Source organism: Heterocephalus glaber, unplaced genomic scaffold (genome assembly GCF_053883595.1).
Source record: "Heterocephalus glaber isolate CG9 unplaced genomic scaffold, H.glaber_assembly_v1.0 deba00001509, whole genome shotgun sequence".
NCBI lineage: Eukaryota > Metazoa > Chordata > Mammalia > Rodentia > Bathyergidae > Heterocephalus > Heterocephalus glaber.
The window spans coordinates 1132862-1240938 of NW_028258325.1; the positions used below are offsets into that span (position 1 = coordinate 1132862).

The window sequence follows — 108077 nt, forward strand, 5'->3', positions numbered from 1 at the left end:
GACGACGGAGTCCTGGCCGCGAACAGAAAGCCACCCCCTTGCCTGGCACCGCGTCCCCAAAAGCCACTTTGTCCCCCTGCTGGCGCCCAGCCCTGCCCATTCCCGGAGGGAGCGAGCAGGCAGCCCCGTGACCTGCGCACCCTGCCGTCCCTACTCTCCATAAGCTGGGACTCCGTGAGGGGAGGCGGCCTGGGGAAATGGGCCTCCACACTTCCCCACCAGGCTCCTTCCCTCAAGTAGCACCCCAGCTTTTCTCGGGACTTCCTACCCCGCTCCCCACCGCGGAGCCCCTTTCCATCCTCCGTCCTGTTTACTGTAAACTCAGGGTTCGGTTGCTGAGGGCCCTTCGCGCACAGTCGTTGCATCTCTGCTCCGTGGGTGCCCAAGTGTGGAACTCCAGTCCCAGCCTGCTACCCAGTCTCTCTAGGAGCTCGCTCCCCTTCCCCCAGCTCTCCCACTGCAGCCCACCAGAGAGAAGCAGCTAGTTTCATCCTTTCTCTGAGCCCGATGGTAGACTCTGGGTCAGCTTGGGCCAGGAGTCCCACCTCACGTGGAAGAGGCACTGCACACTGCAGGGCACTTTGAGAATCGTGTGGAAGCTCCTTTGTCCACTGGGCGTCGGCGCCGTAGACTGGGGGTGGAGGGTGCAGGGAGTTTCTCAGCAAGTTGAGCACCTTGCCCTGCCCCAGTCTTCTCCTTAACGTCAAATGCAGAGTTCAGCCAAGCACAAAGATGCCCCAAACCTAGGCGTCTGCTGCCAACACATCGTAAAGGGGGCCTCTTTCCCATTCATCCTCCAGGAGGCAAAGGGAGGATAAAGAACAAAACAGTCCTTGTCCCCCACCCAGAGGCTGGCCTGAGGCGGAACAAACAGGTACTCAGGGATGGACAGGATTGGATTTTTATGCTGCAAAGTGCAGGACATTTTCCTAGCCTTAGTAGAGTCCTTGACTTTTAGCTTCAGATGGCCCTGCCCAGGCGCCATTGAGGGCCAAGAAGGAGACCTCCTGGAAGGGGCAAGAACCACCAGGGGCTGCCCTGAGACAGCCACCTCTGCAGCGGGCCGCTTCTCCAAAAGCACGTGATGGGGACTTTGAAGGATACACACGAAGGGGAGGAGTCACCCCCACCCTGCCTTGCCCTGGTGCCAAATGAGAGGAAGTGCAGCCCCTCCCAGCTCACCTGCTGGCCAGGTGGGTGAGGGAGGAGCCAATGGCAGGTGGGGAGAGAGCACCAGGTGGGGTGCTGGGGAAATTAATGTTTTGCCAATCAAATCAGACTGGTTGTGTCTTCTGATTATCTAAAGATTGCATCCCCAGGGCCAGGAATTTAGCTCAGTGGCACCGAGCCTGTCTTGCAAGTGCAAGGTCCTGAGTTCGATCCCTGGTACCGGGTAGGGGGTGGGGGGGAAGAACACATGCTCAGTGTAGCCATTCAAGTTTATAAAAATATATATTAAGGGGCCGGGGATTTAGCTCAGTGGTTTCAACGCCTGCTAAGCAAGCTCAAGGACCCGAGTTTGATCCCCGGTACCAAAAAACACACACACACAAAACGTATTAAGGGAGTAAGTGGAAATTCAGCCTCTGACCAGTGAGCCATGTGTACCAAGCTGGGAGCAGACCACATTGTCACCCTGCATCTAACTCTGCCCAGACAGTGCACCATGAACTCTTCTGCCTTTCTCTTTCTTTATTTTGGGGTTCCCTTTTCCCCCTCCTTGTGCTACCACAAATTATGTTGTTGTTGGTTTTTTTCTTTTTGATTCCAGGGATCGAACTCGGGTCCTTGCGCTTGCAAGGCAGGCGGCAGAACCACTGAGCTAAATCCCCGGCCCCACAAATGATGTTTTTGCCCTCCGTGTGTTCCATACCCTTCACTCATGTTTACCTAAGTCCAAAAGCAAGGTGGGTTGTCTGAGCGGCACAGGGAGGAGGAGAGCCAGGGGCTAAGGATCCAATTAGGGAGGGGCTAGGGATGTGGGTGGGAAGAGTTAAGGATCCAGCTAGGAAGGGGTTAGAGATCTAGCTGGAAGGGTTAGGGAACCAGAGATCCAGCCAGGGCAGGGATGTGGACCAGGGTTGGAGGGAAGGTCAGGAAGGCAGCGCCATTTGCTGGTCTGCCCCACAGTCGGGCTTAGAGCAGATGGAGTTGGATTTGTCCACACTGGGGTTTTGCCAGAAGTGTGATGGAAGGGAGGGACAGTAGAGTTAAGGGTACAACCAAGAAAGTGGCTATAAAGCTTGCCTGAGGGATTTAAAGTGGGGAATGGAAGCAGTGAGAAAGGGAGGGGCAGTTTGGGACAATGGAAGGTGGCAGGATCATTGGCCTGAGGGATGAAGGGATCTGAGCCAGGAACCAGAGTTAGTGAGCTGACAAGAGGAATGCCTGACACCAGGTGAAGGGTGGTTCCTGTTTCCTGCGGATGTCCTACCCAGGGTGTGAGCCCAGGAGAAAAGCCGGAGATGGGCTGGGGGCGCAAGTCAGCCTCCTGCCTCTGGAAGCTGGAGGAGCAGGGGCCCTGGTATGCATGGGATTGAGGTCTTGCTGCAGGCTCCCACAACCCTGGCTGCACTGAGGCAGGTCAGCTTGGCTGAAAGGGAGACCTTGATGCCTCTGCTTCCTTCCGCCTGGTGAGCGCCATGGGAACACAGAAGCCTAGACTGCCCACCTCAGGCTCACTTGCACTAGGACAGGAAACAGCTCTGTTCTCAGCCAGTTGTCTGAGAGGGTCTTTGGACATGAAGCTGGACTTATTCCTAACAATCTTAGGACAGTCCTAGAAGCTGGGTTACTGGGTCAGGGTGGACATGAGCAAGTGTGTTTTGTAAACCCTGAAAGTGCAACATACATGCAGTGAAAGGGCCGAGCCCGTGGTGCACACCCCAGGCAGGTCCTGCTTGAGCAAGGTCCAAGGCTGCCGCTCTCAGAAGCCTCCTCCAGCTCCTCCCATCCTCACTCCCTCTCAGAGTGACCTTTACTCTGACTTTTGCCTGTTTTTCACTTTTTTCCTCCCAATGCTAGGGAATGAACCCAGGGCCTGGGATGTAGCTCACACTGAGCTACATTCCCAGCCCATTTTTATTTTTTAACTTTAAGGTGGGAACTCACTGAGTCACTAAACTGCCCAGGTGGGGCTCAAGGTTTCTGTCCTTCTGGGGTCATGGGCATTCACCACCATGCCTGGCTGGTTTCTTTCACTTTATAGAAATGGAATCAAACCAGGTATACTTTATCTGGCTGAGAATGGTTAGGGACCCAGTTATCCAGGGAGGGGTTAGGAATCTTGCTAGGGAAGGGTTAGGGACCCGGCTGGGGGGAAGGGCTCAGGGATCAGGTTCCAGGAAAAGTCAGGGAGGCAGTGCCATGCGTGTCACATCTATCAAAGTTATCAGCATTGTGGGTAATTGCAGCTTGCTATTGTTCGTTGCTATGTATTCATCCATGGTATGAGTATTTATTCATCAGTGCCATGGGTGACAGATCCTGGACTTGGGGCCATTATGAATGACACTGACATTCAGGCCTTTATACCCAGACTTTTTTTTTTCCCAGTGCTTGAGGAAGTGCTCCCTCATGGAGCTACATCCACAACCCTTTTTTAAAGTTTTTTTGTTTTTTTGTTTTTTTTTTTGGTACCGGGGATCAAACTTGGGTCCTTGAGCTTGCTAGGCAGGCAGCGAAACCACTGAGGTAAATCCCCAGCCCGAGTTTTCTTTTTTCTAAATTTTCTCTTTTCTATTCTTTTTCTCCACAGTCTTTTAAAATTTTATTTATTTTTGTTTTTATTTTGAGACAGAGTCTTGCTAAACTTCTCAGATTGGTCTTGAAGTTGCAATCCTCCTGCTTCAGCCTCCTGAACAGCTGGGGTTACAGATGTGTGTCACCATATCCACCACATCCAGCTTTCGTTGCACATGCACTTTTCCTGGGGGGGGGGTGTCCTCATACCTGCCTTAGGAGGTTCTGACAGCTTTCCTCAGTGGTGCGACCAGCCATGCTGCCACACTACAGGACAAGAGTGACATAGTCCCTCCACATCCCCACCAAGCTTGCTTTAGTGATTCTTGTGGTTTTAATCATTCTGGAGGGGGAAGACATATGGTGGTTTCCTTTATTTTAATTTTATTTATTTATTTACGGCCTTTTTTTTGGAGACAAGGTCTCCTTGTGTAGCCCAGGCTGGCCTTGAACTCATGGCTATCCTCCTGCCTCAGCCTCCTAAGTGCTGGGATGACAGGAGTGCACTTGGCTCCATTTCTTTTATGACTGAGAATTTTGAGGCACCCTTTCACGTGTTGGTGTGCATGTGCTCAGGTGCATGTGTGTGGTGTTGGGGACACCTTCTAGGCAAGTCTGCCCATGGCCTCGCTCTGCTCCAGCCTGGCCTGGCTGTGTTTGGTGCTGACCCCCTCCGTGGGAAGTGCCTGTGTTTGTTGAGCCTGTGTTTGTTGTGTTTTATTTCTCATTGGATCCTCTACTTTTTTTCCTATTGATTTTTCAGTTATTCACATATTCTGAATATTGGTCATCAGTCATATATATGAATTTTGAAATTTTTCTTTCATTCATTCAACTGGTTTGTTTCTTTGTTTGTTTGTTTGGTTTTGGTACTGGGGATCGAACTCGGGACCTTGCCCTTGCGAGGCAGGTGGCAGAACCACTGAGCTAAATCCCTGGCCCTCATTAAACTGTTATGGTGTCTTCCGATTAGAAGTTTGTTTCTTGTTTTTTTCTTTCCTCCAGTGCTGGGGATGGAACTCAGGCCCTTGCACATGCCAGGCAGGGACACCACCACGAGCCCCAGCCCCAGCCCATTGCTGGTCCCTCCATACTGCTGGGGATCAAACCCAGGGCCTTTACACGGAGCTGCATCCCCAGCCTTTTGTTTTGTTTTGTTTTAAGTCCCAGGCTGGGCTGGAACTTGTCATCCTCCTCGCTCAGCCTTCCAGAGTGCTGGGCCTAGAGGCCTAGAGACCCTACTACACCTGGCAGCTGGTCCTGCTGCATGGCGCTGTCAGACATCCAGCTGTTCCTCAGGGTTGTTTTGTGTTCTCAGTGTTTCTTAGTGAACCAAAGTTCTCAACTGTAATATAGACATTCCTTGTTTAAGGACAGAATTCTGTTCCTGCGTCTGGGTCGTTAACCAGATTGGTTGTTAAATGAGGATTGTATATAATGTGTACATTACAATGTTCAGGACAAAGAAATGGTCAAAGGAAACTCCAACTTGGTGACTTTGCTTTTATCTGCATAACTCTTATAGTGCTGTGATGTATAACAGAACACAAAGCTACAGTGCTGTACTGTACAGCACAATCACCAAAAGTTACAATACCGTATAAACAAGGTGCACTGTACAAAAAAGACATTGAAGCTTTATCAAGACGTACAGAACTGTACAAAAAAACAAGATGAGTCTTAAGTCCAGTTTTAGTGTGTGTGCTGCCGAAGTGAGCACAGGTCTTAAATCCAAATGGCTGGTAACCAGGTAGGTAGTTAAACAAAGAATAGCTGTAGTTTTAAATTTATTTTTTTATTTTTTTATTTTTTTGGTACCGGGGATTGAACTCGGGTCCTTGCGCTTGCAAGGCAGGCAGCGGAACCACTGAGCTAAATCCCCGGCCCTTAAATTTATTTTTACTTCTCTTTTAGAAAAATCTTCCTTGACCTAATATCAGGGAACATTATATCTTCTCCCAAATGATTTAAAGAGGGTTTTCTCCGTGCCAGTGATCAAACATGGGGCCTTCCATGTGCTAGGCCAGCACTGGTCCACTGAACTTATTCCTAGCCTTTAAAAGATTTTTCAAATAGTTAAGGCCTTGGGCCATCGTGAGTTCCTGGGAGGTAGATGTCCAGCTTAATTTTTTTTTTTTTGGTACCGGGGATCGAACTCGGGACCCTGTGCTTGCTAGGCAGGCGGCGGAACCACTGAGCTAAATCCCTGGCCCCAGCTTAATTTTTTTACCCTCTAGATAGCATAACATTTGCCCAGGTCTCTCTTCTCACCAAACTGCTGGGCCTCTTTGTCATAGAGCCAAGCTCCCTAATGGGTGAGTCTGATCCTGGACTTTCTCTTCTATCTCTCCCCCCTCCTTTTTTGTGTTACTAGGGACTGAACCCAGGATCTCTGCACTGAGCTACATACCCAGTCCCCTTTTTAAATTTTTTCAATTTTTGAGGCAGGGTCTCACTAAATCAGTTGCTGGACCTGGGCTAGAACTGCAATCTTCCTGCCTCAGCCTCCTAGACTGCTAGGATTATAGGTGTGTACCACCACTCCCACCATCAGGGTTGATTTCTATTGTTAGGTTGTTTTTTGTTTTTTTTTCTGATCACGCTCCCATTTTCTCTCTCCTTTGCATGCATATTGATGTTTTATTGTATGTTGGTTGTTGTGGATAGACTGTCCTGGAGTCTCTAGATCCTGATATCTTCTTCTGAAGAGCCCTGACTTCTACTCTAGCAGATAGTTCAATGACTGGACCTCAACCTGGATTGTCTTGGTTTTATACTCTGTCAGGGGATACCTGTGGAAAGCCCAAGACATCTCACAAGCCTCTAACTTTGAGAGTCAGCTCCAAACTGTGTCCTTTGCAGATTTCATCAAGACCTGGTTTTGGCTTTGTTAGGATATATGGTATCTAGCTCCAGATGGGCCTCAAGATCCTGGCCTCTGAAGTTTCATACCCGCAATGGCAGGGGAGTGATGGGTAAGCATTCGGATTCTGTGGAAATGACAATGTGTGGTTTGCAAGTCAAGATCACTCAAGACTTTAAAACTTCAGCCTTGTTTCCTTTTGAATTCCCATCCTGAGGGCAGCTGGCCACCATACCATGAGGACTTTAAAGCCCCTATAAGTTGAAAGGGACAGACTGAGGCTGCCTGCCAATGGGCAGCACCAGCTGAGTAGCCTGCCCTGGCTGTGTGTGCTTGGCTCCAGCCAAACTTTTGGATGACTGCAGCCCTGGGGAACATCTTGCCTGCAACTTCATGAGAAACCTTGTGCCAGACATCTCCCGCTCAACCACTCCCCAATTCTTTCTTCTTCTTCTCCTTCTCCTTCTCCTTTTTTTTTTGCGGTACTGGGGACTGAACTCAGGATCTTGCACTTATGAGGCAGGTGCAGTGCCACTGAGCTACATCCCTGGCTCCAAGGTTTTCTTTCTTTCTTTCTTTCTTTCTTTCTTTCTTTCTTTCTTTCTTTGGTACTGGGGATCAAACTCAGGACCTTGTGTTTACAAGGCAGGCATGGTACTGCCAAGCTAAACCACCAGCCCTTGTTTTTTGTTTTTTGAGACGGTCTTGCTATGTAGTTCTGGATACTTTTAAACTCACTATGTAGCCCAGGGTGGCCTTTTTTTTTTTTTTTTTTGGTACCGGGGATCAAACTCAGGACCTTGTGCTTGTGAGGCAGGCACTGGAACCACCGAGCTAAATCCCCGGCCCATAGGGTGGGTTTTAACTCATGCCAATCCTCTTGCCTCAGCCTTCCGAGTTTGCCACCACAGCTGACTCACTCCCTAATTCTCTCTCTCTTTTTTTTTTTTTTGGTAACAGGAATTGAACTCAGGACCTTGCACTTACGAGGCAGGCAGCAGAACCAGTGAGCTAAATCCCCAGCCCCACTCACTCCCCAGTTCTTAAATGTTGCATGCCATACTCAATGTCATGGTAGTGTTGAGACATTAAATTTTGGAATAATCTGACATGCAGGAGTTGATAAGACAGGATGTATCTAGGGATGTTTTGCCACAAGGAGTTTTCCCACTTCCAGGAGGTGGATCCTGGTGTCAGCGCCATACCAGGAGGGAAGGGATGGGCCTCTCCTCCCTGGCAGACCTAGACCCTCATGGCAGGTGCTCTGTTAAGCCCAGCCTGCTGGACCCATTCCTCAGCCCGGCACAGTGGAGCAGTAGAGCGCACTTTATACCCTCCAGTTCCTCCAGTCCCCTCCCCAAGATTCTAGTTGCCTCATTGCACTAAGCGAAGTAGGAATACTATACCCTGGGGACTGGGTCTCCTGGGGCCATTGCTCAGAAATACAGATGGGTGTGTGTGTGTGTGTGTGTGTGTGTGTGTGAAGGCTTACCTCGAAATTTCCCTGTTCTTGGCATTCCACACAGCCCCACCTGAAAACAGGAGCCTCCTATGTTTTGTCCCTATGAGAAGCTTCTATCAGATTTGTTTCTTGGGGCTGGGGATGTCTCTCAATGGTACAGTGCTTGCCTGGATGTGCAAGGCCCTGGGTTCTATCCCAGGCAAAGCCACCCTTCCCCCAAAATCTAAGACAAGTGATAGCTAATCTTTTGTAGTCCAAGAGCCCAAACTGCAACCCAAAACCTACTTATTTATTTTAGCAAAACATTTATTGGTACATTTTAGATATACATAATGATAACATTCATCATAGGGAATTTGTACCAGTACATGATATACCTTGCTTCTTCTCCCCCCCATTCTCCCTCCTCCCTTATGTACAAAAGCTTTGTTTCCATTTTCTCCTTCGATTTTCTCTTTTTTCTTGTCCCTTCTTCTCCTGTCCCCCTCCCTTTTTCCCCTTCTCATTTGAACATTATCTTCCTGTTTCCTAATGTCTATTGTACATTTTAGTCCTTATTTCCACTTTTGATTTCTTACACCAGAAAAACAATGTGGTATTTATTTATTTATTTTTTTAACAATGTGGTATTTAAACATGTGTGTCCCATTTATTTTACTTAAGACTATGGTCTCAAGGTGCATCCATTTAGCTAGAAATGTCTCAAGTTTATCCTTCTTTATGACAGAGTAGTACTACATTGTATAAAAAACCCACATCTTCTTTATCCATTTGTCAGTTGGTGAGTATATGGGCCCTTTCTAAGATTTAGCTATTACAAACTGTGCCACTATAAACATGAGTGTGTACATCGCTGTGGTATGATGCTTTTTTTTTTTTTTTTGTACTGGGATTAAACTCTGGTCCTTGAGCTTGCGCAGCAGGGAGCGAAACCACTGAGCTAAATCCCCGGGCCCCTATTGGTTGATTTCTTGATAGCAGCCATTCTTTCTGGACTGAGGTAGAATCTCAGCCTTGGGGCCAGGGATTTAGCTCAGTGGTTTCCCTGCCTGCTGCGCAAGCACAAGGACCTGAGTTCGATCCCTGGTACCAAAAACAAAAATAAAATAAAATAAAATGAGGTCACAGTAGAGTAGGTTCGGCCCCTGGCCAAATGTTAAAAAAAAAAAAAAGAATCTCAGCCTTGTTTTAATTTGCATCTCTTGAATGACAAGTGATGTTGAACATTTTTTCACATATTTATTTACTGTTTCTACTTCATCTGAGAAGTGTCTATTCATTTCAGATGCCCATTTTTGGATTGGGTCTTTAAATTTGGGGGAGATCTGATTTTTTGAGTTCTTTATATATTCTAGATATTAGTCCTTTGAGGAAGAGCTGGCAAAAAATTTTTTTCCCCACACTGTGGGTTGTCTTTCACTCTGTTGGTGGTTTCTCTTGCTATGCAAAAGCTTTTTAGGGCTGGGGATTTAGCTCAGTGGTGCTGCGCCTGCCTGGCAACTGTAAGGTCCTGAGTTTGATCCCTGGTACCAAAAAAAAAAAAAGCCTTTTTAACAAGTTGAGACCCCAATTGTTGATTCTTTCTGATATCTCCTGTGCACCTGAGGTTTTGTTCATAAAGTCTTTGCCTATTCCAATATCTTCAAGAGTTCTACCTATTCTATCCACCAGCATATTGTTTCTGCAAAACCTACTTATTTATTGCAAAGTGACAACACCAATTAAACCTGAATACTGAGGTTTCAGTTTAGAAAAAACAACTCATCCACTTGTTCACCACCACCACTCTTAGACCCTTCTACCTGTGTGAGAAAACTGATAAATTCTCAATCAAGTCTGATGTTCAGTCAACAGTAAGGGACCAGCGTTGTTCTCTGTGCCTCTTCATTTTGTGGTGCTGAGGATCAAATCCAGGGCCTTAGAGGTGCCAGGCAAGCACTCTGCCACTGAGCGGTGTCCCCAGCCTGTACTGGCCTTTTAATTTTGATAAAGCTACCCTGGAAATGTAGGATGTTACCATTAAGGGAAACCAGGCGGGAGATTCTGTATTACCCTTGGAGCTTTTCACTGAACTACTGAAAAAGACCCACTTGGCTGTGGGGAGGGGGAAAACCGGGTGTTGGAGGGGCTGGGACCCCAGGCCCCAGCTCAGGTTCCCAGAGCTGTTGGCAGTCCAGAAAAGCAGCGGCCCAAAGTGCTGCCTGAAGATCTCGCTGCAGGTACAGGGTTTAGGATGAACTTTAATATTCTTCTTTCTGCTAGCGTGGGTTTTAATTTCCTGCCGTTTTCATAATTAGAAAAAGAGTGCTACTTTAGGACAAAACCGTTTTCTTTTTAGCCAAAGCCAGAGTGTAGTTCGAGGGAAGCCCTGGTCCTGGACCCGGGGCAGGGGGCGTCGAGAGAGCATGGAGGGCCGGGCCCTCAGCTTCCCTTCTTTCCCTCTGGAGCACCCGGAGCCGCAGACGAGTCATCCGCTGAGGGCCTTGGGGGGCGGGGAACAGGACACGGCCTGGGCGGGCCCGAACTGAGAGTGTGGCGGAGCGAGCAGAGCCGGGACGCCACAGCGCAGCGAGGCCACAGGTCACCGAGCTGTCCCCCAGGGGGCCGGAACTGTGGGCGTGGAGGCCAGGGCGGGGCTCCAGTGGTGGGACCGGAGCGGGGGCGTGGCCGGGCGGGCGGGGCGGGGCGGGGCGGGGAGGGAATGTCCGTCAGCCGCTCCGCTGGCCCCGGGTCCCTAACCCTGGGGACCGGGCGTCGAAGTGGCTTCCTAGGATTCCGTCGGCCGGCCTCATCTCTCTACCAGGACGCGCAGGCTTGGACAGCTTTCCCCTGCGCAGGCCCGCCTCGGCCTCCCGCTGTCCACACCGGCCCGGGGAGTGTTCTGGAAGGATGGGCGCACGCCAGCTGACTGCGCCCGCGGGCACCCGCCCTCTTGTGGGGACGGCGCGCAGGGGCCAGCTCGCGCCCTCGGGGAGGCGCTCAGGCCTGTCAGTCACTGCTTCCTCCCGTGGCTCTGGAAACATCCAGTGCGCTATGGTCAAGGTTTACAGTTCCAACCTGTTCAACCGAGGGGTAAAAAGATAAGTTCAGGGGCCAGGGATTTAGCTCAGTGGTTCCGCCGCCTGCCTCGAAAGCAGAAGGACCTGAGTTCGATCCCCGGTACCCCCCCTCCCCCAAAAGATAAGTTCAGGTCCTAACCCTGGCTTTTGTGAATGTGACTTCGTTTGGAAACAAGGTTTGCAGATGTCATCAAGGTGAAATGAGGTCATTTAGGGTGGGCTCTACTCTTGCAGGACTGCAGTCTTCGGGAGAAGAGAACAAACAAACAGAGATGGAGGGATGCGCAGAGAGGGCCGCCTCGTGAGGACGATGGAATGGGAATGACCTGACACAGCCAAGGGTGGGCCACCACCAGAAGCTGGGCAGAGGCGAGAAAGGGTTCCTCCCAGAGCCTCCTGCCCCTCCATTTCAGGCTTTCAGGCTCTGGAACTGTGAAACAGTTGCTTTGTGTAGTTTGGTGACCCCAAGAAACCTGTACAGGGGACCCAGATCTGGAAGCCCAGTGGTCCAGCTCTGGAGGAGGTACTGCTGCCTGGGATGAACATGGGCTGTGGGTCCCCTCCTGGGGGCCACCCCCAGTCCTGACTGCCTCAGGAAGCTCTGGGGGGAAGTAGTCTCTCACCTGAGACCTGAAGGGGTGACACTGAGTGGGTAACCCGTTTCCCAAACCTCTGTGGGAAACCGCCTTCCATGGGAGGAGTGGTCTGCAGTGGTCATGGGTGTGAACTCAAGTCCCATCTCACGCCTCTTAACCATGGGGTGGAGGGCTTCTCAGTGCCATGACCATCTCCTTTGCCCCAGGAGGACTCTGTCTCAGTGGACTGCTAGCCTCAGGGTCCCGAGGGCCTCACAGATTAGCCCACTGGCTGCTGGTGGCTGCAGCTGCTACACCCAGGGTGGTCTCAAAGACCTAAATGGTCTTTGGGCTGGGATGGAAAGAGCTGGACAGAGCCCCACCTGGGGAAGTGTGTGCATTCAGTCTGAGAGCACAGTGGTCAGGGCTGGGAAGGGGCTGCTGGGGAGGCCAGGGGTGGGGGCCCCTCTGGCCCTTGCAGCACTTCCTAGGCTCGGAGCCTCTCTTCTCTCTTTCCTGCTTGGAAGCAGGGGCCACCTGGGGCAGGGGAGGAGGGGCAGCCTGAGCCTGCTGGTTTCCACTTGGAAGCCCTCTTTATTTGGCCTGTGGTGGAGAAAGGCTGGGGTCAGAGTGCACACATCCCCATGGAAACAGCCATGAGCCTGGCCCCTGGGGGACCCCAGCATTGGTGGGGGATGGGGAAGCAGAGCAGGGGCTCAGGGGCTCCTTTGGTCAAAGAGCCTGGGCCTTGCCTTTGGCAGCAGCTCTTTCAAGGCAGTGTGGGCGTGGGCGGAGAGGTGCTGGCCTGAGGCTTTGAGGAGCAGGGAGGCCCAGGGGCCTTCAGCTGGGGCCATGGGAGCATCCATGTACTTCCTAGAGCGGTAGGCGCCAGGCAGGCGGCACTGAGTGCAGGCAGCCAGAGTGGGAGGCTTCAGAGACACGCCCAGAGCCATGAAGAGACCAAAAAATGGTCAGTGGGGCTGCTACTGTCCCCGTGTGTTCTGCCTCACTTGGGACTGGGGTCTTCCCACTCAGATCTGCCTGCAGCCTGCCCTCCAAGAACACCTTCTCTGTTAGCCTTCAGCACTGGGGATGCTGCCCACACTCTCAGAACATCAGGGCAGCTTGTGTGCCCAAACAGGTGCCCCTTGGGACAGACACATTGACTTGGGCCCACATGGGAGCCTGGCATGGGAGCTACATGAACCCTTGGAGATCAGGACCTCCTTCCCTCCAGGACCACATCTGTGGGATTCCACGTACATCTTTTTCTTTCTCTCTCCAATGTTACCAAATGCAGGCCGGGGTGGGTGAGTATTGCTAATCAGAGGCACTGAAAGGGGCGGGTGGGGGTGAAGGGCTCATCCTTTTTTTTTTTGGTACCAGGGATTGAACATGGGACCTTGCACTTGTGAGGCAGGCAGCAGCACCACTGAGCTAAATCCCCAACCCGAAGGGCTCATACTGGTTGGCAAAAGATGAGCCAGCCCCAAATAACTTTGTTCAAGAACCTCCAAACACACACTTGCATGCTTTGAATAAACTTGCATGTTGATTGCACTATTCTAAATGCAGATTTTTTTGAGGGGGGAAGTGGCCCTAATTCCCCGTCTGTGGAACTGAATGAACTGTGGTGGTATCTGATGCGCAGTGTGGGGGAGATTTAGGAGGTGCAGGTAGTGTTGAGATGGTGCCCCAGAGGGACAGGTGGATCTGTCTGGTGAAAGCACCTACTGTCCCCTACATGTCCAGAGGGGTTTGACCCCTGCCCAGCTGGACACCTCCCAGTGGGTCCCTGTGGGTTGAGGTGAATCCAGGCAGGGAACGTCAGTGGGCAGGGTGTTTCTTCCAGCTGCTGATGGACTCCACAGCCTGCGCAGGCCCAGTGGGGCCTCCTCATATAGTGTTTGGGTGAAAGGTAAGCAATTTGAAGGCTCTGTGGGGACTCCAGTGTGCTCCCGGCCAGTTCCAGTGCAGGAGACAGCAGACGAAGCTGTGGCCGATCGCAGTGGGCAGTTTGTTCTCCTGCTGTGGACACAGAGCCTCACTCGGGCGCTCTGCCCAGTTCCTCGCTCATCCTGCTGGCTTTTCGTGGATGCTGATTGGATTCAGGGACGTTTTTCTCACTCCTTTCAGAGGGCAAGGAGCCCGGGACCACGAGCTCCTGCGGGTCTGGAGACCCAGAAGCCAAGGGAGCAGGTAGGGCCAAGGCTACAGCAAGGTGCGGTGGCCTCCTGGGCCTTGGCGCCTGGTCTCAGCACCCGGAGTGCCTGTTAGTATCTGTGGGTGACCTGTGCGCACGTCTTGAAGCTGCAGCCCACTTTCGGGGTGCATGACCCTGGTCCAGGAGCCCACGTTCCATTCTGTGGGCAGTAGAGCCTGCAGGCTGCGGCTTGGGGGTGCCTGGGAAGGGCAGCCATGGAGATAGGGTCCCATCTCCCCGCCCTGCAGGAGGGTAGGCGCCTAACTTCCAGTGCCTAGGGCCAGCTGCCCTCCTCGAGTCTCTAACCTCTCCCTTCCTGCAGCGTCAGGGAGCTGCTCAGTCCCTGCGGGTGTGTGTGTGTGGTCCCCGTGGCCTCGGGAGTCACTCGTGGACCCTTCTGGCCTCCCGGACCTCTCCATCTCCCTGCGCTTGCTCCACTCGCCCTTCCGCAGCGCCGGGTCTAGGACCCGCGCCTGCGGACACTCAGGGCCCCCGCGCCGGCCAGCCACGCCGCAAGACCCAGCCCGGGCAATGTGGGGCGGGGCCGCCGCCTCCCGCGCTGTCCTCGGCGGTCGGCGCCGCGCCCGCGTCCGCGCCCACGCTGGGTCCGGGACCGCGCGCGGCGATTGGGTGGCGGGCGTGACGTCAGCGCGCCGTGCCGTGCCGCGGCAGTCGAGCCGCTGGCCGCCGCGAGCCGGCGAGGAGCTGAGCGCCGCAGGAGCGGAGCGGAGCCAGCGGGCACGCGCCCGGCCCCCCGCCGCCCCCGGCCCCGGGCCCCAGCGCCCCCGCCCCTCGCCCGCTCGCCCAGCGCGCGCGGCCTCGGCGCGGATTTGAAAAGCCCGGTCCGCGGACGCCGCGCAGAGGCAGCCAATCAGCGGCGCGCACTTTTCCCGCGGCTTCTGGGGGCGGCGGCGGCCCGGCAGCGGCGGCGGCGGCGGGCGGGAGCGCGGGGGCGGGGTCGGCGCCGCGCGCGGAGAGCCTCGGCCTGGCCGCGCTGCGCCCGCCGCCGCCCCCTCGCCCGCGCGCTCTCCGCGGCCTCGCCGGACGCCGCCGCTGGACGCACCGAGGATGCGACGCGCGCAGGTCCCTGGGGCGGCGGGGCGGGGGCGCAGGCCGGGGGCGGCGGGCCTGAGGGGCGCGGGCGGCGCGGCCTGGTGGCGGCGGGCGGACAACGACTAACGGGCGCGGGGCGCCATGTTGGGCCGCGCCGGGCTGCACCTGTGCCGGCTGGGACGCCTTTGTTCCCCGCCGGCGCTGGCGGTCTTTGTGCGCGGGCGGGCGAAGCCGGGCGGGGGCGGGGGCGGGGGTCCTTGCCCTCCCGGCGGGGACACGCGCGGCAGCCGTTGGGCCCCGGCCCGTGGCGCGCAGGTGGAGCCCCAGGGTGGGCGCCGCGCCGCCGAGCCGACCTGACCGCAGGCCGCGAGTGCGGACCCCGCGACGGTCGGGGGATAGCCGGGAGCAGGAGCGGGGGTTTAAAATCTCGGCCTTTAACACATGCTGGCGTCGAGTCCGGCGGGAGGAACTGGGATGGGTGTTCCCTGGGACCCTCACAGCCGGAGCTCCCTGGGCTCCCGAGATCAGGACGGGCTCTGACGTTCGGGTGGAGATGGGATCCGAGTCGAGGTTCTGGTACTGGTCACTTTCAGGTGGATCATCGGGGTGCGCGTGCAGCCGGCCTGTGAGGGGTAGCCGGGTTTGCTAAGGAGCGAGCTCGGAGTCAGCTTGGTACTGCCAACAGTACTCTCAAGGCCTTGACTTTTAAATGAGTTAAAGCCCAAGATCACTCTGTTTTCTTTTTAATAAGATGATCAACTTGGAGAATTAGGAACTGTTCCACTTAGGAAGCTGAGACTTTAACTTTTAAATTTTCCAAATGTTTTATATGCTCGGGTTACACATTTAAATGTGATGAGAACAATACCAAAAAGCGCAATGCCAGACAGTCACATGAAGGAAACTAGTCTTGTGAGCACGGCCCTTGGCGTGTGTCTTTGATAGGGGCTCCCATTCCCTAGGCCCGTCAGTTCAAATCTAAACTGCCGACTGACTGATGTTGAAGAGAGAGGACTCATGCTTTACGACTACTTTGAGTCATTTCCTTTCCTTTCCTTCCATTTTCTCAGCTGCCAGCAGTCTTCAGTTTTGGGTTGATGGTTGGTAGAGTGAGAACTACTGCTCACTTCAGAGTTTGTGTAAGCTTTTGTGAAGAACTCCACTCTACTCAGTGGGGAAATCCAGCTTTGTGATTTCAACGGTAGGCATTTCATATTAAGACTCATGGTTAAACTGCATGAATTTAAAAGCATAATGGGGAGTTCTTATGTGTGCAGATATTTGGAAGGTTCATATGTAATTGTAAACTAACCTAACTTGAGATTTGTGGAGACATACATAGCAAAACCACAAGGTAAACAGGCTACAAGTGTGACTTCTGGGTTTATCTTCATGCAACCAGTTCATACAAGGCTGTTAAACTTATCTGCTGAAGCGTGAGGAACCAAATGAATACCAAGTCAGAATTGCAAAATGAGTCAGGCGTTAGACACCTTGTGGGTTAGTTAGGAGTATGTCCAGCCTGATATCCGTTAGGATATTCTCCTAGTAGTCAGGACTTTATGAGGTTTACTCAGATGGCAGAATGTACACTAATGAGTTACTTCCTTTTTTAAAAATAGTTTTGACGACTCAATATAAAACACGTGAATTGAGCTGGGGATTTAGCTCAGTGGTTCAGCTACCTCCCTCGCAAGCAGAAGGTCCCGAGTTCGATCCCCGGTACCAAAAAAACCACAACAACAAAAAAACCAAAAAAAAAAAACCACGTGAAGGTAGGTAGAATTAGGCTTAACTAAGAAGTGCTGGTGAGAGAACAGAAAACAGTAATAAAATGTGTGCAGTACGAGCTCTAGTATTCTCTTCAGGTAAGAGCACATGTAAACTAATGTGCTAAGATGATGCTGAAGTCTGTAATTCATTATTTTGCCCCCATTTTTGTTGAGGACTAGGGATCAGACCCAGGGGTGCTCTACCACTGAGCTATATCCTCAGTTCTTTTTATTTTTTGAGACAGGTTCTTGCTAAGTTGCCCATGTGGGACTTGATGCATGATCCTGCTTCAGCCTCTTTCCGTGTTGGAATTACAGATGTGTGCCATGGTTTTCTGCTTGTCTTGTTCTTTTTAATCTAGCAAATGACCTTTTCTAAGTAAGTGCTTTCATAATTAGTGAGGACTGAATGTTTTTGTCTTCTTTTTTTCTTGTGGTGGGGATGGAACCCAGGCCTCAAGCATGCCAGGCAGGTGCTCTGAACTACATCCCCAGCCCTGAAGATAGAAGTCAACTCAGTCTTTGGTAAGATAGGTAAAGGAAAAAGAGAAAGTACAAATGCCCCGTGTCAGACACAAAAAGGAATTCTTTCTTGCAGCCATTGAAAGGACAAGAGAATATTTGTTATAACCAATTTTAGAAGTTTAGATGAAAAAGATAAATTAGTAAGGAGAACATTACCAAAAGAATTCCAAGACAGAAAGTCTGTATAGGGTTAAAAATGAGAAGTGGTAGCTGGGGATTCAGTTCAATGTTTCTGCTGCCTGCCTCATAAGCGCAAGGTCCCGAATTCGATCCCTGGTACCAAAAACAACAACAACAAAAAAAGAAATGCGGCCGGGGGTTTAGCTCAGTGGTTCTGCCTCCTGCCTCACAAGTGAAAGGTTCTGAGTTTGATCCCTGGTACTAAAAAGAAAAAAAAATGCCGGGGATTTAGCTCAGTGGTTCTGGCGCCTGCCTCAAAAGCGCAAGGTCCCGAGTTCGATCCCTGGTACCAAAAAAAAAAAAAGGAAAGAAAGAAATGGAGGGCTGAGAGTATAGCTCAGTGGTAGAGAACTTGCCTAGCATGTGCAAGGCACTGGGTTCAGTTTCTAGCACTGCAAACAAACAACAAAAAGGATGGGGGTGGGAGGGAGATTGGATCAGTAACTAAACACTTTTTCACAAAACTCCCAGATCAGTGGTTTTTCTCTTGAACTATAACATTTAAGGAAGAAATAATTCCAATCATGTACAAACTCTGCCAGAACAGGAACAAGGGTCAACGCATTTTATAAAGATAGTGTAGTAATTTCAAGTCTTGACAAGGACAGCATCCACTGGTGGCAAACCTACATCATGTATGCTGCAGCTGGCTATTTGTTATCATTGAAAGCTCTAAAAGGTTTGCCATCACTGGTGTGAGCTGTCTCACTCATGAACATTATCTCGTGTTTTATTTCATTATTTCTTCATTCATTGAGGTCTGTCTGCTCAAAAGTTCCTCAAAAAGCTCTTCCCAGCCAGGTGTGGTGGCACATGCCATAAGGAGGTTAGGAATATCCTATGAGCGTAGCCTGGGCAACTTAGTGAAACCCTGAAAAAAAAAAAAAAAAGCTGGGGATGAAGCTCAGTGCAAAGGCCCTGGGTTCATCTTCCTAGTGCTATGGAATGAAATGAAAAATAAAAAAAGGAAGAGAGAAATCCTGTAGTATAGAATTTTCTTTGGTGAACTGCTCATGTGCGTAGTATGTGTAACAGCTTTGGAGAAGCATCTTAGTAGCCTGGCCTCCGCCTCCTCTTTTGGCTGCCTATGTAAATGTGCCCTTGTTCCCCAGCTATCTGGTGTCCTGTCCTGACTCTGGGCCTTGGTGTGGGCTGCTTGCTATTGGGCATGGACCATTGCTGGTCCTCCCTTTTGGGGCACAGTGTGTAGCCTTTAAAAATTTTTTTAAATTTATTTTTATTTTTATCTTTTTTTGTGTGTGTAGCCTTTTTACTCGCTTTTTTTTGGTACTGGGGATTGAACTTGGGACCTTGTGCTTGCGAGGCAGGCGGAAGAACCCCTGAGCTAAATCCCTGGCCCAGTGTGTAGCCTTTTAATGGCTGCATGTGACCTTTCTCCTCTGTGAGATGAGCTTGTGGGGGCAGGATGGTCATCATCTTGGGCAGCCTGGCCTCTGCTGGTGTTTTCTCATGTCAGCATCAGTAAATGCTGAATAATTGGACATATGGCTTTAGGGATAAACAACCCATTTTAGTGCCAGGATCTGAGCTGTTTATAAGTCCTGTTGGAGCAGAAGGGGAAGACATCGAGTATGGACAAGAAGGGGCTGGGCTAAGCTCACTGCTTGAGCTGGGGAGCCATGGTCAGGTTTGCTGGCAGGATGGTTTCTTTAGCTCATCATGATTGGCCAGATGTTAAGTAGAAATTGGGTATGAAACATTGCAAGCATACAGGTGCAACAGATAGTAGAGCAGACCTGTACCTACTACTAATAAGCAATTTCTGCTGAACTTCCTTGCTAATTTCTCTGTTTAATTGGACAAGGTGAAAAGAGCATAAAATATACAAAATACAGAAGGAAAAGGGGAGACCAAAGTCCTAGAGGGTTAGACTCATATTTACAAACTATCTCTGTATGACTTGATAGTTTCCCTTTTTGGGAATGGTTATTTACAGTGAACATTGTGGAGAGAAAAAGACAATGTTGGTTACCCAGGGGCTCTCCAGCATTTTGTGTTTGTGTGTTGATAGCTTTTTAAAAAGCTGGTTGACTTGATGAAATTTGCTTTGGTAGTTAAAAAAATTAAAACAGACCTCAGTTTTGTTTTGTTTTTTGAGTTTGCCTTCCTAAATCCAAGTGACCATTAAGAATTTCAAAAGATCATAATTTCAGTAATTCTTAATAGTTTCAACAAAATACACGAGGATAGAACTCAGTGTTGGTCAAGCTAAATGATGTCCTACAGTTCAGAACCCTAGTACCTGAGACGCCCTAGAGGGTATGTAGGGAAGCAGTGCATCTTTTCTTTCTGGAAGGAGTTGGGACTTCACTTTTTAAGTTGACTGGGGTTGGCTTGAAGAGTTTATGTGAATGAAATTTGTTATGCTGTTAGAGGATCAGTGTTAGCGGCGTGTTCATGTTTCAGTGGTTTTCTCCTACGTTTCTGCTGCTGTATGTGGAGGCCCACAGACTAAGAAGCGTGTTTCTGACTGCCCTCAGTCTTTCTAAAATATGGATGCGATCCCATGAGTCCCCACTCTTCAGAACATGGTTTAAGACCGGCCTCTTGCTGGGCTTTCTGGGTGTATTATTATTGTTGTTGTTATTATTAATTTTGGTACTGGGGATTGAACTCAGGACCTTGCAAGGCAGGTGTGGTGCCACTGAGCTAAATCCCGGCCCTGGCTGTATTTCTACACTTGATCTTAGCCAAAAAGCTGAGAAGCCATGTGGCTGTATTTCTTTTTCTTCTTTTTTTTTGTTAGGGGGATCGAGTTCGGGTCCTTGTGCTTGCGCAGCAGACAGCGAAACCACTGAGCTAAATCCATGGCCCTGGCTGTATTTCTTATTTCTCCATATTCTGACTTTTTCAGCCTGTCTCTGCATGCTTTCCCCCCGACCTCTGGATATTTTTTATTCTTCTCTCCCACCCCATATCCATGCGCACCCACCCTTATGTGAGGCTCACTTTTTCTGTGAATTTCTGGACCCTTTTCTTAGCTTACACCTCATACTAGAAGGGCTCCCTGGTTTTCTGCGTCTCTTGGGAGGCAGTGTAGGTATGTCTTCAGCACTTGGACTTCCCCATTCTTGCCCAGCTCCATTTTTTATTTCAGCCATGCTGGCCTCTTACCTGCCCCAGGCCCCAGGACCTCAGAGCACTGCACCTGTTGTCTCTTCTGCCTGGGTGCTCCCAGGTGCTTGTGTGACATATCCTTGCCTCCTTAGGGTCTTTACTTGAAGTTCTCCTTAGCCCCTGTCCTGACCCTGGTTTAAGGTACTCTTTTGCTGTCTTGCCAGTCCCTCGGCCTTAGCCCATGTGATACCTCACTTGTATCTGTCTGTTCTTCCTGTGCTGAGACATCTGTGAGGATGGCCACTTGCTTTGGCTGTGGCTGTGGCTGTTGTCTGTCCCCAGAGCCTAGAAGGACACTTGAAGGACTGGCAGGCTTTCAGTGACTGTTTAAGTGAACAAACCCTCAGTCCTTTGTGTGATCAGGAGAGTGAGCTGCCTCACATCCTGTATGAGGCAGGGTGATGTGTGGCTGTGTGCCCTGATGTGAGGCTGGAAAGGACAGGGCCGTGTGCTGGTGGCAGAGGTGGGTGAGGAGGCCCCTGGGCCAGGACAGGGTAGGAAACATGGCTTACTAAGGCATGGGAGGTCGGGTGGGAAGAGCAGATGGACAGATCCAAGAGCATTGTTTCTGGTTAGGTGGGCTGGAAGTGGGGGAAGAGTGGCCTGGGGTTCTAGGATTTACAGTTTGAAAGGTAGTGGTACCCCATTTTGACCCACTTGGACCTCACTGAACCCCTGGAAAAGAAGGTGGGTCTAGTCTCTGTTTTGCTTCTGTTCTTTCCAAAAGCAGGCTCTGATCTCACCTTGCTCCCTAAGATGTGCCCTTGTAGTCCAGGTGGCTGGAAGAGGAAGCCTTAGGCCTGGGCATGGCGTGTGGTCCCTGCCTGTTTGTTTTGTGTTCTCTTTGGCCCCCTTGCGGTTGCCCTAAGAGCTTGCTATCGTGCTGCTGATCACTCTGATGTGTTGTGCTCTGTCCTGCAGGGCTTTGCATGTGCTGTTGCTTCCTGAGTGATTTCCTTAGTGTTCCCGTTTTTTGTTCCTCACATCTTGGCCCTTGTCTCTGGGAAGCCTCTCCCTGTTCCTACCAACGAATGTTGCAGACCTGGCCCAAGGCACCATATGCTTTGTCTTGGGCCAGGGCTGTATTGCCTTAGTGAGTGTTAGGCCCCGTTATAACAGGCAGCATGCTGGCTAGTGGCCCACCCACTCTTCTCCAAGTTTTGAGTTTTTCAAGGGAGAGCCCTTTGACTTACCTGCAGTGTCTGGATGTGGACAGCACACGGTTATTTTTATTTTTGAGACAGGCTCTTGCTATGTAGCCCAACTTGGCCTCGAACTTGGGATGGTTCTCCTGCTTCAGCCACCCGAGGGTTAGGATTATAGGCATGAGCCACCACACCTAGGTTCCTAAGGGTTCTTGTTTTCTATTTTTTGAGACAGAGTCTGGCTAAATTGCCCACACTGGGCTTGAACTAGTGATTCTCCTGCCTCGTCTTCCTAGAGTGCTGGGGTAATAGGCATGTGCCACCAAGCTCAGCTAAGGATTTTATTTCATATAAGAACATGAATTCTCCTTGGAAGACTGAGGCAGGAGACTCACAAGTTGGAGGCTAGCCTGTCTTACATAGCAGGTTTAAGGCCAGCTATAGACTACATAGTGAGACTCTTGTCTCAAAGAACAAACAAGAAAGAGAATTCCTGTATTTTTTATTAAAACATATGTTGGGAATAGGAGGCTTCTGTGTTTCTCAGGCCTGAAGACTAAAAGTCAGTGGCATCAGTGTAGAGTGCTGCGATATGCAGCCTTGAGCACTGAATCTTTTCTCTTCATTTCACTGTACCCACACAGCAAGAAACTGAATCCCTGGGGGCCGGGGATTTAGCTCAGTGGTTCAGGCTCCTGCCTTGCAAGCTCAAGGTCCCGAGTTCGATCCCTGATACCAAAAAAAAAGAAACTGAATCCCTGGGTTGGGGATTTAGCTCAGTGGCACCACACAAGCGCAAGGTCCTGAGTTCAGTCCCCAGTACCAAAAAATAAAAAAGAAAGAAAGAAACTGAATTCCTAAGGTCCTAGTGACTGGGGGGAAGTCACCAGGCTCACTGTGGTGGAGATAGGGCTCTTGCAGGGCCTGGTCTGGGCCCTGTGAACCCACTGTGCTGCTGCTCAGGGAAAGTTTAACCTAACTTTATATGTGGGTGGGGTGGGCTGTTACATCTGTGGACTTGTGACATTTCGTTATTCATTGAACAGATAATTGAGTGGTATAAGCTATGTGCCAGTGATGATCTAGAACCTGTACTCTTGGTCCTATGGAGTTTAGAGACTGGGAGGGGATGAAATAGAGTGAGAGGACAAAGACTGTATCTTTGGAAAAAATCTGTGGAATGGCCTTCCCAAAACATCAAACCTGAATCTGACCAAGCTTCCATGTTTAACAGCCATTTACAGGAAGTATAGACGGAAGAGGAATGTGCTAAACTATGCCACAGGGCTGTCATTGGCAGATCTCAGAACATGGGAAACTTCAAAATTAGCAGCGTGTTCCCTTCCACAGGGAGAGAAAGGAGGGCCTGTGATGGAGGTTTGGAGGCACATTGGCTGAGGCAGTATGTTGGGCTTGTTTGCATCTGTGTCTGTCTGGAGACATAAGTAAATGCCACTGTGGTATTTGGGGCAATTATAGTTTGGAATACAAGGGTTTGGGAGTAGCACTGGTAGGGCTAGCTTGCACGAGGCCCTGGGTTCCATCCCCACCCCCACCCTACCTCCTAGGAATGAAAGAAATTGAAACACTGAAATGTTTTATTAAGAAACTGGCTCTTTATTCTGTTACAGTGGTTTTGTTATGTTTAAGAAAATAATCCCTACCAGAGGTGCAAGAAGCTTTACTGAGGATAGACCACCTGGGGACAGGTATGTGGCTGGATCAGGACTAGCCTGGTTGAGCGTGTGTATGAATGTGGGTTCTAACTATTCTGTTCATGTTTGTGTTTATTCGGAATCTCCAGCGCCACAGGTTATGAAGGAGAGATGTGGTTGTATCTGGTCGGGAGGTTGTTATATTAACAGAGTATCAGGGAAGACTTCCTGATGAATTGATGCTGGAGCAGAGAGAATGATGCTTGTTAGAGAGAGGGTGTGGGGATTCCGGAGGGGGGAAGAGCCTGTGCCTAGGCCCACCATAGGAGAGAAGCAGCCGGGTGTGGGTGGTGCAGAGGGTGTGCCTTCCAAGGTTTTGGGCTGTGTGTGTGGGGTACCTGGCAGCTTTTTCAGTGTTTTCATCATAAGAGCAGCAGGAGGGCCTCAAAGGCTTTAAGGGGCTTGCTTGGGTTGGGCCACGAGTTCATGTCCCTTGCACAGTGTAACTCAGAGTCCTCTAGGTTGTTGTTTATGGAGAAGGGTTCAGGAGTCTGCACTCTCTCCAGGTTAGAATCGTCCCATTGTCTCTCCTGTGGGCGATTGGTAGGATTGAAATCTGGTGTAGCCGTGTGATTTGCTTTGGTCAACGGAAAATGAAATGTCACTTGTAGTGGAAGTACTGAGAGAGACGCTTTATCATTTTCCCATTTTCCTGTTTGTAATTGTAGGAACAAATGGATGTGTACCATGAACAAGAAAGAATCCTTGAGATAAACCAACAGCAGTTTTGGGCCTGTTCCTGTACCATAGCCTCGTTCAAGGGTTCTGACAGCATCAGTCCCTGGGAACTGATTAGAAATGCAGTCTCAGGTCCCACCCTAGAGTCACTAAGTCCTGTGTTCTGGAGTGGGGCCCAGCAGCCTGTGTTGTAGCAAACCCTCCCGTTGAGAGCTGCTGTCTGGAAGTTTCCTGTTGCTAAGCCATTTAGGAGACTTTCCTTAGACCTGGTGGCTGGCTGGCCTGGAGACCGGAGTAGAGAATAGGTGGGCTCAGCTGGGAAGCACTCTGGAGCAAAGGTGACAGGATGTGTCGTTTGGGAGAGTGAGAGAGACAGATGTAGGGAAGAGTGGTTAGTAATGGCCCCTGAGATTTTGTCTGCCAGAGCTGGGGTGGGAATGCTGTTCACTGTCCAGATAAAGTGTGGTTTGTTTGGTTTTTTTCTGATACTGGGGATTGAACCAGGCCCTTTGCACAGAGATACATCCTCACTCCTTTTTTATTTTTTTGTTTTGAAGCAAACTTGCTAAGCTTCTTGTTATCCAGACTGGGATCAAATTCAAAATCCTCCTGCCTTAGCCTCTCAGAGCATGTATTACAGGTGTGTGCCACCAAAGCATTCTTTCTGTAAGCAGTTCCATTCATTTCAGTTTCCAAGCTCAGAAACAAGAGAAAGCCCATGAAGAAATAAAAAATTTGTTGACTTCCTTTGGTCAAGTATCAGTTTTTCAGTGAAGCCCACATTGGACCCCGACCACTTAAAATTGTATGCTTCTGCTCTCCTGATCCTCTTTGGCTGATTATTTTTCCTATAATCTGCCCATTTGTTGTCGCCGCCTGCCCTCCCAGCTGGAGTGGAAGCTCTGTGATAGAACAACACTTGCTCTCTTCATGTTTGGTCCCAGTGTTATGCTTAGCAAGTGTGGGCTGAAGGAGCCACGTGGGCCATGGTTGGTGGCCAGGTCAGCACACAGTTAGAACTGGATGGTGGTGGGGGTTGTGGGCCCTCAGAACTGTCCACGCTGGTGTGGCCTGGGCATGGCTGAGCACTGTCTGGGCCTGCAGGTCGGGTCCTTTTGTTTGCCTCCACTGTTCCTGTGTAGCTTGGAGGCTCAGACTGCTGGGAGAAGCTCATCTAACTTGAGGTAGCGTACTCTTCCTCAGATAGGGTAGAAGTGTGACACTCAGTAGTGGTGTAAGAGCACCATAGTGTGATCTCACAGGATGAGGTGCTGGGACAGATGCAGGGAGAAAAGTAGGTTTTCTGCCTTTCGGTGTTTATCTGAAATACGTTGTGTACTTTATTTGTAGAAGACAAGTTGAGATTATGTGTCAGGTTAATAGTTTATTGGGTTCTTTTTTGTTGAGTTCTGAAATCTGTAAAAAGAAAGTATTTCTTTAAAATTCAACTTCAGATAGCTCCTTGGAAACAATTGTGATTCTTATGTGTTCAGTGTCTGCCTTGGGAAGCTGTGCTCAGGGATATTTTTTAGGTATGAGTCTGTCCTCAGGTGTTGTAGGGATCTCAGGGAATCTGACTGAATCATTGAAAGGCAGATTCCAGGCAACTAGTGCCCTATCAGGCCCTGCTGCAGATCAGGGGAGTGGTACTGATGCCCGTCTACTGGTTCAGAGGAAATAGTACTAGGACAAATAGAGTACACCTTCTCTGCTTTGGGGCAAGTGTCCTGGTCATTACCATAAATTGAAAAAAGGGAAAAACTTGAAAAGAGGGAAATCTATGTCTTGACAGCCCATTAGAAGTAGCTCTGTGTGTGTGTGTGTGTGTGTGTGTGTGTGTGTGTGTGTGTGTGTGACTAGAAATTGAACCCAGGGATTCATGCCTGCAAGACAAGTGTTCTACCACTGAGCTACATGCTCAACCCTTATTACATTTTATTTTGAGTCAGCATCTTGTGAAGTTCCTCGGCTGGCCTTAAACTTGTGATCCTCCTCCTCCGTCTCCTGAGTAGCTGGGATTACAGATAAGAACTGCTGTACCTGTCAAGAATGTATTTTAACAGGACCTTGTCCTTGTACATTGCTACTCGTGGAGATCCAAGTGGCCCCTTGGGCTGGGCATGATGCTGGAGGGCAGAAACCTGAGCTGCTGGCACCTCACTCCTGGCCCTTCCCTGTCTGCTGCCTTGTGGCCCAGACCGCTGAGGGCATTCCTCAGAGTTGCCCTGTTCCTGATCCTCCCTGTGATTGAGTTCCCGATACAGGAATGATGGAGCAGAAACTGAGATGACCGTTTCAACCTAGAGTTCATGTATGTCTTATTTTCAAAGGTGTGCGATTTCTGGACATATCATTATGACAAAGTAGAAAGCTTAATTTTTTTTTCCCTGATCCTGAGGATTAAACCCAAGCCCTTCACACTGAGGTACATCCTCACCCCTTTTTAAAATTTTTATTTTGAGTTAGGGTCTCACTAAGCTGTTAAGTTGCTAAGGCTGGACGTGAGCTTGTAGTCCTCCTGCCTCAGCCTCCCACAGTGCTAGTATTGGGTGCCACCACAGCCAGTTCGTTTTTTTCTCTTGCTGACCATTTCCTGGTGGGACTGTATTCCTTCCTCACCTGCACTCCTTCTTGGTGCTGTCTTCTGAGGCAAAACCTGTGCTCCTGGGTTCAATAACCCACCCCTCTGGTGACACACCTGGTAGCTGTTTTAAAGTGTGGGAGGCAACATCTTTTGAAACCTTGCATGCCGTGGTAACTAGGTGTATCATTTAGGTTGGAAGTAATTTTTTCCTCAAAAATTTGAAGGCATTGCTTCATTATTTTTGAGCACCCCATGCATGTGTTCTCTTTTAAAAAGTCTAGTGCTCTTCAGACTTGGAATTCTTGCATGTGACCTGTAATCTAAATCCCCTCTGGAGGTGGGGACCTGTTTGAGTTCACCCTGATGGGTCATTTCAACCTTTTGCTTATGGGACAATTCTTATTTATTTCTTAGCTTTTGTCTTCTTTTTCTTTTTGGAACTCCTATTATATGGATGTTTCGCTGACATATCTTTCTATTTCCTTTTTCTCTCATGTTTCCCTTTTCCTTCCTACCTCTTCCCTTTCTTTTCCTTCCCTCTCTACCTTCCCCTTTTATTTTCTTTTCACCTTTTCCACTTTCTTGTCTCTCCATACATCTTTGCTGTCATTTCATCCTCTCTCTTCTTTCTTATATCCCTTCTTCCTGTCTTTTTTTTCTTTTGTAGTACTGGAGGTTGAACCCAGGACCTTTACACTGAGCTACATCCCCAGTCCTTTTAAGTTTTTTTTTTACTTTGAAACAGGGTCTTATTAAGTTGCCCAGTTGTCCAGACTGGGCTCGAACTCATGATCTTTCTCTGTCAGCCTCCCAGAGTGAGGCTTACAGGCATGGGCCAGCACGTTTGGTGGCTGCTTCCTGTCTTTCTCCTCCTCTTCTTGGCAAGCCTGTAGGGGACACACAGTATCTGGCTGTCTGTTTTTTGTCTCCTTATCAATTACAAATGCTGTTACGAAGACTGCTGTAATTTGTAATTACTTTGGAAATATTTTTACATTTTCATAGTATTCCTTTAAAAGTCTGAGAATGTCTCAGTGTACACTCACACGCCTCATGTTAAAATGTGCTGTAGGAATCTCCCTGCTGAGCTGGGGCGTCGTGGTGGTGGAGCACATGCTTCAGTGCTGCAGAAAACAAAGACAAACCCACAGAACCAGTGTGGTTCAGCCGAAAATAGGGAAACATTTCATAGCTGCGTGGCCAGTGCAGCTTACTTCTTAGTACCTTTCTTATTCAACAAAAGATGTGCCTTTCTGTGAAGTTTTTTGCTGGTGCTAGAGATCCGTCCCAGGGCTTCATGAGTGCTAGGCAAGTGGTCACTGTCGAGCTGCACCCCAACTCCTGGACATTTTTTTGAGATAAAATTCGTCATTTATAAATCATTTTATGGTTACAGTTCAGTGGTTTTTAGTATATTCAGTGTTGTGCAACCATTACTGCTGCCTAATTCCTAAACATTTTCATCATCCCAATAAGAAACCCTCTGCCACCACACAGTAACTTTTTTTTTTTGGTACCGGGGATCAAACTCGGGACCTTGTGCTTGCATGGCAGGCGCCGGAACCACTGAGCTAAATCCCCAGCCCCCACCACACAGTAACTTTTCATTCTCTTCCCCCTCTGTCCCCTCTGCCCTGGCAACTGCTCTGCTTTCTTTTTTTTGGTACCGGGGATCAAACTCAGGATCTTGGCTTTTGTGAGGCAGGCGCTGGAACCACTGAGCTAAATCCCCAGCCCTGCTCTGTTTTTTAACTCTATGGATTTGCCTGTTTTGGACATTTCATATAAATGGGGTTCTGCATTATTGTGTCTGACTTCCTTCACTTAGCTTGATGTTTTTGAGTTTCATCCCTATCACAGCATAAATCAGTACCTCACTCTTCCTTACGGGTAATACCCTTTGCGTGGATAGACCACCTCTGTTTACCCATTTCTCAGTTGGTAGACATTGGGGTGGTTTCTGTCATAAGGAGTAACCCCACTACAGATGTCCCTGTGCAAGTCTGTATGCATATATACTTTCTGCTGTCCTGGTGGGTGGTCAGAAGCAGAATTGCCAGGGGACATGGCCACTCTGGTTAGCTTTCTGAGGAGCCATTAGACTGTCTGTCACAGTAACTGCACAGTTTTATGTTCCTCCAAGTATTGCATGAGGACCTCAAGGTGTTGACGTACTACATTAAAAATTCATAGAGTAAGCCAGGCATGGTGGCGCACGCCTGTAATCCCGCACTTAGGAGGCTGAAGCAGAATTGCCATGAATTCAAGGCCAGCCTCGGCTACATAGTGAGTTCAAGAGCAGCCTGTACTGTATAGTGAGACTCTGTCTCAAAAAACCAAAAGAAGACTACAGAGAGTGAAATGGGGAAAACCCAGTCATTGGGAGCAAGGAGTGCATCAGCTTGTGTGCCATCTGAGGTGAAGATGGATCCGAGGGAGGGAAGCAGACCTGAAAGCTCTGAACTTTGGAGGCCAAACAAAAAGGAAGATAAGTCAGTCACACGGTTCTTCTGTAGGTGTGTTTCTGCAGGAGGATCAGGCTTGCTGTGGGTAAGCCCTACCCTATCAGGATAAACTTAGGACAGAACATCAGAGTAAAGTGGTCAAAGCCTGGCGCCCTGTTCTAGCAAGCACTAATCCGTTCCCCTGACGGCGACTTGTCTACAGAATGGAGGTTCTACTGCCTGCAGCCATGGCTGCACCAGGGTGTGCTTCGGGTGGATGGCTGTGAGACATCAGAGAGCGAGGAGAGTGCAGGTGTCCGTGAGTCATGCTCTGCACGCTTGGGCTTTTCACTGAAATCTGTCTTTAGCTGCTGGAGGAGGGCTCAGGGCTTGGTCCCTCTCACCGCCTGGCTTGGAATTGTCCCTTGGGCCTCCCCCTTTCCCAGTGTCGATACCTTTCCAAGGTGACTCTGTGCTTGGAGTTGCAGAATGACCAGGGCGGGCTGTGGCCGACCTCTGGCCAAGGGGAAGGACCCCCCTGGTGGAGAGGGTGATTTTCCTGGCCTCCACCCCTTCCTCTTTCCCTGATAGGTCACACCTGTGTTTCTTAATTTCTCTTTCTCTCCTCTAGATCGAAAGCCCTGCAACGTAAGGCATTTCGTTCATCACCCTTCCAGCCCTGAAACAGCCTGGTGCTCCGTGGCTGCTCTGAGCAGTGACCGCTCTTGCCCGGGCCCTCCTGGGCAGTGGCCCTTCTCCCTGAGGCACGTAGGTCTGCGTGGCCGCCTCTTAGCACACACATTCACACAGTGCATTGTCTGTGAAGGAGCACTGGTTGTGGGATCCCTAAACACACTTTGAGAACAGCCATTTGCTGCCCAGTAAGTTTATGGAAAGTGTTCAGAATGACTGAGAATTTCACCTTGGTCAAGAATTACGCCCCCACCCCCAACAGTGCTGGCAAAGGTACAGGGCAAGAGGAACCCTTACCACTGGTGGGAATGTGAATTAGTATAGCCACTGTGGGGAAATCAGTAAGGAGGCTCCTGGAACTAAGCGCAGAGCCACCTGTCCAGCTAGACCGCCCCTCGGTACACACCTGAAGCAATAGCACACTGAGGTCAGGGCTCCCATACCCGTGTGTAGTGTGGTCCAATAAACAGCAGACACAGTGTGCAGCCAGCTTCGCTGCCATCGGCAGACACATGCTTGAAGAAAATGTGCTGCACACACACGATGGAGTATTAGCCAGCCAGAAAAAGAATGAAATTTTGTCATTTGTAGAAAAATGGGTGGATGTTGAGTGAAGTAAGCCAGACTCAGAAAGACAAATACTGTATATATTCTCCCTAATATGTGAAATCTAAAAATAATGACAAGAAAGTAGAAGAACATCTGTTATTTTAGACAGAGGAAGAGGGTAAAGAGGGGCAGTGCAAAGGGGGATACACACATATTTGTGTGTGTATGTGAGGTGCTGAGGATGGAACCCAGGGCCTCACATGGGAGGCAAACACTACTGAACCGCATCCAGAAGCAGGTTGGAGACCTGTAACTTATCCCTTGTGTTCTCTTTGTCTTTCTAGATTTACACTTTAAAAATGTCTTTATTGTCATTTAAATTGGAATTTTTAGAAGGAATGAAGATAAGTGTAGAGAAGGAAGCCTCTTATTCTTTTTAAATGTAAAAATTATAGAATTGCTAACTCTCCTCTTACCTTTTATGTTTTTGTTTTGAGATGGGGTCTTCCAGTGCTTCATGATGGATGGTAAGATAGCTGGGCATAAGGTTTTAGGTGGGAAATTATTTTCCCTTTTCCCTTAGCATGGTAAGGAGATGTCACCTCTGTCAGTTGAGGATGAGCCAAGGTCGGTAGTTACTGTCTCTTGCTGAGTCTGGGCAGTTAACTTTTTTTTTGGTGGTACTGGGATAGATACATGGGCTTTAAGATTTTTCTTTCTCTTGCTTTTTGTGCTCTGTGGTTGCAGCACTATGGGTTAGGCATTGGTTTGTTTTTATTATCTTACTCAGAGCCCAGGGAGCTCTTTTAATCAGAAACAAAGTTTTGTTTAATTGTCATTCTTTTTTTTTTTTTTTTTTTTTTTTTTTGTGGTACTGGGCATCGAACTCAGGACCTTGCGTTTGCTAGGCAGGCGGGGTGCCGCTGTGCTAAATCCCCACTTCCTGTCATCCTTTTGAAAATCCCCTTTACTCTATGCTCTCTGGGCTCCTAGAACTCTTGGAATGTAAGTCACTTGGAAGTAGACTTTGTTCCCTTCCCCGCTAGGGAAGGTGCATGGAGACATGTTAAAGTGTCACGTGGCCCTGGTCCTGAGGCCCAGCAAAGAGCACTTGCCTAGCATGCATGAGGCCCTGGGTTCCATCCTCAGGACTGTTGAGCAAAAAAAAAAAAAAAAAAGAAGTACACACTTCTGTGGGGTTAAGCACTTTCACACAGTCTGCAACCAACACACTGCCCGTCTCCAGAATGCTCTCAAGCCCAAGGAAAGCGTTAACAGCAGCTCACATTCTCCTTCCTCAGCCCCCAGCAACAACCATTCTACTTTCTTGCTTTCTTTTTTTTTGGTACTGGGGATCAAACTCAGGACCTTGCCCTTGCGAGGCAGGTGGGCACCACTGAGCTAAATCCCCGGCCCCAACCATTCTGCTTTCTGTCTGTGTGATTTTCACCACCGAATTCCTCAGGTAAGTGGAAAGAGGCAGATTTGCCTGCTTCCCTTCCTTCCTCCCTTCCCTCTGTTCCCTTCTTTCCCCTCCCTCCCACCTTCCTTCCTCCCTTCTTTCTCTCCCTCCTCCCTTTATACTGAGAGCTGAACCCAAGGTCTTCACTCCGAGTCACACACCCAACTATTTTTCAGTTCTTAAATTTTGGAGACAGTTGCTAAGTCGCCGGGCTGAGCTCTAGCTTGAGATCTCCCTGCCGCAGCTTTCCTGAGTGCTAGGTTTTAGGCGAGCACTTCTACACTCAGCTGCATGTGTCCTTTTGTATCTGGCTTCTTTCATTCAGCACAATGTCCTCAAGGGTTATCCATATTGCAGCTAAAGTGTCAGAACTTCCTCTTAGGGACGAGTAACATTTCATTGTATGAATAGACCATGTTTTGCTGGTGGATTCGTCTGTTGAGTATTTTGAATAATGCCGTTATGAACATAGATGTGTCAGTATTTCTTCAAGACCCTGCTTTCTTTTGGATTGGTTGTTTTGTTCAGTGCTGTGACCCTAGCACCTACAATGTAGTGTCTGGTACACAGTGGGCATTCTAAAACATTTGAAAGAACGAAACATGAATGTTATGTCTCTTAGTCCCACTTAAATATTTTTCATCTCCTTATCAGCTTTTTCCTTGGTGATTTACTCAGATTTATCTTCTTACTATATTTTTAGCTATGTCTAGTCTGCTGCATTAAATTCAACAACTGAGTTTATTTCCGTGCCTGTTTTTTCTTTCCAAGTCTGAAGTTATGAAAACAGTAATTTCCTGTTCCTGTTCTGCAGAAGGTCTTCCATGGCACCCTGGGCCCTGCTCCCTGGGAACCCTCGTGGGTGGGTGAGGGCTGTGTTGCCTGGCCCAGCTTCTCTTGGCAGGGAGGTCCCGGGGGCGCCTAGGAGCAATCTCTGGGTTGCCTGCAGGGCTATGGGTGCCACCCTTCAGGGACCCATCTTGACATCAGTCCTTGCCTGGGGTTTGGGGTCACAGTCCTCTGAGGAGAGGGTGTGGCATTCAGACTCTCAGGTGACTCCACTCCTCGGGGCCCTGCTGGTCCTCAGTATATGGGGCTCAGTGATACTCACTGCCCCCGTGTGTGTCTGCCTGGCGGAGCCTTCTTGTCCTCCTTTATGTTTCAGAAGAAGCTGAGCCAGTCTGCTGTCCCAGGACGTGGGCTGAGAGGTCAATTGCCCAGGGCCCTGCAGCGCACTAAGCTGAAGTCAGCACAGTTCTGCACCTGAGCACTGCAGCTAGCATCCCTGTGACTTTTGTGACCTGCTGCAGGCTCTACAGAGAGCCTGCCAGACTCAGTGAGGCCCCTGCCTGGGGTTCTTTTCTGTATTTTAGCCACCATGGACAGCCTGTACCCCATAAGGCTTGGGGTGTGGTTACATCTTTATTTCTAGAGCTGGGGTTTCCCTTTCTTGTTTTGAGTTAGGGATGACAGCTACCTTTAGCTACCTTTACCAGAAATCTTCTATATTCTACTAATGTGATAACATTTATAAAGTTCCTGATTTTTTTCCAATGCAAAACATTTTAATGGGTTGTCAAATATACAGTTATTAGAATTATCTAAATATTACTTATAAAAATTGGTATATCACATTAGATGATTCTATGAAATCACACAAATTACACATTGACATTAACCCCTCAAGTCCAAGAATGCCCATCAATAGTACAAATTGCAAACACACTAAAAAAAAAAACTGTGGCCGGGGATTTAGATGAGTGGTTTCACCACCTGCTGTGCAAGCGCAAGGACCAGAGTTCGATCCGCGGTACCCAAAAAAAATAAAAATTAAAAAAAAACTAAAGACATTAGACATTTAAACCAAAGTAACTATGACTAAATACATTCATTCATGAAGTACAAAAAAAATTAGCATTGCTGCACATAGTCACTAATAACATAATTTTAGGTCCAATTTCACATGCTTTCATTAATCCAGTACAATTCCCATGTAAAGTGTCTTTGTTCACACAATTTTTATTTATATGCAGGTGTGTCATACTTAAAGTCTATTTAACTTCATAATTAAATTGTTTATATTGTATGTGAACACCAGGCCAAAATTTAACCTCAGTAACAAAATTTAAAAATCAAAATTATTGAAAGTATATGCTGATTTAATTTTATGAACACTATTTCCTCTTATAGAGGTTATCAAAATACTGCATAAGAACTTCAGATTAGTAAAAGATGGTGGCTCCAATCTTCCTAAAATAATAATAAACATTTTAAGTTATAATACAATCATTCTGTGAATCAAAAAGTAATTTCACATTGCCCTAATTAAAATACTAGTTATTTGAAGGTAAGACTGAGGCCTAAAATATTTCCTTGTGAATATGTAATGGAATGTGTTTCACAGTAATGTTATGTTAAAAAGCACTCAAAATGGGCAGAGGTAAACGTACCTTTACCAGTAAAAGTGAAAAATTAAGGCTTTTTCATGTGTTCTGTAACTACTACCTGAACTCAAGAATTGTTTTTTTTTTTTTTTTTTTGAGGCAGGATCTTGCTGTATATCTCAGACTGGTCTTGAATTCATTATGTAGTCCAAGCTGGCCTTGATCCTCCTGCCTCAGCCTCCCCAGTGCTGGGATTACAGGTGTGCACCACTACGCCTAGCTGGCTCCTGATATTGAATCATCCTTACATTTTTGGATAAATCCTTTTCGTCCATAGTATCATTTTTTGTTTTTTGTGGGTTTTTTTTGGTACTGGGGATCAAACTCGGGTCCTTGTGCTTGTGCAGCAGGTGGTGAAACCACTGAGCTAAATCCCCGGCCCAATAGTATCATTTTAATACTGAAATGCCTGGGTTTGATTTCCTTCTATTTTGTATTATTTATTACAATCTGACAGACTGATTTTGAGTTGTATCTTTTTTGGGGGGGGTACCAGGGATCGAACTCGGGACCTTGGGCTTGCTAGGCAGGTGCCGGCGCCACTGTGCTAAATCCCTGGCCCAAGTTGTATCTTATTTTCCTCTAGTTCTGGTAGGAGGATTCTGCCAGCCTTGCATAATATTGTAGGAAACTTGCCATTGTTTTCTGTGTTGTGTGTTTCCTACACCTATAAATAACTTACACAGTAGGAATGAAATACTTGCATGGTAAATAATGGCCTGCATCAAATGGGCTGAGCTGTGTTTGTACATTCCAGCACGGGGAAAGAGGCATGTTGACTGGTCAGAAGCAGGGCAGAGTGACAGGGTAGCATTTCCACCATGGCCACATCTGATGCGTGTGCGTTAATGGAACATATCACAGACCCAGGAGAATAAATGGACCCTTTACTGGGGAATGCAGCACTTCATCCTGTGGAGGCGATGCCTGAGGAGGTGGCTGCATCTGAGTGCTGTCTACTTTGGCTCCCTGAGGGCTGGGATGTGTGTAGGGCAGCATTGGTTGTGTGGCCCCCACTCCTTGTTGAGCCGTGGGGGCCTCTCACTTCCTCCTTCCCTCTCAGGGCTAGAGATGGCCTTGAAGTGGGAGCCCCAGAGGGAGCCAAGAACTATTCTCTATAGTGTTTGCTTTTCCATCAACAGGACCTGCAGCTCCTGGGGCAGAGGCTGAGGGGGATGTGTGTCTGTCCTGGAGTTCTTTGTGCTTTTCTGCATCTGAGATCGCCCTCCTTCTCTGCCACCTTCCCCATACACAAAGGTTGTTCATCGAAGGAGTGGAGAAGCACACGATTGAAGCTCACTGCTTGTTGTTTTTTCTTTAGTTACTGGGCTCTTCAGGTTTTCTACCTCATTTTAACTTTGATGGGTTTTATATTTTTCTTAAAATGCTAGATAGAGGCTGGGGATTTAGCTCAGTGGTTCTGCCGCCTGTCTCACAAACGCAAGGTCCTGATTTGATCCCCGGTACCAAAAAAAAAAAAATGCTAGAGGGCTGGGGATGTAGCACAGCGGCACTGCACCTGCCTGGCAAGAGCCAGGTCCTGAGTTTGATTCCTGGTACTGGAAAAAAAAAAAGCTAGATTAAAAAAAAATGCTTGTGAAAGAATTTTTATGTATTGGTATAACTGGTATAAAAAATGCCAACTTTCCAGTGTGGTGACACATGCTTGTAATCCCTAGGACTCTGAGGGACTGAGGGAGGAAGATCTCAACAATTTATCAAGACTGTCTCAAAAAAAGGGGGAGCGGGGCTGGGGATGTAGTTTAGTGCAAAGGCCCTGGGTTCAGTTCCCGCTACTGAAAGACAAAAAGAAAAAAGCTTTCAGAAAGATGATGCGAATGTGAAGGTGGACCTCTCCCGAGGGCCCTAGAACAAAGCCCTAGGGAAGTGAGCAGCCCACACCCAGGTTAGGAGAAAAAGTGCACACGAGAAACAGGCCCCAGGCCCCACAGGTGAGAAAAGAGCTCCTGCCAAAGAAAGACCCACAGAGACCAGGTATTGAACATGTTCCTGGTTAAGTTCTAAGAGAAGCCAGAAACCCGCATTCTTTCTTAATTTTTTTTTTTTTTGGTACCGAGGATTGAACTCAGGTCCTTGCGCTTTTGCAGCAGGTGTCGAAACCACTGAGCTAAATCCCCAGCCAAGAAACCTGAATTCTTATGTAAAATACCCTGTACTTTTAATTTTTGATAACTGATCATATTAATCTGTTGGCGCTACCTTAGATTACTTATTTTTTTCCTTGTTGCTTTAGCTGTGATTATACTTTGTTCCCATGACTCATCCTAGTCTTCTTAGTGTTACTATTGTATCATTTTATTTAAATATAAGAACCTCGCAACTGTCTGGGTTTACTGCCCCCTTCCTGACACTTAGTTGTCATGTACATTATACTTAATGTAAATCAGAGCCCCTACAGGGCTACATACTTTGAGTTAGCTGTACCAACTTTAAACTGATAAGAACAAGTAGTATTATATTTATGCATTTCTAGAACCCTTAATTTCTTTGTGAAGACCTAAATTTTAGCCTGGTCCCTTATTTTCTTTCTTTCTTTTTTCTTTTTTTTTGTACCGGGGATCGAACTCAGGACCTTGCGCTTGCAAGGCAGGAGCCGGAACCACTGAGCTAACTCCCCGGCTCCTGGTCCCTTATTTTCCTTCCAAGCTGAAGGACTTCCTTTAGCCCTTTTCGGTAGTGTATATCTGCTGGTGACAACTTTGTATTTCTCTCAAAATATATTTACCCTTTTAAAATTCTTTTGGGGTACTGAGAATTGAACCAGGGAACCCTAAGCTACACCCTCAGCCTCTTTTCTGCCTCTCACTGAATTGGGGGAAATTTTTGGCTATATTTTCCCCCTGCAAAAAATTTTTTCTGCCTCATTCTTTCTCTCTTTTATTTCTGGATGGGAATTCAGACTTCTGACTTTTTTCCTCAGAATGCTAAAGCTGTTCCTTTTTATCTTAATTGTTTTGTGTTTTTGTTTTTTTAGTACCAGGGGATCGAACTTGGGTTCTTGCACTTGCAAGGCAGGCGGCGGAACCACTAAGCTAAATCCCCGGCTCGTTGTCTTAATTTTTTTGACTTCATCCTACTTTTTATTGATCTATTTTCAAGTTTTTTTACTTATTTCCAGTATGGTGTTGCACCAATGCATCGATACTTTGATTCCACATATAGTATTTCTTAGTTACAGAGGTTCCATTTGGTATTTTTCATACTTTCTTTTTCTGTGATGTAATTTCTAATGTATTTCTTCTTTAGGACTAGATTTTCCTTTATGTCCTTTAGCATTACTGTAATCGATGCTTTGAAATCCTTGTCTGTCAAATTTCAGTATTTGGACCATTTTGGGATTAGTTTATATTGTTTTTCTGTTTCTTATGTTTAGCAATTTTGGATTATATACTAGATACAGTATCATGAATGTTGTATCCACATTATGGATTCTGTTATATTCTTTTATTTTTTTTTGGTACTGGGGATCGAACTTGGGTCCTCGCTCTTGCACAGCAGGCGGCGAAACCACTGAGCTAAATCCCCGGCCCCTGTTATATTCTTATAAGTGGTTTTTGTCCAGCAGCCAGAATCCCATTTCAGTTACTTTATAAGCTTGGTGGCTTGGAAAGTACCAGATACAGGTGTCACCTGCACTTGGTGGATTGAGGTTTTGCCCCTCCAGGTGTTTTTTTCATGGTTTGTGAAGGGTTTGTAGTTCTCAACAGTGGGATGGCTAGTGATATTTGCTGAAGTGGAGCCTTCTCTGACACACCGTGCCTTTAAGAACTGTGACATGGCTGAGTGTGGTGGGGGACACTCAGGAGGCAGAGGCAGGAGGATTGTAGGTTTGAAGCAGCCTGGGCAACATAGTGAGACTGTCTGAAAAATAAAATTAAAAAGGGCCAAGGATGTAGGAGTCCCTGGGTTCAATCCCCAGCACCACAATAAATGAGCAAAGATAAACAAAACATTTTAATGTGTTTGTTGTTGCACAGGAAGCTAAGCTGAAACTTGGGCTGTTTTAATATTCTCCCTCTCTCCCCTTTCTCAGCTCCCTGGGTCTTCTATGGAGACACCAGTGACTGTTGCTTCATGTCAGGTTCTTTTCACCTTGACCCTGTGGACACTGTGGACCACTGTTCTGTTTTGTGGGCACTGTTCTGTTCGTTGGAGGGTGTTTGGCAGCAGGCTTGACCTCTCCCCAGGAGATGGTCAGCAACAGTGCCCAAGTGATGAGAACCAAGTGTTTCCTGGCAGGCCTGGATGCCCCCAAGGAGCAGAGTCACGCTGGTGGAGAACCATGCATTCTCCGTTCATGGGCACCTCCGCCCTTGCTGTTTTCAGCTGTGCTCCTGCTTCCAGTGCTGTTAGCTGCTGCCCTCTCAGAGGGTTTTGTTGGGAGTCCGGGATGGTGTGGCCTCAGTCTTCCTGGCTGAGCAGGTGTCCACCTGTTCCTGTCTCTGGGGGTTTTGACCCTTTATTGGCGTCTCCCAGAGGGGACTGATGGTGTGTGGTGAAGGTTCCATCACCACACTGCAGCCACGAGGTCTTCCTAAACGACCTCACCTGCAGTTGGTCTCATGTGGATGCTGTGGCCAACTCTTTCCTCCCTGTGGCAGGGTAGTGTGTACTGTGGCCCAGCAGTGGTACCCCTTGATAGTGAAACTTTGGGTGACAGATGAATAAAATGTGAGCATTGCACTTGCTGTTTCTGCACTTGCTGTCCCTTGACTGAGCATTTAATTTGGGCCTGTGCAAGAAGAGCTTTGGGCAGAGAGTAGAACACTGGACCGGCTCAGACCAGAGCTCACTGGAATGTGGTTGCATGCTCACTCTTGGCTTGCTTTGCTTTTTCTTTTCTTTTATTCCGTTTCATCAGTCTGGAGCTATACTGTGCTGGGAGTTGGAAAATCTGATTTTAAACCTTGCTGGGCAGGTGACCTTGGCATGCCTCAGCATCCTCCTCAGCTGTAGCGGAGTGCTTGGATGAGCTTTTTGCCCATTAGTGTTTATTTTGCTATGCTCCCCTGTTGTCCTTTTACCTAAGTCTGGTGTTAGCTGCCCACATACATTGATCTCTTTTTTTTTCTTCTGGTGCTGGGGATCGACATCAGCTCTTTGAAAGTGTTGGTGTGCTAGGGGGCCAGGTGGTAATCTGTGTCCAGAGTGAGTACGCAGGCTAGGTTGTGTCCTTGTCACATTGACTGTGGGTGGTAATGGCAGCTTGGAATTTCCCATCCTGACTGTCATGTTACCCCTTTTACACATGATTCCTTGTGGCCTCCTTTCAGATTTATCACTTTTTGATTCTGTGTCATTTTTGTGGTATTAGTTTCCTCCTGGAACCTAATTCATTATATAAAACATCATAAATTGCCTCACCGCCCCCCCATCACCACCCTCCACAAAGCTATACAGTAGAGGTGTTGGTGTACTTATCCTAGGCTTTAAATGTAATATGTTGCTTTTTCTCTCCCTCATTTAATTGTCTAGTGTTCTAAGAGCCGACGCATCTAGGCTGGATGGAATTTAGTATCAAAAAAAGTTCTCTTTCTGTGCAAAAAGTTGTAAAGTGCATAAAGATGAAGCAGGCACCAGAAATCCTTGGCAATACAAATGGAAAGACTCAGAACTGTGAAATGAATCGCGACTGTTCTGTATTCCTCAGCAAAGCTCAGCTTTCTAACAGCCTACAGGAGGGGGTCATGCAGAAGTTTAATGGCCACGATGCACTTCCCTTTATTCCAGCAGAGAAGTTGAAGGATCTTACTTCCTGTGTGTTCAATGGAGAACCTGGTGCTCCCGATGCCAAATTGTGTTTTGAGTCCCAGGAAGGAAAAGGAATTGGGACACCGCCCAACACTACCCCTATCAAAAATGGCTCTCCAGAAATCAAGCTGAAAATCACCAAAACATACATGAATGGGAAACCTCTCTTTGAATCTTCTATCTGTGGTGACAGTGCTGCTGATGTGTCTCAGTCAGAAGAAGATGGGCCGAAGTCGGAGAGCAAGGTGCGGAGGAGCAGGAAAAGGAGCATAAAGTACGACTCCTTGCTGGAGCAGGGCCTTGTGGAAGCAGCTCTGGTGTCCAAGATCTCGAGTCCTGCAGATAAAAAGGTGTGTGTGAGGGATTCAATTATGCCATGAAGGTACGGTGACAGCGGGACTATGTGGGGACATCTGCAATGGCAGCCAGAGACTGGGGGACAAGCTTGGTGCCACCAGCTGCCTTGGCCACGTGGGACTGCTGCCAATTGAGCCTTGGTTGCAGGGCACCTAAGTCCATAGCCACATGCTGGACCAGTTGAGAGGCCTAGAGCTTAAGTGTTTGGGATTAAAATGACGCAAAAAAGGGCCAGGGATTTAGCTCAGTGGTTCCGGTGCCTGCCTTGAAAGCACAAGGTCCCGAGTTTGTTCCCCGGTACCCAAATAAATAAATAAATTTTAAAAACGACGCAGAGGAGGCAGAACCAGTTTCTGAACCCAAGCCTGCCAGTTCCCGGGCCCTTGCTGGATGCCTTGAGCTGTGCTGTTTTCCTGGGTCTCCTTCCTGGAGGGCATTCTTCAGGCTGACACTTGGGCCTCCGGTGGGACTGAAGTCTGTGCTGCCTGGCGGTAGGGGCTGGCGGTGCTGTGCTGTGTAGAGGCCCCAGTGCCTGTCTTCTCCTCCACCAGGTGGTTTACCAGTTAGCTGCCTCCTTGAGGACCGGGATGTTCTTGGTTCCCAGTGCAGAGCCCAGCACTCTGAGCACCATTGAGTGTGGGTACACTCCCCCAGGCAGGAAGGAACCCTGCCTTCAGGTGGGGGTTGCTTGGTCCTGTTTATTCTGCAGATGCTTTGTGTCACACACTTCTGTGAGTGTAGGCCATGTAAACAGCAGAGGGACCTTAGCCTTGCAGAAGGAGGTAAGGACACCAGGCGGCTCCCTTCCCCCTTCTCACCCAGCAGGCTCGTGGCCTGGGCATCCTGGGTACTTGTTGGCCTTGACTGCGGCTCCAGGCCTCTGGGAGAAGTAGGGCAGGAACCCCAAATGGGTATGAGTTGGTGCCACAATAAAGTTGGAACATGTAGTTTACAATTATACTTGTGGGATTTTGTTTAGGAGTTCCACAGACAGAAGGAATAGTTGACGTTTCCTTGGAATCCTTAAAGTCATTAAGAGTGTAAGGGCTTAAAAACAGTGGCTTTTGGGTGCTCAGGAGCTACTTTGCTCCTCCTAATGTAATTTCAAAGGCAGACTTTTTTTTTTTTTTTTTTTTTTTGGTACCAGAGATCAAACTCAGGTGAGGCAGGCAGCAGAACCACTGAGCTAAATCCCCAGTCCTCAAAGGCAGACTTTAAAACACCCATTTAGTAGCCTGGGCTGATGGAATGGGCTTTGGAAATGCCCATGGATGTAGTGAACCTTATGTTTTACAGGAGGAGTAGCTTGTTCAAGTTGCCAGAAACCTGGCTTTTACTCCTAGCTCTGCCACTTGGTCTTGTTAAAACTTGGGGACGTTACCCACACTTTGACTCTCCACCTGCCTGGTGGGGTACACCTGGGATGTTGTGTGTCATCTCAGCGCTGAGGTCTTTTGAAAGCATGTAATGTGACTGTACCAGTCCTTGCCACCATGCTCATGCATCTCTGACAGCCAGTGAGATTTCAATTTCAGGGTGTCACCCTCAGCTCACAAGAGGAGGAAACTGAGGCCCAAAGCAGTTGCAGTGCTCTTAGGAGCTCACCCTCAGGAGGCTGTGGCCCTCCTAGAGAATAGAATGCATGGTGGCTTGGGGAGGACATTAGAGATGGAGAAACAGAAGCTCAGAGAGCTCTGAGCCCTTGAACATAGGGCTGGGGCTGGCCCTGCCTCGGCAGAGGGCTCTGCTGCTGGGTGAAGCACAAACTCTTGAGGATTGACAGACATGTGGCTAGGGGAAGGGTCAGTGTGGATTTGGGGTTCTGGAATTAAAGCACCATTAAAGACCATGCACCGGGCCAAAGGAGGTTACTAGAAGTCTTCTTAGTGCAGAGCTGCCCTGTGCAGACCCTTTAGGAGAGAGCGAGAGACACAGCAGCTGCCAGGAAGAGATATTGGGACTGTGATCTGAAACATAGCAAGAGGAGCACTGCTTTTTGGGGTCCATGTTTGTGTCGCTTATTTTTTTATTTTTATTTTTGGTGGTGTTGGGGATGCCAACAGGCATGCCAAACAAATGCTGTACCCCTAGCCCTCCATGTATGTTTGGACCTAGAGCCTGATTAATCTTCTGTTCTCTTTCAGATTCCAGTTAAGAAAGAGTCCTGCCCAAACACTGGCAGAGACAAAGACCACCTGTTGAAATACAGCGTGGGTGACTTGGTGTGGTCCAAAGTGTCGGGTTACCCTTGGTGGCCTTGCATGGTTTCTGCCGACCCACTCCTTCACAACCACACCAAACTTAAAGGTATTGCAGTTTTGGCTGTTTTTCCGTTTTCCTGTTTTGCACATAATCTTTCTCATCTCCGTGCTTCTTGCTTATGCTTCTTAAATGGCCCTATAGTAGTTCACTTTTGCAACTTTTCCTAAGGTCAGTGGTTGATTCAAACACTGCCATTTTTTTTGTTGCTGTTGTTTTGTCTTTTGAGACAGGCTCTTGCTGTGTAGCCCTGGCTGGCCTCGAACTCGAAGTGGTCCTCCTGCCTCAGCCTCCCAAGTGCTGGGGTTACAGGCACAAGCCACCAGGCCCAGTTACTCTGACATTTCTTAGGAGAAATGGTCTTTGCCTTGTGTTACTTTCAGGTTTTGTGATTTTTTTTTTTTCGGTACCAGGGATCAAACTCAGGACCTTGTGCTTGGGAGGCAGGCACGGTGCCGCTGAGCTACATCCCTGTGTTGATAATTTGTTCTTTGACTAGTACTGTGATTGCTTGTTTCAGCATGATTAACCAATCATATTTTACACTTTTGACTTATAAAAATGTCGAAGCTGGTCATATTAGCTGGTGGGAAGAGGAAAACAGTTAGAAATGGTCATTTTTGTCTTACAAAACCAGGGTAGATAAATTGGTAGATGAAACAGCTGAAGAACATATTCAGAAGGTAATATGTCACCAGTAAAGAGCCAATACTATAATAGACAACCCATAGATGGGTTTTGGTGGAAATGTAAGCAAAGATTGGCTGGTTTCAGATTCTTCTGGACAGTTCTTTCCACGTAGAGTTGGAATTTGGTTTGCAGAAGATGAGATGTGAGTTGAGTCGGGCTGAGCAGACCAGTGCCTACTGCCTGGCTGGACCTGGCCAGCACTCTGGCCTCGGACTGCCCATTAGTCACACTGTGTGACCACTCTGGGGGCCACAGGACTGTAACCTCTGCTGGTGTCTGCCAGAGGCCTGAGCTTCGGGGAGTGTATTTTGTCCACCTGGGCCTAGGTCCTCACCTTGTCACCTGTGTGCTGCATAGGCCTGTTGGCTGGTGTGGGTCAGGTAGCTGTGGGGCGTCGGTGATGGCAGTCCTTGTGGCAACCATAGACTGTAGTGGCGGGGTCAGGGTAATGGAGACCCCGAGTGTCCCCTTGGACCTGTGAGTGGCTGTGCTGTGCTGGGGGGCTCAGGGCCAGGTGGGCTCCGAGGGATCCCTGCCTGCCTCCAGTCTTGTCCCTGCCATGGGACCTTTGGGGTCCTGGCTTTGCCAGAAAGGAAGGGCCTCCCCAGAGGTGCCAGAGCCCCAGCATGAATGAACCTCAGGGCACGTAGATCTGGAGCGTGACAGAGAAGTAGAGTCTGCCACCCCTCTGAAGTGTGGTGTCACCCATGGGGCACACACTTTCTGCTCCAGTCCTGAGAGCCAGACACAGTCCCACTCAGCAGGTCTTTTGGTTGGTGTCATTTATCTTCACACACCATTGTGTCTGGGGAATTTTTAGTGTTTATACAGAGCTGTTGGAAAATTCCTCACTGGGATAGTGGTGTGCCATTTTCTACTGGTAGTTCCTTCGGTTTCTACTTAGCCTATTGTGGGGCTCTGGTGCCCCCCAGGGACGGAACTGGGAAGCTCCGGTGCAGTCATCTCTGTGCTCTGGCTCCCGGGGAGCTCTGATCTCTTGCCCTTGTGACTCTGCCCTGTGTGTCTTTTTCCTTCGGGGGCACCATCCTTGGCTGCCTCTCTGTGGCTGCTCTTCCTCCTGGAGCCTCAGCTGAGGCAGCCTTGTCTCTTGTGGGACCCATTCTGCATGTGAGGATGGCTGGGACAGGCTCCACCAAATCTGAAGGGGCAGGCAGCCCAGGGCCAGATGAGCTTTGGGGAGGAGCGAGGGGACATGGTGCTCAGCTGGGCACCAGGCTGGGAGAGGGGAGCACTGAGATCCCTGGACGGTGGGGGTGGACGCAGCAGGGCAGGTGCAGCAGTGGCACTGGGCTGGCCAGCTGGTAGGAGAGAAACAGAGCAGTGAGAGGTCACCTCTCTGGGTGGACCAAACGAAGTTCTGTAGATGAGAGACACCAGAAAGGAGAAAGTTGGATTATGTTATCAAATTTGTAGATTGGAAAGAACTTAAAAAGTGTTTTCATTTATTTCATAAACTTGACCAGACTATAGTAATAGCGTACTTTTTCCTATTATGACACGTCAAGATCATTTTTTGTGTCACTTTTTCCCCATTAAGTTTATTGGTACATTTTAGGTGTACAATACAGTTACATTCATCATTGGGATCTTGTACCTTTACATGATGTATCTTGGTTCTTATTTTTTCCCCATTTCCCCGCCCTCCCTTCAGCCCCTCCACCCTTCCCTATTTACAAAGACTTTGTTTCCATTTTTTCCATTTCTCATATTTTTTCGTTTCCCTTCTTTCCTTTCCCCTCCCCCTCCCACTTCCCCTACTCCTTTAGACCTTTTTTTCCTATTTCACGATATCAATTATACATTTTTATTCTTATTTACACTTTCAGTTTTTCACACCAGAGAAACTATTTGGTATTTACACAGGTGTGTCCTGTTTATTTCACTTAAGAGGATGGCCTCAATATGCATCCATTTAGCTATAAATATCTCTATAGTTTCTTGTTCTTTATGGCTGAGTAGTACTCCATTTTATAAAAAAAAACCCCACATCTTCTTTTTCCAGTCTCCAGTTGATGGGTGATTGGGCTGTTTCTAAGCTTTAGCTATTACAAACTATGCCTCTATAAACATGGGTGTACATATATTGCTGTGGTATGATTCTTTTAATTCTTTTGGGAAGATACCCAGCAGAGGAATAGCTGGGTCAAATAGGATCTCTAATTCTAGTTTTATGAGTTATCTCCATATTGATTTTCACAGTGGTTGCACTAGTCTGCACTCTCACCAACAGTGGAGAAGGGTTCCTTTGTCCCCACAGCCCCGCCAGCATTTGTTATTGATTGATTTTGTTTTTTTTTTTGTACCGGGGATCGAACTTGGGTCCTTGCACTTTTGAGGCAGGCACCGGAACCACTGAGCTAAATCCCCGGCCTGGTTAATTTCTTGAAAGCAGCCATTCTTTCTGGGGTGAGGTGGAATCTCAGTGTTGTTTTTATCTACATCTCTCGAATGACCAGTGATGTTGAACATATTTTCATATGTTTATTTGCTGCTTTTACTTCTTTGAGAAATGCCTGTTCATTTCAGATGCCCATTTTTGAATTGGGTCTTTATATTTAGGGGATCTGATTTTTTTTTTTAGTTTTTTACGTATTCTAGATAATAGACCTTTGTCTGAGGAACAGCTGGTAAATTCTTTCCCACATTGTAGGTTGTCTCTTAGCTCTGCTGGTGGTGTGTCTTCTGTGCAGAAGCTTTTCTTTTTCTTTTTTTTTTTGGTACCAGGGATTGAACTCGGGTCCTTCTGCTTGTGAGGCAGGTGGTGGAACCAGTGAGCTAAATCCCTGGCCCCCAGAAGCTTTTTATTAAGATGAGACCAGGTTGTTGATTCTCTGTGCTAGTTCCCGTGCTACTGAGGATTTGTAATTTGTTTATAGACACAATTTAAGTTCATATTATTTCATTATATGTACTATAAAATTTCTTTTTATTTATTTATTTATTTATTTTTGGTACTGGGGATCAAACTCGGGACCTTGCGCTTGCGAGGCAGGTGGCTGAACCACTGAGCTAAAATCCCCGGCCCTAAAATTTCTTCATTATAAAACTGCTATGACATATATCTTTCTTAAATAGTACTGGGGATTGAACCCAGAGCCTTTTCAGTGAGCTACATCCCCAGCTCTTTTTTTATTTTTTATTTTGAGACAAGTTCTCACTGCATTGCCCAAGCTGGGCTCTTAAGTTTCGATCTTCTTGCCTCAGCCCCCTAGAGTGCTGGGATTATAGGTGTGTGCCACCATGCTTGGCAGAGGCCCTGGGTTTGATCCCTAGCATCACCACCACAAAACAGAAACAAAAACAAAAACAAAGCAAAAAACCCACAAAAAGCCTTCATATTAAATGAAGTAATAAAAACGAAAAGATATCTTTAAAAATGCTACTGAAAGATTAATAGTGAGAAATCCCCTTTCCCTCTGGAAGTCATTATTTGAACTCTGGACGTTGCAGAGCAGTGGCGTTGCAGGTGTGCACACCTTGCCCAGCTCCACACGTGTGTTCTGAGAGTGCTGAAAGTTTGTTGGGGACGGGGCTCAGTGGTGAGAGCAGCTGTCACTTTCCACGCAGATTTTCTGTTGTCTTTTTATTGTAGAAAATGGGCACTAAACTCTCCAACCATTTCCCTCATTTTCTCTGTATAATTAAGTCAGTTTTAAATTAAAAATTATTTGTATAATTTAAGTTCTGGAAGTATTCAGTGAAAGGCCAAGTTGTGTACCATTAGTTTTCTTTTTGAGGAATCTTTTGTTTTTCTGGAGTTACTTACTGTGTTAAATGTCATACACTTTGGTGTCTGTAAAGCCTCCATTTTTTCTCAAGTATTTATCTCTCTGACTTTAACATTTATCCTGCGGGGTGTGGAATCCCAGCTACTCTGGGGGCTGAGACCGGAGGGTTGTAAATTTGAGGCCAGCCTCGGCAATTTAGTGACAGCCTGTCTGAGAAAAATTCAAAAATGGATGGGGGTGCAGCTCAGAACTCCCTTAATTTCTTATCCAGTACTGCCCAAAGCAAACAAAACACCAAAACCTCACTTTTATGTAATTTCTCCTGTTTGAGTACACGTACTTCTTTTCTTTCCACAAGAGGAAGAAAGCCTATGTGTGAGTCCTTGGGAACTCATCTCAGCCCTCTCCCCTTGCTGCCGCTGCGGCTACCTCTGCGAGACTTCTCTGGGTGGGCGGAAGCTCTTTGTGCCTTCTTTTCTCCCGGGGCGGGCGCTTGCTCCCTGGCCTGCGCTGCTCCTCTGTTTGCTGCGCCCACTCTCCTGAGGCGCCCGCATCGTTTCTGTAGTTTCATGTCCTTTCCTTATTGATTGCAGGAGTACATTCACATTTTCTTTGTTTTGTGGTGCTGGGAATGGGACCTGGGCTGCTAGGCAAGTGCTCTACCACTGTGCTGTATCCCCATCCCCAGGAGTGCATTCTCAACATTGGTAGAAAGCGTATGTAGAGCTGGGTGAAGTGGTGCACGCCTGTAATCCCAGCACTCTGGGAGGCTAAGGCAGGAGGATTGTAAGTTAGAGCCCAGCCTGGGTAACTTATCTGAAAAACAAAAGAGGCCTGGGTTTAATCCCCAGTACTGGGGAGCAAATAGGGTATGGGAGGTACATTTGATTTCCTGTGGTTCAGAGAATACTTTTCTGTCCTCATACTTGATAATCATGAGTGTGGAGTTTTGCATTGAGAATAATTCCTCTCATTATTAGAAGGCTCTACTCCAGGGCCAGGGATTTAGCTCAGTGGTTCTGCCACCTGCCTTGCAAGCACAAGGCCCTGAGTTCGATCCCCGGTACCAAAAAAGAAAAAGAAGGCTCTACTCTGTTTCCCTTCAGAACCAAGTCGGGCTGTACTTGTAGGACCTGTCACTGCACGCTTCCTATCACTGCATGATTTGCTCCTCTTCCATGGCTTCTGTCCTTCTGCTTGCTGCCAGCAGTGTGGATTTCACAAGGATGTGTCCTGCTCCTGGTGTTGGTGGTGAGGCCCTGGGCAAGAGTTTCAGTTCTGAGGCATGATTTTCTGTTGATCTGTGGAATTTCTCTGTCCCCCTCTCCAGAGAGGCTGTTGTTTGGGCATTGCACCTTCTGGACTGATCCTGTAGGTTTTTAATGGGAATGGTTATTTTTCATCTTAATCTTTTTCTTCTTTGGGAGGGATTTCTTATCTTCCAAGCTTGCTTGCATTTGTTGTTTGTTTGTTTAGGCAGTACTGGGGATTGAACCCCAGTACTCTTACTGAGTTGTTCAGGCTGGCCTCTCAAGAGTGCCAGGGTTACACGAATGCGCACCATGCCAGGACTTCCAAGTGTTTTTGATGAATTTTATTTTCTGCCTGTTTCTTTTCCTGTGCTCTCTCTCCATAGCCAGCCAGACTCTGTCCCTGCGGGGTGCCTCCTTCCTTGTGTTCTGCCTGTGACTCTGCAGGGCTGCCCTGAACTTCCTGTGTGCTTTGGGCTCATTTGTCGGGTTGGCTGCTGTGTGCAGAGCCTGTGGGAGGCTCTGGGCCCAGCCGCCACCCCCTCAGGGGTCTCTTGAGAGCCGTGTGCAGAGGCTTCTGCATGCGCCCTGCTTCCCTTGCTTGGCTCCGAGGCCGGCTCTTCCGGTTCCTCTGGGTTACCTCCTCTTGGGTTTGGGGACCTGGATCTCTTTCCTCGTCTAGGCTCCCTCTACCCACCTGGAAGGGTATGGTGGCGGTGGAGGGTACTGAGGGGTCACTGTGGTCTTGACCATGCTTCCCCCAGGTCCTGGGTGGCTGGCGGGGAGCTCCGGGCATCACCTGCACTGTTGCTGCGCCCTCCCTGTTGAGATGCCCCTTGCTCATGCTGGCTCTTGTGCTGCTTGTCTGACCTCTCCATAAGAGGACCTTAAGAGGGAGGAGAGGAAGGAGCACAGCCAGTTGTCTTCTTTCCTAGCCAGCTTTGCACATTCTCCCTCCCCACCCCATCTTCACACTGAGCTACATCCCCAGCCCTTTTGACATTAAATTTGATTTTTTCAGTTTTTTGAGGCAGGGTCTTGCTCTGTATTCCAGGGTGCCTTGATCTCAGTGTGCAGCACAGGTTGGCCTCAATCTCACAGAGTCCCTCCCGAGTGCTGGGTTTACACGCTTGGGTTCTCTGTCTCTTGTCAGTGAGTTTCCCTCTTGGGCATGCAGCGTGGAGTATTTTGAGGTTAGTAGGCTCACATAGCACCAAATAAAACAATGTCAAAACAACAATAGACTTGCCTAATTTCTCCCCAAATTCTAATGTTCGTGTTCTAATGTTTTATTTTAAAAATTAGGTCAGAAAAAGAGTGCACGCCAGTATCACGTCCAGTTCTTTGGTGATGCCCCAGAAAGAGCATGGATATTTGAGAAGAGCCTTGTGGCTTTTGAAGGAGAAGGCCAGTTTGAGAAGTTATGCCAGGAAAGTGCCAGGCAGGCACCCACGAAAGCTGAGAAAATCAAGGTGGTAGATATTTCTTCAATGAGCTTATAGACCGAGATTTTAATCTTTTTTTTTTTTTTATCATTTGTCTTATGTTGAACATAGGTCTGTTCGAAATGATTTCTTGCATCTGTCATTGTTTTCTTTTTCCCACATATACTCTAAAATATGTCCCCCGTACCAAAAAAAAAATTTTTTCTACTCTGTTGGGCCGGGGATTCAGCTCAGTGGTTTCGCTGCCTGCTGCACAAGCGCAAGGATCTGAGTTCGATCCCTGGTACAAAAAAAATAAATAAATAAATGAAATAAAATATGGGGAATGTCTTTAGAGACAACTTATTTTTCTTTTATTCATTTGATGACTCCTAGAAATAATTTATTTTATAATTTTTATCTTTTTGTGTACACTAGATTACATTAGTTAATGTGATTGGAATTCTAGTTTAAAGAAACAATAGTTATTGGCTGAATTCTGGCTAAACTCCGCTAAATCCGTTGGTTTTATTTATTTATTTTTATTTTTATTTTTATTTTTTGGTACCGGGGATCAAAGTTGGGACCCTGCACTTGTGAGGCAGGTGTGTAAATCCATTGGTTTTAATAGTTTTTGATTTCTAAATTCATCTGAAATTATAAAAATGTCTTGTGAAGTGAGTGAAGTCTTATGTTCGTGTAATAGAACTCTCAATGTCCTATGTCTCTTCACAGCTGTTGAAACCTATTTCAGGGAAACTGAGGGCTCAGTGGGAGATGGGCATCATTCAGGCGGAGGAAGCTGCCAGCCTGTCTGTGGAAGAGCGGAAAGCCAAGTTCACCTTCCTCTATGTGGGGGACCAGCTGCACCTCAACCCCCAGGTAGCCAAGGAGGCCGGCATTGCTGCTGAGGGCTCTGGAGAAGTGGTGGAGCCTGCCGGGGTTGGGGAAGCAGCTGCTGCAGACCCTCAGGCTGCTCAGGAGGAGGGCATTCCCATGAAGAGGAGGCGGAGAGCCAAGCGGTCTAGCTCTGTCGAGAACCACGAGAGTGATGCCTGCATGGAGAAGAGCACTCCACAAAAGCCCACCGAGGCCGAGCCCAAAAGAGGAGTCGGGTCTCCCCCTGGGAGGAAGAAGGCAGCAGCCTCCACTCCAAGGAGCCGGAAGGGAGGTGCGGCGTCTCAGTTTTTGGTCTTCTGTCAAAAGCACCGGGATGAGGTCAGTATTCTAGAGGGCTCTGAGGTGTTTCCTGCCACAGCTCCTAAATTGGAGGAGTAGTCATTTGGTGCAGAAGATCTGTTTCTCAGCAGTGAGTCTCACTGAGATTTGGATCTAACACCTACAGTTAGGGAGCAGCACCTTGCTCCTTCGGGGCAGAGACACTCACCTTGGCTCTGGGTTGCTCCCTGGCTTCTCCCAGGAAGAGGCGGTACTGCTGGGAAGGGATCTCACTTGGCTGCCCTGCCAGGAGCGTCCATCGCTGGGGAGCGTTTTCGGAGTGTCCGGTGTGGGGATGCCCATTCATATGGATCTACTAGCATTGAGAATGTTGAATATTTACTTCCATGAGATATAAAAGAACAGTAATGTATCAGTGATTAAAGTGTGTGTTTGTTTGTTTTTTATTTATTTGAGACAGGGTCTCACTATGTAGTTCAAGCTGACCTTGAACTCACTATGTAGCCCAGGCTGGCCTCAAACTGGCTTCAATCCTCCTGCCTCAGCTTCCCAAGTGCTAGGATTACAGGTGTGCACCACCATGCCCAGGATTAAAGAAAGCATTTAAATAATTTTACTGTTTTAATAAGATACATGATCTATTTGTGCATAGTAAAGGCTCAATTCCATCATAAGGAACTGAGCCTCCTCTTTAGTTCACTGTTCCTTGAAGTGAGTGTGTTATCTGGTAGCACAAAAGCCTTTTTATTATAGTGTTTAATTTCACTTTCTTGGGAATTTTTTAAGTACTGGGGATTGAATTTGGGACCTTGCGCTTTTGAGGCAGGTGGTGGCACCACTGAGCTAAATCCCCGGCCTCATGGGAATTTTCTGTGTAGGGGTTTCCAAACTCCACAGAGTGATTATTAAGGTACCAATAACAAACAGCATCTGTTTTCCAAACATTATCATTGGATGTTTAGCCAGCACCTGTTCTGTGGGAAATGACGTATAGCGCAGTGCAAGACCGCCAGGCGTTTGACAGAGATGTGCAGCTGCATGGTTTGGGTCTTGTCAGAAGTCATGGGACATGAGGTTTTTGTCCCCACACAAGAGCTGGGGAGCCTTCAGGAGGAATCGGTAGGGCTTTTCTCAGGAATGCAAGGGTGGTTTAATGTTAGAGGTCAGTTTCCAGCTTCTTTCTTGTGAATGAGGAAAAGTATTGAACTTCTTGAAATGGATCTTCAAATGGGTGGACTATCTCAAGTTTTTCCCTGTGAGTCTTTGTTCATTAGAAACCCTAGGCAGCAGGTGTGGTGGCAAGGCACTCTGGGCAGCTGAGGGAGGAGGATTGCAAGTTCGAGCCCAATCTGAGCAAGACTGTCTAGGTGGGACCTGTCTCAAAATAAAAAGGGCTGGGGATGTAGCTCAGTGCGAGATCCTGGATTTAATTCTTAGTAACACACACACACACAAGCAAGCCTAGGTCAGTGGTGGCGAACCTGTGGGACATGTGCCAAAGCCGTCTGTTACTATTGAAACCTCTAAAAAGGTTCAACATCACTGGCTTAGATAATGTTAGCAGCAGTTTCATTAGCAGATTTTGGCTTGAGTTTCCAAGATTTAAAGTCTTTCTCACCTTCTCCAGTCCTAATTTTATGTTGAAAACAAAAACTAAATTAGAGTTGAATGAATGCTTTGTCTCAAGTTCTTTGTGTGTGCCTTTGTTAGCTACTGGTTGTGCATAGCAAGTTACCTCCAAACACAGTGGCTTAGAGCAGCAGCAGCGCTTACCGTCTGAGATCTGTGGGTGAGGAAGAAGCTGGGAACAGTTCGGTGGGACAGCTAGGCTGCAGTGTCTCCTGAAGGTGCAATTAGGTGCCAGCTGGGGCTGCCTCTGAGGCTTGCTGGGGCCAGAGGGCCTGCTTCCAGGTCCTCACTTATGTGCGGGCAGGAGGCCCAGTTCCTTACCATGTGGCCCTCTCCACGGATGGATGAGGGGCCTCGTTTCCCTAGAGCAGGGGGTCCGAGCAAGGGCCAGGTGATAGCTCTCATGGGCCTGGAAATCATACGCCACCAGCCTCACTGTGACACGAGTACAAATCCAGGCCTCATCAGTGCGGAGCAAGAGTATGAAAAGGTGGCTCAAGGGCTGTCCTAGAGGATGGCTACTGGTTATGGCAGCATCCTCCTCTGAAGTCTAAAAGGAAAAGCAAAAGGAAGCTTTAAAAACTTCATGTGCAGGCCGTGGAGGGAGTGATCTAGAAGGGCTGGTAGAGTCTTGATGGTAACATTTCAGTGAGCTGTGAGTGGGCCTGTGGGTTATTTTTATTTTCCATATTTTTTTTATATGGCTGAAATAGTTGACTAGACATTGAGAAGTAGCCACAGTTGTGTGCTTACTGTGTGTTAGGTATCTTACCAGGATGTTACTGTGCAAAATTGTGCCCAAAGCTATAATGACCTTCTCAGGTGGATGTAAGTGATTTATACCTGTTTTTAGCTGGCTCTGTTGAGCACATGAGTGTAAAATTCTCTCTCCTTCACTGGTGAGCTGATGCAGCAGGAAGCAGGCCCTAATTATGTGCACATGTGTACGTTAGTGTGTATCCAACCCATAACATACAGACACTCTTCAGTGTACCATGGGTTGGGTCTCGGTAAACCCATTTTAAACTGAAAATACTGTAAGTGGAAAATGCATGAATCCTCCTAATCCTCTGCCGAATGGCACAGCTCAGCCTCATGGCAGCTGCTGAGGGTCTAGTTCCCCTCTTGGCTGTGGAGCCACCTGGAGCTGTGCGTACCACACTGCCCAGCACAGCCTGCGAGGATCCTGAAGTGGTCAGAATTCAAAATTGGAAGTATGGTTTCTACTGAGTGCACATTGCTTCCGCACCATCATCAGGTAGAAAGATTGTAGGTTGGAGGCCATCTGGATGCTGCTTTGTTACACAGACTGCCATAGGCAGTCATGGCTTTACCAACCTATGTGATAGGAAGACCCTTGACACACATAGGTGAGAGATGGGAAACAGACAGACAGCAGGCACCTGGTACAGGATGGTGCTGCTCTTCCCGATGGCCACTCCTAAGCAGCATGTGAGCCAAGACCTGCAGACAAGCACGGGGCGATGAGGAGTGACTTCCACCGCTGGCTGGGGACTGACCTAGCTCAGACAGAGTTGTGTGTGAGAGAATCTGTGCTGGTTATGCAGCACCTTAGAAGTTGTGGTGAAGCCCTGGGTCTCGGGGTGGGGCGAGGTCACCCCAGGAAGGGCAGGCTGCCATGGGTGGTTGCTGAAACTCTGACCTGAAGTCAGGGAGCTCTGTAGGAGTGGGATCGACCTGCTCAGCTGGGGCAGAAGCAGAGTAAGGGTGACTGTGAGGAGACTGGGAATCTGTGCTTTGTCCTGATCAAGGGCCAGGAGAGGGGATGGGATTCTGGGGCAGAGGTCAGGGACCAAAGGAAGTTGGAGAAAGGGCCCTGAGGAGTTGGGAGGGTTGAGGCAGTAGGCAGGGGACAGACCTCGTGTGTCCAAGGAGTGGTGCCGGGCTAGGACCAGCTGGGTGGGGTATGGTAGCAATGGGACCCCAAGGAGAAGGCCAGGGCAGCGTTGTGGTCAGAGCTCGACTTGAAGTCACGGAAGGTGGGAGTCTTGGGCAGGCGGGCGGAGTGCACCCACAGGTTGCCTCTCACTCTGATGTGGAGAGGGCTGGGGGTGGGGGTGTTGGTGTCCATGGGAGGCAACAGGGCAGAGGGTGACCACGTGACCAAACAGGTGGCAGAAGGGCAGATCTGTGAGGGGCCGTCCACAGTGAGCAAGGGCTTGGGACTGAGGACAGTTTACTTGTGTTGGCTGGGCAGGTGGAAGGTTCAGGCCATGGTGGTAGCTGCTGTGCATCAGCCCACTGATTTCTTAACGCTGCCCTCATTTCACAAGGTGGGGTGGAGATGGCACCTTCACCTGGCCAGGTGGAGGAGTCAGGGTTGGAGCCAGTGCTGTTCTGAAATCACCCTGGTTAGTGCTCTGTGGCCTGCAGGCAGGCAGTGGGGCCTCTGTCCTGATGTTGTGGCATAAACAGCCATGGGCAGGACAGCAGCACAAGCTTGTGGCGAGTTCCAGTGAAATCTTGTTTATGGCACTGCCTTTGGATTATTTATTATTTTTTTGCATGTGATAAAATAATTCTTTTTTCAGGTTTTTTTTTTTTCTTTTTTTAGTTTTTGAAAAACAAAAATAATTAACTCCGGTGTTGTCCTAAAACAGGGTATGTCAGAGTAGGGTGTTAGTGTGTAGGCCCTTGTGTGGTGCCCTCTGTCAGTGCCTCTGTAACTCAAGACCATGTTAGTATATGTGCTGCCAAAGCAAGTACATCAAGGGCATGGTAGAAACCCATGGGAAACCTTTGAAATACAGATGCCAGGCCACCAGTCTTGGGCAGACTGGCGCACCGTAGGTTTTAAACTGCGTAGATTATTGCTATCTGTCGCCTAAGTTGAGGGCCACTTACTAGATATCATGGTACACATGGTCTGTCTGGGGGCCTTGTGAAAATGCAGATTGCTGGTGGGAGGAGTAGGAGCCCGCACCATTGCCCTCCTTGGGTGCCGATGCCAAGTGGCTGGAGGGTGTGGAGTATGCACGTTGGTAAACCACTGCATTAGCCTTTGTCCAGGGCTTAGGGCACGGTGGACAGCAAGGAAGCCAAGCCAAGTCCTTGCTCCAGGCTCACAGGCAGCATTTCTGTGGGGCTTGCTGTAGGGCTGAGTTTTCAAGGATGCCTAGAAAACTGACTTATAAATAATTTAAGTAATTTTGGAAAAGTGTAGGTTTTTCTCTTACATTTACCAGTATTTTCACTTGAGTTTTCCTGTTTTTTGTTTGTTTGTTTGGTATCAGGAATCGAACTCGGGTCCTTGTGCTTTGGAGGCAGGGGGTGGAACCACTTAGCTAAATCCCCAGCCCTTCACTTGAGTTTTCAATGAATCTCAGCATCAATTAAGAGCTGTTTTTCTTTGAAGCTTTTTTGGGGACACGGTTCCATGATGAAGCAATAAAAATGACACGCGCTGAGCCTCAGCGGGCATGCTCTTGATTTTGTGCAGTTCACAAATAAGCTGTGTGTGTTTGGGCTCTTACTGTCCACTGAACTCTGTTCACAGGTTGTTGCTGAGCACCCAGATGCATCAGGCGAGGAGATTGAAGAACTGCTGGGATCCCAGTGGAATATGCTCAATGAAAAACAGAAAGCTCGCTATAACACCAAGTTTGCCCTTGTGACCTCAGCCCCATCTGAAGAAGATCCCGGTAAACAGGCAGCTGTGCTGTGTCCTATGCTTAGGTGTGACGGGTGGAGGGGAGCAAGTGGTGCTCTTCGTGTGGGCTGGTGGAAGTGTGGACTGTGGCCAGCAGCCAGAGTGCATGTGGTCCCCACACTGCAACCCCTGCTGTCTGCAGTGCTACCTCGTCACCAGAGCTGCTCTGTCCAATCCTCTGTCTGGTCTGTGGGTACCTCGGTCTGCATTTATGTAGGGTAGGCCACTGTAGCCAAGAAGGTTGGTGAGTGAAGGGCCAAGCCAGGCAGTTTCTGAGCCTCCAGGCTTGGCCATGTCGGTTCAGACCTCGGCCTGTGGGCCTGCCTCTTGCTGGAGCCTGCCTGCATGACTGGGCTCTGGGCCTGGAGTGGACGTCCTGGCCTGTTTGCTTGGGAGCCCACAGGTGAGAAGGTGACTGGATTGATCTTAAACTTCGGTGCCCTTTGATTCTTCCCGGGCCACAGGTTAAAAAATAAAAAATACTGCTTTACTTTTGGGCAAAAGTGAGGGAGACTCAAACAGTAAGATGTGGAGAAGAGGCATAGTGGTCAGGTGTGTGACCTGTGTGTGGTTTGCCACACGAGTTGTGGAAAACTGCCCTTTCCATGTGAAAATAAATATGAAGTATTTGGGTGTTAATAACACCAGAACATCTGCATCTCCCAGTTTCAGCACTGAGGGGCCTTAGCGAGCCCAGACATTCAGTGTTTCCAGACCCTTTTTTTTGGTACGAGGGATCAAATTCGGGACCTTGTGCTTGTGAGGCAGGTGGCAGAACCACTGAGCTGAATTCCCCAGCCCCTCCAGACCTATTTAAAGGAGCCCAGGGCCCCTCACTCCTGGAGCTGCACTGCACTGCATGCTGGGCTGTGACCCCACATGCACTGCAGTGTTGCTGCACCTTGCATGTGCAGCCTCACTGGGCTTCTTGGATCTCCACAGCTGCTCATTACATTCATCTTGAGTTTTGTTCCATTTGCTCAGTGTTCCCTTGCATATGTTTTAGAGTACCAAGGATATTTAGAATTTGTGGATTTTCTTCAGAAGTCAAGCTTACCTCACCCTGCGTCATCTGTACACTCTGTCTAGAGAAGTGCTTCCTTTCAGAGTGGCTGGTTTAAAAAGGAACCAGGCTTCCTGCAGCCTGAGTCAGCTTACTCTTGAGGAGCAAGTGCGGACAGAGCTGTGTGTGCCACACTTTGCTGTTGGTCTGTCCTTGAGCACACTAGTAGATGGAGGAGGGACGGTGAGTCCTCACCACAGGGTCATCAGGTGCATGCTCTTCTTGGATGCCTTCGAGCCCTGACATCCGGGCAACCCCAGTGCCTTTCGGTCACGTTGTGCCATCTCTGTGTGTCACCTGTCCATTGACTCCGTACTGGCGTTTCCAACAGAGGCTCGTGGTTCTTCTTAAGGATGGACTGCACCTCACTGGAGGCTCAAGGGCAGTGCTCAGGCGGCGCTTGGAGAAGGGACCAGGAACTCATCCCATCCCCGGAGGCTGGGCGGCAGGGTGACATTGCAGCTAGCTGGTGCCTGTCAGCTGTAGGCAGGACTGATGAGGGCACACGGCCAAGGAGGGTCTGCCAGTCAGGCTGGCCGGCCATGCCTCCTCGTGCTTGGAGCTCAGGCAGTGCTGAGCAGACCCTGCTATCCTCTATTTTGCAGGCCTCTTCCCCGCAGGGCCTTGGCAGCTGGTCCCAGGGGGTGACTAGGAGTGGAGCCTGGTGGGAGCCACTGGCCAAGCTCCCCGAGCAGTGAGAACCAGGGCAGCTGCTGGACACGTGGGCTGAGTGCACCTGTGCCGGTGTGTTGTGTTCCTATAGGCAGTGAGTTTGAGGATGCCAGTGTCCTTCCGTCAGAGCTTGATGGATAGTCTGTTAGTAAGAAACCCCGAACCTCTGAAAAGCACTTGTACAAATGAAAATTCTGCATCCGTACTGAAATAAACATTGACGTAATCAGAGCACCCTCTCTCCAGAATCCACACCTTGTCCCCCTAGTCAGTTCTGTCTGGACACCTGGTGTGAGCAGTCCTCCTAGGGGCCAGTGTGTGGCAGTCAGGCAGACGTCGTTTGCAGATACGGATGTGGTGTTGCTGTTAGGATAGTTTTCTAAGGAAATGCATGAACAATGGCAAGTTATATTTTATTTTTACATTCACCTTAAGTTCCGTCAGTCTTTGAATCTTAGTAAAAGACATTTTAAAATACTGAGTTATATTTTAACTTACTGCTGTAATACATTGAAATTATAACAGATATTGATGTAATTTCTAGATAAAGTATTGTCAGTCCCTAGTCTTTGTTCTGTAGAATGTTGGCCCTGGTCAGCATGGCTGTGGAAGCCTCTTGCAGCCTGGTGTGTAGCTGATGCCCTGCCTGGGGTCTTAGTGCTTTTGGGACGGCATGTGGAGTGGTTTTCATGTGCATCTCTCCCAATCCCATTCCAAGGTAATGTAAATGGGAAAAAAAGAAATCATACAAAGAGGACAGAGGACCCTCCAGAAGATGTTGACATCGAGGATGCACCTAGAAAGAGACTCAGGACCGACAAGCATGGTCTTCGGAAGGTAATTGTGCTCCGGTTTGCCTGGCCCTTGAGTATGTGTGCTGCATGGTTCTCAGGACATGGGCAGGGCGGGCCATGTGCTCTGGGTCTGCCCAGGGAGGCGCTTAGCAGTGAGGCTGCTCTCCCAGAACCAGCTGTGTGGACCTCCAGACACGGCCAGCACTGGGCTAGCAGAGTAAGTAGTGTCCAGACACTCTGAGTACTTTGTGACTTTTAGATTGGGTAAAATGGTACATTAGAAATGGTTCTTGGGCTGGGGTGTAGCTCAGTGGTTGAGCCCTTGCCTAGCATGCACGGGGCCTTGGGTTCAGTGCTCAGCACAGGGGGTAAAAACACCCCTCTTATTGTTGTGAAAATACGTAATTAGTTGACATGACAATCCATTAGAGATATGTACACTTTAATAAAAAGTTAAAGAATCCATCATAGAGGCATTGAAACAGGTTCATAACCGCATTCATGTTGTTAGTAACTCAAGGGATTGTTGGCTGGCTGCACGGATGGACAGGTAACCCAGCCCTGTCAGGGCACAGACCACGCCTGGTGCCTTGGGAGTGAAGCCGAGCCAGGTGCGGTCCTGCACAGAAGCTGTCTTGGTGTCAGTTCACTTGTCATAAACTGGGATTTAAATAGGCTTTTTAAGTTCTTTTTTTTGTGGGGGTGGTGGTGATGAGGGTGGGACCCAGGACCTTGAGCATGCTGGACAAGTGTTCTACCAGCTAATTCCCATCCCTAGGCTTTGTACTTTATATTTGTATTTATATTTATTCAGTAATATTTTATACAAATTAGTTGCATATTTATGATCATGAGTAAAAGCTTGGTACTGTCCTTTACCGATCAAAATTAAGTTGCCCTTTTTGCTGTTTTGTTTTGAAGAATGGAAAATACATATCACGTGTTGTTAAAGTGCAGCTATGTGGACCCACACAATCTGTTTGAGTTCTTTTATTTATTTATTTTTAAAAATTTATATATATATGTATTTTTCTATCTGAGTTCTTTAAAGCTGTATTTGCAGTTGAGGGAAGCAGGCAAGTTTTGCTTCACTCTCCTGGCCACTAAAGTGTTCTCTAGGGCACCTGCTGTCAGGTGGGGCTGTTAGTGACCAAGGGCCCAGCATTAAGCCAGGTAAAATCCACTATGAGTCATTCAAGTTTACAGTTACCAGGAAGTACATACCTAGCATTCCCTCAGGTGGCGAGCCCTGAAAGCAGCCCTTTACTGGCAGTCCCACTGGAGTTGGTTGCTTTGAGATATTTATGTAAATGATGTACCAAAACAGATCTGACCCTGGGCATTTGAAATAGTGAAGTTCACATTAAGTAGCGAGGTAGAAATGTTTTTGTTAACATCCCAGGAAGTCGCATGCAATGGAGACCAAGCGGCAGTGTCCCCTCTGGTCGGCCTCCAGCCGCTTCCACCCCAGTGCTGTGCACTGTCCTTGCCCCTGCTCCAGCCTGGTGGGTGGGTGAAGTGTGGGTGCAGACCCAGCCTCTGGGAGTGGTCTGGTAGCCACTGGGCAGGCAGTACTGCCCCTGTGCCGTTGAGACCACCTTTTCAACTACGTGATTCAAAATCTCAGGACTCAATAAGCTGCTTGCGAGCCTTTCTTTTTCTTTGTTTGGTTTTGTTTTTGCCACTCTGAGTTGTGAAATGTGTTTTATTGATGATCTTTGTGCATAGCTGTGGAATTTTTTCTCAAAATTGGAAACCCTCAGAGCAGCAAGTGAGACTAAGAAAGCTGGCAGACTGCTCAGGGCTGACTTTACCTTGATTGGCCTCTGGCATAGAAGGGCAGTGTCCTCTGCTTTGCAGTGTGCTCTGGGGCAGACACAGCTGCTTCGAGGCGAAGGGTGGCAGCACCTCTCTGTTGGACACAGCTGGAGTGGGGTGCAGCTCAGCCCAGGGTGTGGACGTGGTGTGTGGAGTACGCTTTCCAAGAACAAGCACCTGCTGCATGCATTTTCACCAGCCGGTGTTCATTCACATTAGAAGATGTTTCCCCTTTGTTCTTTCTGTTTTCTCCTTTTTTTTAAAATGACAGAGAGAGACAAGCACTGACAAGATGGCCAGGACAAGCTCTTACAAGGCCACGGAGGCGGCTGCCTCACTCAAGAGCCAGGCAGGTAATGTGGCGAGGCCCCTGGGTGCCCAGCCGGGTGGCCCTGCCCTTGGGACCTCCCCTGGGGCAGCTGAGGGGAGAGAGGGGAGCAGGTCAGCAGAGGGTGCAGGGCAGCTGAGGCCACAGCTGGTAGGTGGGAGCCAGAGATGGGAGAGGGGCTGCTGCAAGTGGAAACAGACTCAGCAGTTTGTTTAAAGGTTCATGTTTAACTGAAGTTGTTTTTCTGTTGATTTTTATACTATGGTTTTTTTGGTTTCTTTTTGGTACCGGGAATCGAACTCGGGACCTTGTGCTTGCAAGGCAGGTGGCAGAACCACTGAGCTAAATCCCCGGCCCCCTTACACTATATGTTTTTGTTTTTTTGGTACCGGGCATCAAACTCGGGTCCTTGTGCTTGCGCAGCAAGTGGTGAAACCACTGAGCTAAATCCCCGGCCCTACACTGTTTTTAATTTGAAATTTTATTAGAAAAGTGATTCAAACAAGAAACTTAGTTTTCTTACTTGATGACACCAGCTGTTGTTATAAATTAGGATCTTGATGCCTATTGGCTAAAAGTAAAAGTCACGACTCGTTTCAACTCACTGCTTAAAGAAATTAGCTTAAAATAATTATAGAAAATAACTCAAAACAATGAAGGAACAATCAGACCCCCTATACTTTTCATTAATTATCTTATTGAAATACCTACTGGATAGTTTATCAAAGAAAGCTGACCCTCTCCAACTCTTTTTTTTTAGAAGGAAAACCCCTGGAGGAGGGGCTGGCATGAAGTCTGGCAAGACTCTGTTTTCCTTGCATTGGATGAAGTACTGTGCTGGGTTTTTTTTGTTTGTTTGTTTTGGTACCGGGGATCAAACTCAGGACCTTGCGCTTGGCAGGCAGGCATGGTGCCACTGAGCTAAATCCCTGGCCCAGTACTGTGCTGGTTTTTAAAAATCAGTTAAACTGATTGTTTTTAAAGAAAATATTTGCAAACAATAAGAAATGAGAAAGGTGACTGGATACTTGATGGTACAAAGGGATTGTTATTTTAAAACTTTGTTTTAGAACTACAGATTGGACTTTTTAGCGTATGTGCTGCCGAAGCAAGCACAGTGCGTTAGACTAATTATGGGTGAAATACTATGTGTGGCAGTTGGTTCACAATAACTGGGGGAGGGGGCAGGGGGCAGCGGTCACTGAACCAGGTGTCGGGGAGCTGCATTGTCCCTGGGTTGGTAGGTTGGTGGTTTTGGGCCCAGGGAGCAAGGCATTCACTGTAAAGTCTGCCTGCTTTCATTTAGATTCAGAACCAAGAAGATTCATCTGTAGGGTGTCACTTATTTGAGGGGTAATTTTAAAGCAGTAGAGGTGAGGGTTTAACATTTTAAATTTTACAAAACAAAATTATTTTACAGCAACAAAAAATCTGTCTGATGCGTGCAAACCACTGAAGAAGCGAAATCGGGCTTCTGCAGCAGCGTCTTCCACTCTTGGGTTTAGCAAAAGTTCATCTCCTTCTGCATCCTTAACTGAGAATGAGGTAAAATCATGATAATAATGATACTGTGGTGTTCCGGCAAGGGCCATTAATGACTCAAGTTGCAGTGTGAGTGAAGTTCAGACTTAGCATAAGCATAACATTGGTGTCCTCTATAGGTGTAGGTGAGTTTAGGTCTTCTTAACTGTCTAAAATTTATGAAATGGAAAATGTGCACCATTTTAGGCTATTTGAGTACTTTGAATGTGCTCACACACAGCGTATGTGTAAATGTACGTACAGCCTTCAGTCTTGATGCAGCTTAATTGTTCTTGTAGTGTGTCTTGCTGTAGTGTGTTCTGGAACCCTCATGCTCTGGTCTCTCACATGAAAGGAAGTCCATGCTGGTTCTCACAGGATGTGCATTGTCGGCCAAGCTGACACTGGTCACTGTGCACCCTGTACTGGGAGGGATTCGGGGCTCACAGGGGCGTGAGGGAAGCCAGAGGTTTCTTGGTCCCCACATGCCCTGTGCCTTTGGTCCTTTGAGTCCTGGTGTCATTGGCACTGGAGTGTGGAGGCGCTTCTGAGCTCCCACTGGACCATGACTCCTGTTTTCTAGATTTGCCCAGTCCAGGGTAGTAGAGCAATAGCTCTCTGAGGCTGTTGCCGCCATTATTGTGACATGATGTTTAGATGGCATTGCCAAGTCATCAGTCAGCCACCAAAGGCAGGTGTGACCCTTCTTGTCCTGAGGTAGTTTGGTGTCGTGGTTTAGTGGCTGCCTTCATAGAGCTTACTTCCAGGTTTAATTCCTTGTTACTTTGATCCCGTGGTTCTCTTTTTCTCCGTGTGGATGTGAGCTCTGTTCTTACGTTGTGAGCCGGTGATGACCTTGGGCTCTATTGGACCTGGTAGTGAGATGGAGATGGGACAGGCCCCTCCTCCTGGGTGGAGGCACTGTTTCTGGCCTGGCCCGGCCCTGGTCCCTAGTAGGGTGGTGATGCCATAGCTGCTCCCTCCTGTGGGGCTAGGCTAGCGAGTGAGTGAGAGTCAGAGACCTTGGTCATCCTGCAGGGGACCCTGAGAGTTTTCCAGTCCCTTCTCTGAACTGCAGCAATGGTGTCGATCGAGATGCTTCTCTTGGGGATTTCCTTGATGACTCAGATCAGCTCTGCTGCAGTCAGGAGTGTCACATGTGAGCCTGGGGCGGGCACGCAGTTCGCTGTGTGTAGATGACAAGGCGTATCTTACTTTTGGACATGAGCAGTTCTTCACTGGATTTTATCTGGGAGCTTACTGGAATATGAAAAGACAAATTTTATACAAATTATTTTCCCTTTCTTTCTTGTTCAAGTCAGGTTAGTATTCTAAAAATTAAATGAGAGGTTGTCTACAATTCCAAAGAAGAATATTATAAATAAAAAGCTTTAGTTCTGTAGGCCCTTTCACTTGGTTGGTGTTGTGTTTATAAATATTTTTAATGATGCTCTCCTTGCATCTTGTTTGGTCTGCTCGTTGGTTGAGATTTTACTGAGGCTGCTGTGGTCTTGTCCACTGTTCTTGGTGGTCAGGCTTGTGTAGGAAAGGCCAGCCTGGTGATGGTGGAGATGACAGTGTGGACCTGGGAAGTCTGAGAGACACACTTGAGCTGTCACTGTTGCGAATTACAGAGGCTGGTAGATGACTGGCTCCATTTAGATGGTGGGTGCAGTACCTTAGGCCCACGCACCCTCCTGCATTTTGAAGGTGGTACATAGATCCTTCACTGTGCATGTTCCTTATATATAGTCATTTAAATTGCTAGGTTTTCTCCATTGGGCTGCTCTCCTGCAGCTTATGTCAATCTCCGTTAGAGTACCATTTACAGAATCCTTCTGTTACACACCGTAGGTGAACGGGTAGCCCTGGCTACTGCGTATCAGCACTGCGGGAGCACAGGAAGTGTTCCCCAGGTGGCACGTGGGGAGAGTGTGGAGGTCTGCGACACCCGGAGCCCGAGGGCCGGCTCTGATGTGATGGCTGCTGTTGGGGACTGGATGGGCCCCTCATTGAGCTCACTTAGCTAATGCATGTTTTATGCCCTTCCTTTCATTGCGTTTGATCGAGAGAAATAAGGAGTTTTCATAGGGCTGGTGTTTCAAGACATTTTAGGTCATGTTGTGGTTTAAATTCTTGAAAAATGTATATGTGATAAATAAATTTATATTGGAATAATTGATTACATGGTACTACATCACCCCAACCAAGAGACTAGATTAAACTTACACACTTGCATGACAAAAGGCCTGTGAAGGAATTAATGTGATTTAAGTGTTTGTAACTTCATTTCTTATTCCTTTAGTAGAGCAAATTCTTATTTTTTTGCCTTCACTGGTAACAGCTTTTATGGGAGCCCACATCAGTCAAGTTGGACTTGAACCCAGCTGCCCTGTACTGCACTTAGAGTGATGTAATGTCCCAAGATGTCTGCGGCAGGTGGCGCATCATCGTACACACTAAGTGACATTTCTATCACAATCATTTTATGGAAGATGTGTGATAATCTGTTTTTACTGGTATTAATAAACACATACAATGAAGAAAACAGATAACAAATTTTAAGACCAAGGTAAGATACCTAATCAAGGCCATTTAATCAATCACATTCATCTCATGATAGAAACACATTCATATTCCAGTGACCAATGTAGGTTTCAAGTCGAGGAGGAGGCTGTTCGATGGGGACTGTCCTGTTGCTGAGACAGGGTGCCCGTTGAAGGGGCCATCCTGTTAGAGGTCCTTTTTCCCTCTAGTTCATAACTTAACTGAATTTTTATGGAGAAATGTCAGCATCTGTTCCTTCAGAAACAAAGAGCAAACAGCACACATTAAGAGGCCCTTGTCAGCTGTTCTCATTGCCAGTGAAATGTATTCATTACTGTAGATATTAAACTAATTTCCAACATAAAAGGCAAGAGGAGTTTTGATTCTGTCCTTTTTTACTAAGCAGTTTTACTATAACACTAGACACAGTAAATTTTTAGGAAAATATGCCATTTCCAGGAAAGTATCATTGTGAACCATTCACCTCTCAACTCAGTGACTGAGCTCTAGGGGGCACCACAACCAGGTTACTTATGCCAGCCACTTCACCTGGCTTTCATAGAGCATCAGCATCCCTGTAATGTCGTGGTCTTGGGTGCCAGCTGGGGCTCAAGCCCACAGTCCACCTGTGTCATGGGAGGAAAGGCCCCATTTGCGCTCAGCCCGAAAGGCAGAGCTCACGCTGCTCATGGGCAGTGTGGACGGCACCCAGGCCGTTCCCAGCAGACTTCCGGTGTGTCCGACCTGTAATGAAAGTTCTGACTGATTCTTCTGTTCCAAACCATTAAGTAATGTAACGCATGTAAAACGCTTAGGGTGCCTGGCGCCTTGCGAGGACTCAGTGGTTTGCTGTTGTGACAGTAATGGTTATAACAATAAAAAAATAAAATTGCCATCATTCCATTTTTATCCAAAAGTATAACTTTTACTTTGGCGTGAGAAGTGACCTTGATTGCATCATGCACGTGGGGATAAAGTAAATCCAGCAGTGGCAGAACCCTGGGTCTGTTAGTGTGACACGGTCCAGTGCTGGACATGTGGCTGTGGGTTGGCGGATGCCCCATGGCCCTGGTCAGATATAGTGGGAGATGTGGCCCCGTGGCCTAGGAGCAGTCTAGATTGTACTATCCCAAAAGGACCCAAAAGAACTCAGGTAAATTTCATCTCAAGAATGATTGCTAAATTTAAAAAAATATGACCAAAAGGATGGTATAAAAAATGGCCCTGGTTCAATAAATGATCACCTGAAGTAAAGATGCCAGCCTGCAAGTCTCTGGGCCAGAATTGAGGGGTTTTGTTAGCGTGTGATGAATTTGAGGTGTGGCAGCCGCCAGCGTTGGGAGGCAGCGAGGGAAGAGGAGGTGAGGTCTCGGGCCGAGGGGTGCCTGTTGTGCAGCAGAGTCAGCCTGAGTTGGGTGCAGAGAGTGAGTGAGAAGATGAGGATGGGAATGTGCAGTGTCCCTCTGAGGACATTGGGAAGGTGGCCAGCTGGGTGGGGCGGGGATACTCGGTGTTCCTCAGTGAGGGGACAGTCCCACATGTGGTGGAGCTGTCCTGCTCCGAAGGCCAAGGGCCGGGGATTTAGCTCAGTGGTTCTGCTGCCTGCCGCACAAGCGCAAGGACCTGAGTTCAATCCCCAGTACCAAAAACATATAGTGATGCTCCAAAGGCCAGTCCTGGTGCCGCTGAGGAGGAGCTGAGATCCCGAAGGGTCAGCTCTTTCTTGACCTCTGAGGAGCACAGTGCAAAGGGGCTGCTCAGAAGGGCTTTGGAAGGAGCAGTAGCTTCTTTGCCAGGAGAACAAATATTCATTATGTTATAAATTTAACATGAAATTCCTGCATTTCCTAAAACAACGCAGCACAAGATATGTTTAGCCTTCAGGTGTTTGAGCTGTCCCTTTTAAGATGAGTTTTGCTCGTGTCATACATAAATCACTTTCATGATCCCATTTGACTTGCTTCAAACCATCATTCATGTACTTTGTTTGCCTGGCAAGAGGCATTAACTGTCTTGTATAAAATTTGAGGCATTTGAGAGGGGTAGACGTGTCTGAATGTATGACTGTCTCGGTTGTAGCTGTTCTAAAAGTGCAGGTCAAGCCCTGCTTTGTCCCAGAGCAGTGCTCAGTGAGTGTGTGTGCTGGGATAGAGGCCTGAGAGGTACAGGCCATGGGATCCTTAAGATCCCTCCAGAGCTGAACCTGCTCAAGTGGACTTCCGCCTCCTGATGGCCTTTCCTCAGAGCCAGTGAAGGGCTCTATGTCCTCCTTTAGGCACAAGGCCTTGAGGGGTTGTAGTGGCCTCTCAGGGCTCTCCTTAGTTCTCATTGAAAAGTATTACTCCGGTGTTTTTAAGAGGCTGCTCCTAAACACCAACCAGAAACCTAACCAAAGTTCCACAACTATGAAGCAGAGTTTATAGGACCGAGGGCAGAGGGCCTGTGCCACACAGGAGGGAGCCCCAGCCCTCCCCTCTGAGGGACAGCCTGCTCCTGCATGGGGAGGAGGGAAGGCTTCCTGGAGTGTAGCCTTGGGAGTGTCTGACGCCGCTTCGTGCAGAAGCACAGGAGACTTTGGTTGGGGCTGTCTGGGGTTGGAAGTGAGATGAGGGGAGGGCTGTTTGCTTCATGGTGGGACACACTGGAGGAGAGGCAGGAAAATGGAGCAGGGCCTAAACTGTCAGCGGCAGCCTTGCCATTCTCATGGTCGCTTAGCTTAGGGTTTGAATCCAGAGTCTGGGAGTGGCTGGACAGTGGTGAGTGAGCCTGGTGCCTGCTAAAGGTCTATCACAGAAACACCCTGAAAAGAAGAAAAATTCAGGCTATAAGTTAGTATCTTGTTCCTGAAACACACAAGAAAAATGTTGTCCACATGTATGTGTACGATGAAAGGGCGTGTGAGGTGGGACCAGGTTGTGACGCCGTCTGTGCCCAGGCCTGGCGGGACCCCATTGCCTCAGGCTTCCTGAGCAGGGGCGCAGCCAGGGTGAGCCATCATGAGATGCCCACATGGCTCCCTGCACCCTGGGGTGCTTGTCTGATAGCGCAGGTGAGAAACAAGGCCACTAGGACTTTGCAGGCGTGTTCACTCTGAGTCGTCAGTCCTGAAGAGACTGCTTCTCACACAGCCAGCACTTTGCGGTTGCCGGGCCAGGGCGGCTTCTTCCGCCTGGCAGGCAGGCTTCTGTGTGGGCAGCAGGGGCAGCTCTTTGGACTCAGTGTGAAGTGTGGGGCATCGTATGCTTTTACAGTCAGTAGTTTTGTCACCTCAGTTTTTGAAAATTGAACAAGAAGTAATTGGCTGGGGACTGCTGTTTATCTTTAACACTGCAGTCTTTAGCTGGAGGAGCAGCAGCACTGCCATCACATCAGAAAGGCTTTTCCGACCTGCTTTCAAAGCTGTGGCTGCTTCCTACTGACTCCTAACGTTTTTTCCTCCTCCTTTGAAGAAATTTTGAAGAAATACACTAACTCTCCCGTATGTTGTAGGACTTTTGGTAAATGCAGTGGACTTTGGTCCCCTTAGGTACTGTCTTCATTGTTTTGCCTAGGCAATTAGAAATGTCACTAATTTGCTTGCCAGTGATGAGAAATGGACTGTGCTTAGTACAGAAAAGGGTGTGTGTATGTTCCTCGTTCCGGTCCAGGGAGGGGGAGGGACACGCTCTCCATGGGACGTTTTTACCAGTAAGGACACCCCCCCACCAGGCCCCACCTGTCACTCTCTGGCCTTGTGCTGGACCCAACACGGGCCGTCTTTCTAACGTACATGTGGTTGCCAGACTTTGGGCACATAACTCCTTGCCAGTATTCTGAAGCATGCTAATGGCCGGGGACAGTCTGTGAGCAGTGATGGATGGGGCGGGTCCTGGCCTGACCTGGCCATGGGGTATTGATCAGCAGCATGAGAGGAAGCCACCCTGCGGTGGTCCCATATGTCCCCAAGCTCTCTATCTCCGGGCAGTGCGTACAGGCCCCTCGGCAGGGGATGCACTGCCCAGGACACAGCTGGGACCCAGGTGGGTTGGTAGACACTTTAGAGACTTGCTTTACCTTTAACAAGGGCAGCCGGGAGCTGAGAGCAGCAGCCACATGGCCGGCTCTGGCTGCAACTGCCTGGTCCTTGCTGCCTTCTCAGGCGGCCTGACTGCACGGAAGCTGGCTGAGACCAGAAGAGGAAGTGCAGCCCGTGGCATCCTGTGGACTCAGGGACTCACCCCCACCTAAGCTAGCATCCAGGGCAGCAGGGAGGGCTCTGTGCTGTGTGACCTGGAAGGGTTGTTTATAATAAAGGTTATTTCAAATTCTAGCATTTTAGCTGATGACTTACTCTAAAATTATTTTAATTCCACTCTAACATTTCACTGTGATGTTAACTTGGAAGACCTGTTTGAGAGTAGTCTTTTGATTTTAAACTCATTAAGTCTGCTGAGCACAGGATTCTTATTATTTGTAAATCTAAAACTCTCTGTGAAAAGTACGTCTAGTAACCAGTTCTTCCTTTATAAAAACATAACTTACACATGCAAAGAATGTCGGTTTATAGAAATATTTATTGTTCAAGGTCTGTAATTGTGTTTCAAAAATGATGTAGTGTTTAACTTGTGAAGGGATTTGTTTTGTCAAAAATTGAAAACTCACTGTGTATAGAGCACACGGCAGGGCATGCAGGCGGCCTGCTGGCACCCTGAGTCTTCCGACGGCCATGCTGCCCCAGCAGTTGGTTGCAGTGTGCTCAGGGTCACATCATGTTGGATAATGCCATTTTGAGAGTCCCTGCCCCCAAAGGAATGTGTTCTGAGGCTTGTAGGTAGCTTGGTACTGTCACATGCTGAGGAGAGAGCAGGGAAAGTATTTTAAGAAAACTGGCAAAGTCAGGAACTGAGCTGCTTGGAGACGTGGGTCGCCAGTGTGGCCCTGGCAGGTGGGAAGTGACAGGAAAGTTGTGGGCAGAGTCTGTGTCTGTTCTGTCACCACACTTTCCTTTCCCCACACACCCTGTTGGATGTGGAATAGAGCGTAGATAGTGGAGGCCGAGCCCTGGGCCTGCTGGGACCACACCGGGACCGTGTCACTTCCACAGTGGCATCTCTGAGTGAGTCCCAGCACCCAGTGTGTGTGGAGGAGGAGCCATGGCTGGAGTGAGGCTCTGGTGGGTTGCCAAGGTGCACCCAGGGGCCCTCCGACCTGGTTAGGGGTCTGTCCAGTGGCTCGGGAGGGCTGCGGGGCGAGAGGGGCCTGTGCACTGTGTCATGGACTGTGATATTGTAAGGTCTGTATTCTGTATGTGGATCTCAGACCCCAACCAGGAAACAAGCCTCATGTGTGTCGTTACATTTATATTTCCATTCAAAGTATGTATTCCGTGTTTTATTTTCTCAAAACAGACTTTGTTAATTTAGGAAATATCTCCAAGTGGAAACGTGCTAACTTTCTGTAAATCTTAAATAAAAGGTGCTGTTCCTTCCTCTGACCCAGGACTGGTTTGTGTTTTCTGTCTTTCTCTCCATGCTTTCTCTCTCTCTTTCTCTCTCTCTCTCTTTTGGCTTTTAAATTTGTTCCAGCCACACTAAGGGAAGCACGGGGTTGGTGGATGGATCTCGGGGCTCTCTTCCCTCCGCCCTGATGAGGCCCCTGCTTTGGGCCTGGCTTCCTGTGTCAGGCAGGTGGGGCAGCCTCGGGCAGCCATGGGGTCACTGTCTGAGTGGGCCCCTGGCCAGGCCTTGTGTCCCCAACTTCCTGATGTCCTGGATTCCCCAGTTTCCACTCCGGTCTCACTTCAGAAGTGCTCAGACCCCCGCCTGTGACCCTGTGTCTGATGTTAAATTTGGGGTGTGAACTCAGAGCCTTTGAGGTGGCCTCTCTCCGGATACTGACCTTAAGGGAGTGGGAGGTGAGCTGCGGGCGAGGGATGGGCGCTGGGCCCTGCAGTTCCACTGGTCAGCCACCTGGCGACAGCCTGGGAAGGCAGCGGTGCTCTAGTCAGTCTAGGGTTGGTTCAGGCTACCCCCGTCTTCCTGCAAAAGGCACAGAACTGAGTTTAAAAGGCCACCTTTGCAACAGACCGGTGTCACGAGATGTCTGGTGGGGCTGGAACAGTGGTCCCTGGTGGCTTCACCACTGCACGGGCCCTTGGGAGGCAGCCCACTTCCACACTGGGTTCAAGTCAGCAAAAACGCCTGTGTTTTTTTCTTCCACAGTCCCCTGTAATTTCAGTGTGCAGAATCTGGCAAAGGCTTCTTAATAAGGCTACAGAATTGGTCTGCTTCCCTGGTAGAATTTGTTTTCTTTGTTTTTTTATTATGGCCCAATTTCACTATCTAGTTTTCTGCTTGTTGGAAAACAGCAAGCCTGTAATGTCATTATTTGTGGATGTGACTAATGAGGTATACAGGAGGTGGCGTTTGTGCTTCTGTTCCATCTCCAAAATTCAGTTTTCAACACTTATTTACCTGAAGACAAATAACAAAAAAAAAATTTTTTTTTTTTTTTTTTGGTGCCGGGGGTCGAACTCAGGTCCTTCCACTTGTGCAGCAGGCAGCGAAACCACCGAGCTAAATCCCTGGCCCAAATAACCAAAAATTTTTAGACAAGAAGGTTTTCTGTCTTCACTCATTTTATTGTGTATTGCTCCTGCTTGTCAGGTGAGGGCAAAGACACTGTTCGACCAGGGGAGGCTGCAGCCCTGTCCTGATGATCCTCAAGTCCCGGCTCTCTCCTGGGCCCTCTCCTCAGATCCCGTGCCAGCAGCACAGGCACACGATCTTCCCTCCCCTGTGGCATAGCAGTGGGAGGAGGAGACAGGCAGGCAGGAAGGCTGGGTGGGTGTGGGTCTGCACAACTTCCCGACTTCCCTCCAGTCAGGGTTGCAGTTAGGAACACACTTCCGGAGGGGCCTGGTCTCCACCTTGCGGGAGTCAGCCTGCGAAAAGCCTTGTGCGTAGGCGCCTCACTCATGTCTTTAAATGTGTTTGGTGTTTGGACCTGAACAGAGTGGGTAAGAAGGGCCAGCTTCTCCGCCCCAGAGCCTGCCTTAGCTCACCTGGTCGGGCAGACTGGACTTTCCTAAGTGTCTTCGTTTTTAAGGCGTGTGCCTCGTTTGTACGTATGTATACGGAAAAGTCCGTTTCTGAGTTCTCAGCACAGCTCTGTTGACACGCTGCACTACACAAAGCCAGTGGGTGCTGCTCGTTCACAGCAGGTCACGCGGGAGATGGGCGGGCCAGGTCCTGTCTGAGGACACAGCCGCCACTCTTTCTGTGACAAGTGAACCGCCGTCCACCTCCTTCTTCCCAGGTCTCAGACGGCCCAGGAGACGAGCCCTCGGAGTCCCCTTACGAAAGTGCGGATGAAACACAGACTGAAGTGTCCGTCTCGTCTAAAAGGTCTGAACGAGGAGTGGCCGCCAAAAAGGAGTATGTGTGCCAGGTGAGGGATGGCGCGTCGGACCTGTCCGTGTGGGGCTGAGCGAGGCTCCCTGCGAGCGCTTGTTTCCCAGCCCCCTCTGCTGCAGCGTTTGGGAGGCCCTGCTGCCAGCAGAGTCCTGAGACTGAGCTTGCGTGTGGGGTCAGGGTCGCCCCCGGTAGAGGAGAGCTGGCAGAGCCAGGTGTCAGGTCCCCAAGGCCCTGTGCTGACATACATGCTGGGTGGGTGAGGCCTCGGCTGAGAGAGTGTCACCAGACTGCTATTCCCCAAACAGCAGTGCCTATCAGTCAGGGCCTGGGTCCGGGTCCTGCCTCCGTTTTGTGCTGGCTTGGCCGCCGGGCGCAGGCCACTCCCTTTGTGTGCCTCAGTGCCTGCCTGTCGCCGGGCTCTGTGGACTGACAGGTGTGCTGCCCCTTGGCGTGGGCCCTGCTGTGCTGCAGGCCTGCTTTTTCCTGAGAGTGTGCTGTGGGTTTTCCTGGCCTCCGTGTCTGCCCGGAAGTATCTGGAACGCATCCCTCAAGACCTGGGCCCTGTTGTTTCCTCGCCCTCCCTTGGAGGGACCAGGCGGGTCCCTTGACAGCGACTCACTCAGTGCTTTATTTGTTGTGGGCCCTGCGCAGGCCAGGAGGTTCCCTGTGCCTGTGCGCGGGTGCTCAGTGCTGGGAGCAGCAGAGCAGATTTCCTGCCCCTGCAGACAGCACCTGACAGCTCCCTTGTGACAAGAAGGGTGTGGGCTCACATCCCGCTTTGTGCCCACAGCTGTGCGAGAAGACGGGAAGCCTCCTGCTGTGCGAAGGCCCTTGCTGCAGTGCATTCCACCTCGCCTGCCTCGGGCTTTCCAGGAGACCAGAGGGGAGGTTCACCTGCAGCCAGTGCACCTCAGGCAAGTCCACCCCTGTGCTGAGATGAGGGTAGGCTCCCTCCACCCGACTGCTCTGTCCTCCACCAGCTGACATTCCTGACTGCCGAGTGGAACAAAGCTCTTTCTGCAGTAGTTCAGGGTTCCCTGCTTAACCTGCGTGCCCAGTGCTGGGCTCTGCTGCCCTCAAGTCAGGGTCCCTGCAGTCTGGGCTTGTGATGGGAGGACAGGCAGCACCATGGCCCCTCCTGTTCGTGGGCTGGGCCTGAAGAGTCCCCTCCTGCAGGAACACCTCAGGGTCAGGAGGACACTGAGAGCTCCTCGCCAGGCCACCAGCATAGCTCTGCCCCCTGGCTGTAAGCAGCCTGAGGGAGGTAACCGCTCTGCGGAGCACTTGCCCTCTTCTGGGTTTTCCCCAGCCGGTGGCCTGGGCTGCACAGTAAGACTTCCCTGTGTGGCCGCTCAGTCAGGTGCTGGATAGCCTTCAAGGGCTGGGTTGTTCCAAAGAAGGTGTGGGCTCCTCAGCAAGGCTGGGGACGGCCAGCTGCCTCCAGGAAAGAGCTGCTCACTTTGAGGGGTCCAGAGCTGTGGTCTCACTGTGTGTCGTGTCCCCCCCCTCCGTCAACCGTGTATTAGGGATCCACGCGTGCTTTGTGTGCAAGGAGAGGAAGGCGGAGGTGAAGCGCTGCGTCGTGACCCAGTGTGGGAAATTCTACCACGACGCCTGTGTGAGAAGATACCCTCTCACTGTGTTTGAAAGCAGGGGCTTTCGCTGCCCCCTGCATAGCTGCGTGAGCTGCCACGCCTCAAACCCTTCAAACCCACGGCCCTCAAAAGGTATGGATGCCGTGGGCAGGGCCAGTGAGGCTCCCAGGAAGTGCTTGGCTCCCCTGGGGTTTGTCACCACAGGGGCAAACTGACAGCCTCAGTGGTCCTTGTTTGTCTGCTGACTGGACACAGGTGGGTCAGGGCTTTTGTGGGACACAGGACCTGCTTCTGTCCTCCCCTCTCCCCACCCCGGAGAGTATCTTTAGGGTCCTTAGTTTTAAGAGCAGCCTCTATAAAACCATTTGGAAGGGTCCTGTTTGCTCTGGTTTTAGGGCCCTTCACAAACAAGGCAAACATTGTGAGATCAGATTCTAGCTCCATGATTCAAGGGTAGCTGTGTGGGACTGGAGAGGGCAGGTTGTGCGCACCTCTTGGTGTCACCGCTTTTACACCAGTGGCAGCCTGCATCTGGCACAGTTTGGAGGTTTGCTGCTGCCATTTGGTAGGGAGAGGACAGCAGTGCTGTGAACATCAGATGGTGCGCAGGGTGCATGCCAGTGTCCAGGCTGAGCATGCTGGTTGGCCTTGCTGTGGAGTGTGGTTCTCAGGCGCTTATGGGTCTCTTCAACATTTGGAAACTCCTTGGCCTTGGTGAGAGGTTCTGTGATCAGATGCCTCAAGGCTGTTCCACGATTCCTTTCCCAGTTTCTGAGGCTTTGTAGTTTCTGAGGGAGGTGGCAGTGTCTGGGTCTTCAGGCTGTTTCTCACCCTCAGGTAAAATGATGCGGTGCGTGCGCTGCCCCGTAGCATATCACGGAGGGGACGCATGTCTGGCAGCAGGCTGCTCGGTGATCGCTTCCCACAGCATCGTCTGCACGGCCCACTTCACTGCTCGGAAGGAGAAGCGGCACCACAGCCACGTGAATGTGAGCTGGTGCTTCGTGTGCTCTAAAGGTGAGGCCGTGCCACTGCCACTGGCGTGAGGTGTCTGGAGCTCGAGGGCCGCCCCGGCCCTTCAGCCCTGCCCACAAGTGTGTGTCACGGCTGGTTTTCCCCGTTAGGGGTGGGAGCACATGGCGGGGTTTCTCACCGTAATTGCTGCACAGGCCATGCATGCCAGGCCATTGGTGGGGACGCAGCCCCTGCCTGAGCGCTGGTGCGCAGATCCGTGGCTGTCTCACGCCCAGGGCTTCAGAGCTGGGGTGCGGCCCCTGCAGCCTGGCCTCCTGGGCTCAGCCGCTGCCTCCCTTGCAGGGGGGAGCCTCCTGTGCTGCGAGGCCTGCCCGGCAGCCTTCCACCCCGACTGCCTGAACATCGACATGCCTGACGGCAGCTGGTTCTGCAACGACTGCAGGGCTGGGAAGAAGCTGCACTTCCAAGACATCATCTGGGTCAAACTCGGGAACTACAGGTGTGAGGAATAAGAGTCCTGTGCTTTTTCGTCTGTGTTCAAATGTCTTTGTTTCACTTTACAGTACTTAACGTATTGAAATGATTGTCGCTCTCTCTGAAGAGTCTGTGAATACTGTTTTTAATATTTATAATAGATGGTGGCCGGCAGAAGTTTGCCATCCCAAAAATGTCCCCCCAAATATTCAGAAAATGAAGCACGAGATTGGAGAATTCCCTGTGTTTTTCTTTGGGTCTAAAGATTATTACTGGACGCATCAGGCACGAGTATTCCCGTACATGGAGGGGGACCGGGGCAGCCGCTACCATGGGGTCAGAGGGATCGGAAGAGTCTTCAAAAACGGTACGGAGATTTCCCAGCAGAGTGGAACAGCGCTCTTGCTTGCCTTTTGTTAATCCTGACTTCTGTTTTTGGAAATTTGATCTTTGTAGAAAATGCTAGACTTGAGTATTCTATCTGTACTTTTAAATCAGAAAAAATAAGTTTGTGGACTGATCTATTAGAGGTATAGTAAGATATACTGTTCAGTAATTTTTGTAATACTGGTTTGTGATTAATTTCATTAGAAGGCAGTAAAGCTTTCTGTGAGACTGGGGAGCTAGCTGCAGACGTTCTCCGAGGCTGGCCTTCGTGGAGGAGGCAGCGCTGGTGGCGTCTCCTGGTGTCTGGCCTTGTGCCCCAGCCTTCAGTGGCTGCCTCACGATTCCACATACATGGCCAGGCCTGGGGGCCTCGAGTGGCATCTTGGGCTGATCCCCAGGGTGTTTGACCTTTGGTTTTGCATCTGGGCTGGGAGGCAGGAGGAGCAAAGGTGGCGAAGCTGGCCGAAGAGCCAGGCAGGAAGGAGACAGAGGAAGATGTGTCAGTGTTTACCCCGGGTGGAGAGTAGCACAGTAGGCCAAGTTCCAAGCTTGCCCAGGGCCCCTGCTGGACAGCTGGGACTGGGACGAGCCCAGGGCCAGGGCAGAGGGGTTCTGAGCTGGAAAGCTGCCTGCTCTGTGCTGCCAGGAGCTCTCCTTTGTGGCCCCAGCATGCTTAGGAGTCTGATTAAGAATAGGCTGTCATGAAAAGATTCTTGGCAGTTACTAAAAAGGAGGGTCCCAACAGGGAGGGTGGCCCACTGGGTTTGGGGTGACAGTCGCTGCTCAGGGGAGGACAGCAGGCTCATTCGGGCCAGCTCCACAGCAAGGGACCAGCTGCTGGGCAGCAGTCTGCCCAGAGTGGTCTTGTGTGCCTGCTGCCTGCTCACTTCACACAGCCCCCACTTTGTGTTGTCTCGGGACTGTGTCCTGACTGGTGCCTTGTGAGCTCAGCAGAAACCCACCTGGGCAGTCTTTGTCCCGGGCCTTGGGGGTCCCCCAGATGGCCTGGGGTGGCTTCTGTGTGAAGTGCTCTGCCACGTCAGAAGCACCTCCCCTGGCAGTGTTCTATGACCTTTAGTTGCAAGAAAACCAGAAACTGAACTTACCAGCGAATGTTTAGAATAAGCACTAAAATACAGAGCTTAAAGGTTTTTATTTGCTAAAATATGTTCCTCACATTTCATTGATGTTTTAGCACTGCAAGAAGCTGAAGCTCGTTTTCGTGAAGTCAAACTTCAGAGGGAAGCCCGAGAAACACAGGAGAGCGAGCGCAGGCCCCCACCCTACAAGCACATCAAGGTGACCTGCAAGGGGTGTGTGTGTGTGTGTGTGCGCGCGCGCGCTGCTCTCATGGTTCCTGGACAAAAGTAGTTCTTGCTCAAAATGAGAAAGACAAACACTGAGGTGAAGTTACGGGGCTTCCCACTCCAGCTCGAGCTCCACCTCGAGGGCCCCCAGGCCAGGACGGCTGGTGCCCCGAGCTGAGAGGGCTGGGCGGAGCTCCTGCAGGCCAGGCGAGTCGGCCAGGAGCGCTGCACAGGCGCCTGGAGGCTCTGCTGGCGTGGGGCCGACACAGCTCCCTTCCTTCTGCAGGTCAATAAGCCTTACGGGAAAGTTCAGATCTACACGGCCGATATCTCGGAAATCCCAAAGTGTAATTGTAAGCCCACAGACGAGAATCCCTGTGGCTTTGACTCAGAATGTTTGAACAGGATGCTGATGTTCGAGTGCCACCCGCAGGTGTGTCCCGCGGGCGAGTACTGCCAGAACCAGTGCTTCACCAAGCGCCAGTACCCAGAGACCAAGATCATCAAGACAGATGGCAAAGGGTGGGGCCTGGTTGCCAAGCGAGACATCAGAAAGGTGTGTGTTTTGCCCCTTCTCCCTGCCCCTAAGAAAATGTGGTTCTGGTTTCCTAGGTTTGCATTCACTTGAGAATGGTATTGCTAAAACTCCTTTTTGAATTGAATTACTACAATTGAATTTTGTAAAGTGTCCCATGAGAGATCCATCAAAGTTAATACTCAGAAGCTCCCTTGAAGTCAGAACGCCTGAAGTCAGAACTCTGATGGTTGCTTTTATGAAATGGAAAAATTTACACAGTGGCCATTTCTGTAGACTCCACACTGTGGTGTCTCAGCGCTCAGGAGCACAGGAGTGGCTGTTTTTAGAGGCTCTCCCTGCGTAATCCAGAAAGAAGCTGCCAGTGAACACCAGTGACCACTGACAGCCTGCTTCCGCCTTCGGATTGAATTGCTGTGGAGACACACCTCGCCGCTTATCTTGGTGTAGGCTGACCCTGGCATGTTCGGCATGGGCTAGGGACAGGAGGTGTCAGCCACAACTCCGTAACTGGGGTGCAGTCCATGGCCCAGTCCCAGCCATGGCAAAGACACCGTGTGGAGATGCCCTCCCGCAATGCTGCTGCTCTCCCCCTTCAGCTGCTGGTGGCCATCCTCGCTGTTGAACCTGTCAGGCTCTTTGTGACCTACACCTAAGGTGACTTGTGTGGAGCCTGGGCTGTCAGACGTGCTCCAAGGAGAGGAGATCCTGTAGGAGCCAGGGCTGGGATGTTGCTACTTCAGGAGTGCTTGAGTGCGGGCTGCATTCCCAGCCTTACTTAGGAAGTGGCCGTGAAGTCATTTGAACCTTCTTGGGCTAGCAAGGCCTTTGGGACCCACCCTGAGCACCGTGGTCCCTGGGCCGAGCTGCGTTGGCATGCTCCTGATTGTCACTGTTGCCTTCTTGTCACTTCCAGGGAGAGTTTGTGAATGAGTATGTCGGTGAGCTGATTGATGAGGAGGAGTGTATGGCAAGGATCAAGTACGCACACGAGAACGACATCACGCACTTTTACATGCTCACCATAGACAAGGTAACAGGAGGCCGCCTGCACTGCTCATGCTGCATGGGGCCCTGAGGGTCCTGTGGGATCACCCCTGGCAGCGCGGTGACATTCTTCTTTCACCTCCTGAGTGCTTCCTCCCATGCATATGCACATTTCTTTCTGAGGACAGGGCGTCCTCCAGCATGGCTGTCCTCTGCATCTGGGCAGAGAGCCTCCTAGGGGCTGTGTGTGTCCCGTTAATGTCTGGGCGACGTGTGCACTGATGTGGTTATTCCATTTTTGTCTTTAGGTTTGAAATGTTTTTGAATAAAAGAACTGGGTGAGAAAGCATGGGTCCTGGAGCTGCAGAGGTGGCTCTGTCTGACCACACCCCTCCTGGGCCTGCCAACCCAGCCTTCTGTAGAAGGTGGCCCTGGCACAGTGGGCTGTGTGCAGGGGGTTCTAAGGTCACAGCCGACAAAATCCAGAAACGGTGAAAGAACCGCCTGAGAGGCCCCTGGTGAGGCTGTGACCACCCTGCTCGGGGTGACAGCTGAGGAGGCCGCATTGCCATGTAGACAGGAAAGCGCTTGGATCCTGGAGCAAGGGCAGCTTGGGCACCAGTGCCACAGAGGCAAGAGCCAGCTTGTGGTGCTTCCTGGGGCCCATGGGGCGTGGACTGGAAGTGTCCCCAGTCAGCAGAGGGCACTTTTGCTCGGTTCAGATAGAAATCATGATTTGGCAAAGTGCAGGTCTTTTGGCAGCCCGGGGGTCTGTGTGGCCTCAGCATCACAGCTCATGGCGGCTCGTAGCCACCTCCTCAGCAGCCGAGGCTCACAGCCTCCTGGCGGCTCCTCTGGAGCTCTTCCTGCAGCTTCAGCTGCCTCTCTGGGGCTCTCTGTGGGCTGCTGCAGGTCTCTGCAGTCAGGTGCGACCTTCACAGCGTTCTCTGCCTTTAGCCGCTGCTGCTGTCCATCGGCTGCTGCTGGTCTCCACCGCTGGTCTCCACCGCTGGTCTCTGGAGCTCTGCAGGGCTCATCGCCCCTCGCGTCGCCAGCTTTTCTTAGTGCAGCTGCTCAGCCCACTGTGCCTGAGACAGGAATCATGCATAGCCAAGAGCAGCCTGAGCGAGGCTTTCCTGGGACCCATGCTTCAGCCCAGGCGGTGGAGCACAGCAGGGTGAGCAGGGTGAGCAGGGTGAGGGTGCCTCCTTGGCTGACCCTGGGTAAGAGGCACGCTGCTCACAGAGCAGGCAGTCTGCAACGTGGTTTTGTACCTCTTGTGGACGTTTTTGAGGATTTTCAGAGTAGTGACAGAGGGGGCAGAGTCACCCAGGATAGGGGATAGGTGTGCATCTGAAGCCTGCCATGGCCACGGCACGTATCTCTGGGGCAGCTGCAGCCATAGCTCAGAGGTGCAGTGGGCAAGAGGAGCCTGTTCTCCAGGCACTCAGCCCTGTGCTCTGCTGCTCTGACCCAGAGGTACAGATGACGGTGACGTTAGGTAGCACCTCCCTCCGTTCCGGCAGGCCCTTCCTTTGAGCTGGTGATTGCCTGGTGTCCACTCCCCACCGCTTCATTTTCCTCAGCCTCTAGGAGCCAGACATAAAGCTGGGACTTTCCACGGCAACTGCAGATAACGGGGAAATGGGGAGGTGGCCGAGCCTGTCAGGGGAGAGGCGCAGGAGTGGACTTGACCCGAGAAGACCTCAGTTTCCTCCTCAGGCTGATGGTCAGCATGGAGACAGCTGACAGCACCAGCAGCAACGAAAGACAACAACATACTCAGCCAGCCCAGGGAAAGGGAAGCATCTGATCTCCAGAGTTAGCAAGTTACTAGATTCAGCTCACCAGTTTTTAGTCAAAAAAAATCACAAGACCTACAAAGATGCAGGAAATGTAGCCTAGCCAAGGACAAAATAAACCAATAGAAACTGTCTCCACAAAAGTCTTCTTGGCAGATACTAGGTGAAGAGTTTTGTGTGGGGAGGGTTGGATATAGGGCATTGAGCCTTGGTCCTTTACCCTGAGCTGCATTCCCAGCCCTTTTTTATTTTGAGACAGGCCTGGCTGAGTTGCCCGGGCTGGGCTCTAACTTGTGATCCTCCTGTCTCCACCTCTCAGAGTGCTGGAGTCATAGCTGTGTGCCACCATGCCCGGCTTAGACAAAGGTCTGAAAACATCTGTTTCACAGATGCTCAGAGAACCAAGGGGTTTTTTTTGGGGTTTTTTTGGTACTGGGGATCGAACTCAGGACCTTGCGCTTGTGAGGCAGGCGGCGGAACCACTGAGCTAAATCCCCAGCCCAGAACCAAGGGGATTTACGGAAAGTCAGGAAAACTATGAAGAAATAGAAAATCAAAAATTCCAGAGCCAAAAAATAGAGTAACTGAAATGAAAAATTTTCTAGAGAGACTCAGAAGCAGATGTGAGCAGGCAGAAAAGTCAGTGGTAGGACGATGGGAATTATCAGGCCTGAGGAGCAGAAAGAAGAAAGATGGCTGTGAATAGATCCTAAGGGGTATCGAGAACACTCCCTCACATTTGTGGGGATGCCAGAGGGGAACAGAAAAAGCAGCAGAGAGCATTTGAAGAAATAATGGCTAAAAGCTTCCCAAATTTGGTGAAATGCATGAATATAGACCCTCAGGGGTCTGAGTGAACCCAGAGACCTGCAGGACTCACTTTGACTGAACTGCTGAGAGCCAGAGCTGAAGAGAGGTCTCAAAAGCGACAAGTCAGACACAGCCTTGTCTCACACACAGGGGACCCTCGGTTCACTTATTAGCAAATTTCCCCCAAAAAGTTGAGAGCTGGAGGCACTTGGCCAGTGTATTCAGAGTGCTAAGGCAAAATAAGAACAGCAGAATCAGTAAGGAAAAACCTGTCCGGGAAGAACTCCATGTCTGGCGAAACTTCAGAAGTGACGGGGAGGCGAGGACGCTGGCCACACCGGGCCCCCCTGCAGGGAGCCGCACAGGGAGGGTGCACTGGCCAGGAGCTAGCCCTTGGATAAGGACATGGGAACATGCAGGGACCACTACTGTGACAGTGACTTGGAACTCACTTTTTTTTTTTAACTTTCTACATGATTTAAGATACAAATACATGGGCCAGGGATGTAGCTCAGTGGTTCCAGCGCCTGCCTTGCAAGTGGAAGGTTCCGAGTTCAACCCCCAGTACCAAAAAAAAGGATACAAATACATTTTAAAGAAATTTAGTATAAAAGCTAACATTGTAACTTTGTTCTGTCACTCCATCTTTAGTTTTCTGCATTGACTAAGGCATTTGAAAGAAAGGTTATGCTTTGGGCAACACAGCAGGTGAAGATGTCATTTTGTGACGTCAACAGCAAAAGCAGTGTGGACAGAGCTGTAAAGGACAGAGTCCTCATGTCCGCAGGTGGGCTGGTGCTCGTACCAGTCAGAGAATTGTAACTAGAGAGGGGAAAAACGGGAAACCCGTGAACCCAAAAGTTGGTTCTTTGAAAAGATCAGCGAAATTAGCAAACTTTTATTAAGATGGACTAAGAAAGGGCTGGAGATTTAGCTCAGTGGTTTCAAGATGGACTAAGAAAGAAGAGGACTCGGGTTACTAAGGTCACAGATGGAAGTGGGGATGCCAGTACTGATTCTGCGTAAGTGAAAGGGTCATAAGGGAGTGTTAGGAGCAGTTGTACTCCAAATTAGATGACCTTAGATGGAATGGACAAAGTCCTAGACATAAAACCTGCAAAGACCAATCATGAATACTAGAGAATTCTCCCAGACCTGATATTAGTAAAGAAATCGAATAATTAAAAATCTTTCAAAAAAAAAAAAATCTTCCAACAGGGTTGGGTGAGGCTCAGTACTAGAGTGCTTGCCCATCATGTCTGAGGCCCTGGGTTCGATCTCCAGTATCATGAAGAAAAAAGAAAAAACCACCCAACAAAGAAAAGTCCTAGACCTGATGGCTGCACTGCCAAATTTTACCAGCCATTTGAAGAACCAATACCAGTCCTCCAACTTCTAAAAATCGAAGAGAAGGAACCAAGCTCCAAACTCATTCTTTGAGCCCATTGTTACTCTGACACCAGCGCCAGATCAAGATACTACAGGAAATCAAAACTACAGACCAGTATTCCTCAGAAGCATCAATGGAGAAATCTTCAACAAAATACCAGCCCACTGGATCCAGCAGCATATCAAAAGAATATGATGAGCATGTGGGATTTGTTCCTAGAATGTAAGAATGGTTCAGCGAGTGAAAATTGACCAGTGTGGTATAGAGCATGAACAGAATGAAGGGGAAAACCCCACATGATCTTCACACAGAAGACACATTTGGCAAATTCCACACCTTTCCATGGTAAAGACACTTAACAGACTAGAAGTAGAAGGAAACTGCCTCAGTGTGATTAAGGTCTATGTGAGCATCAAAGCAAACATTGTGCTGCTCAGTGGGGAATGTTTAAGCTTTTCCTCAGATCAAGAACAGCGCAAGAAGGTTTAGAAAGGATAGGCCAAAAGCCTCACATCAGCGTGTTTGGTAGTGAGTTCTCGGATGGGACACCAAAAGCTCATGCAATTAAAAGACCATTGGACGTTATGAAAATTTTACAATTCTGCGCGAAAGGTGTCATTCCATAAAAGGGCAGCCTACAGAATGGAGAAAATCTATCTGCAAATCATATATCTGATAAGGGGCTAATAGCCAGAATATATAGAAAACGCCTCAAAACAACCAAAAGGCCAACAGCCCTTCAGAAATAGGCAAAGGCTTGAATAAACATTTTCCCAGAGAAGATGTACAGACGGCCGATAACCACACAGAAGGATACTCAGTGTCACCAACCACTAGAAAGCCCACGGCAGCTACAACAAGGCAGCAAGACCTCATACCGGCAGAGGCTGCTGTAGATCCAAACGAAGGAACTTGGTGAAGATGTAGAGCAACTGGAACCCTTGTGCACTGGTTGTGGAAATAGAAAATTGTGCAGCCAGTGTGGAAAACAGGTTCTTTAAAAAGTTATATCCTGGGAGAGATAAATAAACTAATAAATGTATTAGGTAGTAACAAGTCATGAAAAGGAAAGCAGCATAATGGACAAGAAATAATAGAGCTGGAAAAATAGGTCTGTTTCAGATAGGGAGATCAGGGAAGGTTTATCTTACCATATGATACAAGGATACCTGGATAAAGTGAGAGAATGAGTTTAGCAAATAACAGTAGGAAGTACAATCTGCGTAAAAAGAATATAAAAGTCCTGGAGCCAGGATTGTGTTTGTAGTAGAGTGTGGAGTGAGAAAAGAGAGTTTTAGGAGATATCATAATGACATTTTTTTTTTTTTTTGGTACCGGGGATCGAACTTGGGTCCTTGTGCTTGCCCAGCAGGCGGCGAAACCACTGAGCTAAATCCCCAGCCCTATAATGACATATTTTTGAGATTACTATGGAGCAAGTACTGTTAAACTTGGTGCATTATATTTCATTACATGGAAGTGCCTTAATTTAAACTATGTCTTGAAGCTATATGTATTTTATGATTTTGTGCATGGTATAAAATGTACTTATGTATACGTTTCACTTTGGACATGTATATCTGTAGGTAAAGTCTGTAGGATTTGACTTTAATTTCCCTCCTAAAACGACTATATTATGCTTGCATTCACAATAAAGAGCTCTTATTTCTTCTAAAAAAAAAAGTTATATCCACGTGTGGTGGCACACACCTATAATCATAGCTACTCCAGGCTGAGGCAGGAGGGCTGTAAGTGTGAGGCCAGTCTGCACAATTTAGTGACTGTCTCAAACTAAAAAATAAAAAGGGCTGTGGATGTAGCTCAATAATAGAATGACCTGGGTTCAATCTCTAGTACCATGAAAAAAGAAAGTTAATACCAGATGATCCAACAGTTCCACTTCCGGTTATGTGCACAAAAGACTCAAAAAGGCCTTGAAGAAATGGTAACACTGGCATTATTCTCACAACCGCTAAAATAAGGAAGAAATGAGTGTCCAGCCAGTTGTGGTTTATCCATCCAGGTGAAAACTAGCTGGCCTGTAAAAGGACATAGTTCTGCAGGGTGCTAAACAGACGAACTTGGAGGACATCGTGCCACGTGAAACAAGCTGTATACAAAGCACGTTAGTGGTCAGAGTGGGAGGTGCTGTGGTGGACACGGAGGCTCTGCTCGATGGGTGAATACAGGGGGTGACCACAGGAGCACAGCTGATGAATGCATGTAGTATCATTGAACTGTGCACTTCAAATGGTTACGATGGTGAACTTGGCGTTAGGGTTATTTTATAACAAAAATTGGGGGGAAAACTCATTGAAATTAACCCACAAAATGAATTAAGAAAAATCGGCTATCTACAGAGAAAATGACTGAAGTGGAAGAATGCATTGAAGAAATGATCCATAATAGAGTGCAGTAAGGTAAAAAGATGAAAACTCCATAAAAGAGGTGGAGACACAGGAAATGGAAATGTTTAGTGGATGTCCCGGAAGGAAAGATGGGAACTGGGGGAGAGGTCAGGTGTGAAAGAGCTTGTAGGAACCAGTGGGTGTGCATCACTTTACTGATGAAATGTGCCAGGTTTTGAGCAGGCCATGTGGAAATCTAACCCTAGCCCTGCTGTTAGACAAAACCCCGTGAGACACCAAGGACTACAAAGATTAAAACAGCCTGAGGGAGCAGTACATCCCAGCGATCAGGCGGCCCCTCGGCCAAGGCCCTTCTGGGAGCCGAGAGGGCAGCACGCCTGGCCTTGGGCACCCTGCAGGCGCCACTTGAGACAGACGGAGAGCTGACTGTCGCCACAGTTTAGCTGGGGGATGAAGAAAGGAGATGCTGTGGGTAGAAAAAGTTGAACTTCAGAAAAGAGTGAGCTCCCAGAAGGAATGGTGAATGAGCAGCCATAGCCCAGTAGTCCGGGTGTGTGCAGTGACACCGATGCTGACACTGCCAGCGGCCTGTGTGGTAGGCAGAGGGAGCAGGGACGTGAGGAGGCATTGACTGAGGCCTGGGGAGCGAGGCCGGAGGATGCCTAAACCCAGGAGCTCACGGCCAGCCTGGACAACACAGGGAGACCAGGCCTCAAAAACAGCACTCACTGACCGTCGGAGGGAATATGCAAATGGAAGGTCAGGCCGGGCTGCTTGGGGGGGGGGAGGGATGCACTGGAGAGGCTTGGCTGGCTTCAGGATTCACCAAGTGTGCATGTGAGAGCTGCACAGAAAAGAACAGTGACTCGAAGTGGAAGATGTACTTTCCACAGCATTAAAGGGCTAAAAGGGCACAGAACAAAGTGCAGAGGGGGTGGGGCGGACAGGCGGGGGGAGGGTGGAGAAAGGGCACAGATGAGGAGACAAGAGGCAGGGTTAGGGTCCTCACTACTTGGGAGGCCTGGGCGACGCAGGGGTGCCCGAGGATCCTGGCCGAGTGCTGTGGGCTCGCAGGCCAAGCCTCGTGTGCCTGTTGGGGCGGTGGGCAGAGCTGGGGGCCCCGCTGCTGGGGCGTGTGAGGGCATGGGTGCTGCGGGCCGCCACGGCAGCAGGGGAGAGCCCAGGATCGGCGGCCGGCAGACAGGCAGCACGCGTCTGTGCCGGGATTTCTGCAGGGTTCTGCGCTCCTAACGGACAAAGTAAAACTGGCCCGTTGTTAATACTGGTGTAGTTGACAAAGCACACCACAGAACAGCTGTATTCTGACACTGTTTCTCTCTCTCTGTCTCTCTCTGTCTGTCTCTCTCTTTTCGACAGGAACTCTGTTACCCAGGCTGGCCTTAAACGCCTCCTCCTGCCTCAGCCTCCTGAGTAGCCAGACCGTGGCGTGCTGCCATGCCTGGCTGGCTGGTGGGGGTGGGCTGAGGGGTGAGTGTGTGCCAGGGGCCCCTGGGGAGGTGTCCAGGGCTGGCTCTCGGCTGCTGCGGCACAGTCTCCCCAGTCACTTCCCCGCACTGTGCTCTGTGGCCGCGAGACACAGCTTCCGGGCGTCCCCGGGCACTGCCTCGTCCCCACCGGGCGTGGGTTTCGCACCGACTCCTGACATAGCCGGGCCCGCCCCGCCATGCAGGCAACCTGGGCACTCCTGATCTGATCTGTTGTCTCCCTGTCACTGGGCAGTGGTGTCCTCCAGCTTGGGTGACAGTAGGTGGATGTCATTTGCCTTTTATACACGGGCACTGGTGTGCTTGCATTTGTGACTTGTGACTCCGCTGTCACAATCACCACTGCCAGCCCTGTGCCTTCCCCCCTCCTGGCCAGGGTGGCACCAGCATCGAGGATTTGAATTTGCATTTCCCCAGCTGCTGTGGACTTGAAGGCCTCCCTCCTGCCTGTCGCCTTGACTGGCCCTGGGGATTTCTTTGCTGTGGCTGCTGATGTTGACCTTGGGTCCCTGTGACATCCGTGTTTCTCCCAGCCCTGTCGACTGTCACGGATGGTGCTGGGTGTCAGCTCACTCGCTGTCCCTTGTTTCCAGCCCTCACCCAGCCTCAGGCCCCTCCTTGTGGTCCCAACCTGCCCTCCATGAGCAAGAGATGGTGTGTCCTATCTGAGCGGACATGGGACACTGATTTTCGGTACAACAGCAGCTGACTGCTCGTTGAACATTGAGCGTAACAGTTTGCCTGAATGGAGCACACGGCTGCTTAGGGCCGAATGGTTAATGTACCTTGACTCCCCCTAGGACCGTATAATCGACGCTGGGCCCAAAGGAAACTATTCCCGGTTTATGAACCACAGCTGCCAGCCCAACTGTGAGACCCTCAAGTGGACAGTGAATGGGGACACCCGCGTAGGCCTGTTTGCTGTGTGTGACATTCCTGCAGGTGCGGCATCAGGGGGTCAATCCATTCAGTTCTGAGGATCTGTATGCAAAGCAGTTTCCGGGGAGGGCGCGGGTGCGGGGGGGTTATGAAGGTAGATGCATGTTTGTAGTCCAGCTGAGCAAGCGAGAGGTAGCAAGAGAGGATGAGTTTCTGCTTAAGTGTTTGTCTCCTCTTTTCCCAGGGACAGAGCTGACTTTTAATTATAACCTCGACTGTTTGGGCAATGAGAAAACAGTCTGTCGGTGCGGAGCCTCCAACTGCAGTGGATTTCTTGGGGACAGACCAAAGGTAACGTCACCTTGATGTCTGTCCACAAGGGCCCAGGTGTCTCATAGCTGCCAGTGGGATTCCAGATAGCGGGAAGATGAGTCCTCTAGGGACAGTGCCACACACTGTGGCGTCAGCAGCAGAGGTGCAGGCTCAGCTCTAAAGCCAGCAGCATAAGTCGGTGTGGCCGGGCTGTGGTTCCCACAGGCTCTCGAGGCCTCCCTGCCCCTGGCAGCATCCTGCCATCCTCATGGAATGCACCTTCCCAGCCTCAGGCTGTCCCCTTCTGCAGTGCTGAGGATTCAACCCAGGGCCTCCCCTTTCCTAAGGCCACTGGTCACCCTGGCTATATCTGCAGTGACCCTGTTTCCAGATAAGGTCTCATTTCAAGGTTCCAGGAAGGACACAAATCTGGGGAGACCCCTTTACCCCCAGTGCCGCCACCCCAGTCTGTGCCGGGTAAAACCTGCTCTGGGAGCCCAGGGCCGTGGGGCCACCCTGAGCCGACGGTTGTCCCTGCCTGCTCTGCTCCCAGGGGCTCCTCAACAGGAAGGCCTCAGTGCTGCCACAGGTCACTTCACTGCCTTGTCTCCAGCCGCCGAGGGCCTTGCCGTCAGACTGGTGTGCATCTCCGGCCGCCTTTCACAGGCAGCCGGAGGGTTGGGGTGCTTAGCAGTTGTCTCCCTGGCCGTGGCCCTTGCTGCGTGGTAGAAGGCCCACTTCTCGTGCTGTCGGAGTCCCTAGAGCGCCGTGGTGCCTGTGTTGGAACTCTGCTCTTGGGCCACTCAGCCTGCGCTGACAGCTTCTGACTGGGCACTTTGTTCACATGCACTGTGCTGAACTCTTGATTCCAGACCTCAGCATCCCTTTCTTCAGAGGAAAAGGGTAAAAAGACCAAGAAGAAAACCAGGAGGCGCAGAGCCAAGGGGGAGTGGAAGAGGCAGTCGGAGGATGAGTGTTTCCGCTGTGGTGACGGTGGGCAGCTGGTGCTGTGCGACCGCAAGCTCTGCACCAAGGCTTACCACCTGTCCTGCCTGGGCCTGGGCAAGCGGCCCTTCGGTAGGTGCTGGCGCTGCCCAGGGCAGATGCCCTGGGCCAGGGGTCCTGCTGCAGCCCCCACAGGGCTGGATGAGCCCGCGGGGCTGCGGCTGGGAGGGGTGTCTGTCTCTCAGCCACCCAGGGGCCAGGCCTGGCTGCACCGTGCCCCAGGCCCTCCCCAGAAGGCACTGCAACTGTGATTTCCGAAGAGGGTTATTTTGTTACTGGAGATTAAACCCAGGGCCTTTGCACTGAGCTACATCCCCATCCTTTTTTCTTTTGAAACAGGTTGTTGTTTTTTTTCCAGCACCAGGGAGCAAGCCTTGTGCTTGCAAGGCAGGCACGGCACCACTGAGCTAAATTCCCAGCCCTGAGACAGGGTCTTCTGAGTTGCCAAGTTGCTGAAGGAGATCCAAATGTGGGATCCTCCTGCCTCACTACCAGAGTGCTGGGTTAATTACCGGTGAGCAGCACTGTGCCTAGTTTCAGAGGAGAATCGAACAGGCCCTGACCCAAAGACAAACACAGAGCAATAAAAAGTCAGGTGTTTGGAAAAAATGTTCTTTAAAATACATTTTTTGTATGGCAAATGATAAACCGAGGTTACCAGGTGAGAATATTTCCAGAGGGTGAGATGGTTCCTCCTCCTGTGACAGAGGCCTATGAGTCAGATCGGCAGCCAAATAAACAATCAGTCCCTCATGAATGGGCAGCCAGAGCAGCAGCAGCTGTCCCAGCTGCTGGTCCAGCTCAGCTTTGGGGCACAGCTGCCAGAGTGCAGGCTCCCTGGGCAAGGCCCAGCCCCCGCAGTTAGCAGTGTCCAGGGCCTCAGCCCCTCCCCCGTTTTGTTTTGGGGGTACTGGGGGTGGGAGCTAGGGCCTCTTGCATACTGGGCAAGAGCTCCTCACTGAGCTATACCTGAGCCCAAGCATTAGCTTCTCTTTGGCAGTAAATAAAAGGAAGTATTTTGCATTGATTTGCATTTGACTAGATGATTTTGGATTTTTATAGTAGTGGGACTGAACCGCAGGATGCTATACCACTGAGGTACATCCCTAGCCCTTATTATTTTTTGAGACAGGATCTTGCTAGGTTGCCTAGGCTAGCCTTGAACTTATGATCTGCCTGGCTCAGCCTCCCAGGGTTCTGGGATTACAGGTGTGTGGCACCATGCCCTGCTTAGACAGCTTTGCAAAGCATTACCTGGGAATCCTGGCTGCTCGGGATGGTGAGGCAGAATGGCAAGTGTGAGGCCAGCGTGGGTAGAGACCATCGCTGATGGAGAGTTGGGGCTGTGGATGTTGGGTCAGTCACAGCTGAAGGCCCTGGGCTTGACTCCCAGCACGTTGCCCCAGCTGTCACCTGCGGCCCTGACGATGTCTCAGGAGTGACTGTCACTCCGTGCTGACGCTGTGCTCTGTTGCAGGGAAGTGGGAGTGTCCGTGGCATCACTGCGATGTGTGTGGCAAACCTTCCATGTCGTTCTGCCACCTCTGCCCAAATTCGCTGTGTAAGGAGCACCAGGACGGGGCATCATTCCGCACTGCGCAGGACGGGCAGACCTACTGCTGCGAGCATGACTTGGGGGCACAGGCAGGGCTGCGCAGTGGCAAGGCCGAGAAGCCCCTTCCAGAGCCGGTGAAGTCCAAGGGGAAGAGGAGGAAAAGGCGGTGCTGGCGGCGGGTCACGGAGGGGAAATAGCGCCGGGAGCCGCTCGGTCTGGTCCAGGGTGCCGGCCGGCAGCCTCAACAGATGTCCAGGTCCCCAGGAGGGAGCTCCCACCACTGAGCCATCGCAGCAGCTGGCTGCACCCGCACTGACGCCCACCGCCGGGCCTCTGCTGGGGACCAGGACAGAGCAGCCTCTGGCAGCGACACCTCAGGGCCGGGGCGCCAGGTCTGCCGGTCTCTGTGGCCAAGCCGCGAGGAGCATGGCATGAGCCTTCTCCCTCCGGGGGCCAGCGTAGTCTCCTGTGGGCCATTGTGCCTGTGGTCACCCTGGAGTCCAGCAGTCCTGGATTTTGACCTTCTTTTCCTCTTTGAAACAGCTGTATGTTTTCTGTACTAATGTGAATTTTTCTCAACACTTCTCTTCCAGCCGAGGCTGGCCCCATGTGGGCACTGCTGGTGGCTCCTGCCGGCTGCTCTTCCTCTGGATTTGGACTGACGCCCGCCTTGGAAGCGTTGGCCGCACAGAGCAGCCCTCCCCAGGTCTAAGGAACACACTGGGTTCTTAGCAACATTTCGGGGAAGCTTTGTATATTTTTTTAAAATTTGGCTTTTCTTTATCAGTTTTTGGTTTTTATCTTCAATGTATTTTTGCTAAATCTGTCTCACAAATTACCACCAAAACATGTCATTTCCTGATGTGCCCAGAGCTCTCCTGCAGCAGCAGCAGCAGCGAACTAGTACTGTTGAGTGCACAGCAGCAACACCATGGGTCCAACTGAAGGGCAGCCCTGAGTGCCAGCACCACCCAGGGGTGTGCACCAAGCGGCCCTGGCCTCATCTGTCGCCAGGCTCAGTGCCACTCATTTCCCTGTGAGGTTTCATCGCCTGCGATCAGTGAAAGGTCTGGCCCAAGAGCCAACGAGAAATCCCAGGCCGTCCTCGAAGATCTGGTCACCTGACTCCAAGCTGTTCTCACCACATCCCTGCTCCAGAACCACCGCTGTCCTCGGGAGGCCACTGCGGTCACCCCCACTGCTCTCCTGCCCCTCACCATGCAGACCTGCAGTCTGCACTTAAACCAGGACTGGCCATGCTCGGGGTTTGTCAGGGTGAGGACCTGCCCAGCTCTGGGTGAGAGGAGTCAGTACCCCTCCGCCTGCTTGGCTGGTTTGGCCGTGGTCCAGGAAGGGACCCAAAGGAAACAGCAGCTTTGCAGCTGGCTTGTTCCTGTAGTCTGTTACCTCTGGAGACCGCTTGCCTGGTGAGAGGCGGCTGGGCTGTTTCTCAGCGTAGAGCCTAATTTCGCTGTCTGTCCTCAGAAGATTGTTCACAGATTTCTGCTCCTTCTGCCCCACACGGAAGGCTGTTCCAGTGACAGGGTGGGCAGTGTCCCAGCCTGTGGAACCCAAGGCCCAGGCTCGTCGGACAGGCGCAAGCCAGCGTCGCCACTCGTCCCGAGATCCTTTCCCAGCAGCTGAGTGACTTCCACATAAGTCAGTATCAGAGGTGGCTTTGCAGTGCACTTTGGGGAGCAGATTAACTTATTTTTGTATTTGACAGTAGTAAAATCTTATGATTTTTGAGTCACTTTGATATTACTTCCAAATTATTTTAGGATCTTTCTGAAGGAAATAATTGCAAAAAGTGATAACCCTTTCCAAAGGCTTCTAATGAACAAATAACACTAACTTTGAAAATCCGTATTAGACCAGTTTAGAGATCTGAGCACCAGGCTTTGAGGGTGGTCCAAGGTGCCAAGGGCCTTTCCTGCTGGGTCTGACAGGCATGCGGTGGTGGCTGGGCCTCCTGTTCTGAGCCTGGGGAGGTTTGTTCTGAGGATTCAGTGACCGAGTGTCAGCTTCAGTTCCTGGTCATTATTGTGAAGCATGGCAGCGTCAACTGCCCAACATCCCGGGGCTTGGTGTTGGGGCCCACAGCCTCCGTGTGCAGCAGGTGGCACCCTGCGTGAGCCGAGTCCCTCTGCGGCCACACGAGAGCTCAGCCACAAGTGCACCCCACCAGGCAGCTGTGACTCTGCCTCTGTGGGGAAGGCCTTTGGCAGAAGGGTGGTGAGGGCCAGGCTGTCCCTCCTCTGCCGTGACACCACCCAGGGTCCCCAAGTCCCCAGCACACTCAGGCTGGCACTTCTAATGCCTTCAAAGTATGGACCTTGGCATCTGAACCATGCTGATGTGCACAGTGCCCGCCTGCCAGAACTACCTGATTTTTAAGGTTTAACAGATACTGAGAATAACTGCCAGTTGCCACGCGTCTTGGGCTCTGAGCAGTGTACCGGTGACTGTCGGTCAGGAGCGCGACACGCCGTGGTCTACTAGGTGTCACGGAGTCACCATGCCATCAGAAGCCTGCCTACTGGGTCTCAACTCCACATGATGGGAGGTCAGGTTCCGTCGAGGAACACTGGGTGCTAGCTATCACCAGGTTTCATAGTTAGATTTTAAAACTTGAAATTCACCTTTTTGGGGGGAGGGGGGGATACATACTGAAATAGATTCGAGAATTGCCAGTTGGGGGGGGGGGATAGCATTTAAAGTGGAAATTTGTGTTTGAAAAACTGTGTATGAGTATTTTTGTATTAAAAGCATTTTAAAGGCCTTTTTCTTCTACTTATTTCATAGAGGCTGTGCTTTGACTTCCCTATTTCCAAAGGGCTCTGAATTCCAAAGGAAGGACTAGCCGTGTGTGTGCACGTGTGTGTCCCTGCCTTGGGAAATGGAGCATATGCTGCAAATACAGTAGGGTTCTACTTTGGGGAAAATGCTTTCCTTCACAAATAATGTGGGCAGGGGTGGTGGCACATGCCTGTAATAATCCCAAATAAGAGGCCGAGGCAGGAGGACCTCAAGTTTGAGGCCAGTCTGGGTAGACTGTCTTGGATGAATAGAAAGTGGGTTGCAGATAGAGCTATGTGCCCTCTGGGCTCAAGTCCCGACAGTGCAGAAGTTTCCCACTAAGGGTGAAGGAAGGGAGTGGGGCAGCTGTCTGTGTCCCAGCCCTGTGGCAGGGCACCCAGGCAGCCCCCAAGCTCTCTGCCTCCCACCAGGGCCTGCGACCCCGTCCCCCTGGGTTCTGGCAGCTGCCCCGGAAGAGGCTGTGCACTGAGCTCGGTCAGCTGGTCTGAAACAGCCCTGGCAGCCTCCTGTAGAAAAGCTCAACTTTAATCCGGTCTTACGCGAGCAGGTCCTGGAGACCGGCCAACGTCCACGACTACAAAAGACAAATATAAGCTGCAGGCATGGGCGGGCGGGGCCCGGCAGCTCCAGCTTGGCGCTGCTAGGCCCATTCCTGGCCATCCTCGTCAGCACCACACCACCTCTGGGCCCCTCAGCCTCACGGGGAGGGCGTCACAGTAGTAAGAAGGCCTCGCACTCAGCAGGATTTCTTTCAGGAAAAAACGAGAAAGGTAAAAGTCTTAACAGGCACTAGATTAGGAAGTTGTAACTTTTTTGGTTTAACTTCAACGTTGAAAAATGTAATATTGAATCCAAAAAAGTACTCTGATCACACAAAAAGTAACCCATAATAAAATATGAAAGATAAGCCCCAAACACCTCAGAGAAACAATTGAAGACTTAAACAGGCCAGGGCCAGCAGGATGTGGGTGGCCAGTCTGTCCCTCAGAACCCAGAAGGCAGGGCCATGAGCCAGGCGGCCTCAGGACACGTTGGTCATGGGCTTGTACTTCTTGAAGCGTGTCCACTGGCCCGTGGCGTAGTTCATCTCAAACACCGTGTCCACCAGCATGGTGGTGCTGCCCTGGCCATCAGCCTTGGGCAGGTCTTCTGTGTGCTCGCTGAGCTTGATCTGGATCACGTCCCCCTGCTCCTGGCACGGGTTCTCTGCGGGGACAGGGATGTCTGGGCAGGGCGCGGGGCCAAGGGCCCGCCCACCCACGCCGCAGGGGTGCCACGGGACATACCTCGGGACCCTGCCATGAACCCCAGGATGAGGGCCTTCTCGGGCCGCGTGACCTTGTTGGCTGTCTTGAACATCTCCTGCGCAGCGAACATCTGCTCTCGCTGTGGACAAGGGAGGCGTGGGTGCCCAGGCCAGCAAGTCGGCACGGCCCTGCCACCCTGCTGGGACCCACAGGCCCAGCAGAACGCCTACCGTGAGGGACAGGTTCTTCTTGGGCTGTGGCTGGGCAGAGGGCTGGGTCTGCGGGGCCACCATGGCCACAGGGGGTGTCTGGGCAGCGGGGGCCACAGCCGGCTGCGTGGTGGGCGTCAGGGGAGAGGTGGGCGCTGCAGGTGTTGGCGCAGCTGGGCCCAGACAGCTGTTGTACATGGGTGCCCTCTGCTTGAACTGTGCCGGCAGCGCGGGGCTCGGGGTCCCGGGCTCCTCGGGTGGCCGGCTGGCCTGCAGGCTGGCTTCTCGGGACGGTGGCCCTGCAGGGCACAGGGCCACTGAGGGATCTCCGGAGCCCTGCCCAGCCCTCTTCAGGTCACCTGCACTGCTGTCCCCAGGCCCCTTCACTGCCTGAGGCAGGTTCCCCACCCACAGACCAGACCACAGCAATGTCCCCAGGGCCCTCCTGCCAGCCTGAGGTGAGCCCACCCCTGCCCAGTAACCTCCCAGCTAGGAGAGCAGGGCCCAGCCCATGGTCGGCTCCTCCAGGAACCCTGGGGCCACAAGGGCTTGGGGACACCAACTGGGGACCGAGGGTGACACCACGGAGATCGGACTCTGGACCTGTAGCTGCCCACCTGGGCAAGGCCACCCTGAGTGGATGTGCTGAGCTGCACTGGGCGGCTGCACTGAGGAGCAGGTTGGGGAGGCTGCCCAACCTTGTGGCCCGCTCACCTTGGGGCGCCTCGGAGCTGGGGACATAGGAGGACGCAGGGACCACACTGGGTGTGGAGGGCAGGTAGCTGGTAGATGGCAGTGCGGGCTCACTGCTCAGAGGCCCGAGTTTCTGGAAGACAGAGGCCACAGTCACTCCCAGCAGAGGCCCAGCTTCCAGGGTGACAGCAAGAGTTTGGCCCTGTCCCCAGCCCCCAGAGTCCTTAGGAGGGGGCTCCCACACCATTGCTGGACAGAGGAGGGTCAGCACTACCTGCCTTACCACCAAAGCACTCGGTCAGATGCACGCACTCTAGCAAACAGCTCCGCCACCGTAGGAGGAAGCCCACCCGTGACACAGCTGCTACTTGGGGAGTGCTCGGGCCCCTCACCCACCTGGCACCCCTCTGGCACGCGCGGCAGGGGACGCCACGCCAGGGCCTCGGCCACGCCGCCTCTCATGCACACACGCAACTGCACGCAGCAATGCCACCTTCCCAGGATGCGCAGCTGCAGCAGGAGGGCACCTGCTTGGCTTCACCACAGCCTGTGGCAGATGCTGAGGCGGCGGTGGCTGGAGACTGCGCTGCACAGAGCCCTACCTGTGTGGACACAAGGCCGGCTGCATAGTCCGGGGTGGCATTCTCCACGACTGTCTCCTCCTTGGCCGACTTCTCCACCACCTCTGCATCTGTGTGCAAAGACGTGTTCTCGTCAGGGACCCCTGGACTTGGGGTGAGGAAGTCACCGGGCTGACAAATGGGGGCCTTGGGCCTTGGCAAGAAAGCTGGGTCAGGTAGAGCAAAGGGAGCCCCACCTGGCCACCCACCCAGCCACCGCCAGGCGGGGGGCCTACACACCCAGCGTCTTCCTCCGCCGCTTCGCCTCACGGCCGGCGCCCACTGTGTCCAGCTCAGAGATGTCGAGGAGCTGCAACAAGAGAGCACACTCAGGGCTGTGTGCAGGCCCAGGGCCCAACCCGCGCGCAGAGCAGGGCCGGGGCCCACCTTCACACCCCTTTCCTTCCGCAGCGGGGTCCTCGACGGTGGGATCGGGGTCCGGTTCCCGGCAGGGCTAAAGACGCTGGGTGTGGTGGGGCTCCGGAAGGGCGCCTGCTTCGGGATGCCTTTGAGCGGGGCTGCAGGGAGGGTGCTGTCAGCGAGGGGAGGACAGGGTCTTGTGCGTGTGTGCGTGTGTGCGTGCGTGCGTGGGGGCTCTCCCTGCAGCACTGAACAGTGGGTGCGGCCCTGCCCCAGGGCCTTGTCAGGGCTCTGCCGGCTCCTCCTCCTCCTCCTCCTCCTCCTCCTCCTCCTCCTCCTCCTCAAGGGCAGAGGAGTCAGGGCAACAGGCCTGGCCAGCAGGCACAGCGAGGGCCTGGGTCTGGCCTGGGGGCCCATTCCCTTGGCAGCACCCTTCACCCCGCTAAGCCTGTCCACCCCGCGGACACTGCAGGTCCGGAAGGCAGCTGTCCTGGGGCCCCGTGGCCTCACTCGTGGTGTCCATCTTGCGGAGGAGCCCGCGGCCCTTGGCGTGGAACGGCACCCCCGTGCTCCTCTTCAGTTGCTGCGCTGTCTCGGTGGCTGCAGAGGGGTCACAAGTGTCAGGGGGACAGCGTCTCCCACGCAGTCCCTTGGGCTCCCACGGTGCTCGGCCTAGGTTTCCCCTCACAGATGCACAAACAGCCACAGGCCGAGGTGACCGGCGAGGGGGCGAGGGGGCAAGTGAGCGCTCTCCCACACAGCGGCGTGCCCAGCCCCGCCGCCCTTCGGGTCTGAGGCAGGCCAACAGGGACTCTAGGGTGGCCCAGCACCCGGGCCCCTCAGAGCCTCGGAACAGTGCCAGACGCTGCTCTTCCTGCCAGCAGTCGCAGATGCTGCCCTGAGGCTCCCTCAGACTCCTGGTACAGGGCACATGTGTCAGTCAAGTCCACTCCATGACTACTCAAAATGAAACAGCTCCTAAAACCCACGTCTGCTTCTGAGATGGGCTCTCACTACCTTCCCCAGGCCAGCCTCCAACAACCATCCTGCCTCAGCCTCCGGAGCAGCTGGGATTGCAAGCATGTGCTGCCACCGCTGGCACACTGGTCTCTTAAAAGTCTTAGAAATCAGGAAAGACTAAGTGAAAACCAAAAGCCCCGGCCGCAGCAGCGCAGCAGGCCACAGGCGACACTCACACTTCTGCAGCAGCTCGGCGCGCAGGGTGGCGCTCTTGGGCTTGCGCTTCAGCTGGAAGTGCTTCACAGGCGGCGTGAGCGGCCCGGCCAGTGTGGTCAGGGCATTCTTGTTCAGGTACTGGCACTCCAGTGGCAGCATGGCGGACGCCTCACATTCGCCCACTGCGGAGACGCCTGTCAGGGGCGCCCCCAGCCGCAGGAAGAGTCCAGCAGGCTCTGGCCTCCCCAGGGCCATCGGCGGGGACGACTGTGCCCTGCGACCCTAGATGCCCCAGCAGCAGGTCGACAGCAGGCCCCTGAGGGCTCGGGGCACCCTCTGGGGACAAGACCCCCACACATGCTTCCTGGGGCCATGAGGTCACCGGGGGCTGCAGCTCAGTAACCCCTGAGGGAGATGACAGGGGTTCCTGCTGCTGAAACAAGTGACAATGCTACTTGGAGCAAAAACATTGCCTCCCGGGGACAGGAGGCGCCCTGGGCCCTGCCCAAGGGACTCGCAGCAGCCTCCGTGCAGGCTGAGCAGCTGCACCATGTGGAAAGCACACAAGCTTGGCCTCGGCCGCCCCATCCTGGCCCAGGTGCAGCCTTCCGGCCCAGGCCTGGCCCATCTGCAGGGGCTCGGGGCACAGCGGCTGCTCCCCAGGGGTGGCGGGCCTGTCCTCCAAAGGAGGGGCGACACGCAGGGCACCAATGCTCCCCAGCATTCTTCAAAGCCACCCACCACTTTCTGACCCAGCTTGCTGAGACCGCAAGGGTCTGAGGCCCACTCTGGGCACAGCCCTGGTGCCTGCGCCCAAGCAGTGGGGATGGAACTCAGGACACGCCAGCCTCTCGGCCAGGCTGCGTTTCCACACCACGCAGAGCACGGTCGACCCTGCAGCAGGAACAGCCCCCACATACCCTTTTCTCTAAGCTCTCCCAAAATATCGTGAACGTTGGGGTTCTGCTCCTCAAGATCAAGGTTGAGTGACCCCGTGTCAGGGAAGGACTTCAGGATGTCGGCAACCATGAGGACCCAGGGGTCCGAGTCCAAGCAGGCGAGCTGGATGATCTCCACGAGGGCGACCTTCATCTGCGAGAGAGGGGACACCATGGCACCGAAGGGCCTGCTGCGCACACAGGAAGGTGCCCCACACACCTCTGCACCCCCACCCAGCTCCCCAGCACCTGGCCCTGCCACTGTCTCCCAGGAACCCACTTCGGGGGCAGCCTGGGTGTGAGGCTGGCCGGGGCGGCACAGGGAGCACCACAGCGGGCAGGTGCCTCCACCGCTCCTCGGCACAATCAGCCATGCCCACCCTTGCCACAGGCAGGAGTACAGGCAGGGGGAGCCGGGTGGGAATGGCCCGAGGGAGGGGAGGGATGGAGGGCGGAGGGGGGCGGGCTCCACCCCACTCAGAACCCTCACCCAGTCAACTAAAATTCCACATCGCTGCCCCCTCTCCTGCTCATCACTGGCTCTGGCTAAGAGCTGTGCTTTATGTAGCTTTTAAGAACTACAGTGGGTGGGGTGCAGCTCAGTGGAAGAGCATTCACTTAGCACAGGCAAGGAGGCTCTAAGTCCAATCCCCAGTACCAGAAAAGCCAGCACAAACCAAGTGAGCTCGAGCCAGAATCTCATCACCACACAAGCTGCCACAGATGCTGCGAGGTGATACTGCTAATTCCGTTCACCTGACCAGCGCACGGGTGTCCAGACATCCGGGCCCAACACTATTCTGGATACGTGCATAAGGGTGCTGCTGGAGGAGATCTAGGAGAGCCAGGCTGAAGCCAACAGAAGGATGGAATTGCCAAACACAGGGATCTCCGCGTGACGATCCATGGAGCAGCCCAGCAGACAACTGTAACTGTCAAGCGGGTGCCGTTCCCTCTCACTGACAGCAGTGCGGTGAGCGTCCAGCGCCCCACACAGCACAGCTGAGCAAAGGAGGTCTACCGAGCACTCGAGCCATCCCAGCACTGGAGAACGCACATGCTCACCAGGCTGGCTCACAGCGTCTGCAAAGACCAACCATGTATTTTCCACCAGGCAAATCCTAAACTTCAAGCAAATGAAATAATCTGGACTATATTTTCTGACAAGACCTCGATACAGGTAGAAATCACTAAAACAAAAAACTAAAACCTCTTCCCTTTGAATGTGTGGGAATTAAGAGGCATTTCTAGGGCCAGGGATTTAGCTCAGTGGTTTCACCGCCTGCTGCGCAAGCACAAGGACCCGAGTTCAATCCGCTGTACCAAAAAAAAAAAGAGGCATTTCTAAACTACACAGGAGTTGGTAAAAAATATCACAGAAATTTGAAAATACTGGAACTTAATCCCATGTATCAAACGTTTGGAACGCAACTAAAGCTGTAATCAGAAGAATATCCATGGCCTTATATGCAAATATTCAAAAAGAGCTGGATGCAGTGGCACACACCTGCCTGTAACCCCAGCCACCTGGGAGGCTGAGGGAGGATCACAAATTCAAACCCAGACTGAGAAGTTTAGTGAAATCCCTTCTCTCAAACTTTTATGGCTCAGCGGTAGAGCACTGGCCTAGCATATGGAAGGGCCTGGGCTCAATCCCCAGGAAAAAAGAGGAAAAGAAGGCTTAAAAAATGAGGTTTGCTTCTTAACAGCTTAGGAAAAAGAAAAAAAATTATGCAAAAATTAGGGAAACAAATCAAAAGTCGATGCTCTGGGACCGGGGATTTAGCTCAGTGGTTCCACCGCCTGCCTCGCAACCGCAAGGTCCTGAGTTCAATCCCCAATACCAAAAAAAAGTTGCTACTCTGAAAAGTCTCCTAAGTGACAAACATCTGATGAGATGGGTCAAGAACAGGAAAAATGGAAAGGGGAGTGTCCCTACCTGCGCTCTGACATTGAGGCCAAAGGACATCATTAACTACTCACTGCTAATACACCGAACATTATCAGAAATGGCAAAATTCCTAGAAAAATATACAATCAAAACTTAAACTTAGGAATGTAAAACCAAAATATCAATGCTCAAAAGTCTTCCCATAAAAAAAAATCCCAGGCAGTAGGCTTCACTATCGAGTTCTACCATTTATGAACAAATAATTCCCCTATTAAACACAATTTTCAAAGAAAAATACATGGGACACAACTCCTGTATAATGGTAGGACAACACCTTCAATACCAAAATCCAGCAGACAAACTGCAGCTCACGCACCCCATTCACACACTCCTAGGTGTGCAGCAAGGGCACTGAGCGTGCCCTGCACAGACATTCACAGCAGCACTATTCCTAACAGCCAGGAATGGCGACAACCTAAATGTCCACCAGCTGCTGACTGGATGGACAGACAGACGGCCTGCCCACACACCACGCAGCAGGAAGGGGCGCACAGACAGGGCCGCAGGGTGGAGGCCCCCTGAAGCACACACTGCCTGAAAGACGCCAGGTGCAAACACCATGCCTGGTGTTACGGTTACAGGAGGGACACGGGGGACACAGCCTGTGAAGTCCAGGGTAGGTCAGGGGTTGCTTAGGACTGGGGGACTGCAGAGTCCAGAATGGGGGTGCCGAAAAGGTTTTAAAACTGACTAGGGAGATCAATTTTGTGAATATTTAAAAATCACTCCATTGTACATTTTCAAAGGTGAACTGCAAGGTGTGTGAATTACACCTCAATCAAGCTGTTTTAAAAACTCACTCAAGTGGAATGTTATAGCGCCTGCCTGTATTTCCAGCACTCATGAGGCTGAGGCAGGAGTTTTCAACCAACCTAGGCAATGTACCAAGACCCCATGTGGGGAAACAAGTAGTAAAAAGACCTCCTTTATAATTAATAGAATTTTGGGGGAACAATATGGGCAAAACAGTCAAAGTCCTGTGTGATCATAAATAAAACTGTGGCACAAAAAAGTCCTGGTGAGCACAGTTAAGACACAAAAAAGAAACTAAATATTAAGTACACGGCAAAATCAAGAAGATTCTGCAGAAAAACTGCAATTAGTAAGATTCCAGCAAGAAGCTATGCAAACTCAGTACCTAAAATTCAACGGCAGTTCAATTTATCAAGTAGAAAATATAATTTTAATAGGTACTATTTACAACAGCATGAGAAAATATCAGGTAAGAATAGAAAATGGAAGGCCTCTACAGAAAAAAATCATAAAACTATGATGGATCTACCTAGATATGCCTGTATCCACGAGCTACAAGAATCCATCCATACTGTTGTAGAATCCAAGACAAGAGACCAATGGGAAACAGGAGGATTTATTTAGGTTTTAGGTGAACATGGGCTCAAGAGACTAATATCCAAAGGAAGAACAGAGAACAAAGGAAAGATTCCAGTTTTATACATTTGGCCCAAGGGGATGGTCTTTCTAGTGATAAGAGAGCAAGCAAGTTTACATGAAACAGGACAAAGGCAAATGGTTTTTTAAATTTAGCCTTGAAAGAAGACAGCCTTGTGAATCTTACAAGAGGACTTAAGCTTTGTTCATAGGACATAGTTGCCAATTTTATCTGTAACAGAACAAGGAGTTATATAGCTGCAAGGGAAGGAAAGGGGCTGTGATAGGGGGCCAAGGCTGGGGAAAATTTGTTTTTCTTTAGGTCCTGTTTCAGTATGATTAAGAAGATGCCACTATACATTCATAAATGTCTTAAGAGTCCCAGCAGGGTGCATGTAACCTAAGAAGTGAATATAAAGTACACAAGCAGGTGCAAAGGACCAAGAAAAGCCTGTCATGAACAACAGCACAGGTTTGTTCTGCCTGTCAGCTGACAGCAACTGACCTGGCCAGTATCAGGACAGTGACCCACAAATGGCTTCAAAGAACAGACACCAGACACCGACGCAGCAGTGACAATCCAGATCCATTCCCATCAGCAGGGCTGGGCCACATGAAAACTCGATTCCCAGCCGCACACAATCACCCCTTCTAGGGGAATGAAGAGCCGAGTGTGAATGGCAAAAGTCTGCCAAGGGGACACAGCACAGGACCTGGCCTACATTTCCTAAAACCAACTAGAGGCAGAGCCAAACCTGGCCACCCAAAACAAAGAGCTTCTGCTCCTCCTAAGAAAGGCTATGCCCAGGAGACACTGACAACGTGTACTAAAGGGGAAGATCTCTCTCCTCCTCCTCCCTAAGGAACAGAGAAGTCACAAAAAGCAAATAAACACATGAAATGATCTTGGTCCACAGCAGTAACAAAGCAGATACAAATTAAAACCACCTAGTAATATTTATGTACCCACTAGACTGACGTTTTGGTAATAACTCTGAAAAACAATTTAGCATAATTCTAATACCTCTACAATTCCATCTCTAGGTATTCTACCCTAGAGACACGCACTTACAAGGATCCAAATACACACACGATAACAGGGGTAAGAGCATTATTCACAACAGTGAAAAAACCTAGCTATAACCTGAACGTCTCCCCATGCCAGGACGGATAAAATGGTGTGTGCTCAGAGAAAGGAATACCATGCAGGTGAGAAAATTAAACCTGGTCCAATGCAACTTGGATCAATCTGTCAAGGTGCACAAAGACACACCCACCACACCCAAAACGATACCTTAACATCAATTCAAGTTAGGCAACCCCAACTCTCCTGTTTAGCAGTGCCCCATTCCCCCACCTGAGAGGAGAGAGAGCTGAGATTAGGGATGGGGGCTGGTTCTGAGGAGTAACCGTTTCTCCACTTCTCCGCTCGTGAGGATTACAGAAGGGGTCGCTCTGCTGTAACCCTTAGCTGAAGTGAACCACGCACTGTTGCACGCACTTTACGGATCAACGAAAACCAATCATAACCTGCGTAAAGACATAAAAGTAATACAACAGTAGCTGGGAGCATTTAAACGACTACGGTGTTTCAGTGTTTTTCAAAGCTCAAGTTTATTTCGCACGGAATGATGCGATTGTGATCTTTCAGGAAAAAAAATCAAATCTGACGTAACCACTAACCATAACCACGCAAAACCAGCGTGTTAGACTTCAGAGTGACCTCGGACCCGGGTTGTGGGCGAGGAGGCCCGCATGCCGCACCTACCCGCTTACCCGCCGCGCCTCGCCGTTCGGCTCCCGGTCCACAGCCCAACCGAGACCGGGCGGAGCAGGCGGGGTGAGGACCCGGGGACCCGGAATGGTCAGGCCCGGGCGGCGGGGTTCCAGGCCCCAAGAGACCCGGCAGGCAGGAGGGCCCGGCAACCCCGCCTCACCTCGTCCACTGCGCGGCGCGGGAGATGCAGCGTCCCGAGCAGCAGCTTGAGCTTCACGGCCGACGAGAGGCGGTGAAAGCAGAGGCGGATGTTGTCGATGACGGCGGCCGTGAGCAGGGACGCGATGCTGGGCGGCGCCCACAGCTCGTCCGTGGCGCCCAGCTTGTTGTGCAGCCACAGGCCCGTGTCGCTCTCCCGCATGGACGCCATCTTGGGGGCCACGGCGCGCGCGGGCCGGCGCCTTGTGCGGACGCCTACGCGCCCCCGCCGAGGACCCCCAACATGGCGGCACCCGCGGGCGAGGGGCGGAGCCTCGGAAGAACGCGCGCGGCGGAAGGTCGCCGCGCGGCCAGCCGACGGCTGCGGATTGACCCCCGGGAGCAGGAGCGACGGCGCGCCGCGAGGAGGCCCGTCGGCTTCCGTAGTGCATCACGAAGGTGCCCGCGCAGCGCCCGGAGATGACGTCACGCGAGACGACGTCGTGTCCGCGAGACGCCACGGCCGCCGGCGCGGGTCAGCCTGCGGCCTGTGAGTGCAGGAGTCGGACTGGAGTTTGGCCGGGCGCTCGGTTCTAGTGCTGCGCTCCGCCTCTGCCGCGGAGAGACCTGCCGGACCCAGCTCAGCCGAATAGGGAGCCCTCACTGTGCTCCGTGTGCCCACCCAGCGGCGAGGCTGCCCGGGGTCCGCACCCACCCAGGTGGAAGGGCACAAGTCCTTCGGGGACTCGACGCGGCCCGCGGGTGATGCTGCACCGGGCTCTGGAAGCTTCTGGCCGGGCTGCCTCGGTGCCCAGCCAGGTGCTGGAGCTGCCTCGCACGCGCTTGCAGGAGCCCACTGCTTCCTTCGCGGGAACGATGTGGGTTTGTCATCAAGTACGGATGTCGTAAAAAATTAAACTTCATTTTTATTAGTTCATTTTTATTATTTTACTTGGAAAGAAGACTCCCAGAACTGCTTCAGGAAGTGGCAGTGTTGTATGAAATCGACTGGGAAAGACAAACCGACTCAAAAGAGATGGAGGAAAGCTTTATTTGACCTGCCGGTCCAGTGGAGCTAGGTGCTTCGTAGAGACCTGGGTCCCGAAATTAAAAAAAAATAAAATGGAGTTGTATACAGTAGTTTAAGTCGGGGTGGTCATGGGATGAGCGATAACGTAACTGTCTTGAGGTTGGAGCTTTCTTTAGGAACAGGGTATTCACAGAGCATAACAGAACAGGATACATATTGTGAGCGTTGAGGCTAACCCTATACATTTTCAAGGGCAACAGTATATATTGTGAAGAAAAAAAAAAAATATATATATATATGGCTTACATTGTGATTATAAAGTATCACTCATTGGAAGTGGTTGTGGACTGCCTGTTTCTGGGTAAATAGGAACAAAATAAAGGCCTGTGAGAATTCTGAAGGCCTAAAAGTTTAAAACTTCTGCATTAGCGACCAATGGAATAAGTGTGTCCAATGTGAGGGTATTTTGAGGGGGATTAATGGCAACGTGTCTCACTGTAATAAAAAATTTAACATTTAAACATCACTGTGTATTTTAATCACCCTGTACATTGTGAACAGCATAAGAAGTAACAGGAAATACTCCATTCAAAAGCTATTAAATGATTCAGCTAAGAAATTGCTTGAATCATTGACTAATGGGTGAAGTTCTGACCTAAGTGGGGCTGACGCTAAAAGATATTTAATAATGTAATTTGAAGGTAAGAAATAGTTTAGCAGATGTTTACATCGCAAATTTAATGACTGCATTTTCTGGGAAAACAGTGGTTTGGAATGCAACTCCACTTATCAAATTATGATTAAACTGTAGCCATATATCCACTGAAATAAAAATTTGTTCAGGCAGAGACCTGTATGCAAATGTTTATGGAAGCCCTATTCAAAATAGCCAAAAACGTAAAACAATCCCAGGGGTTCTGATTGTAACCATTTATTGCTTTCCGTAGAATATGGCTTACTTGCTGCATCTGAGTCTTTGGTTTTAGATTTGTAAAACCAATTCTGCATCATCTGGAAAAATTCTGCTTAAAATCTGGTTTAACAGGGCCAGGGATTTAGCTCAGTGGTTCCACCACCTCCCTCACAAGTGCAAGGACCTGAGTTTGATCCCCGGTACCAAAAAAAAAAAAAAAAATCTGGTTTAACAAAGATAAGACAAATCTCTAGGAGAAAGGCTTTGCAATATCAAGCAGTAACTGGATTACTATTTATAATGACGAAAGACGTGCCTATAAATGACAACAAAATGATAAACCCAGTAGTCAAGTGGGCAAAAGATTCAGTAACCTAAAAAATACAAACCAAGTTATATCTCATTACATCCATCAGATTACAAAATTACAAAGTCAGGGGTCTTTTTTTAGAAAATGGGTATGTAATGGTTCCAGTACCACTTGTTGAAAAGACTGTGCTATCTTTACTAAACTGCTTTTGGACTTTTGTTAACAATCTGTTGCCCATACGTATGTGGGTTCATGTCTGGAGTGTTCCTATTTATTCATCAAATGCCAGTTCCACAGCCTTGATTATGGTAGCTTTCTAATAAGTCTTGAATTCAGGCAGTGTTACTTCTTTCTCCAACTTTGTTCTTTTGCAAAGTTTATTTTGACTATTTTAGGTCTTCCACATTTTCTTATAAATTTTAGAAGTGTCAATTTCTACCACAAAAAATAAACCCAAAACAAACTCTGAGCATTTTGACTGGCATTGTGTTCTTGTCTATAGACCAAGTTGGAGGAACAGACAGCTGACTTGTGAACGTGCTATATGTATGCATTTATTTGTGTTTCTTTAAATTCTCAGCACCATTTTGCAGTTGTCAGTATAGGTCTTCTACACCTTTTGTTTGCCTCCAAGTATTTCATATAATTTAGTGTTACTGCAATTTTATAATTTTTAACTTGCAAGTGTTTGTTGGTAGCATATTGCAATGCCATTTGTGTATATATTGATTTTGTATCATGCAGCCTTGTTAAACAAGTTTAATTGTTCTAGTAACTTTTCTGTAGATTGTATTAGTTTTCTACAAAGATGTTCATACCATCTGTGAATATGTTGTTGACCAAGGGCTTGATCTCAGATGTCCATGGAAGTCAATACTGTGGCAATGAGTTTTTGCAAAAAGATAAAGCTTGGGCCGGGGATGTGTGGCACCATGCTTGCCTGGCAAGTGCAAGGTCCTGAGTTGGATCCCTGGTACTGAAAAAAGAAAAGATAAAGCTTTACTGAGTGTCCACCTGAGAAGGAGGCCAGGCACTGTATGCTCAATCTGCCTCCTCTTTGAGTTGTGAGTCTAGAGCTGCTTGTTTGCTGGATGCATCCTCACAGGCTATATGTCTCTCTTTGAAATGTTCATTCTTTTTTTTTTTTTTTTGAGATGAGGTCTCGTTGTGTAGTTCAGCCTACCTTGAACTCACTATGTAGCCCAGGCTGGCCTCGAACTCATGGTGATCCTCCTGCTTCAGCCTCCGGAGTGCTTCATGTCCATTCTTTTTTTTTTTTTTTTTTTTAATTTGTTTTTTGGTACTGGGGATCAAACTCCAGACCTTGCGCTTGCGAGGCAGGCGTTCATATCCATTCTTGAAATGCCAGTTCCAGACAGTAATAATCCTTAGTGAAAGACCTGGAGGCTTTTCTTGAAAGACCAGGAATTTATGACCAGGTGTGTGCAGCCTTACCCAATTTCAAATACAGCTTTATCTGGTCTTCTGATCTATTTGCTTGATTCTGCAACAAAGAATCTCCATTTTTATTTAATTTAAAAGCAATAAATTTTGGTACTTTATTTTCTATATGTTTTAGAGTATAAGTTTCTAAAAAAAAAAAACTGGTGGGATTTTGGATTTGCATTCAGTTTTTTGGTTTGTTTTGGTTTGTTTTTCCGTTTGTTTTCAGGCAGGGTCTTGCTGTGTAATCCAGGCTGGATTTAAACTTTCCATGTAACCCAGGCTGTCCTTGAACTCGCAGAAATCTTGCCTCAGCTTCCTAAGTGCTGGGATTACAGGCATGTGCCACCCCTGACTGGATTTGCATTGAGTTTGCAGATTCAGTTAGAACCGACATCTTTACATAGTTGAGAGAGGAGGCAAGGCCTAATGTGCTCCAAGAGCCACAGGGACCCCAACACCTGAGACTCCACAGCTGCTCACGGAGACTTGGCTGTGATAGCATCTGTCCCAGGTCCTGCCCAGGTGACTGTCCCAGGCATCTCTGGAAGGTGAGTCCATCCCTCTGCAACTCCATCCTCAAAACTGTCCCCAGTCTGGTCCTTGAAGAGTGGCTCCCTATCCATGACTAAGCAGAACATCTGTGGTTAACTGGCAGGACACTGAGCATACATGACTCAGCCTCTCATCTGTATACACAGCCTTGCCCTTATGGGGTCAGCCTGTGCAGTTTTAATAACACCTCTTCTAGATATCTTTTATTTTGGGGGGCGGG

General features: G+C 50.0%; 2 protein-coding genes across 12 annotated transcripts; one reads left to right on the forward strand and one right to left on the reverse strand.

Moving 5' to 3' along the window:
• Nucleotides 1-14838: 14838 nt before the first annotated feature.
• On the forward strand, nucleotides 14839-93069 carry Nsd2 (nuclear receptor binding SET domain protein 2). 10 transcript variants are annotated; one of them, XM_087187770.1, is made up of 25 exons: nucleotides 14870-14986; nucleotides 23348-23425; nucleotides 29361-29456; nucleotides 29769-29901; nucleotides 39782-40407; nucleotides 42559-42721; nucleotides 49668-49834; nucleotides 50522-51004; nucleotides 56112-56256; nucleotides 58718-58836; nucleotides 60883-60964; nucleotides 62360-62484; nucleotides 72304-72435; nucleotides 73192-73315; nucleotides 73928-74128; nucleotides 74834-75013; nucleotides 75314-75470; nucleotides 75607-75812; nucleotides 77028-77131; nucleotides 77426-77695; nucleotides 78591-78707; nucleotides 87338-87479; nucleotides 87661-87767; nucleotides 88601-88805; nucleotides 90211-93069. In XM_087187770.1, the coding sequence occupies exons 5-25, from the start codon at nucleotides 39811-39813 to the stop codon at nucleotides 90483-90485; spliced, it is 4101 nt and encodes a 1366-aa protein (XP_087043896.1). In that variant the 5' UTR covers nucleotides 14870-14986; nucleotides 23348-23425; nucleotides 29361-29456; nucleotides 29769-29901; nucleotides 39782-39810; the 3' UTR covers nucleotides 90486-93069. The 10 variants fall into 10 exon arrangements, 9 of the variants coding, with proteins under 9 accessions (XP_087043895.1, XP_087043897.1, XP_087043898.1 ...); XM_021260408.2 differs by lacking the exon at nucleotides 14870-14986 and adding an exon at nucleotides 16195-23093; XM_087187771.1 differs by lacking the exons at nucleotides 29361-29456; nucleotides 29769-29901 and adding an exon at nucleotides 16027-16157 and having other exon boundaries at nucleotides 14863-14986.
• Nucleotides 93070-93617: 548 nt separating this feature from the next.
• On the reverse strand, nucleotides 93618-107001 carry Nelfa (negative elongation factor complex member A). 2 transcript variants are annotated; one of them, XM_004847399.4, is made up of 12 exons: nucleotides 103629-106989; nucleotides 103049-103221; nucleotides 98334-98505; nucleotides 97434-97595; nucleotides 96748-96837; nucleotides 96265-96395; nucleotides 96118-96187; nucleotides 95860-95948; nucleotides 95279-95390; nucleotides 94586-94863; nucleotides 94395-94494; nucleotides 93618-94314 (listed from the first exon to the last, which is right to left on the reverse strand). In XM_004847399.4, exons 3-12 carry the CDS (start codon nucleotides 98503-98505, stop codon nucleotides 94130-94132), a joined length of 1389 nt encoding a protein of 462 aa, XP_004847456.1. In that variant the 5' UTR covers nucleotides 103049-103221; nucleotides 103629-106989; the 3' UTR covers nucleotides 93618-94129. The 2 variants fall into 2 exon arrangements, with proteins under 2 accessions (XP_004847456.1, XP_004847457.1); XM_004847400.4 differs by lacking the exon at nucleotides 103049-103221 and having other exon boundaries at nucleotides 103629-107001.
• Nucleotides 107002-108077: the final 1076 nt, after the last annotated feature.

Excerpts from the sequence above, each read along its gene's own strand:
- Nsd2 (XM_087187769.1), top strand. The coding sequence starts at position 39,811 with ATGGAATTTAGTATCAAAAAAAGTTCTCTTTCTGTGCAAAAAGTTGTA. Across the intron at positions 74,129-74,833 it reads AAACCCACGGCCCTCAAAAG|GTAAAATGATGCGGTGCGTG; the intron begins GTATGGATGCCG and ends TCTCACCCTCAG. Across the intron at positions 77,132-77,425 it reads CACCCTACAAGCACATCAAG|GTCAATAAGCCTTACGGGAA; the intron begins GTGACCTGCAAG and ends TTCCTTCTGCAG.
- Nelfa (XM_004847400.4), bottom strand. The coding sequence starts at position 103,838 with ATGGCGTCCATGCGGGAGAGCGACACGGGCCTGTGGCTGCACAACAAG. Across the intron at positions 95,949-96,117 it reads GCGGCGGAGGAAGACGCTGG|ATGCAGAGGTGGTGGAGAAG; the intron begins GTGTGTAGGCCC and ends CTTTGCACACAG. Across the intron at positions 95,391-95,859 it reads CCGGCCTTGTGTCCACACAG|AAACTCGGGCCTCTGAGCAG; the intron begins GTAGGGCTCTGT and ends TCTGTCTTCCAG.